The sequence below is a fragment of the Juglans microcarpa x Juglans regia genome, chromosome 1S (genome assembly GCF_004785595.1).
Source record: "Juglans microcarpa x Juglans regia isolate MS1-56 chromosome 1S, Jm3101_v1.0, whole genome shotgun sequence".
Lineage (NCBI taxonomy): Eukaryota > Viridiplantae > Streptophyta > Magnoliopsida > Fagales > Juglandaceae > Juglans > Juglans microcarpa x Juglans regia.
Genome location: NC_054595.1, coordinates 5053644 through 5197822, shown reverse-complemented (window position 1 = coordinate 5197822; position 144179 = coordinate 5053644). Strand labels below are relative to the sequence as shown.

Genomic DNA, 144179 nt, shown 5'->3' with positions numbered 1-144179 from the left:
TATATCTCATTCGATCGATTGGTTTTGATACGAAAGAAGTTGTCCAAAATAATATAAACGTTCGAACATGGATAGTAACCGTTCGAATGGAAAATATGGCGAAAGTGGAAAATCTGTTTAAAGGCTTCTACAGTACATTCGAATTGACCATAATTATAATTTATTTTAATATGAAAACAATACCTTAATTAATTATGGATAAGTATTTAATTTATATTAAAAAATAATAGCTAAAGAATGTATAGAATAAAAATCAATAATTAGTTTAGAAAATGAAAAGACAGACGGATGTTAAAAAGCTCAATTATTAAAGAAAATAAGGACAAATAAATGGAGTAGAAGTGATGGTTAATGATATGAATTAAGCATTGGTGAGATGATTAAATTAGTTTTAAAACAAATGTAATGCCCATACAAGAAGCTATGAAAGTGCAAATATAACAAGGCACTACGTGCCCAAATCTTTAACCACTGTCTCGAATGCTACTAGGTGTTTCTCGACCTTTGTCAATTGAGTCAAGACTGTCACCTAAGTCACCGACACATCTCGACTCAAGTTTGTGACAATACTAGTAATCTCTCTACGTACATCAGAGATGACACTCTAGATCTGATTTGTACGTATGCCATCTCTAATACTCTCTAAATCTTTGTATGTACGTAATCTCCGACACTCCAAATCTTTGTACGCATTGCATCCATCACCTCAACTATGTGTGCGTAGAACTTTGCATGCGTTATGTTTGCAATCTCCTCATGAATAGCAGTGCGTGTTGCCCTCTGTGTAGAGGCCTCACCCGATACCTCATGCCTTGTCTGATGTGCATCTCCCTGAATCTAGATTGTCTCCGTAGCGGGGGCACGAGGCCTCTTGTTGGGGTGTTCCTTGCTGCTCAACAATGTGGAGGAGTTGACCGGCCCAATCGGCTCCCGTACATGCTCACCAACATCTTCCTGGCCCCCACATGGCTAACAAAAATCATGTGATCAGGATCCTAAAGGACAAGACATCGGTCGTAATATAGTGGGCCTCTTATTGAATCCTAGAAAAGATATGACTAGCTAGGTCGATAGAATCCCTATGAGCAACGCGTTTCATAAACCGTGCCCGATCCATGCCAACCTCAGTCTTGTGCTGCTGATGATTGATATTGTTGGCGATGATTAAGTTCAGTATCTTGGAAAAAATCTGATAATAGGGAGGAACATCTGAACTTACAACAAACTGTCGAGCCTCATGATCAAGGAGGCTATCTAGCCCATCTATACATCAGTGCACTTGTCCTCAGACATCTCCCCATCACCTATGAGTGGCAATATGTGACACAGCCCGTTAATCTAATACGAATACGACACGAAATTAGTGGGTTTTGAGTTTGATGGTAATGGGTTCGGGTCAAAACAGGTTGACCCATTAGTGATCCGTTTAGACTCGATAATTATTTTTTTTTACTTAAAACTACAATTATATCCTTTTAACCTAAAAACAAAAATACCCTAACCCTATTTCGTATTTCCTAACTCTCTCTCAGTTCTCAATTGAGTCAGTTATCACCAGTGACAATTGCCTCCCACACTTCCTCTGGATTGTAATTTTGGTGTTATTGTTTGGAGTGTAATTAAGGACTTATGTAGTTTGTTTTATATTTTTGTGAGATATTGTGATTTTAAATTTTTTATGAAATTATGTTAATCAAGTCAAATGGATTATTTGGTCAATTCAACCCATTTACATAAACGGGTTGAAATAAGATAAAACAGATCAAAACGGGTCGTATCATATTGACATATTTTTAATTAATTCATAACGGGTCAAAAAGGGCCATGTCGTGTCAACCCATTATTTTAATGGTTCGTGTTAGGGTTTTGGAAACTTGACCCGTTCAGTTTAACAAATCGTATTTGGGTTGAGCCATATCGTATAATATACATGACTTGACACGACATGGACACGACTTATTAATAAGATTTGCCACCCCTACCATCACCCCAACTATAGACTCCCTGAGCACCACGTTCGAATAAGGAACTCAACGATTGCTTCTACTGAAAATATCACGGATACACCCAGAATGGAGATCCTGTATGCCTCATCATTCTGGTTAGCCCCACCCAGCTCTCTATAAAACTCAGATACAATGTCAATGTAGGTGACGATACTGTCCGTCCCTTCATCCTTCTGGCCAATGGTTGGTTTCCAATCACACTCTATAAAGACAAATGCAAGGGACCGCCCTCCTAGCAAAGAATCTGAAAGTCCCCCAACTTCACCTAGCGCTCAAATACTACTGTTCTCTCTCGGACAACCTTGTTGGACGATTGACCTGCCCTGCCACGCTTTCTACCCCTATAAGCCGTGGTGATCCTGGGATTTTAAAAATAATACAAACAACTGTGGTTATAAAATAATTATTAAGAGAACATGCAAGAAAATAATTGTATGGAGTAAAAAAAATATTATACACACTCTTGCGTTATTAATTCAACTACTAACTATTTTGTTTACACCGTTCGATCAAGTCATAATTTGTTTGATCGGAATGAAAATATTCATTACCGTTCGAACATAAACTTAATTGTTGAACGGGCCACAAGTGGTCGATCATATGTTCAAATGTAACATATGTAACGAATGAGCGGTCAAATGCCATGTTGGACCTCTTGTTAGGATGATTTCTTAGTACGTTCAATATGTAAATAAATATCTTTGAACAGATACAAAAAGCATTTGTATGATTTCTAGATCGAAATCAAGAATGATTGAGTCAACTCAGTTTCCATTAAAACAAACGAATTGGTGTTTCATTTGGTTATTCCACAAATAACAAGTATAGAGGGCTGGGATGAGCAAAGAGGCATCTCGGCCCTGTGTTTTCCGGCCATGTACGGTGTCCTATTGTCGGAAAACATAGACCTAGGGTATTTATCTATTTTGTACAAATCCAAAACCCAAACTATACGAAATCAACCTAAATATTGTGTAGTGTACCTATGGTGTTGAAGTGGAGGTTGTTGGTGGCGGCGACGATGGCAGTGTTGAGCTGCAAGTTGAAGCTATTGGTAGACGGAAGACAAAACGAGATACAAGTTTTCTTTTGAAAGGTACGATACCCCCAACCCTTGTACGCTGTTATATGTTATATGTAGTATTATTTAGTGAAACTACATATGCCATATTTGTATCTATAACTTAATAAATAAACATTCGAATGTTATAGTTTGAACACTATTTCTAGTGTTTGAATGTATTAAGGATGAGAAATTTACCGTTTGAATGAAAATTAAAGTGTTAGAGCCTTTTGACTTGTGGCAGGATTGTTTGTTGCCTGCCAAGCCATAAAAAAAGTGTAAACGTTCGGATGACAATTTATCCAAAGTTTGAATAGTAAATTAGCTAAATTGTCAATGGGAAAAGGTTCACGCTAAATAAAATTTTCGTGTTTAAACTAAGTTAAAAATCGTTCGAACTCAAGAATTTGAAATAGGATGCGCAGGTGACGAGTTTTGCCGCTGTAATAATATTTGTTTTAAGTTGAACGATGTCATTTCGTGTTTGATATTCTGTTACAAGACCTTTTTTGCCTTAATAGGTCAGAAATCTTTAAAAAAACAACACGCCCATACTTAAATAAACCGAGTCCCTCTCTTCCTTTTCTCATTTTTTCACATATGTCGATTTGTTTAGAGAGAGAGAGAGAAGGCTGGCCTGCGATTTTCACACAGAGAGAGAGAGAGAGGGCTGCCAATAAGTTCAATGACAAGGACGAGGCACACCAACATCCTTTTTAGAATGTCTGACTTTCCGATTAGAAAATATTTTGTGACATGTTTGAGGATCTGCATATAAGGTAAATGACTTGTTTTGCGTGTCATTTTTTAAAATTTTTTCTTACTAATTGTGACGCCCCGACTCCCACATACAAAAAAACAAGGGAATCGTGACGTCAGGATGATGACAACACGGTCACGCATCCCAACGAAATGTGCTCAAGTGTGTGTGCAACATGCAAAGGTGCACAATAAAAGTCGCAGCGGATAATATAAATAAGTCAACTAAGTACCAGAAATTTAAATACAAATATTCAACACAATTTATCTTTAAAAATATATAATCATCCCAAATATAATACAAAAGGTAAATACAGTAATTGATAAAAACATAACTCACTAAACAGGAGCAATCCCAGATCACTCCTCCAACGGAGCCAAGCTAAGGCTCGTCATCATCATCTGCATCAAAATCTGCGATACCATAAAATGGTACCACATGTAAGTATAAACCAAACAACTCTCGAGATAAAAATACATTAATGCAACCAACAATATAGCAAAATACATTTAGCCATAAAATACCATTTTTTCCCAGAAAAATGATTATTTCCAACACACGCCAAAAATCTCATTTTGGCCCAAAATATCCGTAAAACATTTTCCCATAAAATGATTCACACAAACAACCCATTTATCGGACACTGTAGGCGGGAATCGCAGGCGGGACTCTACCACCGTCCCTGCTTACCACCATCCCTACCGCGTGCACCGTAGGCGGGAATCACAGGCGGGACACAACTACCATCCCTATCGCGTGCACCGTAGGCGGGAATCGCAGGCGGGACTCTACCACCATCCCTGCTTACCACCATCCCTACAGTTCCTTTACACAATGAATACTTAACAGAGCACTGTAGGCGGGAATCACAGGCGGGACACAACCACCATCCCTGCTTACCACCATCCCTACAGTCTCTTTTCCTTTTACTCACATGAGAATCCAATTCCAATAAACACATGAACATGAATGCAATACACGAAAACCCAGTTTTCTTTTACAAACATGATCATGCATGAAATATGCGATGTACATGAACAAGCCATAACCAACAACCAACAACCACAATTCACAATACAAACAAACACACAACTCCGTCCACAATCCATCCGACCCCCGAAACTCCTCGGACTCAGTCCGGCAAAACAAACCAATTCACAGATAATATGTGTTAGTGCAAAAATATATTTAAATCACGAAAGTTCTTTAAGGAAAATACTTATAGTGCAATATAACAATTTTCGAAGGATCTCGAAGTTGAAAAATGCGACGTTTGAGCAACACCACAGTGTAAAATACACTGTGGCCGTGGGTCACAAATACCAACTTTCAAGCGGAGGCAAACGAAGACCCAAGATTGATAGGGTAGGGCCTAGGGAGGTCGGTGAAACCAATGGTGGTGGTGGTTTGCCGTGGGTGGCGGCGAAATGGGCGGTAGAAGACCAAAATGTCCAAATCAGAAATGTAGATGGTGGAGCTTCACCGGTGACGGATCGGAGGTGGGGTTGGGTCCAATGGGTTGCCAAGAGGTCGGGGATGAAGTGGTAGGAAGATGGTGGCCGGAGGTGGCGCGACGGCGGCGCTGGAACGAAAGGTGGCCGCGGCTTTGAAGGGCTACTGGTGGTTAACGGCGGCGCGAATGGAGGTGAGGTTGGTGGGGTGAGGTCGCCGGCGGCAGGGGAACACAATGGGGTGGGCGGTGAAGGCCACCGTTGGCTCACGGCGGCGCTGGCGTGAAAGTGGCCCGCGGCTTCGTGGGGTGCGTGTGGGCTACCGGCGGTGAGGTAGGGGCTGAGATTTGGGGGGTGAGGTCGCCGGAGGGAGGGGGAGCTGGTCGACCGGGCGGTGTCGCGCACGGCAGCGCAACGGCGGCGGGCTGGGTGAAGGTGACGGACGCACGGGGAGAGAGAGGGAGAGAGAGAGAGAGAGCTGAGTTTGCGCGCACGGGGGAGGAGAAAAATAAAGAAGAAAAAAGAAAAGAAAGAAAAGAAAATGAAGGAAAGAAAAATGGAGGGAAAAGAAATGAGGTCCAATCCTCATAACTTGGGTCACAAAAATGATCCAACGGAGATGATTTTAAAACCACAAGTTAAATAAAATAATTTAAACGTAATGGTAAAGTCAAATTGAAATAATTAAATCCCACAGTAATTAATTTAAATATTAAAAGCAATTTAAATGCATAACAATAAATAAATATTTGGAAAGCACATAACAATAATTTTCACCAAATTAAAATCATAGAAATAAACTCACTAAAAATCCAACCAATTTTAAAATAAGAGGATAAATTTTTGAACAATAAAAAATAATCATTCAGTAAAAATACACTAAAATACGGGGTGTTACACTAATATTTACAAGTGATTTGCAAGTGCGAAGTTCTATAAACAAAGCAAAGATATCAAACTTGAAGATTCATCATTATGCAAGTTCAAGATATTTTTATCATTTCTCTAAAAGACTGGTAATGCTATTTTATATAATGGATTATTCAAGTTTGTTGTTTGTTATATTCTAATAAGTTTATATCTATAAAATTTGTCTTGTAATAAGAATCAGATACTAATTACAATCTGACAAAATTATGTGTTGCATCACATACTGATCGTAATGGAGAGTGGACTCATCCAACGCCTGTGAGAATTATGTAAGTATTATTATTGTTTTAATTAAACATATTTGTATATTTGTGGCAATTTTAGTTCTTTCTCTTATGTGTAGGAAAAAATAGTTGTCCTGCATGCTGAATCTACGTCCGATCAAAGTCAACAAGTCATGTTGATATTTTTACAAAAGTTCTAAGTCCACATTCAGGATATTTGAGGGTTTTTCATTGCGTCAAGTCTTCTAGCTCGTTCTCATCATCCAATAATGCCTCCAACGCTTCTAGAACTTTAGAGAAAGCGAGGCTTAAGATTGAAAAATTGAGGACAAAGCAACACGTGTTAGAGGCTCAAGTAACACAATAAGTAGACATGGAGATGCCATTAAAACAACAAGAACAGTAACAAGAGGAGTTCATGAGAGAGATGCAATTCCAAATGTAAATGCTTCTACAATAATTTAAGCCTCCAAACAATTATTTAATTTATAAATATTTTACAACAGTTTTCTTTATTTAGTTTGCATTTATGAGATTACTTTTTATGTTTATTGGGCAAATTCTATTGTATTTTTTAAGATAATTATGTATGTGTATTTGGTTTTTCATTATTGGATAAAACATATAGTACTATTCAAATGACCAACAACCGTTTGAACATATAGTCAGTCCAACCATTTGAACAGTTACAGAGAACATTCGAACGTAATCGTAATCTGCATTTGAACAAAAATCGGACATAATGAACTCCCCGTTTGAACGTAATAAGCGTTCGAATCCTTTTTTAACGACATCGAGCATTACATCTGCGTTTCAAGACTATATTGAACTTTTGAACATATTCTCCTAATGACACGTTCGAACGTATAAGAATTCGATCGAACAATTAACATATATAGTTGTATGGCCGACCCCTAAATTTAACATATGTTCGAATGAATTTATTTCGATCGACCACTCAACCCAGTGCGTTCAAGCATACTTTTATGAGCAAATGAAAATATTTGATTGTTTGACTGTATATCTAGGATGAAATTTAATCGTCCCAAAAAAATAAAATTTCCGTTTGAACGCTATCGAACAATTTTGTTCAATTTTGTGATGAAATTCAAATTGTAGTTCCAAAAAATATTTTGGGACAGTGATATTGGGACGACCTTGAAACATTTTTGTTATCCCAAAATACTTTTTGGGATGAAATTGTTGTTTTTTTAGACGAAAAGTTTCTTCCCAAAAAGCCTCTTTTGTTGTAGTGTGTATATATATATATATCTATATATACACTACAAGAAACAAAGCCTTTCCCCACGCCAAAAATCACCAAGAATAACCCATAAAATTGCTACAAATACTTTTTCTCAACGATTTTTACTGCGCTGCATGTTTGTCATAATTGTCTACTCAATTATAAGTTAATCCAGCAAACTACAAAAATTGTTGAAAAAAATCATTATTTGCAGTGATTTTTTTCACTGCTAATACTGTGAAAAAAGTCACAACTAAGATTCAGAGTTCTGCATAAAATTGCTGGGAAAAACTATTTGTAGCGATTTTATACCATCAGAAATGCACAAAATAGTGCCTCAAATAGATTCTTTTTTTCCTAGCATGTTCGAAAGTCGTCGTATTTAACCCCTTTCCCGGTGGTTAAAATCGCCACAAATAATAGAATTCCTTTATAAATGCTTTTGCAGCGAATAGTTCGACGCAAAAGAATATTAGAAGCGATTATATGTTCACCGCAAAAAACATGTTGCAGACAATTTTTTTCTCGTCCAACTATATTCACCGCAAACAAAATTTTCTCAATCCAACGCTTATTTTCGGCGAACTATAAATCGCCACAAATGGCCTATTATTCTTGCTACCAGGCCAGCATGCAAAATGCATCATTTTTTTGGGTACCTAATTTCCTGCTCCAACTCACTTACAATATTACCAAATACTGCTATACATCGTATGATAAACCAAATAATATTTTAATCCAATACTTGTAACCATAATAGCATATATATATATATATATATATAATTCAATCATCCATCCAATACAACAGTATATCAAATCGGAGCAGCAAATGTCTCTTACAAGCATAAAATAGAAACATCCACAACTAATGCTAGGGAACCCAGTTAATATTGCCATGAAACATTGGTGGGTGGAACATCCGCAACTTCGCCGCAACCATGCGCACATCGTACAAGTGGATAACCTGGTGATTGAGTGGAAAAGATCCAGCTGTCTGGAACAGGGTTATCATGTATACACTGTCTTCTACATTAGTTGGGCAAAAGAAAAATCCAAGTTGGAAATCTCCAAAGTGACAATTTTTCATAACATAAGTTGCACACAAACAATAGCAGAAATTTTAATCATCCATATTATTTAAAACCCTTTTTTACATTAATCTTCTAGAATCTCAGCCCAAACCAAACTTGTGATATAATATTACATGCAAGCCAGATGCTACTTCAATGTTTTTTCACCTGTTGCTACTTATATGTATTTTGCACTAACATATAATAACACCAACCTACATTTGCTGATGTTGGAGAGAAGAAATTAATGCAAATATCAGTACTCTAAGTAGCTTAGGATTAATAATTAGCACTTATAATGTAATTGAATTGGCTTATAAAATTCAGACCTATGTAACAGATACCAAGTTATATTCTCTTATCTTTATACAAAAGAAACTTGCATGCTTATTATTAATTCGCATGTATAGAGCATCTCTAATTATATCGATGAAATTTGGGAAGAAACTTTCGAAGATGATTTATTCATAATGTCACTAATGAATTCTGTGGATCATTCATTGAGATTCTATATAAATTTCGTACAGATCATCACAGGGCAACCAGCTCTGGGAATACTATCTGAAAACACTATACCATACACTATCTGCTAAATCATTTTCTTTTTCAGGCAAGCGTAAGTGTAACTGATGAGCATTTCCCAAAAATATGCACTAAAAAAAGGGACATGAAAGGTTATATTATAGACCTACCTATAAGCTGGTTAAATGTGCATTCATTCTGGGCTAGCTACCATGCATTCTGGAGCTAGCCACCTATAAGGTTAAATTAGCAAAACCCAAGAAACAAGTGACTTATTTTAGTGAAATGAAGTATCTGTTGGCTTGGTTGGGGTAAACATAAATGCAAGCATAAGTTTTTAGAATATCCAGAGATCTCCATACCATTCGTTATGGAGTTTTTAAAGTATTGGGCAAGGACTTTTGGAGAATCCCTGAATAGGGATCCATTTTATTGCACTCAACAGATGGCCATGAAGAATTTTAATCATAATGCTCTTATAGGAATGTGGGAATAATTTAGCAAAGTATATCAATCCATCTATACTTGAACCAGGAAAATTTTGACCTCCCACATTTCAATAATAGGGCACCTGAATATAAGGGTCCTGGTCATGTGTAAAGCAAAATGGGACTAACTTTAGAGTTGGACCCACTTGAATGAAATCAGGTAGATGTTTTTGCCTCCATAATTATTTTGTTCTTGTTTTTCCTTTTTATTTTCCTAATTTGTTTGGATGAGAGTTTCAGTACTTGTCTTCAGAAATCCATTAACTTCTTCTTTGCCTTCAACTTCAAAGATTTGAAGATATTTTTCTTATTTTGGATGTAATTTTTTTTTATCCATTTGTCATGGATAACTAAGAAAGACAATTCTCTATCTCATTCCAAACTTAATGATTTATTTGTGAACTTCTAACTATTACTTACTCTAGATGGACTAGAGATATGAATAATGACATATTCATGACTTTGGTTTAGTATTTGGTTTGCAGGGTTGCAGGGTTGAGAGCCCAGCGTTCGAGATCTAATTAATTAGCAGCCAACTAGAAGGGAATCACTACAAGAAGTTGCCCTTTTGTAGCTCTTGTTTTTGGAACTGAGTCTTGACTCTTGAAAGGAAACATGAATTCTTTTATAGCCTCAGCATATAAAATGTGGAGACTACAAGTAAATTACATTAAAAATCAATAATGGTCAGTCCCATGGAATCTCCCCAAAGAAAATTATTAAAATCTAAATGAGTATAAAATAGACAAAACCTGCAACAGGGGTCGCCTGTGTAATGAAAGACAAGAATGGGAACCGAACATACAGTTCATACGACAAACCTCACCTATCTCATACCATAACTTATTTGTGTACTTAAACTACGTCTATTTATACTTTCGTTGAAGCTAAAATTTTGTACTTGTATATCATGTATAAAAATTACAAGAAGATCATAGTATTTGGATATAAGTGCATACTAAAAGTAAATCGCTACGGGGAATGAAGACATCACCTGCTTGTTCTGCCTCCCGTGAATTTCCACTTGGGATCCATTCTGGTCAAACATAAGACAAAAACTTGTAGCCGGTTCATCACGACGCAACATGCAGTCTAAGAAGATTAAAAAAATCCAGGTCACATATTAGGCTCTGGTGTAAGGCGACCCCTCCCATTCATACCATGTACATACATGTATTAATTAGCTTGTACAACAAGCAACCAAATGTTGGTAAGCATGCCACTACACCTAATCATAAGTATAAAGAAGGCGGTGGCTTAGATACTTACATGTTTAACTCATTACCAGTGAGGCCTAATATCATCTCATAAAGTTTGTATATATTATCAACCCTATTTAAGGATATTATCTTGGGCCAAAACATTTGTTTTCCCAACCCAGCTTGCTCCCACGAAACATTTACATATAGCCTCCCATTGGATATATATATATATATATATCTTGTCAATCCACCATCTGTTTTGTCGAGATACCTTTCGAATGGGTACATCCACCGATATTGAACTGGACCTCCGAGTTTGGCCTCACCCTGTAAATGGACAGCTAGGCGGACCATAACATCCAAAAAAGATGGATGGAATATCATTTTCAATTTGCATAGAATGGTGACGATATCAAGTTGAAGCTGGGATAAGCGATTCACATCCAATGTTCGGGCGCACAACTTTTTGAAGAAACTGCTAAGTTCAGTCAAAACCAATGCAATATCACTCCTTAAGAACCCCCCAACAACAATAGGAAGCAGTCGTTGCAAGAAAACATGATAGCCATGGCTTTTGAGTCCAGGGATTTTGCAATCACGTACAGATACATAGTGCGTGATATTGGCGGCAAACCCATCTAGAAATTTAACCTCAGTGACCACTCACAGAATTTATTCCTTTTATCTCCATGTAATGTGTACAATACATGTGGCATTGTAACACATCCACCTTCACGTTTAAGATGTAATTCTTTTCTGAAGCCCAAGATCTCCAGGTCATGTTGTGAATTTATATTATCTTTTGTTTTGCCAGGAATGTCCATTAAAGTGCCCAATATGCTATCGGAAACATTCTTCTCAATATGCATAACATCTAAATTATGTTGAAGCCGCAACATTGACCAATAAGGTAGCTTGAAGAAGATGTTTTTCTTTGTCTAGTTCAACTCTTCTGTAGTGCGTTTTCTTTTCCTACAAGATTTTCTAAGTTGGACATCTCCAAGCATTTGTAGTTGAGTTAAGAGACCCGCTCCTTCGACCAAATTTGGTGCATGCGATGATCTTCTTTACGGTTGAACAAGCCTTTTCTCGTCCGCCAAATGTGACCTGCAGGTAAGAGACATCGATGTCTCATATAACACCGTTTTCTTCCATACTTCAACCAATTGGAATCAGTGCTTGCATTGCAAGAGGGACATGCCAATTTCCCTTTTGTTGACCACCTAGAAAGATTCTCATTAGCAAGGAAATCATTGATTGTCCACAATATGGCAGCATGCAACATGAACATTTCCATAGTGGAAGCATCATATGTAGGTACCCTATGTTCCCAAAGTTCAAGCAACTCATCAATTAACGGCTGCAAATAAACATCAATGTCATTCCCTGGTGATTTTGGGCCAAGGATAATGAGGGATGTTATGAAGAACTGGTCTTTCATGTATAACCACGGCGGCAAGCTATACGGGACAAGAATCACTGGCCAAATGCTATAAGGATTAGCCAGATTGTTGAAGGGATTGAAGTCGTCTCTTGCTAAACGAGCCTAACATTGCGAGCATCCCTAGCATACTAGTCTCATCGGGTACCCGCTGCTCCTTATGCCATCTCATATCACCTGTTATCTTGCCTGTCACAAAGAGACATTCCAATCTTGGCTTTAAAGAAAATGCCGAAGCACTTCTTGGGGGATCACTCGTGACTCGTGTGTTTTTGGCATCCACTGCGAAGCCTTACATATAGGGCACTAATTAAGATTAGCATTTTCCTTCCAGAATAAGATGCAATTGTTGGGGCATGCATGAATTTTGTAATACTTGAAACCCAAACCTCGCTCAAATGACCTTGCCTCCTCATATGAACTAGGCAATTTAGCATTAGGAAGGTAGACCGCAGAAGGCTTATGAGCATATCAAAAGACTTGATTGACCACCCACTGAATGTTTTAATGTGTAACAGCTTCACACCAAATGAGAGCTTTGAGAATTTAGTGCAGCCGTCGAAAAGAGGACGTCGGGCATCAAAAGTTGAGTTTGGGGAGGGTTGTGGTATTGATGGCTAAGTTGGCGATGTAGTGTTGTCTTCAGGAGCATCTTCGAATGTGCCTGCCCATATGTCATCTAACATACGGTCCATGTCATCAATGTACTCATCTTCAGCTCCAACCCCGGGATCGATGTTGTCGTAAATGATGGGGAGTGTTTCCTCTTCCCTATGAAATATCCACTGAGTGTAATTTGGATTGATCCCTTTTATGAACAAGTGAGTCTCTACCTCAAATATAGGTAAGAAAAGGTTATTACAGCATATACGACAGGGACACTGAATATGATCACTTCCCATGGAATGGTTTTGTGTCATTGTGAGGAAATTGTTAACCCCTTCAGCATATGCAGATGATACAAGTCTATCACCCAAATTCATCAAGCTGTTGTCCATCTAATGAAAAGAAGAATTGTCAAATTCTTTCTACAACTTGGTGAACGATGAAATGATAGGTTTTTACGATGTTCTAGTTACATATGGGATACTGCTTGGATTGAAACATGTGAATTGTTTAGGATAATTGTTAAGTCATATTTAAGAGAATTCGCCAGGTTGGGTTGGGTTTGAAAACTTCTCAACAGAGGGATAAGAAAGTGTAAGGAGGGATTTATGAAGTGGGAAAAAACAAAACTGGATTTAGCACAAGGAAGTGATCATGCATGTGGATTTCAGACTTGCTTAATATATATTATTATTAATTTATGATATGTGACGCTACTGTAACGTCCGTCCTTGTGGTGAGACTTCTTATAAAATGATTTTAGAAAAGACGACGAAAATTACCGTTCAATTTAAAACTTTTTACTTCCATACCCAGGGTGCAAGACTTTACGTCATAAAATAAAATGTGCTTTGAGAATAAAAGAGGTTTATAGCGAAAAACATCAATTTTAACAATAAAAATGCCTCTCATACATTTAAACACTCATGCCTAGACTTTCGTGCTCTTCCCCTTGGGCCGTGTCCGTCCTGACGCGTATTGCTCATTTGGTCCCTGTGGGGGGAGGGGCATGCATAAAAACTAAAATGCGTCGATGACTCATAAGCATTACTTCATACAGTTAAAATATAATGACATAGGTTTTCATTCATGCATTCATCATATCATACATACTATACATACATGTATAGGTGCGTTCGTTTGAAAACATCACGGGACAGAGTTTTTCTTTAAAAATAGGTTTTCTCTTCGTAAAACGTTTCTCCCATCAATGCCTTCACTTCTTAAAGAATGCGATGCATTCATACGTTTATACATTCTTTCTTATCACTTTCATTGGTCGGTACACACCATTACGCCCTGTGTGTTGAGGTTAGCGGTCTTCATTTAGACCCGGACTCCGCCTGTGGCCACGGGTTGGGAATCCTTTTTTAGTCAGGAGGTAGCATTGGATGCACTACCAGTACTACTTACCTAGCATTGCAATCTGCCCATTCATTCGGTACCCTTTTCATTAATTCATGTTGCCGTTACGTATTTTCATGCATTAAGCGTTCAATTATTTCTTTCAGTTCAGTCCTTTCTTTCAGTTCATTTCAGCTATATCTTTCATTTAACAATTCGTTCATAAAAAAAACATCATTTAAAAGCATGGGCTTAAACATCGTCTTTCATGGCATCATTTAAAATATCGGTTCGTGGTATCCATAAAAGTATCAATTCATAGGGACATTTTAAAACAAAATACTTTCTTTGCGTCATTCAAAGCATTAGTTAAAGCATCAAGCATCAGCCTCAACGTTTCTTTTCGTGAAAAATACAGACAATAGATACAACGTATAGACATCCATTCACATGCGTACAATTAATACTTTTAGGTGCGTAAAAAGGGATTGCCAAGGAAGGGTCGTACATACTTATACCTTTGAACACTTGGCAGATTTTCATAAAACATCTTTCGTGTTGTTTCGTAAGGCCTTGTAAGGGAAAATCGTTTTGTTTTCATTTCTTATATTTTAGAAAGCTCTAGAAGAGTATGAACACAATACTTACCTGGACTCTATGCTTTTTTCATATCATGCAGTCCATTCAAGTGTGTGTCAGATGGCAACCTACATGCGTACACATAACCTTAACGTCATTCTCTATCTAATGCATAAGCAACTTAAACTAAAAATAGAACTACACATCACTTGGAACACTCTCATTCTATCTCGTGCTCTTACGTGCCCTTTACTATGCTAAACCCTCAGGATCTACTTACGGTCATTACCTCTTTCAAACTCGACGTTCCACTTCGAGTGCTCATCCCCTAAGGTGAACCCATAATTCACCTTAGGATTAAGACACTAAGACCTTTGTTTTATTTTTCTTATTGACGACATTCCGACGCATGATTTTGACCGACGGAGTCACGCATTCCAATCCTAGACAATACACCTGTTATTGCCTTCATGCATCTGAGCTCACACTAATCCTCATTCCCATCCATACACGACACACGACGCTAAGCCAACTCTGAGGCTTAAGCATCGTGTACCCATGCTTAGAACAGATTACACACATATGGTGAATTTGTTCAGCACATGTATCTCACCAAATTACACATGTACCTTACTCCTTCATCACCTAAGATCAACACATAACATGTTGATCACACGCTGGTAGAGACAATGCCATACCCCGATACCAATCTTCTCTTAACCCGGCTAGCATGACTCTTCATGCTACCCGTCCCTTTTGACAGTTTATCCCAACACTTAACACGACAAGACTCCATTTACCACTACGCCTTATATCACGTCATATAGCTCGAGACTACTCCTAAGCTACATCGTGACCTTGTCACGTCACCTGACATCCCGCTACGTCATTTCTACGCCAACTCCTAACTCATCATGAGTACGGTCTCTCACGTACTCCCGTCACATCGTGACATCGTCACGTTCTTGCTACGCCATTCCTACACTAACTCCTCACCCATTACAAGCATGACTGCCAGTAACCATGTCACTTTTTGACATTCCTCAGTCATGCTTCTGTTGCGCACTCTTACACTTGTTCTGTCACTTCACACATACTCCAAGCCATAAGTCAAACATGGTGACACTTGTCACCTCAGACTACAGGCCACATCACAGCTACTTCGGGACACTGTTCTACAGTTCCCAACACTACTCACCACGCTTTACGCCCATCAACCACACAACCATCATTATCTCTGCGACACGCCACACGGTGTATCGCTATGTCTCATAGAGTACACTCCACGTGTACTCCCTTCACACATGCTATGCCACATCACTACTATGGCGTACACGCCATATGGTGTATCGCTCCATCCTCCCTTCACACACGCTATGCTATATAGAGTACACTCCGCATGTACTCTTCACATTCCACATTACACCATAAGGGTATATTTTACATATACTCTTCTTATCCCACACTACGCCACAAGAGTACATACTCTCTTCCCAATCCACAAGACGCCACGCCACCATTACAGCACATTCCATAACACTACACAGCACACTACACAAATACGCCCAATACTTCACATACATAGCACATCACATCTCTATACTACACAGCGAACTCCACAAATACTAAAAACACAGTCCATAACCTAACCAACTAACATATAACATAAATAACAAGGGAGAGAGGGTTATACCATCGTCGGGATAACCCGTGCGTTGCTCGCTGATCGTCACAGTCGATGACGTTGGAAGGGTTGTACGTGGCAGCTAACGCACGTACAGTGGCTGTTTGGGCGTTTGGATAGTTAGGTGTGGTCTTGGAAAGGCTCATGGTGGCCTCGTGGTGGCGGTGAGGGGTGGAACATGGCAAATCTAGCCGTGTACAGTGGCGGTTAGCCACGTACAGTGGCTATTTTGGCCACTGGAGGTGGCTAGAGGTGCGGGCCTAGAAAGGGCTGGGCATGGAAGGGCTTGGGAGGACCTTGGCGAGGTGGTGGTGCGGCGACTCTACGTCGATAGATCTAAGCCGTGAGGTGGAGAGGAGCTGTGGTAGAGAAAGAGGGCTTGAGAGAGGTGGAGGGCTTGGCTGGCTTGGAGGAGCTCGGAGAGGAGTCACGGTGGTTAGCGGAGGTGCTCGGTGGGACTAGGACTGATGCACGGCGGCGCTAGGGCCATCGGTGGTGGTGAAACCCGTGTGAAACCCATTTATGAGTTGGGTGTGTGTGCGACGGAGAGGGAGAGGGAGAGAGAGGTTCGTGGTGGCTGGGTTTGTGAGAGGTGGTCGCCGGTGTGAGGTGGTGGAGGTGCAGTGACCTGGGTAGCTGCGTACGGTGGCTCTAGGAGTTGTGCACGGTGAAGCCGTGTGTGAGGGGCTCCGAGCGTGCGTGGGAGAGAGTGGCTGCGAGGTGGAGGCTGGGTTCGGTGGTGGGAGCTCGCCGGCGTGAGAGCACGCCGGTAGTGGTGGTGGTAAGGCCATGAGGCATTCGGCGGCGCTGGGCTGGAGGAGAAGAGAATCGGGTGAGAGGGAGAGAGGCATGCGGCGTAGGCTGGGGAGAGGGAGAGGAGAGAGTGGGAAGGGAAAAGTGAGGGAGAAAGAGAGGGGGCTTGAGTATTTACTTCAGACCCTTCATCTTGGGATCCTCAAAACGATCTAACGGTGGGGTTTAAATACTGATTTAAAATATGTAAACATTAACTTAATTAAAAGCACTGAGAGGAATTAAGGTAGAATATTATTTAAATTAAACTTTAGTTTATAAAATAATATTCTTTCATCATTAATAAAATGATGAAGTCTTATTTAATATCTTTAAAAGAATAAAACCATTTAATTAATTAGAGTTTTCAACATAATTTAAATCCCGTAATATTTTAAATAACTGAAATCATTTTAATATCATATTTCAACAATTATAATATTTTTGGAGCTCTTCAAAAATATTATAATTGTCTTATTTAAAATTAATCTTAGTTCAATAACATTGAAAATACCCCATCTAAATATTCCTAGTGAATTTAAAACACTGAGCATACTTTAGAATTCATATAATATCTTTGGAACACGCTATTGAGATTCGGCACGCATAACGAGGCTCGCAGTTGAATTTGCTTACGTCAGAAAGAATGAGCGAGGTGTTACAGCTAGACAACCAAATTTTCACAACTATCTTGTATCCTAACATGATCATATTGAACTAAGTACTCTATGCATCAAACTCAGCATGACATGCGATTTGATAGATACATACATACAATCTGCAAGATTATTATGCATCAAACTTAGCATGACATATGATTTGAAAGATACATATATATAACCTGCAAGATTATTATGCAGAACCAATCAAGATAACCAAATCAAACTCCAACATGTTGTTAGCTACAAGTCCTTGCGATGAAATTAGATCCAATTGGGAGATGAAGTGACAAAAACATGACAATTCATTATAAAACAAAGTAAGGTTATCCCAAAAAGATTATGCCTAAAAGAACTAGTGCATGGTAGTTAAAGCTCCATCTTGCTAGAATGTAGTTTTCCATCATATCTCAAAAAAAAGATAACAGGTCAAGGGAAAGAAAGATTCCAAAAAAACCCACAATTCCCTCCAACTCTACTACAACCAAGTATGATACCATGCCAAACCACCCACCAGTCCCACTTTCCCTCCACTTGTTTTGCCACTTTTATCAAAGACAATTATAAGCGTTGATGATACAAAAAAAAAAAGTCACCCAAGCACTGAGATTTATTCACAAAATTTAAAGAAAAGGTCATAAAGTACAGGAAAATTCTTGTCATTGAAGTACTCGAAAAACTCGAAAGACTAATCCTGTCCTTGAATAAGTTAAAAACAGTTATAAGGGAACCATGGTTAATCAAACATAGATGTGACTTTCGTGCTAGAAAAGTTTTCTGCATTTGATTAAACTCACCATGGTCCATAGGAATCATAGAGAACAAATTGATTGCATACAATGAAGAATATCTATAAATTCTTGAAGTGACTGATTTCTGTTATAGAATTTCTGTTTTCTTATTCATTAGTGACCTGCTGATAAATAATCATATTTTGAGCAACATATCTGTGTTTGTGTCATTTAAACAATGAAGGATATCAAGACTTTGAAACCATGCATGCAACTTCATAAGAAATCTCTATGTAGAACCTTCTTAAAAAAACCAAAAAAATAACCCAAAGACATCAACTCAAAAAGTAAAGTAATGGTAGTGACAGGAACATGCAAAGCTGCTGAGCCCAGAAAAGCTGGTAAAGAAAAGACAGAGCTCTTGCACGAAATATTAAATTTAAACAAGACAGAAATCGTATCAATTGATTTAATCTCAAATCAAGAGTTCACTGAGGTGAATCAAGTGGTTCTGCTATATATAGAACCTTGCTTAATTAATATTTGTCTATGTATTCATGATGATTGTCGTAGGTATCAATCATGTCCAAACTCGTAGCACATACAGTTTGGGTTGAAGATTTCTGCCCACTTAATAACTTGATATTAACTAAATATCTATTCATTTCTTCTTTTCGTCTCTAGGATGAATGCAAGCAGCTACACCAAAGCAAAAAGTGTGGACTTATCAATCGACTGACTGTTATAACAATATGTCCTATCTCCAAAAGTTTTTTTTAAAAAAAAAAAACATTAAACTATAAACTGTCCATCTACACAGCAGAAAATGGTTTTTTGTAGAGAGATATTCATGAGAAGGCAATGGTACTTCGATTAATCAATTTTGTCATGCCATGATCATCAACCTCAACCATCTCCTAAAACAACTAAAAGTCCTCCATGACAGATTAGGTAAATGGGAAAGCTCTTTTATAATTGTTTCCTTTTACATTTTTCCTTACGCAAATGTTTTTTTTTTTTTTTTTTGTTAGTTTTAGTATTTGCTTTACTTGGATGGAACTCACCAAATGAGAGACAGTGACCATCATTGACCCTGATTAGAAATCTGGGTTTCAAAGAAAGAAATCTAAATTTGGATTCCAAATAAAGCTAGCTAGCTAGGTGTAATCTATTTTCAAACCTAGTTGGAATTTTTCTTGCCTTGTCTTGATCTTCTAGCTAGCTCTTACTTGATAATTAAGAGACTTTTACTCCTAATCATGATCTCGATAATCTATTGTCAAAATCACCAACAACTCCACCGGTACACATCATCATCATCATCGATGTTATACTAATAATCCAGTAGTTGGGAGAGCTTAAGGCAAACTACTAATTAAATCAGCTACCTAAACAAGAGAAATTGAAATTTTGTACTGTTCTTTGACAATCCATGAAGAGAGAAAAATAAAATTATTAAAGCAATAGTGCTTAGAGTGAATATATCATGTTTGACCATCTATCATTTGAAAGTGTTGCAATGTCTCCCTCCAAAACAGATCAATTTTTACAATACCTAAATTGATGCATTCAACAAAGCTAAAAATCCAAACTGCCTCCACAAGAACCTTATAAATAAAAATCTGGTCATTCATAATTTTTACCTGTCAACACATGACCTATATATATATACATATATATATATATATACATGTCAATACTATCTTTTGCTATCCATGAAGATGTAGGAAAAAAATACATTAAATAAACAAAGCTAGAAGCATGGAAAAGAGCCTGCATATATATATATATATCATTTTGATGAGTACCCGCACTTGCCATAGGCCAATCCCAGGCTCACAAGTGGCCCCTTAGGCAGGTCCCATACCCCCATGAGCCAATCATGGAATTAGAGACTTATTTGGTGGGGAACACAGGTGAGGCCTAGCTAGTCATGTAAACCATTTGCTCATTACTTTTAACATATATATATATATATGAATATATAGATCAATAATTAGCAATAAATTATTAAGAAGATGATCCGTGCTATAAGTAATAAACAACAAAGTAAGATGACCCATGATAAGTACTACAAGTAATTGGAATTTGTCATCTATTTTAATTATAAGGGTCCATGCTTGTTTGTTTGGTACCTTGTATGGGAAGATTTGATGAAAAGGTTGTTTGTCTTCATATTTATCATGTGCTGAACATAAATAACCAAAAAGAAGATCATTGGTTTTAACATTAGTTTTATAATCCAAGTGCTCCTTGGAACATATATATATATTTAGCACAATTATTTTCTGCATTTGAATTCCAGCTAGCTAGATCATGCATGTAGAACGAGGTTTGACTAAAAACATGAAAAATAGGTCCCTCCTAACAGACATTAACAGAAAAGACATAAATAGAATATTTCAAACCTGTGATTACATGAATTAATGAATTAGTTGCTCTTTGAAAATTAGGATAGTGGAAAAGGAGACATTTGAAATCACAACAATTTAAATTCAAAGACAAAGCCAATGTGTTTCCCATATTATGCGGCGAGTGGCTTTGAGGGTGGTGGAACATTAATTTAGTTTTTCTTGTGCGAAGTGATGTTTACCAATATGTATATTTCGGTTGGATATTAGACTTTTAAGTATAAGAAAGAAAGAGATAGCTTAAACAATGATTTTTAACTTTGGGGAAGTTCTACTAAATATCTTTTTTCCCTTTGATTATTTCATCTTCCTTAGCGATTCTATCAGTTTTATATCGACGAAATATCTGAATTGACTTCAACACATCAAGTGACATTAGTTTATAATTGTTTTATAGCAATGTTTCTCAAAGGTTCAAGAGAATAGAACCTGATCACCACAAAGTTGACACTTTTAATAGCATACAATCAATTCCACCTTGAGAAAAACATTGATTCCAGACCTATAAATGAAAACTAAGAAAAAGAAGTTGCTTTGAATGCCAAGCTCTACAAATGCATCCCAAGCACATTCATTCAAGACATAAAGCAAGAAGATCAGTTGACAAATTACCCTGTTTTTCTCCCCCATTGAGGCTATGGGCCTGAACCAGACATACAGTATTGTAATAGTAGGTCAATGAGTTAAAAGCCACCACTATTATGTTACTGACGATTTGCTTTGAATTCCACCATGCTTTTAGTTCCAAAATCAACACCATTTGTTTATTAGTCAGTCTAACATATGATTGTTTGTATTGATTTTAAAATAAAGTATAAGAATTCCACAGTTACATTAGATATATACAAACACATAGGCAATTTATGCATAAATTGAAAGAGCAAAACATCCCTGTTTCTACTTGACCTAAACGGTTTTATTAAGAACATGAAGTAAGAAAAAAGAGTATTTTACCTTGGGAAATCGACTCCAACCGAGTGGAGGAGATGACGGAATGGAAATGAGTTGGATAACCCACTACTACAGGAAAAGGGCCGACAATGATGACGAACGGCAGCTTAGGGTGTCTCAAAAATCGCACTTTTTGAACTGGTATATCCTCAGCTGATGCGAGTGAAGATGACGATGAGTGGGTTTTGTTTACGCAAAAATCTATTGGGGTGGAGTACGTAGCTCCGCTGTTAGTGGTGGATTTCAGTGGAAAGCCGTGTGGCAAAGAAATTTTGAGTGGGTTTTGCTTAATGTGCAGGTAGAGAGAAATAGAGAAGAAGAAGTTGGAGAAGAATGTGACATCGGGATTTGGGAGTGCACGGGAGAAATGTTAACAGGTGATGGGGGGAAATCTGATTTTCTTGCATTTTGGCGCCTTTTACATTAAAAGGGCAATTGTAGCGAAATTGTTAGTCGCAACAAGGTTTTCACCTTTTTTGGCGCTTTTTAATGCCACAATTGTGATTAAAAGTGCTGCAAAAGTTAGAAGATTTTTTGTAGTGAGAACTCATGAATTTCATGTATTACCCTGACATATATATATATATATATTTAAAGTATTAATGAAGATATATAAGAAATTAACTAAAAGAGATGTATCGTTTTTCCGAGCATAAAATATGGGGACAAAAATGGTGACAATCAATCGGACTATGATATATTCTTTGGGCAGAAAACTCCATATATAAGCTAATTACTAGCCACTTAAATTCCGTCACCCGCATGAACCCCATGCACTTAGAAAACAAAATATATTACCAAATTGACCAAACAATCACATGACTCCACGGGGACCATAAGCTAAAGATAATATATATATATATATATATATATATATATATACACGCGCGCGCGCGCACACATACATATCCATGCATGCATATATAATTAATTAAAGAAACAAGGTTTCAGGCCACTACTTTTGATCAATTACATATGATGTAGTAAGATGTTGGATATTGAGTCCATGCATTTCCTTTTATTTATTTATTTTTTTTTCAAAGGAAAAAATACTCTTTATTGAAATACTTCATCAAGTGAAGGAAAGAACACAATCAGGAGGAAATTCCTCCAATTCAACAATATCCTCCATACAATCTAGAGCATTTTTAGCTAGTACATGTGCAGCTATATTAGCATCTCTTTTGATATGATAATTGCAGGCATTCCAACTCTCCAGCTATAGCAGTTTTCTGTTTAGCATGCATTTCCTGATCTAGTACTGATGTAGAATGCATGGGGTACTGGCCGAGGAATTAATAACGTTTCTCTTTAGGAAAATATTATTTAGGTAAGTAGTTTTAAGGATATATTTTAAGGATATATATAACATATTGTTATCAAATGAGAGTTCTATATATTAATATATATACATACATATATATATATATATATAATACGTATATGCATAATTTATACTCTTCTTTTTTCTAATATTGGTTCGCATTAAAATAAAATCAAAGGTATAAGAGGATCGAGCGAGGGATCAGCAGGTTTGGACTTATCTTCTTTGACAAAAGCAAGGAGGGGACCAATAAAAAAGGTAGTTTATTGTGGTTCACCCGATCGATCGCAAAGGTCGCAGTTGGAAGGCACAATGAATAAGCTGGGGCATTACTTTTGATCTTTTGGCGCTTTCGTTGGAAATCTTGATCACATCCATTATATTACCTCTGAATCAATATTAATGCTCGAAGAAAGCAAGAACAAAGAATCGAGGACAACTAGAGTTAGATGGGTCAGATTTTTGACAACTTCCCAATGTCACATGACAAAGTTATATTGGCATATACGTAGCTAGGACACGCGTGCCGGTCGATATGGAATGGGGGTAGGGCATAGCTTAAGGCTTCGTATGGTTACTTAACTCCTCTCAACTCATCTTAACTCATCATTACAACTTTTTCAAATTCTAATACAAAATATAATAAACAATTCAACTTTTTCAAATTCTAAAATAATAATAATATTAAAAAATAATATTCTAATAATATTTTATCATCTCAACTCAACTCAACTCAACTCACTTCAACATCCAAACACAACCTAAATATATGAGGCCGAGAAACTCATGCATGACTATGGAGACAAGTGATTCACGTTACAATAAGAAAAATGAGCATTTATGACGAATTATTTGTGATAATAATGATTATATGTGACGAGAATAAATTCATTTTGACAATAAATAACCATTTTGACAGGAAATAACTAGTAATAAATAAAATTTTTCTGTAGTGCATGTCGTTCTAATTGTGCCTTTATGCAGCTAGCTTTATTGTTTTTTCTTGTAAGAGGCGCTCGATCGTGTCCTCTCCAATCATATTCAGCTCTTGATCAGTCCTACTCACTATGACTTGTGCATATATGCCAAAGTTGGGCATATATATGGACAGGTATTGGTCTATAAGGAGGGGAGAGAACTCATGGTTCTTGCTTGCACGGTTGAAAATATGATCACTTTTAACAAAATAGCTTGTACGTACGTATTATGCTGTTCATGTTCTACTAGCTTGTAGTGCCCGCCCAACATCATCAAGAAAAGTCTACAATATTTGTTTGATTAATCACATCATGAATTAGTTGTGATATCAGAACATTAATCACGTGTGCAGTTAAACAGATCCTAAGGAAATCAACGGCCAAGAGTCTCCGGCCTCATGCATGTGGATCGAGTACTACATGATGAGAATCAAAGGTTTAATTGTACGTAGTTTCCTCCACAAATAGTAACCTGAAAGATTGGACCACATGATCATGCGCGCATTGGAAGCTAGGCTGCTTGTCCAGTACTTGCATCAAATAAGATCAGTATGAAATTGTCCGCAGCCAGCAAGCTACGGAATTTTTTGTTTATTTTAATTACTAGCCAATTAACTTCTGCCACGCGCATGATGATCATGATAAACCTCTTGAAGAAAAAATATTTATTAACAATTAAAGATCAGCAATTGATCGACCAATTTATAATTATATAGTACTCCACGTACGGGGACCATAATAAGCATATTGCATATAACCATGCATTGATCAGTCCACATACGAAAGAGACAGATCGATCATCATCGGTCATGAATGAGACCCACAAATTCCATCACTAATTTATTTGTTTCAATTTCATATGGAACAAAAAGCACAGGGAAAGATATATATATATAGATCGAGGAATTAGATCCATGCATGCAGCACCATCCTGAAATAATAATTAGGAAAAAGAGAGAGATAAAATAAATAATTTTAGTGTTCAAACCAAATTCCAATATTCTATCTACCTACATGCATGATTAAGGTCCAAACATGAGATCAATCAAGCATCAATATCTATATATATATATATATATATTAAACATATATATATACACAATAGCTCCTAATTAATTGACAGTAGTTGCCAGCTGATCCTATATATACTGTTTTGACAAAACTCCAATATTAAACCATTAATGATCATAAACAAGAAGAGATCATTATCTTTCACGACATATATATTTGATAGCCTATTTAACAAATAACACAGGCATTTGGATTCTCTTCCATGCTTTGGACATGGTAATATGAGGTGAGGTGGGGATTATAAGCTCTGTAAGCCTTGACAAGCTCTAAAACAGGGTCAGGCTTTTCCTTCTTCTCTTCTTCTTTCTTGGATTCCTCTTTCTTCCCCTCCTCGGCTGCCTTTGCTTCTTCCTTCTTCGCCTCCTCTTTCTTCTCAGGCTCTTTTGCCGGTCCAACAGATATTATATCTGCCACTGGCCAATATTTGCGCAATTTGCTCACAATATATATTGGATCCACTGTCCCTATCACAGTTAGATTCTTCTCCTTCATGTCTATTTCAATGGAATCAATGCCTACAAATTAAATTATATGAACGAATTAATATTGGATGGTTTAATTAAAAAAAGAGAGACAACATTAAACGCGGGACACTTATAACATCATGTATTAAATGTTGTAGGATCTACATAATATGTTATTTAAACCACCCGATTCAATAAGATAATTGGAGAGGATCTATATATGTTCATTATATATATATATATATATATATATATATCCGGCGGCCGGGAGAAGCAGTACTTGAAAAATAAAGGAAACACGACGTACGTCGTTATAATTAACGTACCTGAAAGAGTAGAGACGGTTTTCAAGGCCTTGTGCTTGGCTTTGTCATCGTTTAAATCCAGCTTCAATACAACCTTCTGCAAGATTAATAGCAAATATATATATCGATCATCAATTTAATTATAAGATCATAGATAATTCATATTTCAACCAGCTGCTGCATGCATGCTCTGTTTTTTTTTTTTTTTTTTTTTTTGACTACTAATAATTCAAGAACGATATATATATATATATATTCTAAATCTGAACATGAAACACGTACATCATGAAATTATAAATTTTCAGAAACAAGTTTTCTGAAACTTATAAACTCTCAAACCGTTCATATAAGGAACCATTGCAAAAAGAGAATATTTAAAGCAAAACCCGTAAATAAACATCCTTTAGAATTTTCAAAAGTGGAATCATGCAGCATGCGCTGCATATTCCTACTCCAAGCTGCCTCCCCAACAAAAAAAAAAGTAGAAGGAAATTAATTGATAAAAAAGAGAATGAAAATCCAAAGGGTTGGCCGGGAGATCGTCACCTTCGTCATGATATTCGTAATGCTTTTGTGATCAGGAATGTGCAGATCAGGTCAAAGCCTGAATTTAATGGAGAATGCTGAAACAGACAGACGGGAGAGGAAAGCAGAGAGCAAGTGGCAGGGTGCTGTAAGATAGTGGTAAAGGAGGGAAGCCAAGCCAAGACACGAAAAATAGAATAATGCTTCGTTGAAAAAAGATAAGAGAGGTTTGGACAGACCGGGTACCACAAAAATCCGAATCGAAACAAGAATTGCAGAATAGGAGAGAGAAGAAAAGTTAGAGAGAGAGAGAGAGAGAGAGAGAGAGACAGAATACGTAAAGATGTTCAAGAAGGGTAAGCAGTAGTGGGTGTATATTGGCCATCAGTTGGGCTATTGAACACGAAGCAGTGAACCGTCCCTTTCAGTGTGAAGTACTAAAAGTTAATGATATATGGGAGAGTGACACAATCACACGTGGCCATATGTCACCAAAGCATAGCAAACTGATTCTTTAATCATTTCTTAACTTTTTTTTCTTTTTATCTTTCTACTTCCATCCATCCACCTTAATTATAGGATGGATGCATGCATGAAAGTAAGATCGTGTGTGTGTATATATATATATAGGATGGATGCATGCATGAAAGTAAGATCGTGTGTATATATATATATATATATATAGAATTTGTCTGATCTTTGAGTTGATCATCATGTAGAGTATAAATAAATATATATTAATGTGCATGCATTTGTGTGTCCATTTCAAACTGATTCATGTTATGATCTATATATATATACATGGATAATGTTACGTACGGTTGTGAAATACATAAGTATCGTGCAGTCGTTTTAAAAAGAGTAGAGTTTACTATTAAAAAATTAATTTTCTTTTTATATGTGTCTCGTATTTATTTATTTATTTTAAAATAATTGCGTGACGTTTATACACTTACGACTGTAAATATCATTTCTCTTATAAAAAAAATTAATATTTGTCATCCCTATCTTTTTGAGTCACTACTTCAAATATTTAATTCAATCCTACTATTTCTTTTTTTTTTTTTTTTTTCTTTTTATTTTTAGCAATTGTCAATAAGTTTTTGAAAAAGATGCCCTATCAAGTACGTACTGGATCAGAGCTATTTAAAAATATGGGAAAAAAGGGGCCGGTTTCCTTGCATGGATCAGGTCTAGCGCATCAAATTAGGCATTGACAATTTGTGGCCGGGGCGTACGGTACTCATCTATTGTACCCAGAAGAGGTGTGTGAGGTGTGTTATATAAGACTAGTCATGTGGACTAGATTCAAGCTGGTCAACGCACATTTGCAGGTTTTTACATGAATACTCTCTCTCTCTATATATATATATACACGCGATTCATGCATAGTCTCTATATACTAATAATTAGGGCGTGTAGCCCCCACCTCACTGGGCGGTAGGTGCCATTGTCCGGGCCAGGAGGTGGAGCTAGCGCGCACCTCCTCCTGATCTCCTACATCTCTATTTTGAGTTGTCTGCAATCCAAACAAGAAATTGCATAGAATCCCAATTTCTTGTACATCATGATCATGATTTTGATCCTAAAGCATTAACATATATGGCGACTAAAAGGGTGATAAAAGTTTAGTTTTTTATGCAAATAATTAATCAGCATGCAGGGCATGCATCCCGGTTACCATTTTCAATAGCATATTGGTATTTTTTTTTATTTTTTTTTATTTTTTTTTTAACAAAAGCACGATCAATACAACATGAGATCGTTTTTATATATACACGTGTACAAGTAAGTGGGTTTAACATGAATTTGCCTAGCTAGCTAGCATGCAAATTAAAATCACTTCATAATAATCATATACTGCTACTTAATTACCAAACCACGATATTTTAGAAGTGAGAGGAGAGGGAAATTTTGTGAATAATAATAAGATAGTTTGTGAATAGTAGTGAGATAATTTGAGTTAGGTATTTTTTGAGTTTTGGGAGAGTAGAGGAAAAAAACTAAATAAAAAATATTATAAAACTATTTTTGTTTAGAAATTTGAAAAAGTTGAATTGTATTTTATATTTTATTTGAAAGTTTAAAAAAGTTGTAATTATTAGTTTGAAAAAATTGTAATGATTAGTTTAAAATGTTTATATTTGAATTATATTTGAGAAGAAAATAGTATAAGATGAGACGAAAATTTTGTTACAAGATCTATTTTGAAACAAGCCGTTAATCTTACACTCTTGATCCCTAAGTCCTAGAAATTTATAATCAAAGCAATACGATTGCTTGAGAAAGTATTAAATTAAGAAATGCTATACATCAATTACTATTTATTCTCACACTCTATATCTGTAGCTTTTTTATAGGATATAAGGATATTTTTTATAGAATATAGGAGTATTTTTATAAGATATAGAGTATATGATAGTGAATAATAATTGATGAGAATAATTTTTTAATAATAAATCGTAAAAGCTTTCTCTACATAATTTTTGCAAACAAATTCATGTGTTCAGCTACCTCGATCTAGTACTTTACTCTCCCTCTGTCACCTACTTGACAGTCGACATGAAAAGTTTCACCATCAGAAAAAGTATTGCCATCAGCCCACTGTTTGGGATCATTCAAAACACACCATAGTAAAATGATCAAAAACACCACCAACAAAACCCACTTTCCTCTCATTTCAAATTTCATTTTTACTTCCTCTCCCCACCACCCGTGTCGCCCAAGGCCTCTCCCCCTCACCCAAGGCCTCCCGCCCCTCGCCCATCCTCAGGCGTCGACTGTCGAGGTGGCAGCGACTATCGAGGTGGCGGTAGTCAGTCGACAGTCCGATGGTGTAGATTTGACAGTGAGGGAGAGAGTACCCGTGAGGGAGAGAGAAATGGTCGGTATGGGCTGGGGAATGAGGGTATGGCTGAGGGGTGGACGTCCGGCATACTTGTGGGCGGCGACACGTAGCTGTAGATGGCAGAATGTGAGCCGCAACATGGGTGCATGGGGTTGGGCTACGGACATGCGTGCGGAAGAGCTATAGGCCTCGGCCTGGAGAAGGAGGACAAACTAAGTGATGGTGGTTGGTGGTTGTAGTGGTAGGTTGAATTGGTAGCTATAGTAGATTTGGATTACGACGGGAACAAGGGTGAGAAGAGAGATAGAAAAGAGATGAAAAAAGTAAGAGAGAAGCGACTTTAAAAAAAAAAAATCGTGACACGTAAAGTGTTTTATGAATCAAACTTTTCTTGTCGGTTGTCGAGCAAGTGGCAGAGAGAGAGTAAAGTACTAGATCGAGGTAGCCGGCCTAGTTAGTTTTGCATGCATCGACAGTACGTACTACATATATAGGACGAGGTCCACTAGGCTAGGAGTACTTCCCTAGGCTTTCTCCCTCTTATGGTTATCGATAGCTCTCATCATTAATAAACTCAGAAAACAGACCCCCTCCCCCAATAAACAAAAATTGAAAAATAAGTTGGGAGTTGAAAGCTTTAATTAAATACCGACCATATTTATGATCTCCTGATACATTATTTTTAGTGATAAAATTTTATATTTTATAGGAGAGATTGAAAAAATTATAATGAATAAAATAAATCAAGATGAAATGAAATAGTTTGTGTAACTGAGACAATTATTCAACCAAATTTCTTGTCAGTTTATTTCAAAATGCAATACTATTTTTTTATCTTAAATTTATTATTCACATCAAATTAATATGTTGTAATTTAAGTAATGACTAACTATATATGTGAACCACTTAAAAAGAAATCTACTTAATATATCACATTAACTAGCGTGATTAGTCACGGGTGATAAAATTCAAAATGAAAAATTACAAGAGATAATAGACAAGTTAAGGGGGAGTAAACATTAAGTTCGAGTTAGTGATACCTCTTAATTATAGGATTAAATGGCTGGGAATCCTTCTTTTTAGAGCACTCTCAACTGCTCTTGTAAAATATATTTTTCTTTAAAATATAAAGAAAGATGGCCAAAAGTCTATTCCATTAGATCATCTATTCTATTTCTATTTTACATTTAGCTACAGTAAATCCTCTACATATAGAGATAACTATTCATTACTTTAAACAATTTTTTATTATTTCTCTCTCATTTCACCCTCTTTCATTTTTATCTTATTTTCATTTTAGCCATTTATCACTTTTGCACAGGCTCCACTCTATTATCTCTCATCTACTTATAGTCCCTTCAACTTTTATGCATGCAGAAGTTTTGATATTGCTAATAATAAAGGTAGATATTTTTTTTTTTAACATTTTACTCTTTTTTTAAGTAATTTAAATATTACATTATAAATAAAGAAATATTACAAATATCGAAATATATGATGTATAAAGAAATATTTAAAATATATGTTGTGTAGAGAATATAATATTTAAAATAAATAAAAAAGATTAAAATGTATAATATTTTAATGATATGAAAAAAAAATAGATAAACTAATGTATGACGTATTGTAAAAATCAATATGTAAAATAAAAAAAAAATAAATTTTGATGATGTATTTTAAATGATAGGATAAAGAATCAATTACAAGTGCTCTAGGATATTGAAAGGGGCCATTTTGCTTTTGGGTGCAATATCATTGTCACTTCTATCGAGGCATTCATTTTCTATGGTTGTGATGGCGTCGAGGGAATCGCCTTCCATGGTGATATATATTTTTTATGCCTAGATTGATTTCATATGCTTCTTAATTAATTGCTAGAAGAGCCGACTTCACTTCCCCGACACTCAAATTGTCCAACTGGCTTTTACATGATGTCCCATGCAAGAATAAGACTGTTTATAAATGTATGTTTGGATGGAGAAAGTTGATAAGTTTGTTGTATGAATAGTAAGGAAATGGAAATGAGATGAAAGTTGTATAGGTTTTTTCGTAAATTAATGTGGGTCCTTGCTACCTTTAAAATATGTTAAAAAATGAATTTGTGAGTTATTATGTTTAAAAATCATTATTTAAATTTAAAATATATCTTCTTATATATAAAAACGTTCATTGAAAAAGCAATAGTGTTTTTCGTCTCACAATATACTTCACAATTTTATCCCTTTGTATTTCTAATTTACACTTTCCTCCCTTTTTCTTTCACCGCCTCAGTGAGTTTCTGGAAGTTCAAAGACTTGATCCACCGCCATAGTATTTCCAGCTTCTCCCTCAGCTCTTTCGTCTCTTTCTCTCTTTGCTTTCTCTTTCTCGCTCTGTGCTAAATCACATTTATGCTTTCTAAACTTCTCCCTCTGCTTTGTGAAACCCACCGTCTCTCTTTCTGCAACCCCTAAGCCAAGTGTCCTCCCTGCGCCGCCACCACCTTGAAGATATGCGTCAAAGTTAACCTGCCTCCTATGCCATCGTGACCGCCACCCGCCTCCTCCATTCGCAGCTACACTCTCATAGACCTCAACTTCTCCTTCCTCTCTCTTTCTACAACCCCTGAGCCGCGCATCCTTTCCACGCCGCCGCCACCTTGAAGACATGTGTCGAAGTTAACCCGCCTCTTGTGCCATCGTGACTGCCACCCGCCTCCTCCATTTGTAGCTACACTCTCGTAGACCTCAACTTCTCCTTCCTCTCTCCCTCTACAACCCCTAAGCCATGCGTCGTCCCCACGCCGCCGCCATCGAGAAGACATGCTTTGAAGTTACTCCGACTCCTCCATTCGTAGCTTAAAAGATAACACGAGAATGTAGGAAACTCTCTTGCCCAATTCAGCGAGAGATGATGTGTATTTATATTAGTAACTGTACAATTTATTAAGGATTTGTTTACAGTTGTCAAATGTCTAAAGAATCGGGTTTACAGGAAACTATAAACAAGGAAATGTATTAATGAGATATGCATGGAAAGTAAATAATTATGTAACCGTTGGGGACTCCTGGAATCAAGGTGTAGTTACACTTGATTTGCTTATTTGCCGTGATCTACTACTGCTGCCGTGATCTGCTCTGCTGCCATAATCTGCTGCAATGTTCATTTCCATAATATGCCCCTTCAAGTTCAACGGGGATGAATGCAGGTTGAGCTTGTCTCGCAGGAAGGCAAATCTTGCTGACACAATGGGTTTAGTGAGACCATCAGCAAGCTGGTCTTTACTTGAAATGAAGCGAACTTCCAGAGTTTTTTGTTGAACTTTTTCCCGAACAAAATGGTAGTCTATCTCCACGTGTTTAGTTCTCGCATGGAATACCGGATTTTCTGTGAGATATGTGGCACCAATGTTATCACACCATAGGATTAGACGTAGGGCTAAAACAATACCGATCTCACGCATCAAGGATTGGACCCAAAGTGACTCGGCTGTGGCATGTGCAACTGCTCGATACTTGGCTTCAGTGCTTGAACGTGTCACAGTTGGTTGTTTCTTAGAGCTCCATGAGACTAAGTTGTCACCAAAATAAATGCAGAAACTCGAGGTAGACTTTCGATCATCCGGGCAAACCGCCCAGTCGGCATCGGAGTAGATGGAAAGCTGTGTCGACTTGCTTGGTCGAATAAGGAGTCCAAAATTGATTGAAAACTTGAGATACCGAAAGATCCTTTTGACTGTTGTCCAGTGTTCTTTGGTGGGTTTGTGCATGAATTGGCAAACTTTATTAACTGCAAATGAGATATCTGGCCGAGTCAGTGACAAATATTGTAACGCCCCTACTATATTGCGGTAATTTGAAGGATCTAAATAAGTAGCACCCGAGAAAAAAGATAGTTTCTGAGAATAGGACATTGGAGAAGAAACGGGTTTGCAATCCAGCATTTTTGTCCGTTGGAGAAGATTGAAGAAGTAGTGGCTTTGCAAGAGGAGAAGACCTTTGAGTAGTTGATGTGCTTCCACACCCAGAGAATATTTTAGGTGCCCGAGGTCTTTAACGGTAAATTCTTGACTCAGATTTGTGATTAGTTGTGAGATGGCTAGTGGACTCGACCCAGTGATCAAAATATTGTTGACATATACAAGGAGAAATAATGAACTTGACCCCTGTCTACAAATAAAAAGAGAAGTATCAGAGCATGAGTTCACAAACTCGAGAGAGAGTAGATGCTCTTGTAGTCGATGGTACCAGGCTCGTGGAGCCTGTTTTAGTCCGTATAGGGCCTTGTGCAGTCGGCAAATATGATTTGGGAAGCTGGGATGCACATAGCCAAGGGGTTGTTGCATGTAAACTTCTTCAGTCAAGTTGCCGTGAAGGAATGCATTTTTTATATCAATTTGACGGATCGCCTACTGGTTTGAGACAGCATAGCTTAGCATGATTCGAATGGTGGTGGGCTTTACCACGGGGCTGAATGTGTCATCGAAGTCAATTCCTTGTTAGTGATAACCTTTGGCAACGAGTCTCGCCTTTCTCCACTCAAGAGAACCATCAGACTTGCGCTTGGATTTGAAAATCCACATGGAGTCGACGACATTGAGACCAGGTTTGGTAGGAACTAAGGACCATGTTCCATTACTCATGAGCGCAGTGAATTCTTCATCCATGGTAGCACGCCATTCACTGTGTTTGGATGCTGCGGAATAGCAGGTCGGTGATTCTTGAACCTTACCTGCAATAAGAAAGGTTTGCGGTAAAGAATACCAAACGGTTCCATCAGGATTCTTCTTTGGTTTCACGATATTGTTCTGGGATTGTGTTACCATTCGATGAGGACTGTGCTCAGGGAGTTCTTCGGCAGTAGTTGGTTGTTGGGTTGGTTGTGTGGCGAGAGCAGAGTCGGTGGGTGGAGAAGATGAATTTATTTCTAGTGGTGAAAGGTTTGAAGAAGGAGAAGTAGGTACCGAGGAAGACTAAGGTATCGTATGATTATTTGGAAACAATGTCGTTGGGGTTAATGAGTCTGTGGCTTGGGATATGTCGTTTTGTGGTGATGGGCTTTAAGTCATGTCGTTTCGTAAAAGAGTAAAAGGGAGAGTTGTATGCGGGTTTGATGGAGTCTGGGTTGGGTTTGCGTCTAAGCTAGCAAAAGGGAAAGTCCCTTCATCGAAGACAACATGCCGAGAAACAAATACCTTGCCAGTGGAGGTATCAACACACTTGAATCCACAGTGTGAGTTGCTATAGCCAATGAAGATGTAGCGTTTAGATTTGGAGTCAAGTTTGTTGCGATTGAAGGGGCGAAGAAAAGGAAAACAAGCACACCCAAAAATTTTTAGAGATGAAAAATCAGGGGCATGTTTGTAGAGTTTTTCAAATGGTGAAATGCCAAGAGGAGTGGTTGGAAGGCGATTAATAAGATATGTGGCCATGAGAAAAGTGTCATCCCAATAGGTGTGAGGAACACGACTATGGGACAAGAGTGAGAGACCCGTTTCAACGATGTGACGGTGTTTCCATTCAACAGACTCATTTTGTTGGGACGTATGGGGGCATGTGATTCGGTGATGAATGCCAATATTTGCAAAATATGTGTGAAGAGAGCGATACTCTCCACCCCAATTAGTTTGCATAGATTTTATCTTACAATTAAATTGGCGTTCAACAAGGTTTTGAAATGAAAGAAAAATTTGCATAACATTAGATTTGCTTGGGATTGGAAATAACCATGTAAATTTGCTAAAATGACCAACAAACAAAACATAGTATTTATTTCCATTGGTTGACATAATAGGGGAAGGACCCCAAACATCTGAGAAAATTAAATCAAGAGGGTGATTAGAAATTGATTGAGAACTAGAAAAAGGAAGGCGATGATTCTTTCCTTGTTGACAAGCCGAACAAACACCCGGAATTTTATTAGACGAAGTAGGTAAAGAAAACTTAGAAACAAGATGCCGGACAGTTTTATAGGAAGGATGACCCATCCGGCAATGCCAGACATCAAGTGGTGCTCGTTGAGATAGTATGTTTGAGAATGGTTTGTTGGTGACATGGAAGTTGGAAAAATGTAAAGGCCGTCTTTAGGTTTGCCGCGCAGAAGAACTCTCCCCGTTGCCTCGTCCTTCACCAAAAAAGAAGAAGAGTGAAATTCAAGATAAACATTGTTATCACTTGTAAACTGACTCACAGAAATCAAATTCTTCTTAATCTGAGGTACATGCAACAACTTATTTAAAATAAAAGAATTTGTTGAGGTCGAAAGAGTGGTGGAACAAATATTTTTTATAGGTAAACTTGCCCGTCGCCGACATGAATATGGTCGTTGCCAAGATAAGGTTCTGATTGCACAGTCAAGTTGCTAAAATCGTTGGTGAGATGGTTTGTTGAACCAGTATCCGGATACCAGTTGGTATCATGATGAGTTGAGGGAGATGCCATATAAGCCGCCATGTTAGGAGGAGTGCCTTGGTAGGCATGATCGAACCTGTAATAACATTAGATGGCTGTGTGACCATTTCTTCCACAGACTTGGCATTGTGGTCTCAGGTTGGAGGAGTAATTTTGAGGTGGACCGCCTCTTCCTCTATTTACATGTCCCCTTCCTCTGTTGTTGGAACCATGGGACTGGTTCTGAGAAGAGCGCTGCTGCTGTGGATATTTTCCACCACGCAACCCGGAGTGATTCTGTGTGGCCACGTTCACCAAGCCAACAGAGGTGTCAACGGCAATTTGTTGCTACTCAAGACGTAACTCAAACGCAAGAAGATGATTAAACATATCTTTTGAAGTCGTTTCGTCAATTTGAGTGGAAATTGACATGACAATAGCATCATAAGAAATATCGAGACCACCAAGAAGGTAGGCTGTAAATTCATGATTTTGAAGGGGCTGTCCGATGGCAGCCAAGTTGTCCGAAAATGATTTCATTTTTTGAAAGTAATTGGAAATTGACAAGTTACCTTTCTTGGTGGAGGCCAAAAATTGTCGAGTTTGTATGGCGCGAGCGGAAGAGTGAGAGATGAACATTCTCTCGAGGGCAACCCAAACTTCACTTGAAGTTGCAAGGCCAACCATTTATGCCAGGATATTCTCGGATAAGGAGGAAACCAGTGCACTTAGAACAACCTGATCTTGATCATACCAGGTAATGCATTTGGGATTTGGTATTTCAGTGGGAGCGGTTTGGGAGGCTGCTGCTTCAGGATTAAGAATGGTGGGGCTAGGACTAGAGATGGTTCCATCAACGAACCCAAATAGGCGCTGACCACGTAGGTAAGGGACAATCTGAGTTTTCCAAAGAAGGTAATTGTCCTTGGTGAGTTTAACTATGACGAGGCTATGGATGTTTATGGGAGTAACTGAGTTGGAAGGAGATGAGGCCATTTTGGTGGATCAAAAAAAGAAAAACAGAGGTTATGTTAGGCTCTGTATACCATAAAAGATAACACAAGAATGCATGAAACTCTCTTGCCCAATGCAGCGAGAGATGATGTGTATTTATATTAGTAACTGTACAATTTATTGAGGATTTGTTTATAGCTATCTAATGTCTAAAGAATCGGGTTTACAGGAAACTATAAACAAGGAAATGTATTAATGAGATATGCATGGAAAGTAAATAATTCTGTAGCCGTTGGGGACTCCTGGAATCAAGGTGCAGTTACACTTGATTTGCTGATTTGCCGTGATCTGCTACTACTGCCATGATCTGCTCTGCTGCCGTGATCTGCTGCAATGTTCATTTCCATAATATAGCTACACTCTTGCATACCTTAACTTCTCATTCCTCTCTCTCTCTCTATCACTCTCCCTCCTTCACTCTCTATTTCACCATGTCGAACCCATGTTGAGAAACCACCAAATACTAACATCAAAGCCCAGTCGTGCTCAAACACAAAAAACCATCACCATCAAACTCCCAAATCTACAATGAAAGCCACCAAGACCACTCAAATCCGCCATGAGACCCACCACGTATGGAGGAAATTTTTTATCCTCTCTTCACCATGTTTATAAATTATCCTTTGATTTTTCCATATGAAAAATTGATTTTATTTATATTTTATATCTCCCAGGTCTGCAAATGCAACGAGATGAACACCATTATCCAGTAAGATTCTACTCTCCTTTTTGTTGCCTACACATTCCATTGGCATGGCTTTTTGTTATAAGAATTAATGAGGGGAGTCAATGTTTTTGACAATTTTCCGTGGTGTGGTTTTTTTGGGTTAGATGCAAGCATTACAAAAGGAGATGCAAGATTCGAGCTCCCTGCTGCAACGAGATATATATATATATATATATATATATATATATATATGTTAACTGGTTTCAATCATACTTCTCTTCCTGTTCTAGGTTGCTCAAGTTTGTACCAACTCTGGCGTCAATATGAGGGAATACTTCTGCGAAGTTTGCAAATTCTATGATGACGATCTAATTATGCTATCTCAGATTCAACTACCTGATTGGAGAAAATAAAGAAATTTATTTATTTTATTTGTACATTTTGCTTTTATTCCCTCTATTAATGTAAATTTCCATTTCTTCTCTGGTTGTGAACTGAATGTTAATTTTGCATGACCTTTTATTGATTAAATCATGTGTCAGCCTCCAAATTTATTCCTACACTCCGCATTTTGCTTATAGGCATGCTTACATGCTTTTAACTTCCAATGTGGTGTTCATATGTTCGGATGGTGAAAAGAAGCTATGGCGAATTGGAGGAATAAAACCTCATTGCTTTTATACTATTAAAGTAATGTTCTTCTTCATCCCAATCCTTTATTATCCTTAGTCCCACTTGATGATGTGGCACGTCACCATGTACTGAAGACAAAAAGGTTTAGGATGAATAGTAACATTGCTCATATTATTAAAACTAGGTTTTTTTTTTTTTTCTCTTATAAGAATTCTTTAAGCCTACTTTTAGGGTCATCACAGTCTCACAGAAGGCTGTGTGTAACATTTATGTAAAGGACGTGTCCCACCACCGGTTGTGATCATTAACCTGCAAGTCATTAAGTGGGTGACTGTGACACCTCCGATGCTTCAGTCAGTAATGTGTGAGAGATAATAATTCAAGAATGCTTAATCAGATCGATCGAAGGTTACCTATTGTCTCTATATATAGGTATGGAGAATATTGGATGAATACTATAAACTGAATAACTTTGCACAATGTTTAGCCGTTAGAAGGCTTATCCCTGATGTATCGAAATTATCTAATCACCACGTGGTCCATATCCATAATGTGAGGTTTATCCCTCCCTGATAAATAAGGCAGCTAGGGTCTTTGTTAAGTTACACGACTCTTTTGAACGACTTGCAAGTTAACGATCACAATCGGTGGTGGGACACGTCCTTTATAGTGGTGCCGTCTATGGAATTCTATAATCTGTGATTTTAATTTTTTATTGGACTTCAACGTGATTCCCTCATGCCGACCATGACAAGTTCTCAAGCACCTTGTGAACCAGAAGCAGCACTTGCAGACATGGAAACATGATTGGTAGCAACTGAAGAGAAGTTGAAGATGGCGTTAAACGCCATGGAAAAATTAAGGAAAAAGAACAAGGAGCTGAAAGGCCGCAACATGAGCTCGGTGATGCTACCATACCCAGCCATAGTGAACCTGGAGAAATAGAAGCACATAGCAACGTGGGAGTGAATGCAAAGGATCTGGAAAAGAAGAAGCTACATGACGAGCTACGTAGCCTCACGGGCAAGTATGAGAAGATGATGAAAAAGATGGGAGGATCTTCCTTGGTGGAACAACTGTTAAGCCACACAAATATGTCTTATCGTGCGGAAGTGATGGTCATGCCACTCCCACCGAAGTTTAAAACGTCCCAGATAGAGATGTATGATGGGTCTAAGGACCCAGTAGATCACCTGGAGAACTTCAAGGCACATATCACACTACACGGATTTTTCGGGGAAATCACCTGCTGATCTTTTCCCTAAGTCTTGGGGGAATGGCGAGAGGATGGTTAGGAACACTCCGGCCGGGATCAATCAACAGCTTTAAAGAGCTAGCCAGGCAATTCTTAACAATTCATGCCCAGCATGACGCACAACGCCCAGCAGCTTACCTCCTGACCGTCAAAAAGAGGGAAGAGGAGAGCCTAAAGTCGTATTTTACCCGCTTTAATAAAGAAAGGTTGAGGACAGATAGCCAAGATGAGAAGATTACTATGCCGCCCTGTTAGTTATGATCTGGCCACACAGCCCGTTCATGGCTGAATTAGCTAGAAAGACCCCATTGACTCTAAGAGAGTTCAACAGGGCAGATGACTTTGTCAAAGCCAAAAACACATTACAGGCTCTAGTAGAGCCAAAAAAATGGGAGTTGAAGGCAGAATGCAAAGGCAATACGGGGGACAAGAAAGCTATATCGAACCACTAAGACAAGAGGCACGAAAGGCGACAAGAGCATAATACCCAACTCATCCACAATAATTTGAACGTGCAAGAAAAGGAGGAGTTAGAAAGAGAACACCGCTAACCTAGAACTGGCAAGCGCTACTGTAAATTTCATCAAACAAGCTCAAATTGGACAGAGGATTGCACTACCATGAAGAAGAGAGTGACCGAAGTGGCAGGCACTGGGGAGCTTGAGCGAATGGTTGCAGAGAGAGCAAAACCCAAGCGACGATTTGAGAGAGGATACAATCCCCAAAGAAGCAGCAGCCTCGATCGGTGGCACCCATCGAGGGAAGACGCCCCTAATAACGACAGGGACAGAGAACCTCAGAATAATGATAGGGACAGGGCCCCACTAGGCAAAATCAGAACAATAGCAAGCTTATTCGCTGGGGGCGGTGCATCCTCGTCTAGCAGGAGGGTGCACACCCAAAGAGCAAGATACGAAGAAATTTATGTAACAGACAAGTCGTCCAATCACCAAAAACTTGACGCCTCGGTAGCTAACTCTTTCAAGGAAGAAGATTGTGAAGGAGTATTGTACCCTCATGATGATGCGCTAGTGGTAACCCTCTTGGTCGCTAAACAAACATATTATTTTGGGAGGCTTTCGTAAAGATGGGTATTAACGCCACTAAGTTAAGACCCTTGCCGACACCACTAAAGGGCTTCTTTGGGGATCTGATCCAACCGATGGGCACAATTATTCTCCCAGTCACAGCAGGGAAAGGGATGCGTACCGCGACCACCATGAACAATTTCTTAGTCGCGAAGGCTCCCTCCTCATATAATGCTATACTAGAGAGACCAACATTGAACAGTCTCAGGGCGGTTACATCCACGTACCATCTCATGATAAAGTTCCCAACTGAAAGCGGAATGGGGGAAGCACAAGGCGAGCAAGCCTTAACACGGGATTGTTGTGTGCAGGAATTAAGGAGCAAAGGGGGAAAAGTATGCATCATCAGAAGCGGCAACAGCCAGGCCTCCAAGGAGGACCAGGGCACATTGCCCCCACCCCCCACAGTCCTTCTGGACAGGGGCGTAGAGGTGAGGGACGAGCAAAACCTACAGTAAGTAGAGGCGAATGAACCCTTGGAGATCGTAACATCATACCCAAACCGTTCCAACGCAACAACGCGAATTGGAACTAAGATTCCACCATAAGACCGAGAGGCCCTAAAGCAATTGCTAATTGAGCACTAGGATATATTCGCTTGGAGCCATGAAAATATGCCCAGAATTGACAATAGCGTTATCGAACACCAACTATTTGTGGACCCCATGCACAAAAAGGTAAGTCAAAAAGAAGATCGTTCAATACGAAGAAATACATAGTCATCGCCAAGGAAGTAGAACGCCTACTCGCTGCGGGATTCATCAAGGATGCCCGTTACCCTGAATGGTTATCCAATGTCATCCTGGTAAAAAAAACAAACGGGAAGTGGAGAATATGCTTGGACTTCACCGACCTAAATAAACTCTGCCCAAAAGATAGATTCCCCCTACCACGAATCAATGTCATCATAGACGCCACTACAAGGCACAAGATGTTCAGCTTCATGGACGCTTACTTAGGCTACAACCAAATCCAAATGTACCCACCAAACGAAGAGACGACCTCATTTATCATAGATCGTGGGTTGCATTGCTACCAGGCCATGCCATTTGGCCTAAAGAACACAGGGGCAACTTACCAGAGGCTAGTCAACCGGACGTTTGAAAACTAAATAGGGCGGATCATGGAAGTTTACGTGGATCACTTGTTACTTAAAAGCAAAGAGCCCGCCCAACATCTGGCCGACCTAAGGAAAGCGTTACAATACTACGGTAGTACAAAATGAAGCTAAACCCATCGAAGCCTCCTAAAAAAAAAATTTGAAGCAATCATAAACATGAAGCCGCCAAAGAGCCTAAACGACACACAACGACTGGCGAGAAGAATAACAGCCTTGCACAGGTTCGTATCCAAGTCCACGGACAAAGGCCTCCCTTTCTTTAAGGTATTGCGGAAGGAAGGTACATCCCTGGAATGAGGAGTGTGATGAAGCTTTCTAAAAGTTGAAGCAACATTTGACCAATTTGCCATTCTTGAGACAACCTATAGAAGGAGACACACTCTATGCGTATCTAGCGGTATCCGCCCACGCCGTTTCGGTCGTCCTGGTCAAGGAAGAAGGGGCGGCACAACTAACCCTGTAGTATACAAGTTGCACCCTAAGGGGAGCGAAAGTCAGATATCCAAAAATAGAGTTATTGGTGTTTGCCCTGGTGACAGCAGCCAGGAGGTCACGCCGTACTTCTAGGCCCACTCAATCAAAGTGCTCACAGAAAGCCCATTGGCAAAGATGTTACAAACACCAGACAACTCTGGAAGATTAGTTGGGTAGTCAATCGAACTCTGCGAATTTGATATCAAGTACTTGCCAAGGAAGGTCATCAAAGGGCAGGCGTTGGCGGACTTTATTGCCAAATTCTCAGGTTTCCCACCAAAAGTGGTCGCCGCCCCAACAGAAAAACCTTGGATCCTTTTTTTTGGATGGTTTTTCTTGTCATGCTAGCGGAGGGATAGGAGTCCACATAATCAGCAGGGAAGGGCAGGAGCATCGATACATGGCAAGGCTCACTTTCAAAACCACCAACAATGAAGCAGAATATGAGGCCCTCGTAGCAAGGTTCTCAGTGGCTGAAGCATTGGGGGCGACCAAAATAAAGGTGAAGTTAGACACACAGGTAGCAGTCAACCAAGTGTTGGGAACATACGCCACCAAGGGAGAAAAATTAAAGAAATACCTGAGTCGAGTCTAGGAGGTGCGCGATCGATTTTCCTATTTTAGCATATCACAAGTGCCTCGAGAAAGCAAAGTAGTGGCGGACAAGCTAGGGTGTATAGTCTTAGGGATGGAGGATTTCCCATTCCCTGGGAAGACGAGAGAATGATAATAAAAGTCCCAGCAATAGGACCAGAAGTCTACATGATAAGCAACAACAAAATCGAGTGGGCAGGCGACATCATCAAGTATCTGGATGCGGGAAAACTCCCCTAAGGGAAAGATGAGGCAAGGAAGGTAAGAAGAATGGTGACTAAATTCGTAAAGGTGGATTGGATCCTCTATAAAAGGGGCTTATCTGCCCTTCTACTACGATATATCTCACTGCAGGAAGCACAATACATTTTAGTTGAGATATATGAAGGGATATGCGGAAACCACTCCAGGGGAAATACATTAACTAGAAAGGTAGTAAGGGCAAGATACTACTAGCCCAATACACTCAGGGATGCTAAAGCATTTGCAAAAAGGTGCGTCAAATGTCAGGCTTACGCACCAGTATCACACACACCCCCAGAAGAGCTGACTTCCATGACCAACCCTAGCAATTCGCCCAGTGGGGTGAGGGGTTGACCTAGTTAGACCCTTCCCACCTGGGAAAGAGGGAGTTAAGTTCATGATTGTAGCAGTGGACTACTTCACGAAGTGGGTGGAAGCTGAACACTTGGTGACCATCACAACCAAAGTCGTGACGAAGTTCTTATGAAAGAATGGCATTTGTCATTACGGGATTCCGCAAAGCATAGTCTCAAATAATGGGCGACAATTTGATTCAGGTCAAATATTCATCCCAGGACACCCACAGGCGAATGGATAGGCAGAGGCTATGACCAAAGCATTGTTGGAAATCCTGAAAAAGAAGCTGGCGGGCAAGAAAGGAGAATGGGTGGAGAAACTACCATGAGTATTGTGGGCCTACAGGACCACAGTAAAGACCCTTACAGAGGAGACCCCATTCACCTTGGCATACGGGAGTGAAGCAGTACCCCTCCATGGAAGTCGGCCTGCCAAGTTATAAGACCAGCCATTTCTCGACGCCCAAAAATGATGAAGCTATGGAAGAGCACCTCGACCTCCTAGAGGTAGAGAGAGAGAGAGAGGCAGCTGAAGTCAGGATGCTACTCGACAACAAGAAGGCAGAACATTATTTCAACAAAAGAGCCAGACCCAAGACATTCAAGGTATGAGATCTAGTGCTGAGGGAAAGCGGGGTCACCACCAAGGAAGAGGGCAAGCTCATACCTCGATGGGAAGGACCATACGTAATAGTAGCCAACCATAAGCCTAAGTCATACCGCTTGAAGGATAACTAAGGCAAAGAGCTTCAACATCCCTGGAATGCAGAACATTTGAAGAAATTCTATCTATGATTATGTTAATTTCTTGATTTATTAGAACTCTGCTGTTAAATTCTTGATTATGTTTTGTAGTAAATAAAGCATCTGTTCCGAGCCAATTCCCCAAGGAAAAAGGGTGCAGAGGTCATCAGACCACACCACCCTTAAACACTAATGTCGAGTATCAAGACTCACACCTTAAACACCAATGTCAAGTACAAAGACTCGTAGTGCCAAATAAAAAAAGCGTAAAGGTCATCAGAACACGTTACCCTTAAACATCAATGTCGAGTACAAAAACTCGTGGTGCCAAGGAAAAATGGCGTAGAGGTCATCCGACCAAACGTCCTTTAAACACCAATATCAAGTACAAAAACTCGCGGTGCCAAGTAAAAAGAGCGCAGTGGTCATCAGATCACGCCATTCTTAAACACCAATGTCAAGTACAAAGACTCGCGGTGCCAAATAAAAAGGGTGCAGAGGTCATCAGACCACACCACCCTTAAACACCAATGTTGAGTACAAAGACTCGCAATGTCAAGGAAAAAGGCCGCAGAGATCATCCGACCACGCTACCCTTAAACACCAATGTCAAGTACAAAAACTCGTGATGCCAAGTAGAAAGGGCGCAGAGGTCAACTGACCACGCCACCCTTAAACACCAAATGTAGAAAAAACAACAAGCCACTCGTAAAGTAGAAAGAAAGAACCTCATGAAATTAATGCAAAGTGTAGCACAATAAAAAAGCCAAAACTGATTAGTGTTCCCAACATGTACAAGTACAAAAGGCAAGTACAAAAATGTTTGTATCATTTACAAAATGTTGTTGCAAATGTAGTAGGGGAAATAGTCATTTACAAAATGCTAAGTACTAGGACCGCCGGAAGGTTGAGGTAGATGAGGACTGTCAAAGGCATCGGGCATGGTGTCCCGACCAAAGCGTCAACAAATTGACGCGAGGCTCCATCAGGTTTAAACATCTCCAAATCTAAATGCCTCTAGTCAGTATGGGGATTGGCCAGCAAGTGTGATCTAAGTCGCAACTCGCCAACCCCATACCCATAACCAAAAGCATGATCCCTAATGCCACGAGTTGACGCCAGCTGATGATGAAGGCGAACAAGTTCCTCCCTCGCAGTTGCCAAGTCAAACTCCAACTTCTTCATTAGCTGGTCCTTTTCCTTCAGTCGTTTATCCTTATTGAGAAGAGTTTCATTAAGCTTCATCTGTTGTTCGTCTATGTCGGCGCAAACTTTCTAGTATTCCTCATGTCGTTTGGTCAACTCTTCCAGAGCTTCGCACGCCTCAGAAAGGTAAAGATTAACTTGCCGCTTGCTCTCTTCTAAGGCTGTCAACAGCTCCTGAGTTCAGTGCATTGTCACTAAGAACTAGGAAACTCCTAGCAGACAGAATTGAGTTCCTCTTTGCGGGCAGAGAGCTTAGAGTGAGCACGACCCCACTTTGACTCTAACTCCCCTCCCTCCCTCCTCGGACAAGGGAAAGTTGAGCCCTAGTGAAATCACGCTCTAACTCCAACGGTCCCAACGAGAAGTTGTCTCGGACCTTCACCTCTGTGGCGCGACGGAGTTCATCGTGAAGGTGAAAAACCTCATCGTGGAGAATATCCAAGTCGCCTGCCAGAGAGTGCACATAGCCATCAACTTGCTCAAGTAGGATCTCCAACTCCGGCTTCTTGCCCTTCCAACTCTCAAATTCCCTCTTGGCGTAGAAAGAAAAGACACGCCTAGAGCGAACTCATCTTCCAAGTCAACACGGTCTGCCATGATTCAGGCCGCCAAATCATCAACTCCCTACAAAGATAAAACCCAAAAAAGTCAAGCAATCATCTTAGAAAAATGGTAGAGAGAAAGGAGATAGGCAGAATTGGAGATACCCCATAAAGGAAATTTCTAAGCCGATTGGCCATATTGGTGATCGCACAGAACCAGGAGAGGTGATCCCCCCCCCCCACCCCGCTCGACCGCGCACCCCAGCGACACTTCCCCATCATACCTCACCTCAGGCCATAGCGAGGACCAAGGAGGAAAGCATCAGGAGACACCACCTTTGAGCCAACTCCAATCCCAGGGGCCTTACCCAAATCTCCCACCAGGCAAACAGCGTCGATGTAGGCAACAAGTTCAACATCTCCCAAATTAAGGTCCTCACTTGCAAGACCGCCCAGAGGAACACCCTCCTCTAAGGGAAAAGGTTCAGAGTCATCCCCAAAAGTTGAAGGAAAAGGAGAGGGGATAGAAACGTTGTCACCTCTAACCCCCAGGTCGAGTGGAGGGGTCCCCCCACCCCCTCGGGCGGAGATAGTGATAGGTAAAAAAGGGGCATTGAAATTGTGCCTTCACTTTCTTCTTCTACTTCACAAACAGGAACGTCACCGCCTTCTCGCCACCCCGGACACCACAGTCACCTAGGGTACCATCTCCACAGCCTTGATTTTCCTCATGGGTCTGATGATCATCAAGGCTCAAAGAGAAGGCGGCGTCCATATCAACATTGACCTCGCTGCCTTCCCTTGGCAAATTAGAAGCTTCACATGTAGGGAATTCGAAGGCTGGGCTAGATGCTGAATCAAACTGCTGGGAAGGAAGATCAAAGTCAAACGCGATCGTCAGGTCAGAAAGGGCTTGACCCATCAAACCCTCGATGTCATCAAGACCTAGCGAAGGCGTGCGTGTTGGTGGGCGATTAAGGGTAGAAGGTGAGGTACCTTAAGGTCGGTCAGCAGAGCGGGGGAGGCCCAGACACCTATGCATCCAACACCCCTCTTCGCTATGGGAGAAGGTGTATCCATAATAGGCTGGCGAGAACATTTCCTCAAAGCCTTTGGAGTAGACTCCGAGGGAGACTTAGTTGGGGGAGATGGTGCCATAGCCTTACTCAAGAGAAGGTGACCTTTGCCTTCGAACGATCAGACATCACCAAGAAACGATCAATATTGGCGGTCGTCAAGAGATCCTCAATCCAAAGGTCATCCTTATGTTCACTCGCCCAAGTGGCAACCATGTCGACACGGGATTGTTCTCATTCAAATAGAGGCTCCAAAGCCGCCATTAGGCCCTTGTTGTTGGGAACTTTACTCCAGGTGGCTCTAATTGGGAATTCCTGGCGCATAGCCTCTGAATTGGGAAATTCCCAACCTATGCCAGAGACCAAGAAAAATTTACTCGTCCATTGTTTGGCGTTCGAATGACAACTCTCAAAACGGGCCAACCACTGCTTCCTAATTCGAAAGCTGCTAATATTGCCTGGAGAGCTCCTCAGAGAATAAAACACCAAGAACTATTGGGCGGTTAAATCTGGGTATTCTTCCCTAGCAGGTTCCAAAATCAAACGAAATACAATGCAAGAATAGAGAAGAACCCGCCACGCGTGAGAATGAAGCTGCACAGGGGCCAGCCGAAGAACCCACAAGAATGTCGCGTACTGGGCGACAGAAAGGGAATAGCAAACCGTGAGTTAGGGCACAGACGGGAAGAACAACCTTTTCGGCAAACCCTTCCTCATCGACACAACCACAACGAGGGAGTTCCAGGAGTATTGAGTCTGGAATCCCATAGGTGTGGCGCAGATTTGTCAAGTCCCTAGTCGTGAGGGTAGAGCGCCACCCATAACCTTCAAAACACAAGACGTCTTTAGCAGAGGAAGACTCAGGTGCAGCAGGGGTTTAGGATGTGTTTAGTTGGGCCATGAGGATGACAAAGAAGCAGAACGAAAAGAAGAAATGGGGAAGGTTAGAGTCACAGATAAAGAACTCGAGATAGTGGGGTCTCAAGAACATAAAGAAGAAATGAAGAAATCGGAAAGAAGATGGAGAAAAATGAGGAGTAGAGAAATGAAGAATAGGTGATAACTGCAGACCATTATTACCTGACTAAATGATGTGATTGAAAGAGAACGTAGCGACAGTTATTGGGTAACATACGCACATTTTCCAAGTTTGAAATCCCCACCTCTTGATAAGTGGAAACGACAAGTAAAGTAGTAAATAGGCTAGCAGGGTGGTCTAAAACATCCTCAACTGAGTAAAGCCAAATATTTGTAATTTGTTCGTTATGAATTCCTCACGCTTATATGCGAGAGGAATTAGTGGGATAACTAGAGGAGTTAATATTGGTCTGGCCCAAACTGGGGGCCTAAAGCTCATCAACCATAGAGGATTCAAAAAAGTCATGTAGCTTAACAAAGACCCTAGCCACCCTATTTATCAGGGAGGGATAACCACACATTATGGATATAGACCACGTGGTGATTAGATAATTCCAATTCATCATGGATAAACCTTCTAACGGCTAAGTATTGTGCAAAGTTAATTAGTTTATAGTATTCATCCAATATTCTCAATGCTTATATATAGGGGCAACAGGTAACCTTCGATCATTCTGATTAAGCATTCTCGAATTATTATCTCTCACACATTACTGACTTAAGCATCGAAGGTGTCACAGGCGCTCCATGCCGCCCACTTAACGACTTGCAAGTTAACGGTTAACGATCACGACCAGTGGTGGGACACGTCCTTTACAATTTATAGTACTTTCAACTGGGCATACGTGCCTTGCACATAACATCCTTACTAGTGTGTGTGTGTGTGTGTGTGTGTATCTCTTTATATAGATAAAGAGCCTATCAAACAGAAATTTCTTGTTTTAACGAAGCTACAGTAATTTTAACTGTTTCCATTAACATTCCGTTAAATCCATCTGGCCCATCGAACTTTTGGTTGCTGTAAAAGAATATTTATGAGAAAGGAAAATAACGCTTCATCGCTCTCGCTTCATCTTCCACATGAGAGTTCCCATTATTAAAGAGTTCACTCCCGACTCATTAATGGGGGAAGGCAAGCTCGATCTTTCGGACAATCTCATCTCATCTAAACCTTCTGATCACTCCTAAACCTTCAAAGGTATTTGCCCGCTCTTCCACTCTACTTCGTTTTTCTTTTTCATTTGAATTTGTTCGAGATTTTCATCGGTTTCGATTGGTTTGGCTGATTCTGAAAATGCAAAACCTCATAGCCGATGGTTCGCAAGATCTGGATTCGATGTGAGGTTGGGGGTTGTTGATCTGGAGCATCATAGTTTGTGGTGTACTACTTCATTTTCTTTTTTGAGCAATCAACCCCGTCAATTAGGGTTTTCAACATATCTAAACCTTCCGATCACTCCTGGACCTTCAAATGTATTTTCCTGCTCTTCCACTCTACTTCGTTTTTCTTTTTCATTTGAATTTGTTCGAGATTTTCATCGGTTTCGATTGGTTTGGCTGATTTCGAAAATGCAAAACCTCGTAGCCAATGGTTCGCAAGATCTGGATTCGATGCGAGGTTGGGGGTTGTTGATCTGGAGCATCATAGTTTGTGGTGTACTACTTCATTTTCTTTTTGAGCAATCAACCCCGTCAATTAGGGTTTTCAACATAATCTGCAAATATGTTTCTGATTTTCATTCCATTTTATTGGTCATATTTCATATCATTTTTATTTATTTATGTTGGTTTCATTTTTATTTATTTCAGGCCTCAGGTAAAGAGTGTTGCCACTACTATCAAAGTGTGTGTGTGTGTGTGTGTGTGTGTGTGTGTGTCACTTATTTGTATGTGGTCACTTGAGTGCGCTCTTTTATGCATTTTGTTGTGAAGTTTAGAGATTGTTCTGTAAAAGTTTTGGAGACTGCTCTGGCTTTGCAGGAATCAGGGTGTTTTTCTATTGTTTTGGAATGTGTGCCTCCACTAGTGACTGCTGTGGCTACATCAACTCTTCGGATTCCTACAATTGGTATTGGCGCTGGACCTTTTTGCAACGGACAAGTTAGACCATCTATGGAGCTCTATAACTGATTAACTCTTTGCTAGTATTGATATGTTGGATATGTCTCTGTATGGGATTCATTTTGTTGTTGGATGGATAATAGGCTAATTGAGTAAGTTTGTTTTACAAGATGTAGTCTAAATATAGTCTTTTAGTATAGATATTGATATGTGTGTGTGTTTCTAGCTTGAATTTTCTGATTGTTGCTGTCTATAGTACAAAGCACTTGTGAGAAAGATATCAAATATGGTTTGGCTTGGCTTGACCAGGCTTGTACCACACACCTTCAAGTGGCTTACACGAAACGACGGTAACATAATATATAACTTGAAAATCATTTTGAGAAAAGCATAACATCTGAATGTCAAGGGCATGATCATCTAACTTTGTTTCCCTAACCTCTCTACTGAACACTTCTTAGTAACCTAAAACAAACATTAGTCATTGCTCTATTCTTGGGCATTTTTCTAATGTTTGGGTCCTAAACATGCTTCTAAAGATAGTGTCAAATCTGATTTTCTATGTTAGACATGTTTCTTTATTTTTTTTAATAAAAAAAATTATTCTCTCATGATCACATTTAAATCATATGTTGACAATGCTACTCATACACTATGTGCTGTAATTCCATCCTTGTGTTAACGGAGTTTATTTTGTTGCAAGTCCTAAGAGTGTATAACACTAGGATAATTTGAGTCGTTGGAAGGATGAATGTGTGTTCGAAACTATGGTCTTAAAGTCCTAAACAAGGGTTCCTTGAGAAGGTCCAAAAAGCAACATCTTTGGATGGCTGCTGTGCTACAAACTTTTCTGTAGTGGCCAAAACTTGGCCATTCAATTGTTACATGCTCCAATTGAGACAGAGGAATCATTTTCCATATGGCTGCAATTTTGAGATTACCGGAAAACCTTTCAAACAATCCAGTAGATCCACCACCCTTCTCTTCTAGGCTTCTCATCAGAATTTATTTACTTTCTTTTGGGAATTCTGTCATAGACAATTTGTTTTTTTAATTTTTTTTCCCCACCCATTCATCATCCCTCCCTATGGTGTGTATGCATACACTTTATATCTGAATTTTCCAAGGCTAAAGTGATAGTCTAACATCCCACAGTACTCTGAGGTGCATATGTGCCTTTCCTTGATGTTCCTGTTAGACGTTAGATATTCTCCTGAGAATTAGATTATATTTGAGTTTGGGCATTTTTAATAGTTGCAACCTATATGAATATAAAAAGAATAATAATAATTGAAACATAGACATTAAGGTAGCTGTCAACTTAGAGCTATCGCAGTTTCTGTTGGTCTGTATATGATCATGGAGCACATTCTTGATGGTAGCTCCCTTTTTGTACATCAATCTTTAATTTTTTTTAAAGGGGACAATACCCTGTAAATGTTTACACCAATTTTCTATTCTGATGAGATCAGAATGCTATTAAAGAACTTGAAGGCTTGGATTTATTTCTTGCCAAAAGGATGAATTATTGAATCCTATGCGTGTTACATGTCATTTTGAACCAGCTGCCCCTTATGCAAACACACCAGTTGCCCCTTCAACCAGCTGGTGTGTTTGCATTGAATCCTATGCCCAAATCACACCAGCTGCCCTTATGCAAACAAATAGAACCCATACCTGATCTGCCGAACTAAACATAAAAAGCCCACCTTACAAAGAAACTTGCCCCCGAACCCCAAGCCCAATCCACCAAATCTTAAGCCTAACCTTACCTTCATCTCCATTGATCTCGTCTTCTTCTCTGGTCTCCCACACCCATGGAGACCAACTCTCCTCCTATTGGTACCACTTTTGGAGAGACTAGCCAGATAAGGGAACATGATAATATAAAACCCATGTTCCCAATCATGAAGAAGATAGTCGATGATGGATGAGATCCCTAGCTAAAAGAGACGGTCTACACAGAGCACCCCCAACAATGGAAGACCAAAATGCTCATCCCAGCCAAAAAGGGTACATCAATAGTTTGCAGTCCCTCCAAGTGCTGCACTTGGAGGAAATATCTCATATTACATATGAACTCCGCTTAAAAATATTTTATATATCTTAGCATGTCGAAGACCAAGTGTAAGCAAGCAAAATTGGCCTAAAAGTTCAAACACTCTTAAATTCCACGTGGGCTCTACCCCAATTAAGTTCTAATCATTTGGATAATGATAATAAATTTATTTTATAATCAACTGATGCAAATATACTATTTTATTAAAAAAAATCTAATTTGACAAAATCACCCTAATTTAACATCGAGTTGTAAAAAAAAAAAATATATATATATATATATATATATTAATATATAAGCTAGTAGACCCCCAGTTTGAGCAGTTAAGCTCCAAGACGACGTGTCTATTCCTATCAATATTTTTCTTTTTACTAACATATATACAGTCCACTTTTACATACTGCTTGCACACTCTACTGATGTAATTGGCTACATCACTTTTTTTTAATATAAAATAATTATTTTGACCAATAACATCAGTGAAATATGCAAAAGTGACTATATGTAATAAAACTTGCTAAAGTTAAAGATTGTTGTCACAATTTGTTACATGAGATTACTCGAATTAAATGGATCGGGTTAACAATGAACCATATATGTAACCTTAACATTACAAGTTCTTTTATGATCCATGTAATGTTATAGCACCAACTTTTTGTATCTATCTCTTAAATTAAACAGCCAATTCAATTTTTAAGGTTTTGTGAATTTTGGGTGTTTGAAAAGTTTTTGAGATGTTTTAAGACGGTAGATCTTTTATGTTTGAGAATGAAACCATCTTTTGACTAAACAACCGTCTTTGATTTTAAAGACGATTTTGTTGCCAAGCATGACCTACAGTAGCAACACCACAAAACTATAAGATGAGCTAATAAACGACATTCCCACAGAACAAATCTCATATGTTCGAAGGGATCTCTCTTGTATATAACGTACATTCATCCATATGGAGATGAATAACCTAGAACACAGAGCGTTGAAGGTTGATAACACCTCCGAAATTCAAAAATAAAAAAAAAAATATAAATAGGAAGAAAAAATGGAAGAGAAGAAAAAGAAAGAGAAAATAAAAAATAAAGCTTTACAACTTATAGATTGTTCCAAATTAATACAAACCTCATGGGCAGGAAAAAGTTCGCGAGCTTAACTCTCAGAATTTAATCAAGCCAGCGAGTAATCCCATCATCTTCCCCAACAGCAGCCAAAACCTTAATGCGTACATCCAAAGCAGCCTACAGTTTGCCAATAATAGGGTATCATTCATGTAGCAGAAAAACACAAAAGGTAAATAGGGCGGGTACATTGCTTGAGAGCAGCTAAATATGGAAACGTTTAAGACGTTTTGACAAGTCATTTTTAAAAATTGCCCAAAGTGCACAAGAGATTTGGATTCTCTAAAGTTCAGACAATTCAGGGTCTAGAGTAGCAAAGATTGGCACAAAATAAATTTATTTAATGTTGCCTAAGAGAGTCATACAGACAAGAAGTTAAGAAAAAATGTATCCCACAATATTTATGCATGTTAAATATTGAAGATAAATAATTTTCGACACGGGATTCTGATGGCACCATTCCATAATTTTTGGGTCAGGTTGGAAAACCAATTTTTCGTGTAGCATATCAACAATTTTTTGGTTATTCCGGAAATACTGAACAGCCCTAGGAACAGCAAGGTACGATCAGTGGTATCAGAACGCAATCTCATTTAGATCATCAATCCATCCTTATAACCTTGCTTTGAAAAACCCAGGTAATTCTGCACTGCATGATCGCCAGTGCACACAACTGCCAAAACGGACTGCATCCCTTCCATTCCATCTTTTTGCCCATTCTTCTCTCAAAGGGTTTTTAGTGGCAAAGACACTCACGCACCCCCACCCACTCATCCCCAGATTTGTATCGATTTACTTGCCTTTACAATATATATACACAAATATATATATATTGAGTTATATATATATATATATGTATAAAGGGTCAGCTGCAACGTGCCCACCATCACCAATTCGCTATTAGTTGATTAACTCATTATATATATATATATATATATATATATATTTTTATAAGTATCAACTCATTATATTTTGGCCATGCATACAACAAGAAGTTGCTTCCATTCAAGCATGGGTTGAAAGTTAGGTTCTCTTGTCTGGCCAATTGGTCAACAAGATCAGATCAACAGTGCATTAGCAACAACACCTAGGATAAAACATTAAGTTCAATGTCTCAAGTCTTTAATCTCAAGGTCTTGGTATTAGCCAGAAACATGATATAGCGTGCTCACCATCATAACTGTACATGGATTACAGTAGTGAAGAATATCTTGAAAGAAAAATGCTCTTCGGCCACCACATCTATGGCTCATTATTACCGCCTGAGGTGGCACAGCCACGTGGCAGCCACCTGTATAAAAAAATTTCGAAAAAACTGCTCGAAACCTCTCCACCTGAAGTTCGTCCTTCTGAAACCCCTCCTATCTGAAATTCGAAACCAGAATAAGTCCCTTCTGAAGTTCGTTCTCCCATATTTCGAAACCCCTTCTAAATCTCAAATCAGAAGCAAATTCTATCCAAGCAAATTTTAGCTGCCACAGAACTCTCTCTAAATCCAAAACCCCATCTAAATCCAAGTGTCACCAACCAAAGCAAAAAAGTCTAGTTGCAGAGCAGAGAGCTGGGACGTTTAATAATTCTATCATAAAGCTTCAAGTAATATGGTAACAACCATGTCGATATACACCGGAAATGAACAAGTTACGGAGAGCCCAATAAACCTAGAAAATAGACCCACAATCTTGCAGAGAAGCTTCACCAGAAAAATAGACCCTTCTTCTTCCTCCCCGTTCTCAGCCGAAAGCCCCCATGGAGATGGAATTGAAAATAAGACAAAAGGAAAAGCGATGCTATTGTGCTTTGGAGGGATTCTTCTCATCAATCCCATGGCCGCCTCTATTTTTTCTCTCTTTGTCCTTGAGATTTGCACAGCTACTGGAAGAAGAAGAAGAAGGTGATCAAACGAAGAAAAAAAATAGAAAACGGAATGGACCCAACCCGATTTCAGTAGCTCGAGGACGGAGTGGAGGCAGGCGCAATAGAAAACTGGTCGGCAGGCAATTTCAGCAAGAGAAAACTCAGTTTGGCCTTTTTTTTTTTTTTTTTTAAATCACTAAACCGGAATGGCAGCCACGTCTATTGTCCACGTCGAGCGGTAAGGAGGAGGGGTCACAATGAGGCAGCCCTGTAGCACCACCCATCTTGATAATGCCCCTCCTCCTAAAACTCAACCCAAAATAGAAAGGCTCTTGAAATTGGAAAGGTAATTTCTTTTTATAAGTAATTTGGAAAGGTATAGAGTTGTCAGAACCCTGGAAAAGGCTTGTGCTTCCAGGTGAGTGCCTGAACATCCAGAACCTGGGAAAACCCTTCAGGTCCCACCCTTCCAAACTATAAATTGAGACCAAATCACCCAACCAGGTTGCGCCTCAAGTCACAGAGTCATGAATCCCACCTTGAAGAAACTTAAGCAATTGAAGAAAACCTTAGTCAGAAATCTATTGGACAACTAGACTGCCAACACTATTCTCAACATCCACCCCTCCCAAGAGGTGTCTCAAGACAAACTAATCTGGACACGGGAAAAATATGCCCCCTCTACAATCATCTCCACATAAACTTGACCAACACAGCCCAACACCCTCTCAAAATCCCCCTGTTGCCTATGCATGGAAACTCCTATGGCAGGTCAACTTGCACAATTGACTTAAACTCCTATTTTGAAAAGTGTGGGGTGGAACTCTCTCCCCACTAAAAGCAAGCCAGCACCATTTCTTCCACTTACCGAAGAAGAGTCATGGCCTAATCTTCGAACATCCAGAATTGAAACTCTAGAGCCTTGTTTATTACATGCCACTTAGCAAGAATGATATGGAGGTAATCTCCTTGGCCAATTGACATGTCTACAAAGAATAGGATCATATTAGCTCTTTTTTTCATAGATACATGCATTTCCGATGCCGGCACATATTAGCTCTTAAACCTCACACAACCCAAAATATCAATCCCAAAGAGATCCACCATTTACTCTGTTGCTAATTCAATGGACCTGATATGGCTAATGAGGAACAAAACACTCATGAATAGATTTGCCCTATTACCATTCAACTGGCTTGCCAGATCAAGAAAATCGAAAGTAATTGCTTAACAGACGACCTCCCCTATGTACCCATTACACTCTTGGTACCCCAACTTAAAAGCTAAAAATTCAAATAAGATGTCATAGTTCAAGACATCAAATCATGTTGGCTACTATTTATTTTTTTTTTATAAGTAAAAGGAAGGAGTAAATGTTGGCTACTATTTATAGGGACAACATGGGCTTTATTATCCAAGCCTGGACAGAAAAGCACCCACCTTTGGCTCCCAAAATTGGAGAGGCCCAAGCTGCCGTTTTAGCAGTATACAAAGCAACTAAGTTGGATTTGGAAAATATCAATTTGGAAGGCTAGTCTTTAGCAGTTTTCCTGGCAATACAAGATCCAGGTCTCCTCAGCAATTGGGATATTTTCCCAACCAAAAGTCACATCCACATGTTATCTCAGATTGGGAAGCCAGCAAATTCCATTAAGTGCCAATTTTTTTTTTTTTTTTTTTTTTTTGATAAGTAATAATTTTATTCAAAGAAATAAGTGCCAATTTTTTAGAGCAGAACCTTGCGAATGAGCCACCACCACCAATAGTAGAAGCATTCCTAGTAGAGAAACCTTCCCACCAGACATGGTGCGAAGGTTTGCTTCACACAACCCAATAGGAGACATAGAATTCAGTCGAATTTAAAAAATAATAATAATAAATAAATAAATAAAATGACACAGGATGGTGTAAAGTGCCACTTAACACCACAGCCGGTCCAAAGATGGACTCTTCCCAGTAATTCTTTACCTTTCACTCTTATTCATATTTGATTGAAACCCAGTGGCTTTTCTTAAAGCCCCGTTTGGATATTGAGATGGTCTCAACCCATCTCATCTCATCTCAACATCCAAACACCACTCAAACACAAACACTTTTCAATTTCAACTTTTCAATTTTTTCATCTAATCATTTACCTAATCATTACAACTTTCCCAAACTTCCAAACAAAACACAAAAAACAATTCTAACTTTTTTAAATCCCAAAATAAAGATTATATTAAAAAATTATATTCTAACAATATTTAAATTTTATAATTTTTTTATTCAACTTTTTCTCTCCTTTCCCAAAACCTCATAAAACATCTTAATTTAAACTATTTCACTACTATTCACAAACTATTTTACTATTGTTCATAGATTTCTTATCTCATCTCAACATCCAAACGAAGCCTAAAAAAAAGAAAATATTCTATTTCCTAACCAGCAAATTGACATAAGAACCATCCATATCACTATACTAATATTGGAGACACCTTAGGACAGTAGTGGTTTCACAAGAGAATTTTTTCTCTTAAAAAGTCTGATCCCATCTGACATTTATAGTGTGCTAAAACATACCTCGGAGAACTAAGGTTCCATATACTCAAGGATATTAATGTAGAATTCCTAGACATGTGAATCATCCAATCCTTAATTCCATGGTGTTGAAAGTGCAGATCTGAAGTAGACCAACTAAACTCTTGGAAGTCTTGTTGAATTGGATTTGGGTAACCAAGGAAAAAAGACTCCAATCACCAATGGCTACTGTCTATGTTATTTTGCATTTGTCAAGAAATAGCAACCAAACAATTCGGCAGCATATGCAACTACATGAAGCAACAAGTGAACTTACCGACGGATTTCTACAGTTAATGAGTTGGCACGCCTCCAAAGGACCTTCCAACATCCAGCTCTCCCAGACATCAAAGCTGTGACTAGCAAATACAAATTCCATTCTTCTATTAATCTGCCATGTCAAAATAGAAACTGCTTCTATTACCAAATAACAACATTGATGATATAACTACATTTAAATTTTCAGGAAATCAGCTAATTTAGTAAAATATTTTCAGATCCCACGGACAACTTTTTTTTATCAACTTGATGAAGCGTGAAAAATTAAACATTAATTTTTATTTTTTTTTTATAGGTAAACAAAACTTTATTGATCAAAGAATTAGGCAAAGCCCAATACAAAAATTAAACATTAATTTTAAACACTCCAATAACAATTTCAGTCACCACCTTGTACAATTGTCGTACCTGCAATAATTTCCCACCAGCAGCAAATGATCGCAAACCAATTGTGTCCTGAAGAAGTGGCATCCATGTATTGACATATCAGCCAACCAGGATTGCAATTAAAATTTCCAAGTTAAGCCAGTTATCATAAACTGAGAAATTAAGCCCTGCTTAAGAGAATCTAAGTTCCAGTCAACAAACCTTGCTTCTGAAAACGACAAGGAACTGTGCTGCAGGATCTCTTGTTGTTACATTTGACATGGTATCCAGGAACCAACCACCATTTTTAACTCTTTGCCTTGACACATGGAGCAAAGGACGATCTCTAGCATATAAGGCTACAACATACCCATCTTTCAACAATTCGTCAGACTTTCCACTGAGCTTCTTTTTTGATTTCAAAAGCTGGTCAGAAGTTGATTCTTGCATTGAATCCATAGGTGTTTTTCTATTTCTTGATTCGTCAGGGGAAGCAAACCGGGAACTGGAACTTAATGCTTGGTCCGTACCACTCATGGCAGTATCATCTTCTTGAAGCAAGGTACTTCCCTTTTCTAGTACCGAGGGTTCACCTGATTTTTGCTGGGACTTTTGACGTGTATGTCTCTTCTTCGCCTTCTTACCTGATCTGCTTCGCCTTCCTTCAGATCTGGTAGCGGTATTTTGAGACAAACCTGAAACCTGGTGCTGGCTGGGAGACTCTTTGGAGTTTTTAGTACCCTTTTTCTCAGAGCTTTCTGGGCTTACAAGAACATCATCTGTCAATTGCTCACCAACCAAACCCTGCAGAGCACTTTCATTGTCTTGCTTATCAGCTTGTGCATTTTCATCATCTATTTCACTTTCCTCTTCTTCCTCATCAGAAATGGCATTCTTTGGAACAACACCATCAATGAAGAATGTCTGCAACAAAGAGGTAGCTTTATCCCTTATCTCCATCCATACTTCGTCACTATAGTCTGCACTTCGTGGAAGAATCAATACATTGGGCATCTCCTTTACCTGAATACAGCATGATAAGATATATTAAAGTCACCTAATGGAAAATATTCTTAATGGCTCTACTTGTGAATCTGTCATGGATAGGGAGTGTCCTCAGGAAGACTTCAGAAAGAAACCCATGTCACTTTCCTTCTAATGCCAATGTTAATGTCAGAGCTTTATTCCCAATGGACAGAACGAAAAATGGATTGGGGATTTGATAACACCGAGTGATGGAACTAGACATGACTCCTTGGCCATCTCCAAAGAGTTGAACAAGTTTGAGGTAGCTGCCCCTACAATGATGTTTATGGAGGTGTAGCAGAGGCGAAGTGGGTATTGAGGCTGTTCTCCACCAGCTGTGACAGGAAAAAACTTGCGGTTGGATCACTTCTCTAGCCGAAATTCCTTTTACATAGTATTCTTTAAGGTGGTGAATTTTGGGAGGTTCTTTGATTGTGGTTCTCTGAATTTGATTGGGAGAGCCTCAGTGTGCCCATTCCCAGAGGGAGACTATTTTGCTTCTTGTAATTATTGGTTGTTTGGCTTGCATAAGAGCATAATAGATGCTTGTTAAAATTTCGGTGACCAAATAGAGGCAGAATACCTTTGAACAATGAGATCCATAGTGCATAATATATGTTTGATAGAATGTCCAGGAACACAAACATAAAATTATGTATACACATCGAACGCCATAACGACAGAAGCCACACAAAATTAGGCAAGAGTTGGATATAAAATTGATTGAGGGATGATATGGAGTAATGTCCCCACGCACAAAGGAAGGAGGTTGGAGTAAAATTAATGGTGTTTTACGCATCTCTCTGCCCTCTCTCTCTCTCTCTCTGACATTCACTCATGCAAGAATATGAGCATATCTAGCAAAAAATGTGGAACTAAACACTATAATAAAGTTTTTTTTTTTTATCGGTAAACAAAGTTTTATTTTTTATTTTTATAAGTAAACAGTAGTATTAATAAGAATAGACATAGCCTAGGTACACAAGATGTTATACAAGAGATAAAACCTATCTAGTTTGCTAAAAAAGAAATAAGAAAATCATGTACATTTAGGCCATTAAAATCTACAGCAATAGCCCAAAGAAATAAGGTGCGGAAAAATAAAATCCTAAGATCCTCTATTGTCTGCTCCTCATATTCAAAAGTCCGCTCGTTATGCTCCCGCCATATGCACCACATAATGCAAATAGGAACCATCTTCCACACAGCTTTAATTTGTGGAGCACCACCCGACATTACCCAGCTAGCCAATAACTCTACCACTGTAGCAGGCATCACCCAATTTAACCCTATTCGAACGAACACGTCACTCCACAGGGCTCTAGCTGTCTCACAATATAGAAAAGATGATCCACTGTCTCGCCAGCTTTTTTGCACATACAACACCATCCTGGAATAATTACCCGGCACTTCCGCAGATTATCAGTAGTTAGAATCTTACCCAGAGCCACTATCCAAGTGAAAAATAGTGCATCTTCTCCAAGGGAAATGAGTGTTTGGAAGCGAAGTAAGGGATTTATAGAAGGAGCGAACCGAAAAAACACCCTTACCTGTTGGATTCCACCACAGCTTATCTTCTCGCAATCCAGACATCCTCAAAGAATACACTCGACCGAAAAAAGCCTCAAAACTGTATTTCCCAATCTTGAGCTACTCTACTAAAGGTGACATTCCAATGGACTTGATCCCCTGAATGAACCATGAGATCCGCCACTGAAGCCTCTTGATCACATGCCACACAAAAAATGGATGGGAAAGCGTCCGCTAGAGAATCCTCCCCACACCAAATGTCCCTCCAAAATTTTATACGAGTGCCCTCCCTCCCCTACCATAAATTTAGTATGTCGAGAAAACACCCCCCATCCACGTCGTATGTGCTTCCAAACCCCACCCCATAGGACCCATTCCCCTCTCTAGTACACCAATCCCCCCCCCCCCCTCCTACCATGTTTGCAATCAACCACTAATTTCCATAGAGCTTCTGGTTCCAAATTGTATCTCCAAAGCCATTTCCCAAGCAATGCCTGATTAAAAGTTCTCAAATTCTTAATCCCCAACCCACCTAAAGGAATTGGTCTGCACACCTTATCCCAACTGACTATGTGAAACTTGAATTCATCTCCCATCCCACTCCATAAGAAATCACAATAAAGTTTTTCGATCCACACTGCCACACTAGCTGGAATTGGAAATAAAGATACAAAGTAAGTTGGTAAGTTAGAGAGAATACTCTTGATGAGAGTCCCCCGGCCTCCTTTCGACAAATACGGTCTCTTCCACCCAACCAATCTTCATTCTATTTTCTCAATAACAGTGTTCCAAATAAACAGCCCGTGTTGCAGGCCCCAATGGTAACCCCAAATACGTCATAGGGAGAGAAGCGACCTTACACCCAAAAAAGAAGCACCTTCAATGCCCTAAGTTGGTCTTGCTCTGCATCATAGAAAATTAAAGTGTCATATGCGAATAAGGGGTGGGAAATTGAGATAAAGCCCCTCTGTAGATCACCCACTGAAAATCCAACCATAAGACCGTGACTAACCACAGTCGATAACATCCTACCCAGGGCCTCCATGATGATAACGAATAGAAGGGGGGACAGGGTGTCACCATGTCTTAAGCCTCAAGAGCTGTTGAAGAAACCGTCTGGATTACCGTTGATCAAAACTGAGAATCTTGCCTTTGAAATGCACCATCTGATCCACATACACCACCTCTCCCCAAAGCCACATCTTTTCAGTAAGTATAAGAGGAATTCCCAGTTTACATGATCATACACTTTTTCCATATCTAGTTTACAAATAATCCCTGGAGTGCCAGACTTTAATCTACTATTCAGACATTCATTGGCTATTAAGACCGAGTCCAAAATTTGACAACCCCTTACAAAAGCATTTTGTGGTTTTTAGATTACTTTGTCAATTGCCACCCCTAACCTGTTAGCTAGCACCTTTAAAATGACTTTTTATATCCCATTAATGAGGCTAATGGGCCTAAAGTCCTTCAATTCCAAAGCTCCGGATTTCTTCAGGATCAAAGAAATAAAAGTAGCATTCAGGCTTTTCTTGAATTTCCTAGCCAAGAAGAACTCCTAAAACTCATTCATAATGTCATCTTTCACCACCTCCGAACATGTTTGAAAAAACCCCATCGTAAAGCTATCAGGGCTTGTGCTTTATCCTTCACCATCTTTTAGACCACATCCAATACCTCCTCTTCCTCAAAAGATCTTTCCAACCAAGAGGTTGTCTGTGGTTCAATGGACTCAAAACCAAGTCCATCTAGTTTGGGCCTCCAGCCCTCATTTTCTATAAATAAATGTTTATAGAAATTCACCACATGTTCCCGGATCACAGGGGCCTCCGTGCAATCTCTACCATTGATTTTCAGCATCTTAGTTCTCCGTAAAGAAAGTTTTATTGATCAAAAGAATAGGCAATAGCCCAAGTATACGGGACATATACAAGAGCAACGCCTAGGCATGCTAGTTTAGTGATACAAGGAAATCATGGAAGGTCATTGCCATGAAAATCAATTACAATCAACTAATGGAATAAAGTATTGAAAAAAAAAACTGGGACAAAATCTTAAATTTGGTACAAAGTGGGAGAAGTAAAAAGCTGTATTGGAAAGGGATTCTCAAGCAAGCATGCACGAGTGGCACTCACATGCACATGCCTTTATACAGATTCATAAATACACACTAGTTACATACCCAGGCTTCCATCCATTGTGGCCCTTCAGCACCATCCAGGGCACAGCCAGCTATGGTGCCATCAATCAAAAGCTGCTTCACAGCACAATCATCCATCAGCTGACTGCTACCCGTATTGACAATAAAAGCCCCTGTGATATGGGAGAAAATGTTCCAAATTAAAAAAAAAAAAAAAAAAAAAAAAAAAAAAAAAAAAAAGGGAAAGGTGAACCACAACAAATGCAAAGTTCGACACAAAAATTGAAAAGTGGGATCCAATAGCCGTGAAAATTTTTTTTTTTTATAAGTGAAAAAATACGTACCAGGCTTTATATGCTGCAAGCATTCTGCATTAATAATGTGAACTGTTTCATTTGTTAGGGCACAGTGAAGTGAAATAAGGTCACTTGCAGCAAGTAAATCATTAAGAGTATCCATTCTTCGGGCTGCCGAAGGAAAAGTTATTGAAGTCCTGCTTACTTTTCCTTCTCCCTGAGCAAATGCAGATTAGGAAAGAGTTTCAGAATAAATCCAATTTCATATAACAAAGTAGACATGGACAAATTTCAACAATAGACCATGTATACAAAACGGTAGACGTACAACTTTATTGCCATGTTTGATTAGTGAGGTGATTTGAGATCACCTCAGACTACCTCACTACTATTCATAAATTATTCACAACTTTTTTACTACTTTTTCACCACTGTTCACAGATCATCTGAGACCACCTCAACATCTAAATGTTGCCTAAGTAAACTATTCCATAGAGTACAACCTCTTAAGCATAAAATGTAACTCTATTATTTTCTTTTTAAATTCAACCAATTACAACATACCATTTTTCAATCCATACATACCTTCTCACAACTAAAGAAGCACATTTTTTCAATTAAAGCTTTAATTGAACTAGGAAAAAATGACATAAAACTGGTCAAAATTAAACAGGTTATGATGCTAAAAACGTCAACCCCATGTGATTTTACTTCATAACTTTAAAAGATAAAGCACATTCCAAACTGCAAAAGCATCTCTTGGAACAAAATGTGTTAATTTCTATCTCACTCATAGCCTATTGACATCAGAACAGAGCACTTTTTCTCCAGTACATTACCTAAAAGTGCACCAAACATTTTAGTACGCAAATGCTAATCATGAAGTTCAAAAGTAGCCGAGTTCTTTGAAATCCAACCACTTTCAAACGCCAAATCTCTTACTCTATCAAATTCCGCTCAAGCATCAAAATAAAGCACGCCTTAAGCTACATAAGCATCATTCAAAAACAAATTTACAAAAAAAAAGATACAAATTTTGCCACAAGAGAATTGAACTACAACAATAGAAATCACTGGATATTAGCAGATTCGAACCTCATGAACGTCGAAATAGAGCACGCTCATCTTGAAGGCTAAGCTCCTAGTAGCCAAAGACTTAGCCGAGGCAGATCTACCTATGATGCCCAAAACCAAGCCACGGCAGCGTCGCATTCCTCGGCAAAGTGGCTGCACCGAGCCGAGCCATCCCGAAGCCGAGAGCGCATGGCGGGAGAGCAAGTGCGTCCTGCGCAGCAAGCCGAGGAAGAGCGCCATAACCGAGTCGGCGATCTCCTCGGCTCTAGAGGCGTCGACGTGAACGAGTCGGAGCCCGAGGTCGGCGGCAAGGGCGGAGTCGACGGAGCGGTCGGCGGAGCCGAGGCAGAGAATTAGCTGGTAGGGGCGGAGGCGGCGCTGGGCCGCGCGTGGGAGGTAAGAGAGGGAATGGAGGATAACAGCGGCGGCAGACTCGATCTTACCATCGGCCAAACGGCTGAGCGGGACGTGCTCTACTGCGGCAACCCCGACCAAAGACTCCTGCTCCAAAGCGCAATCTTCAATGCAATTAAGGGTGACCACAGAGGGCAGAGATGATGCGGGTTTGTTACGGTGGGACAATGCCGTAGAGGATCTCATCCTCTCCTCCTCTACTTCCACCAATACTAGCTATGCAAATGTCGCCGTTGCTGTCCGAAAAGGGAGAGTAAGAGAGTGCGATGGAGTTAGGGTTTATTGCCGAAACTTTAAGGGATTTCTAAGAGCACAAAGTGTAGAAGGAATTTCAATTTGTGGGGGTAAGAGCAGTTAGGGCTTGTTGAGGGCGATGGGTCGTTCTAGGTAGTCTCCAGTGCTCTTGGAGAGGTTCAATTGTCTCTCTCTCTCTCTCTGTGCGCAGAGTGTGCAGGCTCTGGCAATCACATTCCCCAACCCCACGGCATTTTTTAACTCTCATTTAACGGCTCCTTTGGAAGAAGAGTAATGATAACCTGAAGAAATATTCTATACTAGCTCCTCACTGTAATGCAACCTCCGCGCACCTGACCCGAACCGGTTTGGTTAATTATTATGGCTATAAATGAATCAGTCTGTTCGATAGTTTGTTCGGTATTCGTTCAGTTAAACTCATATCAAATTCAACTCGTAAAAGAAAAAAAAATTTATTTGTGAAAGTAGATATTCGCTCAAATTGTAAATGATACATATCCAACAAAACTCGACTCGTTAGCTCAATTCGATTAAAACTCATTAATATATTGATAAATATATACATACACCTATATATATATATATATATACACACACACATATATATGCACTAACTAATAATATAAGCATACCACTTTATAATTAAATATATAATATGTAATTTGATTACTTATGTCTATATAATGAATATACTTCATAAGTATATTTTATAATTTGTATAATAATTAGTAGATAAAATTTAATAATTTCACATACTAGTATATGGGAATCATATATGAAATAGATATATACTATCATATTAAGTGTATATATTAATAATATATGTAAGCATATAATATATTGTTATTTTTTATAAATATCAACTAGTTAGATATTAATTACTTATAAATTTTTTAAAATTTTATAATTCAATAGAGGTTTTACTTGTCAGTTATATAAATTCAATATTAGATTTATTTATTTATTTTATTAATTATTAAATATTATTCAAAAAATAAAAAAAATACACAGATTTAGCTTATCGAGCCGAGCTCGAACGAAGAATAAAAAAAAATCTTGAGCTCAGGCTCGAGCTCGAGCTCGAGTATTTTGAGTCGAGCCGAGCTCAGCAAGCCAAAGACTAGCTCGGCTCGGCTCGGCTCGATTACAGCCCTATCAACCACGTCACGGTTTGCTCCCTCCCCTCCCACACTCGACGAGAGTTTCTCTCCCTCCTTAGTTCCCTTTCTCCCTCCCGAAAGCCAGATATGTTTCTCCCCCTCCCTCACATCCCTTTCTTCCCCTCCCGAAAGCCCTCACTTGAGTCACATTCTTCCAACGTCCTCACCCTAGCAAAAACCCTCTCATGATCTCACCCCTCCCAACCATCACCCTCATTCTCTTTCCCTCCCGAAAGCCCAACGAACACTACCTCAAGTCGAGATCCCTCAACCCCGGTATTCTCTCAGCCCTGAAAGGCTAGAAGAAAAATTTATCATCCTCACCCAAACAATCTCTCACCCATAAAACCCTAGAAAAAGTTCGACCCCTCACCCGAGTCCAAAGAGAACCCCCTTTAGAGCTTCGAGCCCCTCCTTCACCCCCTTCAGTGATCGATGCCTCCCTCTGTTGTCATCTCCATCGTGGCATTGCTTTGTTTCTGTTCAACTCGCTTGCAGGCTAAGAACTCCATGCCACTTTTCTGTCTTTGAAAGTGTTGTATGCTTTTACAGGTTATATTTGTGATGGTTTGACTTGGTTTTTTTCTTTTAAAATGTGTCATTTCCTTTAAAAACTATTATGCTACCGATCGAAAAACAAATTATACACTTTGCAATACACAACTTGAGATCCTTTATACATTACTTGAAAAAACAGAGGTCGTAACATTGGGTCTAAAAAGGGCGGTGAATGAGATTTTATATTAATTGAAACATAGAATCTCATAGGATTTATCATTATTTCAAGGAGCTCCAATTGAAAATTTAATTAGTCATTTTGGAGTATGAGGCCATATGTGTATCTTGGATTTTGCTTGGGTCATTACCAATAGTACAGAGCCAATCCCCACTAAAAGTGGAGGACTTGAGCCTTGCTACTACACAAATGAGCTATGAGGATATCAGGGATTTGAGTAGGAGAGATTGTAACACTGAATTCAATATAGGAAAGATCAGGTTTTCCCTGGGTCGTTATAAAAGCATTGTAGAATTGGAATCAAACATTGTTGTTTATGGGTTATGCTAAGTGTACAAGTTGTTTATGTTGTCGGAGGAAATGCCCTATGGCTTCATGTTTATGCATTCATGAAGTAAATTTTAGTTTTATATGCTAACTTGGGTGATGCTGACAATGGTAATTGACCTCCTAGCTCCTTGTTGAGGCATTCAAGGCAACTCTAAGATTGCAATGGTATGGAAGATGGTTCCAATTTTTCTATGTCCTATATACTTGGGACCTTTGTCTATTTTATGATCAACAAAATTTTATTTATTGATAAAACAAAAAAAATGTTAGAACTTATTATGAAATGACTACCATGGATGCTAAAGAGAATTTGGCAAAGCATGCTTGTGGGTTGCAAATGTTTATCATCTTTTTATTTAAATAAGAGGATAAATAGTAGTTTTATTTTGTTGATTAGCAAACCTTTCTTGTTTGTGCATAGCTGCATATATGCCTTCTTTGATTGAGAGGGCAAAAAAGTGCCTAGACTTTTCAGCCAGTGTTTACATCATGCATCTCTTCATATACATTGTCTATGGAGGTTGGCCTTCATCAATAACCTGGTGGGTTCTAAATGGTACTGGAATTGCAGTGATGGCTTTGCTAGGTAAATATCTGTGCATTAGATGGGATTGCGAGAGATTCCCATTACACAATACCATTCAAGTTAAGAAATTTTCTTTTGTACATTACTTGTCTAGAAAAATTCTTTTCCCCTTATGTGTTTCATTGCTGTTAAAGTTTTATGTTAAATCTGTTCCTGTTTATACAAAGTGGTGGTTGTCGACTACTCTCTTGCAATGATGAATTTCCATAATCTATATGTAAAAGGGGTACTATTTTTTGAAGTGTAAAAATATAGGACTTCATTGAACTTTGTAATATTTTTTGTTTAATTGTGAAATGTAATGAGGAGTGCGTCTTATTGTTCAGGATTTTTGGAATGCATCATGCTTAGGTACCGGATGCCTTTTGCCTTTCTACTTTAGAATGCCTTGATGTTTTACCTTATTTTCAAGCTCCTTTATTCTATTTTAGAATGCATTCTTTACGGGAGAAACTCCAGCTAATGAGATGATCAAACAATCCCATGCCTCTTGTCATGGTCTTTGGATAAATATATGCTAACGCACGAATTGGTGAGTAAATGGGCAGTTGGCAACCATAAGAGGAGACAAGCTATCTAGAACTTGATCAATATCAATGAATCTGACCAAATAAACAGAGACAACTTGCCACAGGTATCAAAAAAGAAGAAAAATATGTCACAGGTTTGTCCCCTAGTTACATCCTTCTTTTCATTCAAATCCAATAATCAGAAGATTCAGAACCTCATTTCATTGTATATAAATAAAGCCCACAAAACCTCATTCCATTGCATATAATCAAAACCCAATCTCATTCAAATCCCTCATTTAACTGTAATAAAATATAGTTTGGGTTGTCCAAGCAACACCTTAGTCCATTGCATATAAATAACATACTCCATACTTCACAAGTATTAATTAACACTTACAACTCAACATACAACTGTGGAAGGAAATACACCAATTCAGTTTTCAAAATAAAACAACAAGAATGTATTGTACTTCCCTAACTTGAGTTTAAACAAATACAACAACAAAGACAAAACCAACAGCTAAAGCCATTATTTGGCTGCAACTATTTCCATAAATCTTCAGTCTTGGAAGTGTCCAAAGTGCTGTTCAATCCCATTTTTGGATATCCATCATTATTTCTGTAGAAAAAGTAAAGAAACATATAAATAGGACTGGATTAAATTTCCAGTAACAAACAAAAGCATGTCTTACACTTCTTGAAAATATTACACTTGATTTAAATGGAACACTTCCATTTTTACAAAAATGCTACACGCTCAATCTTCCCTCATGTATGCTGAAAGCATCCCTCCTCTCGTTGCTCATTATGTGGTTTATACATGTACCAACAATGCAAAAATCAAATGCACGACCATCTAAAATAAAATGCTAACTAAACGAGTCTAACTAACAAACAGCAATATAAATGCACGGCCATAAAAAATACTTCAACCAATTTCTGAAGATATTAAGTCCCATTGGGCATGCACAACCCATCCTGAATATTTTAAAATTCTGGAAAAATTAAACAAAGACATTAAAAATGGAACAACGAGAAAAAAGATCTAAAAACATGAAGCATATCACACCTCGTCATTGCCAGGTGGCGTTGGTCTTGTGATAGTACTACAATGGGTTGGGATAACAATATCGTCAACAATATGACCAAGTTGTGCTTCTGAGACCTCACCATATTGTGAGTATTCCTCAAATATTTTCTTACACATCTAATTTGACAAAACAAAAATACACTTTCATTACAAATTAAGAAGCATGCACTATACCATATAGAGAATTACTCGTCCAAAATTTACTACCTATTTACATACATAAACAATGTATTAGCTAAATGACAAGAATATCAAATATTACGACAGATTCAAATAACCAATGTGAATGATGAAGAAGGCCTCGGTTTAAAAAGCCGGTGCTGGTCTATAAGTGCCACCAATCTTTATAGTTGATTTAGTTATCTGTATTGTGATTTGATTTTTCTGGGCGCCAGATTATTTGGTGCTGCATTCTCTCCATTACAGGAAGGACATGTTCTTGATTTACATAAAGGAGTTCTCTCCTCTCTCCATAATGCATTGGATTCAAGTTTGATAGTGATGGTCATGATCACAAATTATTGCATACCCAAGAAAAGAAAGAAATGGGTACAAAAAAAGTGAAAGAATCATCATTGATGATTAAGCTTCATATTTCATCAGGATAATGAAATTTTTTGGGTTTAGGATTTTGATGAAATTAGAAGTGATCTTAGTTGAACAATCAGTAATCATGAGGATGAAGTACTTTCGTTGTCATTAATATGCAAGTAATTCAAAATTCTGGTTAGTGAAAGTAAAATGACTTTTGATGAAAAATTCTGAAAACAAGTAATTGGCTATTGCCCATTTCTAATGATTGGAGGAAATAAAGTAAACTGACTAATTTTTCAAAGGCTAATTCGTAGTGACATTTCCAGTGGTTTGAAATTTAGTGCATTTTGATATGTTGTCAAAACACACTGAAAAAATTTCAAAAAAGTTTTCATTTATGTAATTATTCAGTCTTTTTTTTTTTAATCTTTTATAAGATGTAAATCAATGTATCTAAACTTTTACAACTCAATTAAGATCAGTTTCATATAAGAATTACAAAAGCATTTCAAGTGATCAGATCATAATCATATAATCAGCATGCTTGCAACCGCAAATCAAGGGCACTGGAAATCCAACCAAGCCCATGGCTATAACCATGGACATAATATAAGCCCACATTCAGATTTCAAGTAAAACAGCCTACATGGCCACCTGATCTAGAAGGACAGAGTTTCAACCCAAACATCCTACCAATATTGATAGCCTACATGGCTTTTGATTTAGAGTTAAGATTGTGATCATGGATCGCAATGGTCGATTCCTCTACTTCTTTTTAAAAAGAAAAGAAAAGAAAGGAAAATGCTAACTAGAAAATTAATAAATAAATAGAGAAAAAGATAGTTCTTAGTTACATTTGAGATAACAACTATATCCTTGTATGAAAATAGATCAACAAAATGTGAGCAGCTTTCTTTTACTTAGATGTACTTCTTCATCATGTTTTTGAAGAAAACTTTTGATCATTTATCCTTGTACGGGCAACGTTTATTTCTTTTATGAGATTAAAGCAAATTAAATTGGAGTGTTAAAGAATAAGCAAAGTAAAGTATGTATGTCACAAAACAAATGTAGATTCATTTCGTGGTTGATTTTAAAATAAGCATAGAATGGCACCATGGTGTGTAACCAAGTTTCTAAGATAAGTTAATGCTGCCATTCTGGTGCAACTGAAATGACTCCAAAGTATTTTGTGATTGTTTAAAATTGAAAGCTGCTTCCATCATGTCTAAGATATTTGTCATTTGCAAAAGCAAGTTGCTCTCCCTTTCCAACAAAGCAACCTCCAATTTGGACAATGAAGATGATACAAAGGGCCAAAGAAATAGATCTACAATTGGTTTGGTGAGAATAACACAATCTTTTCTACCTTGATTTATAATCGCTTTGGTTTGTGTACCTTTAAAATAATTTTCTTTGATGATGTGATTTTAAGTCATCTTGTCTTACATGTTCGCCTATAGTTTTTCTAATTTATAAACTAGTTTTCCATTTATGATCATAGGAAAGAGTTGCAATGTCACCATGCCTCTAAATAGTTATGAAAACAGTAGGGTCAAGCCACTTCTAGATCTTTTTGCTATCTTGGATGTATGGTTCTGTTTAAAGGAGCTAGTAAAATGTATAAATTTTAGTTCTTCAAGAATTTGAGACCATGCTTATGAACCTTATACCATGTTGTATATCAAGCTTCTGAAACTCTTTCTGGTATATTCCCTCTGTGTTTTCCCCTTCCAACTAGTTCCAGCCAATAAATCTTGCTCATTTCAGATGTTATCAACAGTAAAAAAAATTAGTGGCATACATATAACATCAACCCAAAAATCCCACAAAACACAAATCAAACAAACATCAAATCGCAAATCCATAAACGCATAAACACACAATATGAGTAATGCTAGAAATGGAGAGATGACACCATAAACACACAATAAATGCATAAACCCTGAAAGATGACAAACAATGGGTCTCGACAGCTACAATACTAGCGGAGGACTGAAGCCTTGTGGAAATGGTGAAGCTGGAGAAACTGTACGAAAATGGTGAACCTAGAGGAGAACTTTTGTTACACGGTGCCGAAGTGATGGAGCCATACAATTCCGAAGTGATGGAGCTACACGGGACGAGCAGAGGGTGAGGCCAGTGAAAGGACACAAGCTGGGGGAGTGGAGGAGAGAACGTGGGGGAAGGATTTCTGAAGAAGTGAAGAAGAATGTCGCCGGGGGGGGGGGGGGGAATTGAAATGAACCTTCTGGCACGTTTTCATTTAAAAAAAAAAAAAGAAAAAAAGAAGCCACGTTGGCTGGAGTGCGGACATTGAGTGAACAGTGGGTAGTTGAATGGCAACCTTTTATATCTATTTTACAATTCATTTTCATTTTCAAACAAAGTAGGCTACTCTGTTCAAAATAAATCTTAATATTACAAAACCTTTTATCATTTTTCTATTAAAAATATATTGGATATTTATAAATAGTAGTGAAATAATTTGTAAATAATAGTAAAATAATAGAATAGTGTGTGAATAGTAATAAGATAGTTTAAAAATATCTTAAAACAGTTGTATTTCCAAACAAGACTTAAAGGTTTCCTTCCATTGATTATACAGTTATATATATGTGCAACTTTTTTTAAGAACATAAAATATCACAACTCTATGTGTGTTTTTAAAAACTCAAATGCTACAGATACAAATGGATTACATAAAACTAAACTCACAAATTGGCGTAGCTTCATATGATCTGTTCGATTTACGTTACAATCTAAATTACCACATCAAGCAACGTCAGTTTGTAAATTTATTTTTATATAATCTATTTATGGCTAAATTATTTCTCTTATATATATATATATATATGTAAGAGTTCTTCTACTCAGCAGTCCTACACCACACACCAGAGATGTTACCCTTACCCTACAGGGCGGGATAGCTCTCTGTCTCTGTCCCTCACCCCTGCATGTGCGGGAGGTGGGGTTTTGCACCTCGTTATCCGCCCTCTGCTCTGCGGGGTATCCAGTCCAAGTACCACGTAAGGGGGTGGACACTCCATTGATCTAATTTTGGGTACCAAAAACCAGATAGACTCAATGTGACCTCATAGAAAAGCTTAAAAAAAATCTACAAAAATAGCAACAATCTTCCAATTATCATCAATAGGCTTCCCTAATCCCCTGTTGTCATCAAAATATTTAACATATTGAATGTCTTCATCACCCAGTAATGCAAATGCCGCCTTATATTCTTGGATCGCCTCCAATATTAAGAAGGTTGAATTCCATCTTTTAGGAACATTAGCACAAAGACCCTTCTTGAATATTATGCTCACATTCCTCATAGTAGCCTTGAATTTCTCCAATCTAGCAAGAGAATATCTCACAGTCATTCTGACCCTTGCAACCAAGTCATCAAGATCTCTCAAACCATTAGTGATAAATAAATTCAGATTATGTGCAGTACATCTAATATGCAAACAGTCACCACCCAAAATTGTCTTATTTGCCTCACTAAGATAGGTCTTAAGATGTCCTAAGACGATATCATTAGACGAAATATTATCAACTGTAACTGTGTGCCAACCTCCACTCATTTATTGTGACCTCCAAGGCCTTCCCAACCGTCTCAGCCTTGTGATAAAAAATTTGACAAAACTTTATAATTTTTGTGTGTAGTGTCCAATCACAATCAATAAAATGCACAATCAAAGATATGTAATTATAATTTTAGATGGATGTCCAAGTATCGGTAGTGAGGCGAACTACTTGACTCGCCAATTGGCCCTTTGACAAATCTTTCTCTTTCTTATATTGTTTTTTAATATCATTTGTTATTATGTGGCGAGAAGGAAGACTAAACTTAGGTTCCAAGTAAGTAGAATATTTTTGGAACCCTCTCCCTTCCATAAACTAAAAAGATAACTCGTCCATGATCACCATATGAGCTAACTTTCTCCTACATTTATCTAGATCATACTTAGTATACCCCTTCAACGTTAAACCCCCATTACTCCCATCAGACATTTTTTTTAGTCCAATCTCTAGTCTAAATTGACTCTTCTCTTATAAAGATTTTACTATTGAACTCTTTTTGCATTATTCTTCTAAGTGAACCTTTAATTGGGATATATCATATCTCCTATAGTAACATCCTTAAACTTTACCACAGTGGCTACACTTAGCTTGGGGTTATCAGGGTCACTACTCTCTAGTTTGGTTAAGTGATACCAAACTATAAAAACTGTTTTCTTGCTTTGTTTGGGCAAGGGGGCAAGGGAAGGGTCTGTAGGCATAGGGTTAGTGGTAGGTATAGGGTTAGGTGTTGGGGTAGGGATATGAGAGCTATCACTAAAATCTGACGTTGTAGACATTCTCCAAAATTAACAAAAATCTAAAATTAAGCAAACATCATAGCAACTGTCAAAACCATGCAACAATCACCCATGCAACCATTTTAATTATATAAGCAATCATACATTTTAATTATATAAGCTAAAACAATGTTTATAAAAATGAAAATTATACAGCATGCAAATGGGTTATTATTATGTCATATTCGGGACAGAATAATAATTACCAATATAATAAAACAAACATGTTATGTAATCAGTAATCCTCATTCTTATATTAAATGTTTTTGAGTTTGACTTTCATGATTATGTTAAAATCAACACAGTAGTACCTAAAAATACTGATCATTTCTTTCAATTTCAACTTCCATCAAACTGAAATTTTAAATACTTAAATATAATCAAATTTTCTAGAATTTTCAAATCAATTATCTAAAATGCTAATTCAAGTTAAATAAAAAAAATAGAATAATAATAATAATAAAGATTCTTCTGTATGATGTGTTTCATCGTTTTATCATGCAAATAAATAAAAAAAATAAGTGAAAGTCAGTGAGAGTTCAAGAACTAATTTAGAAACTTACCTTCGGCAATGGAGATGCAGACGGACAGCGACAGGCCTGACGGCGTACAACAGAGTCACGGACAGAGAGGGAGATTGAAGGCAATGACGATTGAAGAGAGAGAGAGAGAGAGAGAGAGAGAGAGAGAGAGAGAAGGGGAGTGGCTCAGTGGGGGTCGTGGGATGGGAGGAGGGGCAACTTAACACCCCATACCTGAACGAAGTAATTTTATGACTATGGAGTTTTTTAATATATAAATAAACATAAATATATTTATTATATATATATATATATATAATATATTTACATTTATATATATAGCGGGGAGGGGGAAAGTATGCTATGGTTGGGCCCAGCCCGTCCCCCACCTCTATTGGGAGACCAGATGCGTATGGAGCCACTCGCCCCCTCATCTGGCAGAACGGTGATCCGCCCCGATCATACGAGGGGCGGGGCAACGAGGTGTAGAGTCCCACTGCCCACCCCTATCACACACTTGTTAAAGAAAAAAAAATAAAAAGATAAAAACTAAAAATAAATGTGTGGTGTAGTAGTGCTGAGTAGAAATCTCCATACATATAAACACACTAACCTATATAATATATTAGAGCACTCTCAACGACTTATTTTAAAACATCTACATCACACACTAATCACATGATATAATTTGATTTTGAAAATAAATTTAAAAAAAAAATTCAACTCAGCAGCCGTATACCACATACTTGTTGAGAGAAAAAAAAAATAAAAAACAAAAGCACACGAAACCAAGTGTGTGGTGTAGGGTTGGTAAGTAGAATAATTCAATTGTAAAACTTAAATATTACAAATTAATTTATACAATGTGGGTTGTGTGTGATGTAAAGGCTTTTGTGTGGTGTAAAGGCATTAGGTCCCATTTAGATGTTGAGATGGTCTTATCTCATCTCATCTCAACATTTAAAAATAGCTCAAACACAAATATTTTTCAACTTTATGGACGTTTGGAAAAGTTTTTCATTTCATCTAATCTAATTTCCTCCCGAAATATCATTCAAATACAATAACTTTCAAACTAATAATTACAACCTTTTCAAACTAATCATTATAACTTTCCCAAATTTTCAAATAAAAAACACTCCAACTTTTTCAATCTCAAAACAAAAATAATATTAAAAAATAATATTATAACAATATTTTAATTTTATAATATTCTTTATTCAACTTTTTCTTTATCATTTTCCAAAACCCAATAAATATTTAACTTAAATTATCTTACTATTATTCATAAATTATTATCTTAACTTTTTCATCTAATTATTACCTAATTATTAAAATTTTCCCGAACTTCCGAACAAAACATAAAAAATAATTCAATTTTTTTCAAATTTCGAGACAAAAGTAAAATTGTAACTTTATAAATTTTTTTCAAATTTTAAAAATATATATTTAAAATTATATTATAACTTTATAATATTTTTATTCAATTTTTTCCTCTCATTTTCTAAAATTCACAAACTATTTCACTATACTATTCACAAATTTCTTATCTTATCTCAACATTTAAACAAGGCCTTAGATTAAAGTTATAATGATGTAAAATGACTAACAGTATGTCAAAATAAAATTTACATTGGATTACATAAAATATACATGAGTTAAAGTTTTTCTCTACATTTACTGTGCACTATTCATCTATATAAATCTTTTTTGTTATTTGTTTCTTTTTCCTAATTTTTCTTTATATTTATCACATTTACAGGTTTATTTATAAAATACTCATGATAAAAACTTTGTAAAACATGATAAAAAAAAAAAAAAAGTTTTTCCGTTTTTAATTTTTAATTTTTTTATTGGTCTATTGATATCATTTTGGCAACAAAGAGATGTAACAATCACGGAGGGTGGAAAAATCAATTAAAAGGTATAATTATTAACAGTTCTTCTTCTATCCACCATCCAGAGTTGGTGTAAAGTGGAGTTTGACAACAACCACTAGGAATATTACACGTCTGCCTCTGTTTAGTTGCTCAAATGAAAGCACCTACACGTGAACATTATCGAGGAGATGAAGTCACGAGCAGCGGTCACCTTACCGCCCCAATGGATAAATAGTAACTCTCGCCTGCCTCCAACACAATAGAAAATCTCAGATTTTTTCTTTCTTTCTTTTTAACTTGTCACTATTCACAAAAGAAAAATATTTTGGATCTCGAATTTGGGTCCCGAAGCTGTGTTCTGAATTTTTTTTTTTTTATTTAGTGATTAATGAAATATTTTTTAATGATGTTGTGAATTTTTTATTTTTTTTAAAAATGTTTATGATGATTAAAAAAATACATGAAAAAAAATTAAAAAAAATAAAATATACGTTCGGGACATATTTTCGAACTACTTTTTCGATAACCGTAGCAATTCTCTTCACAAAATCTTCATCTCATCTTATTCTCTAAACAAACTCTATGGCAGGTATAGGATTAGATGTTAGGGTAGGAATAAGATAGCTCTCACTAAAATCTGATAGAATAGACATTCTCCTAAATTAACAAAACTATGAAATTAAGCAAACATCACAACAACTGTCAAAACAATGCAACAATCACCCATGCAAACCTTTTTATTATATAAGCAAGCATACGTAATAGGTACAAAAATAGTGACAGATAACCCACCAAACATTTTAATTATATAAGCTAAAACAATGTTTAATGAAAGTTATACAGCATGCAAATGGGTTATTATTACGTCATATTCGGGACAGAATAACAATTACTAATATAATAAAACAAACATGTTATGTAATCATTTATCCTCTGTCTTATATTAAATGTTTTACGGTTTGACTTACATGATTAAGTTAAAATCAACACAGTAGTACCTAAAACGACTGATCATTTCGTTCAATTTCAGCTTCCATCAAATTGAAATTTTAAATATAATCAAATTTTCTAGAATTTTCAAATCAATTATCTAAAATGCTAATTCAAGTTAAATAAAAAATAGAATAATAATAATAAAGATTCTTTTATATGATGTGTTTCATCGTTTTATCATGCAAATAAATTGACAAAATCAATTGAATGTTAATTTAAAGTTTCAATACGAAATCCTAAAATCACAAATCTCACAAAAAATTAACATAAACATCAAAACACATGCACAAATTGATTCTCTACAATACACAATTTACAATCACATCCTCCATCTCTATTTAATCTCATCCTCTATAACTCAAAAAAAAAAAAATATATATCAAGGAAAGTGAGTGAGAGTTCGAGAATCAATTTAGAAACTTACTTCGGCGACTGAGATGTAGATGGACAACGACAAGCCTAACGGCGTATGATAGTCACTAACGGAGAAAGAGATTGAAGGCAACACTGGTTAAAGACAAAGATGAGAGAGAAAGAGAGAAGGAGAAGTGAAAATAGAGAAGGAGAGTGGCTCAATGGGGTTGGGGTTGGGAAGGAACTTAACACCCCATACCAAAACGAAGTGGTTTTATGAGGGGGGTTTAATATATAAATAAACATAAATATATTTATTATATATATAATATTTATATTTATATATATAATATATTTATATTTTTATATATATAATATATTTATATTTATATATATATAGTAGGGCGAGGGAAAGCGGGCTAGGGTTTGGCCTAGCCCGTCTCCCACCTCTGTTGGGGGGTCAGATGCGTACGGGGCCACCCACCCCCCGCATCTGGCGGTACGGTGATCCGCCCCAATCATGCTAGGGTAGGGCAACGAGATGTAGGGCCTTGTTGCCCACCCCTATCACACACCTGTTAAGGAAAAAATAAAAACTAAAAGCAAGTATATGGTGTAAGATTGCTAATTAGAAATTTTCATATATATATACACACTAACCTATATAATATATTAGAGCACTCTCAACGACGTATTTTAAAACCTCTACACCACACACTAATCACATGATATAATTTGATTTTAAAAAACAAATTCTACTCAGCAGCCTTATACCACATACTTGCTAAGAAAAAAAATAAAAAATAAAAAATAAAAGCACATGTCAGCAAGTGTGTGGTGTAGGGTTGGTGAGTAGAATAATTCAATTTCAAAACTTAAATCTTACAAATTAATTTATACCATGTGGGTTGTGTGTGGTATAAAGGCCTTAGGTCTCATTTAGATGTTGAGATGGTCTAATCTCATCTTATCTCAACATTAAAAAATCACTCAAACACAAATATTTTTCAACTTTATGAATGTTTGGAAAAGTTTTTCATCTCATCTTATCTCATTTCCTTCCCAAATATCATTCAAACATAAACACTTTTAAACTAATCATAACAACTTTTTCAAACTAATCATTATAATTTTCTCAAATTTTTAAATAAAAAAAACTCTAATTTTTTCAAATTTCAAAACAAAAATAATATTAAAAAATAGCATTCTAACAATATTTTAATTTTATAATATTTGTTATTCAACTTTTTGTTTATCATTTCTCAAAATCCAATAAATATTTAACTTAAACTATCTTACTACTATTCACAAATCATTTTACTATTATTCACAAAATTTTTATCTCATCTCATTCCGTTCATCTAATCATTACCTAGTTATTACAATTTTCTCAAACTTCCGAACAAAACATAAAAAAGAATTCAATTTTTTCAAATTTCAAAACAAAAATAATATTAAAAAAATATTTTTAAATTGTATTATAACTTTATAATATTTTCATTATTTTTTTTTCTTTCATTTTTCAAAACTTCATAAAACATCTTACCTCAAACTATTTTGCTACTACTCACAAACCATTTCACTACACTATTTACAGATTTCTTATCTCATATCATATTATCTCAACATCTAAACGAGATCTTATATTAGAGTTATTTTAACGTAAAAAAATGACTAACAGTATGTCAAAATAAAATTTTCATTGAATTATGTAAAATATATAGAAAAAATCTATTCATCATCTTAACTTCCATCATCTTCACATCATCTCATGATGTGGCATTAGATGATAGGTTTATAAGTGAAATGTAATAAATAATTTTCAATCACGTAATGATACATCATAAGATGATGGAAGTTATGATGATGAGTAGCATTACTCAAATATATATGAGTTAAAGTTTTTCTCTAATGTGCACTATTCATCTATATAAATCTTTTTTGTTATTTGTTTCCTTTTCCTAATCTTTCTTTATATTTATCACATTTACAGGTTTATTTATAAAACATGAAAAAGTTACAATACTATTAGAGTACTTAATTTTAATAAAAATAAAAATACTCATGATAAAAACTTTGTAAAACATGATAAAAAGTTTTTCCATTTTTAATTTTTTTTATCGGTCTATTAATCTCATCTTGACAACAAAGAGATGTAACAATCATGGAGGGTGGAAAAATCAATTATTGCATGATTGTTACATCTAATATGGTCACAGAACGATGACCATAGATCCTAAATCTAGTTTTGGCTTCCCCCTTCTCATGGTGTCTCCATTTTCAGTCTATTTTTAGTTCTCTAATCAAATTCTAACCCATCAAGAACATAGCAATGGAAAACCATCTTGGGTGAACAATAAACATGAACATTAAAAAAACATAACACATTGTTGGTGGTATAAGGTGAATCAATCCTTGCATAGTTCATGGAACGAGGTGGGCTAGGTGACGGAGTTGTCAACTCCGATGGACTGAGTTGGGGTGGGCAATTTCTTTTAGGTTGTATTTAGATGTTGAGCTGAGTTGACGTGAGTTGAGTTCTCTATAAATAGTAGTGAGTTGAGATAGTAGAGTAAATTATGTTGAGTCCACCTAAAATGACTTTATATGTATTTAGATATTAAGATCAGTTTAGATATATTTATAAAAAGTTAAAAAAATTTATGAATTCTACGTAGAAAGAGGTGTTGAGTTGAAAAATATTGTGAATTTTACATGTAAAGAAATTTTAAATTTAAATGAGTTTAATAATTTAAAAATTAGATATTTATATATTAAAACAAATTTAAATCTGAACCGAATTCAGGTAATCTGAGACTTGAGTGCAGTGAAGGAATTCATGAAATGGGAGAATTGATGTTGCGTAGGAGGGAGAAGTGATCTGAGAAGAATGGTGTAATCTAATGTGGTGGGGTCTTCCTGCATAAAGTGGAGGTGCTTACGTGACGCATATTAATTGGCCAGCGTCAACAATGATTTAACAGCAGTTCCGGATTGAATCCTAAACTAATTTGACTTTAAGATACTACGAATTTCTTATTTAATCCTAAACTAATACGTGTACAAGCGCATTCACAGTCTTATTTTTTAAAATACATCACCACCAAATTTCACTTTTTCTATTTTATATACTGATTTTTACAATATATCATACATTAACTTATCTATTTTTTCATATTATTTAAATAATCATTTTTTATTTTTTTAAATATTTCATTTCTATCAATAAATTTGCAAAATCCATATTTTCTTTTATATTTGCAATATATTTTTATATACAATGTAATATAATTCAGTCCTATACACACAAAATAAAATATATAAGCCAAAAAAAATAAAAATAAAGCCAAAATATGAAAAAATTGGATAAAAAATATTTGATATTTTTTAGAAGAAAATGGAATAAATGTGTTTTAAATGATGAACAATGAAAAAAATTTGCATACATGATGAAAATCTAAGTAAAAGAAAAGAAAAATGATCTGTGCTCCATGATTTTGCCCCCATATTTTGACCGCTCATGTATCTAATTTTTTTAATGGTTAAGGAAGTGACTATTAGTGTATTGGTTCATTTTTTTTATTTTTTAAAAGTATTTAAAGATATTTAAAAAATGTAAAAAATCAAAAGGAAAAAAAAAATAAAAAAGTGACATTTGGCCTAGGGAACACGCCCAACGGTTACCACTAGGTGGCATAGTAGCAGTCTCCAAAAGAAAATGAGAAAGTATATGAAATATAAATAATAAAAAAATGTTTACAGAATGAATAATACCCGCTACATGTAGCTGGTTAATGTAGCAAATTATATTTTAGATTTCCTTTTACATAATCGGATGGAATTCTTTTTGTGAGCATTTCTTCAAATAATTTACATTTTTTGTATAATACATAAAACATTAAGAATGCTCTAAGCAATAGAATTCCAAGGCCACATAACCATTGCTTATAAGGTTTTCCTCAAGGTAAAAGAAAAAAAAAAAAACTCGAGGCGTGTTTGAAAACACAAAATTATCAAAACTTCTCATAATTTCATCTTCAAATATTACTCAAATACAAAACACTTTTCAATTTCACAAAAACCCAATAAAACATGTACAAACATGCCCTCAATCTATTGCTTTCCGGCTACTCAAGCACATATAGGCCCAATTCTTCTACGTACAGTCGAGGGGCGCAAGTGGTGGGGAGTCGGCTGATGCAACATCAGCCAATATTAAAAAAAAAAAAAATGCATGAAATATGAAAGAAACCAAAACAGAGCTCGTTCATGTAGCTTTCATGTGGGTTTCGTCTAGCTTTCATGTGGGTCTTCAGTTGATCATGTTCGTGTTCGTCTGAATCTTGCATATTCGTGTTAGTTCTTCGTCTTTGTGCTTGTCTGATCTAGTTCATTGATACCCACATTGATCTGGTTGTGGTGTTCGTCTGGAACTGTGGGTCGTCATTTTCGTGGGCATTTTTGTGTAGGTCTTCTCCATCGACAGCTTCATCAAGCATTGGTAAGATCAATTTTTTTCTTTTCTCAATCTACATTTCATCACCTGTTTCTTCCTGTGTATATGCTCCATTTCGCAAGAAGATGTAGTACTTTAAGGTCCCATAATATTTTTTTAGTGTTCCTCTTTGGAGAAGATCATGAGGGTGATTATTACCCATGTATATTACTCTGTACTTAGGATGTTTATTTGATGAAGTACTGGACAATGAGTATAGATACTACAACAAACTTCGAACTCCATGAAACCTTGGCCTGTTTTGAAAAATATTGTGAAGAAAGCTGCTTGGATGGATCACAACTGGTGCAATGATATGGTTGAATTTTAATTTCTGCAAACTGTTTTTGAAACTTTATGGATTTAGATGAATTTTAATAACTGCAGGACTATTGTCTATAGAGGCTATGCTGCTTAGGACATGTTGAAGCTGCAATGGAAAGTAGCCACACTGAGCAAATGCATTTATGTTAAATTGTATGATGTAATTTAGCTTCATTCCCAAACTGACAGAATAGAAGTGGGAGAACAAATGCATTTATGTTTAATTGTATAATGTAGTTTAACCAGTATGCACAAGTCTGTAGGTTTCATTTAATTGAAAAGTTTGTAAATTTGGGAGAACAGATTGCAATAGAAAGTAGAAACTACAAATATGAGAATTATCTTATGGCATTTGTCTGGATTTTTGTATGTTAGTGCTGTAGATTTCATTTGTATGTCGAATATGGGGGCCATTCAAAATTACAAGTTGCAACAAGAAGCAGGGCAAAGTGGCATTCTAGCTAAATTAAGTGATTCACTTGTCTAACTCGAGCACCTTTGAGAAGCTCAAATTTCTTACAACCATCATGGAGAAAGAAAGTTCATCCTCTAGGAAAAGTAGTGAAATCTGAAATAATATAATATAAAGAGTTCCAGACATTTTAATATTAAAACAAATAATCTAAATATTTAAACTCTACAAACATTTTAATTATATAAATATAATTTGCAAGCTAAAAAGATTAACAAATCTCAAATCCAACTATTACACTGCACTCACTAAACAGCTAAATAACTTCTAACACTTAAACTACACGTTCAAACTAAACAGAAGATGAAGACGAAGAGAGGGAGGCTATGAGGGAGACGAAACTAAGAGAAGGAGGTTTTGAAGGCGGCTCCGTGTGGGTTGTGTCAAACTTTCATCTCGACACTGAGGGAGGGAGGGTGGCAACTTCCAACTACAGAGACTTCAATGGAGGGAAAAGGAAATGCAGGGAGGGAGGGAGGGAGGGAGGGGACTCCGGCTTCGAGGGAGGATTCAGTGAGAAATGGAAACGCAGAGGGGGAGGAAAATGGAAATTACTCAAAACGGTGCGTTTTCATTTTATTTTGACATATTAGCAGCACTTACACCAGGCGACTGAGTTAAGAGTTTTTCAATACTGTTAAGCCGCTGATCTCCCTCCGACCTTTGACTAGAAATGTCACCATTTGACAAGCATGTGCGAAACTCATGTGTAAGCCATATATGCTAGTATCGTTGCGTATGGCACTCGTGAGCTGTTAAAGATGTAGTCCATCTACGTATCTGAATTACTTTAATGCAATGTCAATCAAAATAATTATAAGAGTAACAAAACATAGCATCCTATTCACGCATGTTATAGTGAACTGGCAATTTGCATTTTTCAGGCTTTGTTTTCAAGGTACGTTATTTACACAGATTCATTTGTACAATTTGAAGTTAAACAGCGAAGGATGTGATCTCAGATGAATTTAAGAACAATTTTTTAAGACTAACAACTCAAACTCGACACAAGCCACAAGTGAACAGGATGGGATTAACCTAAAACTCACTAAGGGCGAGTTGCCAGAAAGTTCCATTACTAAGGCTAGGCCACCTAATGCCCCTTGAAAGAAGCATTAATTCCACCACTGTACAAGGACTGGACTTGCAGATCTTAGCAAGAGACATGAATTACAAAGCAATCTACACAAGCTTACAATCAAGAATCATCATCTATAACCAAAACCCAGATCCACTTCATGACCATACATTCCCTGACCACGGTCAGCAGCAGCAAAAGGTTTAACATGCTTTGATTCTGACCTGAGCTCCCGCTCGATAAACCTTTGGATTGCCTCTGGGTGATTACTACCACCGCCAACTTCAGGAGCTGAGAATCCGACAAAACATCAATGACAAAAGAAGAATATGATAGTCAAGCAATTTCTCAGACGATGAAGTATTCCTTCTCTTCTTTGCCCCTCTGGTCTATTTAAGATTTACATTTTAAAAATTCTTAACAATAACAAACACAATGGATAATGATTACAAGTCCAGCATTCCTTTCAATTCAGGACTGTCTGAACTCAACCCAACCCAACCCAACTCCCCCTCCCCCCAACCCCAAAAAAGATGCTGCCAAAAATGGCACTTAGTTGATGTAGATTTCTTGGAAAAGAAATCACAGAAGGCTGCTATAGTAAGTCATCACTTGACACATCAAGACCAATTAGGTAGAGAGAAATATCAATGATTTCACATTCAGGTTACCGTTTAATGTTACATTTCATTTGAAGAACTTTTCAGTCATTCCAAAAATAGGAAATTTGTGCAAGTAAATGGGAAGTTTGAAAAGGTAAGGGTACATAACGTGGTAAGTTTTTAGCAAAGTCTACCATCCTATGCATTCCTTCTGATCTTAGATTGAGCAGAAGTCTACCATCCTAAGCCAAGACAACCTTGAGTCGTTGTGAACCATGTGTAACACAATTTGATCACACATGAAGCCATTGTCGTAAAACTATGATAGGCCAATTAAAACATGCATGGGAAGCAGTTACATTTAATTATATAAGTAGTTAGTGATTTTTAAACCAGAAAAGCCAGTACTAACAAGACAAACCATATGGGTGAGTGCTTTACCTGGTGGTGGCAATCCAAGACCAGCAAAGTTGGGTTGCCGGTGACCAAAAGGAAAAGCTTGCAATGGATTTAATTCAGGCATAGAACCTGTCATCTGATTGCTGGCATGAGGCATAGGTGCACCCCTGTTTGGCTGAGCCGACATTGGTGCACTCCCAGGAAATCCTTGAAGCAGGTGAGGTGGAGGAAAGTTGCCCGACATATACATCTGTTGCAACATAGGGTGATGACTGGGAGGATCAAACCCAGTCAATCCAGGGCCAGGATGATGAAACTGAGGACGAAGCATATTAGCAGGAAATTGATGATTCGGTGGAGGATCATGATGGATGATTCTGTCTGGTGTCATAAATTTCAACTGCGCATTAATGTTAGCGGGACGAGAATCTAATGGATGGAGCAAGGGCCCTACATGATTAGAATGAGGGGGTTGAAGCTGTGGGGAAGATGGTTGAACGCTAAGATTCTGATAGGTAATATTGGGCTCCCTCGTATCGCGAGCACCACGAAGAAAAGGTGGACCTTCTTGACCCCCCATGAACGCTCTTTTGTCTTTGAGGATGGCATTCCAAGCTGCTAGTTTGTCAGCAATGTCAACTTGGGTGTTTGGGGAAGTTAATTCATTGGTTCTAGCTGCAGTCTTTGCAATCGCATAATTTTGAAAGTTCAAAGGATCATTAACTGTAATCAAGCTATCCTCTTCAGAAAGCCGAATATCCACAGGCCTGTCAAAGCCACCAAGCTTAGACTTCAAGCCAGTTCGAACCTGGAATGAATCTGGCTCAGCTTGAGGATCATCAAAACCGAACCACTGCTCATCAATCTTTACCGCTTTGGTTTGCAATCTTTCCTTAGAGGTCAAAACACTGCTTTCATAACTAGTTGAATTGGAACCTATTTCATTTGAAAGAACAAGAGCATCATCCATTTCAGGAAAAGGAAACTCATGAGATTCTAGAACATCAACTATTGCAGACCCAGCCGAGCCTCTCTGGACAGACACTGGTGCTCCAACTGATTGCAGCTCCTTCATAAACGCAGTCCCAAATAGTGTTTCGAGAGTCAGACTCTGCCCTGAACTAGAAGAATTCTCAGAATTTACCTCTTTTGTCTGAGCTCCAGAGTCAAAACTTGCTCCCTCATTGTTCTGCAGTTTCTCTGAAGATCGAATGTCTAGGTTGGGGGGTTGTACAGTATCTTTCAGGCCTGTTCCCTTCTGTAACAATGAAAGGAGGTGCTGAGAAGCATGATCATCAATATTAACACTTGGTGGTTCAGTCTTTGGATCGGGAATGCTCAAGGCTTGAGCAGGCAGTTGCTGAGTCGAGCCATTTTCACTAATTTCTGACAAAATCGACTGTTCGAGGTCTTCACAGGTAAGGACAGCTGGAAGTGCCTGCGGTTTATTATTCTTGTACAATTGCTCAGAATTTTCAATTATATCAGATGTTAAATTTGTTTTTTTATGCCCCTCTGCAGGTTCAAATATCTCAAAAGGAAAATTAGATAACACGTGCTCCGTATTCTTCTTCACATCAGAAGAAACTTCTTCCCGGGATCCACCTTTCTCGCCAGAAACAATCAATGAGAGCAAGTCATTTGGCCTGATGGAGTAGAGATCAGCCACTGATTTCTTTTCTGCAGTAAGATTTTTTTTAACATCAATATACAATCAATTAAAGCTTAAGTATGTCCAATGACTTAAAACCAGAACATTGATATAGGCATACCTTCTTCAGGAAACCAACGAGCAAACTTGGAAGATTGGGAAGCATGAAGGATCGTCTCATCTGCTTTACTAGTATTATGCTGTACAAGCAACAAAGAAAATTATGACGAAGAGATACATCATGTTACAAACAAGAAAATAGACAAAAATTAGCAATGCATCCATTCATTGGGAGAAGCAGCAAAACATCATCCAAGAAAAGATCTGACCAAAGAGCTAAAGAATGATCATATGGTTAATTCAAAACCTCAACCAATAAAAATTGATTTTCACTTCTTTTGGGAATTCCATTAGAACCATAAAATGCTCCACCCATTTCAATAAATTATTGTTTAGAATAAACTAACTACATGCCAAGTCTGACTGTAAATCATGTAACTATTTATCAGTTGCTTGAACAATTTTGATGATAGCAAAGCATGCTTGTATTCTATAGGTAGTATTGTCGTGTTATCATGGCATGGTCATATTCAGTGAAACAGAGATATCAATATGCTATCAGTACTCTCATACACCCATGTAGAAAAGGCATTAATGAGAAGTCTATTAGAAATCACCATTACCTCAATTAAACTAGAGGACCCACCACCACTTGGTGCCAAAGCAGAGCCAAAAAGCTTATCTAGGATTGAAGTTGACTGATCATGATTGGATTCACCAACTATTTTATCCCCTGTTACCTTCTTGCCATTAAGCTCAATAACTTCACTATTTTCTGAAGCTTCAAAGGCTTCTGAAAGATAAGAAGTCTTATGAAACTGAGTATCCACATCAATCGTATTACTGGGTGGTACATCCAGATTCTTGTCACTGTTGTTATTTAATGAAACATTATTACTAGTACTTCCAAGTTTATGTGTACCCAAAACCTTTTGTTCTGATGACTGTTCCTCCACTTTATGATCTGAAACACCATTTAATAAAAGGTTACCTTTGGCATGTGAATGGCAGTTTTCAAGTTCAGGATTCACAACCTACAGAAGCAACAGAACATGCATGACTAATAAGAGGACCAGCAAAGGTAACATATGACAAGCAAGACAAAAAAACATGGATAAAAATATTTGGTATTAACAAAAATGAAACAGAAAAGATCTTGAGACAGCATATGCTAAACCTATACAGAAAAATATCAATAGATAGTATGAGCTCTCTATATCTCGCTAATCAAGCTAATAATTTTTCTACAAACCCCGTCTTTCATTTATATGTTAGAAATGAATAAAAAATCGTAGATACATATATCAACAAACTATGCATCATTAAAATTGCTTGCAGGTTTTGAAGCAGATGAACTGTAGGTTGTGAGAGAGAGAGAGAGAGAGAGAGAGAGAGAGAGAGAGAGAGGGGGTGGGAATAAAAAAGAGCAAAATAACGATAGGGAAAGTAACAAAATCGTCTTTCCTCCCTAGAATTTCCGAGGCATATTCACTTATAACAGTCCAAGTGACCATAACTTTGCATTTTATTCTTTATGATATGGGTTTACTCTTTTGAGAATGTACCGAATCTGGGTAGAATTACACAAGATTGCTACTGACTTTTCAGCTTCTTTCCTGGTGGTCTTCTCATAAACTACAATAAATCTCAATAAACTTAAAAGGCACATGCAAGACAAACTTTTAGGATTAAAGCTTCAAGAAAGATAAAGCAATACTTCAAGACAACAAACAGTAAACCACTTATTCTAGTCCCTGTATAATATCTTTTTTTTTTTTTTTTTATAAGTAACTCACTGTATGATATTTAGAATGCATTACTATACAAAAAGAGAGATGCATGACCGGCCACCTTTCTAATGATTTTTCTTCTCCATTTCCTTTTTCAGATAACTAACTTTCCAAGCATAGAAATCAGATGAAAATAAAAGGCGGTTACCTCCACTGTATGCGGTTGAATTACGGATTTTGATCCAAAATTCCTTTCTAAAACTGTGCTTGTAAACCCTGGTGGTACAAGTGGTCTGGATGCAGGAGTTTGTGGGGGAAAAGAAGATTTTTCAGAATCATTATGTGAAGCTTTTAGTGTCACAGGGTCATTTGACACACTGCTTCTATTCAAAAAGCTCTTCTCATCTTTGGAATCCTCTAGCAGTGTGGTAATGTCGAATCCATCTTTACACTTGTCAGGATTTAACTTCTGCTTTTCTTGAAATGATTTTTGATGTTCCCTCCTCATTAGCTCAAAGGAAACTGAAAAGCAAGTCATCAATTTTAAACTTGCTAACTAGAGAAATGGTTAACAATTAAGTAGCTAACACATGTACACACACACACACACACACACAAACACAACAGTTGCATCTGCCAGTCAATCTGGCAGAAATGTGCAAATTACCTCTTCTCTTTCTTTCCTCTTCTGCCCTGTCCTCACTTGTGCTCTCAGAAAAACCAAATGTTTCGTCATTGTAGGAGTCATTGGTTTCCCTTCGTGAGTGAGGCACCGCCTGAAGAATACACAGCAGAAAAAAAAAAAAAAATCAGTATTCAGGAGGCTGTACAAAACGAATTGCAACTGGCTTCATCCTTTTTGCATTATATTTACTCTTCAAGGTATAAAAATCATGCTACAGCATTGAAAAAGGGATGTATAGCTCCAAATCCAAGACTACAGGCATTACAGTCTGAGCGAGGAACATAAACAAGCACGAGTCCAACCTTATAAGGCCGAGGGGGATGATAGGGCTCATTGCTCTTATTGAGCTGAGAGTGAGCATTAGCTCGAAATGTTGAAGCCGATACTCCTGCAGCAAATCCAGATGATCTTGGGAAAGAACCACTACCAAGAAGTCCCTCATGCTCAGGAACTTGCCAAGATCGTCGAGATTGGTTGCCATAGCGCCTACCTGAATCTGCATGTTGATATGAATGGTCAAAACATACAACACACAGGTCTAGATCAGTTGTTTTTTTTTAGACAACCATCCATCGAGATCTCAGCACTTGAAAACAAACTAATTTGTGATGTTGCAGGAAAACTGAGCATTACATAGCAAATGCTTTATGCATTACCGATGCGGGACAGAATTAAGATTACAAAGGCAGGTATAGATAGAATGCTGTATCAATCTATACAATGACAGGAAAAAATTTACACAAAGAATTATATTTCATTTGCTTTCAGGGCATGCAAACAACATGCAGGCATGAAGAACGGTTAAACAAACAAGTCAATTAGGTGACATATATCAAATGAACGCAAAGGAGGGACACTCACTGCTGTTCATCCAACAAGAAAAGAGAACATTAAGAATTCAGCGCATCGTGCTTATAAAATTTTTTGAAATAGGAAAGAATCTCACCATGGATAATCCAAGGCAAAGAAATAAAGTTATCAATAATTGGTGCTACATGTGTAATTGGCATTGCTTGGGTGATACTCTGATGAATCTTTTGGCATGTTGGAGAGGGATTCAAGGAAATCGTCAAATAGCGGCTGTTTGGAAGATGGTTCATCTTTGTCTTATGTGGTGTATTTGGAATGAGAGGAATGATCGCTGTTTCGACAATAGAGAACACTTGGTGGATGGGATTAGAGCTTTCTTTTTTCATACTTTGTTGCTTTGGGCTTCGGTTATTGTAATGGATGGGTTCCGCCTCAATGACTTCTCGTGCTCTTTTTCAGCTTTAGCTTATAATTAGGTGTTTTTTCCTGTATACTTCCTGTGTACTTGAGCTATGCCAAATTACATGGTTTCAATAATTTCTTACTTAAAAATATATATATATGTAAGAGTAGATCATCTTTTAATACACTGCAGGTTGCTAGTGCTTTGTGGAGTAACTTCTTCAATCGAAGTGGTTTGGCTTAGCTCATGCCCGGAAAAATAGTTTTCTCAAAACAACATTCTGTCTAATCATTTTTCCTACTCACTTTCACAAAAAACTTTCCTTGGCTTATAAAAAAAAGATTTTCTTGTATCTTTTGCACCTTCTAGATAGGTGTCTCTCTTGTATATATCATATGTACTTGGATTGAACTTTTTGAGCTTTTCAATGAAGTTGAATAGTTCTCAAAAAAACATTTTCTGACAACCCTCTCAAAAGCAAGACAAAGGACATCCGTGCTTACAACTCTCCTCTATCAAAGTTTTCTTCAAAAACCCCACCCAAGAACTTGCATGTTGAAGGATTTCCCACCCTCCCTTCAAATCGTTTAACGTGGTCATTTGACCTATGACTCAACAACTAATTAGTTCTCAAGTGTTTTCTCCTTGCATCAACAACTTCCATGTACACCAAAAGAGACTGAGTTTAGGAACGATAAATAAATTTTTAAAGCCTTTGAGTGTGGAATTCTGACAACATGATAAATTTCTAATCAATTGGATATTGCAAGACATGATTTATTAATTAATTCGTTACTACCTTTACAAATTTAGTAAACGCTTAGTCATAATGTATTTAACTTCCTAATTACTAGTCTAAATGTCTGATACAAAAGAAAGTGCGCTCAATATATTGTCAACCTATGCTTTCAATGAATTGTTGGAGGGGATTTAAACTCCTTGGGGAAAACATACATAAATAGCTATGCATAGAAAAAAATTACAGCTAGTCCAAGCAAAACAATTTACAAGTAAAAAAATTATCAACATGAGCATGGAATATCCTACCCGACTCCCAATCAGATTGCGAGTCACTATCTTTATCGCCTCGTACAGACGAACGACTTTCCCATCTTCCATGGACACCCCAAGAATAGCTATTGAAATCCCCTTTGGTAGGTGGGGATGAACCATACTCATTGCGCCTGTAACTATGTGATGACAAGGCGCTAGAAACTCTTTGCTGATCTTGGAAAGAATCCTCAAATTCACTAATTTTGTTCCACAAAAAATCAGATTAAGAACAATGCATATCATGATGCATGAGTAAACCGGTAGCAGTAACTAAAGCCATGCAAGGCAATGATATAAAAAAAGGGTATTCCATCGACAAAATTCACAAATGCGAACTATAACAACGTATGTTTATTAGCCCCTATAGAAAAAGATTCGTCTTACCTCAAAATTGATTGATCAAACCCACTAGGCAACTTTCTGCAAACATCCAATTCGCTTAATGACAATAAAAACTCCCTTTTATATAAAATTTTCAATTTCCTGCATCATTAAAACACTTTTTTTTATCAGAGCTCACCAAAAGTTGAGAAGCAAATACAACATAAAAGCTCAGAAAAGAAAATTTCGACCATAAAAAGTGGAAACGGAAACAGAAGTTCATTACTTTTGCCATTCTTGATTCGTTTCAGATGGCTGATCCAATAAGTTTTGGTCTTCATTCTCTAAGCTCATTCTGCAAAGTTTGGGACAAACAATATGATGACAGCAAAACAGCGTGCGGTCTCAACCACGGAAACCAATACCCGGAAAGCTTCACCAACTCTAATACAAACTCCTGCCCACTAGGCAATGCCCAGAAATCATAACGTCATCTGCATCTTAAAATACTCCGACATAATTTGAATATTTTGAAACTATATCCACCCAAGGACAATCCACCTCCAATTCAAGAAACTACACTAGTAAAACCCTACAATTTAGTGAAATCGAATTGCCAATTCCTTCTCATTGACCGAGATTTGGGATTTCCAAGCCAAACCTCGATCCTAACTAATCGAAATCATTGAAAATCTCTAAACAGTCAACTCTAGAAGCTTGATGTTTCTTTCTACGATCCAGCTCAATCTACAAGAATCGCCCACGCAACCAAAAATTTAGAAACCACCCCCAAACTCCTATTTCTAAATTTGTGCAATTTCCAACGACCTTCCAAAACCCTATTTCCGGAAATTCAAGCCCAAAAACAGATATATGTACATATAAAATCTAGAAAATTAGCCTTCATACAAATCAAACCCCGAATCTCGCATATTGTAGGAAATGAATCAACAAATCATCACAAAATATTATCGAATTTTGATCAAATCAGCTCCGGACAAGCATCAAGAGAAACAAGCTATAGGGTTTCGTTTTAATCTACAAGCTCCAAAAATATAGGGTTTTCTTTTACCCCGATCAGGAACACGAGAGATAAAATTACAGTGACGTCGTAAGAATTTAGGTATTTTGATCTGTGATTTCTGCGTCTCTTGGTTAGTTGGGAGCGATCGACGACGGAGATGGACAGAATTTTAGAGTACCACACTCCACAGCGAAGAGAGAGAGAGAGCAAGAGCGCCCGTGAGAGGGAAAAAAGAGCTTCCGCATGGCAAAGTATTTGAAGTTGCACGCGCCGCCTGCTTCGTTCGTGACAAGCACGCTCTCATTAGGTGGCAGCGAACCTATTTAAATTCGAAATTGACAAACTTGAAATATTTAATAGAAAGTACTATAAAATTTATAAACGAATTATATAAAAATAATTTCATTAGCGTGATTTCATCTGTCATATCTATTTTATAATAAAAATAATTTTTAAATTTAACCAACAATAAAACAATTTGGAAATTCGTGTTAAAATATAATATATTTTTATTATAATATATTTTTATTTTTTCAAATTTATAGAAATAAAAATTCATTAACATACTTTTCACACTTAATATATATTTCATATTTTTTCACAATATTTATATATATTATGATATAGTCTACAAATTTAAATAAATAACTATGAATTTTAAAAATAGAAAATAATAAACCTACAACTATTTTATAATTCTATTTAAAATGAAAGGTAATTATGCAAAATTAAAATTATTTTTAAAAAAGTTACACAATTATATTAATTAATTTGAAAAGAATTGTAAAATAATTATAAATATATCCCTTTAAAAGTACTAGTCTAATTCTATGTTTACAGGTTTATTCACAAACGTGATGAATGTTAGAGTTTGAATTATTGCGTAATTTAAATATCAAATATTGGTTGCATGTTGCATTGATATCAACTACATGGGTGGGCAGCCAACACCTTTCCCGCATCCCGCCCCCACTGCCCTGAGGGAGAGTGGGGGGTAGTTTTTTCTCTGCCCCGCTCATATACTCCTAGTCCCGTCTGTTTGATGAGCGGGTGGGTGGCTCAATCCACCATTCGGATCCCTATCCTTTAGTGCCACTGTATCACAACAAAAAATCATATTACAACCAACAAAGTAAAGAAAAACAAAACACTACCGCCATATGCTTTTGGAATCCACCATGCTTGGAGACCCACAAGATCCATGCTTAGAGAGTTACAGACGTGGCTTTCCATGCACAAAAGCAAAAAGAGGAAGAAATGGTAGAGAGGTGCGAGTCATGTGTCGCGCGGGAGAAAATGAGGGGAGAGAGAAGAGAGAAATTTTAGGTTTAGAATTAGAATTAATAACCCTTATATACCCACATACCCGCCCTATAAAGTTTATTTCTTTCACCCGCCCGTCTGCCCAGCACCCAGTGAGGGAGGGCAAGTATGCCAAGCAGGCTAGGTAGGGGGCCTTTGAGAGATAAATATTCCCCCAATCGAACTAGGCCCAATCCACCTCACAAAGGCCCCAAAACCAAGTGTCATAACCTAGCGAATGAGAATTAAGGAAGGCCATAACGTGTAGCCACGAGAAGAAGTCGCTAGGATATTCGAGCTCAAGATATTTTGGCCCTATATTCAAGCTCGAAGGTAGCTCGAGGTGACCTTCAAGCAAAGCTCTCTGACTTTGTGTTCTCCATGTTCAGCTTAATCTAAGAACATGGAGAACACTCAAGCTCGATATGTGCTTGGGCTTCGCTCGAGTTTGAAGTGGTTCGCTCGAAGGTAGCTCGAGCTGACCTTTGAGCGAATCTCTCTGACTTGTGTTCTCCATGTACAGCTTGATCTGAGAACATAGAGAACACTCACGCTCGATATTCACTCGAGCTTGAAAAGGTTTGCTCGAAGGTAGCTTGAGTTGACCTTCGAGCAAAGCTCTTTGACTTGGTGTTCTCCATGTTCAGCTCAATCTAAGAACATGGAGAACACTCACGCTCAATATTCACTCGAGCTTGAAAATGTTCGCTAGAAGGTAGCTCGAGCTGACCCTCAAGCGAAACTCTCTGATTTGTGTTCTCCATGTTTAGCTCGATCTGAGAACATGGAGAACACTCTCGAGCTGAACATGGAGAACACACGCTCGATATTCGCTCGAGCTTGAAGTGGTTCGCTCGAAGGTAGCTCGAGCTGACCTTCGAGCGAAACTCTTTGACTTTGTGTTTTCCATGTTCAGCTCGATCTGAAAACATGAAGAACATTCATGTGTGTAATTATCTTAGTAAGAAAAATACATATTTGATGGTTAAGATAACTATTTCCCTCCCCAATATGTGTCGTTTCTTTTCATTTATATTATGTGTTTTTTCTTGCTACTGCAATGTTAACTTTACAATTACCATTATTATTATATTTTTTAGAAGGGGCAGGGGCTTGTGGAAGCTAATTGTACAAAGAGGAAGTCTGCGTAAACATATGTTTTATCTGCCACTAGCTTTGACTACTTGAAGAAATACAATACTTTGGAGCAAAATGAGCTCACTCTCACATGATAAAAAAGTTGTTGCATAATACTGTTGCAGTGATTAACCAAAAAAGACATGAGAATGATATGACATAATAAAGAAGAGTATTTGAGCAGCAAAAAGCATGGCATAATTTTTCATGAAGAATAACTTTTAAATTTCTATTTTCTAGTCAATCAACGATTGCAATTGTTTGCAGATCTGAATAACTTGAAGTTCTTCAAGAGGTACTTACATAGAAGATAATAAAAAGAAAAATAAAATACTTGAGTTTGATAAAATACAATTTTTATGACCTGTACAATTTATTACTTGATACAATTAATTACGAAAATCATGTGTGCCCTAGGAAATTTCATGTTTTTTCTTTACAACATATCTCACCCCCTTGTATCCTATGATAGATAAATAAATAAAAAGATCAATGACCAGTATCTGGAGAAGGTTGCACAGCGTGCCCAACGGTACTCGCATTCCCGTCATCATCCTCAGAATAGTCTGTTAGTAAAGTTTCCTCCATTTCGTTTAAGTGTCGTATGATCGTGTTTTGGAGCATATCAAATCGACCATCCATGATATCAAAACGATATACCAGACTCTCACATCGAGTATCCATGCGCTCAAAATGAGTATGTAAGTCATCTACACAAGCATCCACGCTATCAATGCGAGTATCTAGATGATCCTCAATGCGATGTAAATGGCCTTTCAAATTATCGAGTCGAGTATTGATGTGCTCAAGACTAGCAATGATGTGATCAAGAAGACTATCGATGCGACTATCGATGTGGTTAATACGAGTCTGGATGCGGCTCAAACAATCAAGCAATATTCCCGGCTGATTCGAATCTGGTGCAAGGGTGGATAGTCTTGAGCATGATGATTGAGAACCTGATGGTATTGCACAGGACTGTTGTGAACTGGGTGCAGGATCCTCATCATCAAAAGGGAATCGGCGAATGTGAGCACGACTAAACTGAATGGTCTGACGACCAATTGGAGCCTTCAAAATGATTCTAGGCTCTGTCTCTGGAATAGGAACAGAGTGAAACAGAGCAATGCGAGTGACAAGACTCCTAAAAGGCAATCCTGTTTGAATTTTGCTGGACTGATGAGTATCTAAAATGACCTTACAAAGATGACTTCTCAGATCGATGGGAACGTCATCGATCAGTGCATAAAGCAAGGTGGCTCTGTCATGGCCGACATCACTGTGATGATTGGTTGGGTAAAGGTTAGTAAGGACGACTCTACTAAGAATGAGATAGTCAGGGGAGAACTTATTGATAGGAATGGGTGTATGAACATCCCAAGCCTTCTCATATCCACACAAGTGGGTGTAGATAGCAGGGTTACTAGGACTAGAGGTGCTGACATACGGATATGGGGCCGTAGTAACACGAGGGACGTTAAGCAAATCAGCTAACATGCCCGGACTGACTCGGATTTGGATGTTCCAGAGAGTGACGTCAAAGGAACCATCGGGTGAGATGGCATGAATGTTGGAGTAAAACTCTTAGACGAACTCCACATACGGAGAGGGGAGACCAGTGGTTAATGATACCCACTGACGAGACTGAAAGATATGTGGCAGTATAGTCTCTTGAAGCTCACCTAGATTGACCTCACGCTCAATAATGGGAGTGCACTTAGAAAACTTTTCAGTGTAAAGTTAATGAGCCCAAGCATTATAGAACACTGATTGGACGGGAGCATAAGGAGTTGGCTGGTGTCGTACACGTTGCATGGTGTTTGTCTATAGGCATAATAAAGCAAATTAGACATTGAGGTAAATTAATAAAGCAAATCAGAAATTAATGTCAATTTGTTAGGACAATAAAAGGTAAGACATAGCCTAAAATGATAAGTAGCAGACTGCACTGAGAAACTCATCTCTCACAACTCACTCAAGGAAGGACCAGACATGGTCCATAAGGTATGTACACAAATAAACAAATCCAATAATGACAACAAACACAGTTTATCAATTGAGGAAATATTTGTAGATGCATATATGTATATTGGAAAATAACTTGCCTAAAAAATATAGAGGATGAGATAAAAATTCAAAAAAAAGAACTTATTAACATTATGAACCCCAGAACTATAAATGCAACTCATTCCTTAAGTATGTGGCTTGCAAGTACTGGCATAATAATACACTTATTCCATTGAATGTTACAATCTACTCTATTGAATGCAGGTTTTAACAAGCATTCACATAAACTATGCTATACCAAAATCCACGTAATCTACCAGTTCACTTCAGCCAAATAAGGCCCAAAGATCCATTGACCTAGGCATGAACCCTCGAGGAGGACAAGTTGGTCGTGAAATCTAAAATCACATTTATCCCAAGTGGATTGTCCATGCAACAATGGGCAAATTTCTAGATTGAGAGACACATTTCTGTGCTTGCACTCATAATATTTAGTTATCTACATCAACCTTTTATCCCATGTTTATAACAGATGTCAATACTTATTTCATATTCATAGAGACAAAAGCACAAGAGAAAAAGGGAATGCATGGAAGCTAAAGAAAGAATATACCAACTAAGAAGGATATGTATGTGCATGCATGGACACACTTAACTGGTGCAATACCAATGACCATTGCAGAGAGCATGCTTAAAAGTAAAAATAGAAACAAAATATATTTAACAAAATAAGCACAAAAGTGGAAAAAGAAAAAAAAAAGAGTTTGCTCTGTACAATGTTTTTCAATATAAACTGCATACTTAAAAGCAGCTTGTTTATTCCCAGATTAAATTATGATCTGTATCCAAATATAAATAATTTCCTTAAACCCAAATTTTATCCGAAGATAATTTAAAGTTGAATCATTATTAACTCTCAAGATAATTTAAAGTTAATGGCATGGACTTATGGTTCTAAAGTGGCAGCTCCATATACTATAAGATATAAAAGTAACTCAGGATCTCTAGAGCTAATACGAGATTGATGACACAAAAAAGCACTCTGAAAAAGCTAATTTTGCAGTAGATTATAGTCTTCTAAAGCCACTTTCCTTGCAAAACTCCGTCTCACTCTAACACAGTTCTAACTGATCAATGAAAGTAGGTCAGCTTTGTAGCCCGTGTACAAGGACAATGTACACATGCAAGAACATAAATTTCAGTCTCGAATATGCTTGTATTCCTCAGCGTTTGATGAAAAATCGAAATACTCAAATTTTCCCAACCCGTCAAATTACAAATCCCTAATTTCTAACAATGTGCAAAATGGAAGAGGAATGAGTGAAGAGGATAGACTTACCATGAGTGGAGGAACACGAGATGGGCAGCACCGAGCTTGGGAATAATGGACTATGCTTGAGCGATTTTAAGATGCAACAGGCGGAACTGCACTACGCGGGGGTGGGGGTGGAGGAAGATGAATAACGGTGGAACCTAGTCTCCGTGCTTGAGGAAGAAGAATTTCGATTTTGTAGGAAGGAATCGAGGGGTCAGAAGTCTGGAAGGGAAAAGGGGGTTTCAGAGAAGGAAATGGAGGGAAGAAATCGAAGGAAACCAAAAACCAGAGAGGGAAATGGGGGAAAGAAGGAAAGAAGGGGGATTACGGGCAAAATGAAAACGACATTGTTTTCGTTTTGCCACGTGGGCGCCGATATTACGGCGATGACGCACGCGGTTGTGTATAGAGTTTTTCTTTTATTACGGACTCGGTTATCCAACTATATTAGATCTGCATTCGACTTCATAAATACGATTATAATATTCATCTGGACTAGTTTGGCTCTATCCCGGACGAGTATCTAATCTTATCCAGAAATTAAAACTTGAATATTTGTACCACCTAGATTGTAATTGGATATTCAAGTTTTGATCTATTTGCCCATGTTTCGACTTATATCATTTTTATTTTAAAAAAATATATTTTTATAGGCCTTTTTGTGTTCTTTTTTCTAATGATGAACATTGGCTTAGATAATTTTAATATATGGATCCATTTTATCATTTTACAAGCACTTTGACTCAAGGTTCAATTGAATAGAACATCGAGTAATTCGAATTTAAGACAAATTACATAGACTAATTTTATGTTTAACCTAACATATATTAGACTAATTTTATGTTTATCCTAAGATTAAATATATGTTTTGCCCCTAAATTATTAGATATTTTATACTTTTCTTCACTAATTACCATATCACATATTACATTGTTCAACTATCATTAATTATCAAACAACACTCTTCATCCGAATCTACTTATTAATAGGGGTGGTAATATGTGGTACGATTCGTAAACTTAACACGAACACAATTTAGAATTAGGGGATTTGAGTTTAATACAAATGCGTTCAGATCAAAACGAGTTGACCTGTTAAGAGAAGATTAATAAACGAATTGATAACTGGTCAACCCATTTAACCTGAAATCAACCTGTTTTGCCCCTTTTTTGGGATTTCCAATATGTTCCACGCTTTGCCATTTTTTCATGCTTTTAGAATCTTGTGAAAGCCATCCATCTACAGCTCCCTCTTGCAATCAAACTCCAAAGAATATTTTCTAACTTTATTTATGGAATCTTCACCAAATAATAATAGCAAACTATCTGTGGTTTTCCACCAAGACTTTTGCCTTAGAAAAAAGTATTTTCCTATACTTTTATTAGCTGATCTTCACCACATTTTCTTTACTTTCTTTTGTTTAATAGTAGATGAGCTTGAATCAAGACCCACCACAAGTGAAAGCATCTATCCACCAAATCAAAATGAATGCTTAAAAGTCATGCATTATTGCAGGAGCCCCAAATAGACTCGTAAAGAGTTATCCTCGACTGATTAGGTCCACAAGCAAATCATTACCTCGTCTAAATTTCAATTTTATCTATAATTAAACCGATATCATTATTGATGTAATTAACAAATAGCGAATTTTATATAAAAATAAAATAAAATATATTATAAAACCCATTTCATACGTCTTCTATTTTATTTGAGACTCTTAAATTCAAATAAGAACGTGAGATTATAAATTTTGAATAAGAATTTGATAGAATCGTTTAATTAATGAGAATCGAAAGAAACACTTTACTACAAGATTATCATACTTCATAATTCACCCCAAAGAAAGCAACCCCCAACTGTTGTCACAAAGACAGAACAAAACAACAAGAATCTTCTTCACATTACATAATCTGTAATGCTCTCCTCCATTCATTTGTTTGGTAGGCTTTTAAGCCATTTATGCTTCTTTCTTGAACCAAAAACACTCTATGCCAAATTTGTCATGATCCTGAACATTTCGTAGCGGAAAATGATAGGGTTATTACCTTCTTACTATTTATTTATATTTTTTTATTTAATTTTTTTAATTTTTTAATTTTATTTAGTGGTTAAGGAAGTGACTATTAATAAATTATATATATATTTTTATTTTTTCTAATAATTAAAGATGTTAAAAAAATATTTAAAAAAATGATAAAAAATAAAAAAATTTAAATACATTATAACTAATAAATAAATAATAAAAAGATACTAATCATGTCACTACCATTCTGCAACATGACTTGCAAGTGGCAAAAGTAGCAAGCATTTTCTGACCTACCTTCCCATCTGGATCAAAAAGGTTACAAAGTCACATTATCACTTGCTACACATCCAAAAGTCTTACATTTGGGAGGAGTGGGGGCCTACCTGCAAGCAAGCAATCATCTGCAACAAGCAAGCATTTTCAGCCGTCTAATCTATGAAGGATGTATTGTATTGTATTGTATTGTATTGCCTGCCCTGTCTATATTATAACGGTCATCTTTTGATTGAACAAATACTATTGTTTATTCCCTTATTTATAAAATGATAGAGCCTTGAGAGCATTAACTTTGTTATTATTTCTTAAGAGAAAAGTTTTCATGGACTCTTCTATAAGTTAAAGTAACATACCTCACTGCTCATTTGAGGGATGTTTTAGAAATTTTTTAATAATCAACTTAAAAATTAAAAATAATTAAAAAAAATGAAAAGAATTTAATTTGTCACTCTTAATTATAATGTGTAAAAGGATCTGCTTAATACTATTTTCTCTTTCTTATATAAAATTTACTTAAAAATTACCTAAACATAATCTTAGCATAAAAATGAGGAGATTTCTATCCATGGAAGTGGGAATTTGAAAAATAATTACATGTTCCTTATCTTTTCTTACTTTTGTAGATGGAGGAGATGCATCAAGTTTGAGGAAAATCTTGTAGGGTCTCGTTGTTGTTGTTGACTGAATATAATTATTAATTTCATAACTAATAAATAATCTTTAAAAAAAATTATTACTAAAATAACTTAAAAACATGGCTCAAGGCCTAATGCCTTGAGCTAAAAACTGCAGCAGCATCTTTACAGCTACTGCTACAGAAAAGGATACACACATTTCTCAATTCATAAAATACTCTTTCTCCCACTACGCCATTCTTCTGGTATTGTTTCCAAATCTTCAAGTCTCTTCACCCTGTGTTTGCCGGACGGTAAACCCAGTTCTCCAGGTTTTCCGGCAAGTCCAATGACACCTACCCTTTAATTCCTTTGTTTTTGTGTCTCTGTGTATCAATACACGCAGTCAAATAATGTCGGTTTACGACGCCGCATTCGTGAACACGGAGCTGTCAAAGCCTACCTCAATCTTTGGCCTTCGCCTCTGGGTCGTCATTGGCATATTCATGGGCTCGCTCTTCGTGCTCGCCCTCTTCCTCCTCTCCCTCTGCATCACCTCTCGCCGTCACCGCCGCCCCCACAAGCACGCTAAACCCAACACCCCGCGACCACTACCACGCCTCCCATGCCCAAAGAAATCCAGGAAGTCTCGCACCCCAGGCTCCTCCACCGGCAGATATCCAAATCGAGATCGGCAAGCTCGAGCACCGCGTGGTTGTGCTGTCGGATCGGTACTCGAGCGGGGAGAGCAAGGGGACGGCGACGGTCGAAACGGGATCGTTCGGGAGCGGGAGCATGGTGGGGCCGGAGGTGTCGCACCTTGGGTGGGGCAGGTGGTACACTCTTAGAGAGCTGGAGGCGGCCACCAATGGGTTGTGCGAGGAGAATGTGATTGGCGAAGGGGGGTATGGGATTGTCTACTGTGGGGTCTTGCCTGATGGCACCAGAGTCGCCGTCAAAAACCTCTTAAATAACAGGTACTCTATGCACTGCTTTATTCCACTCATATTGTTGTGTTAGACACCGTTTAGAACATTTTAATCTGGGTCTCATAATTTTCCTTTGAGATGATTAAATTGCAAAGGAAAGATGGATGGCTTCTCTCAACTGTGCCTGATGGAGTGATTGGATTTTGTGCGTATTTGACCATATTTTCTTTTCTTCCTTTCTCTCGCCAAGTTCTTTTCCGTTGGTCATGGTTATGTGCTAGTTCGTTTTTTTCTTGTCTTCTGGTTTATTTTCTTTTCTTTTGTACAATATTGTTTCTTGACTGCGTGAAAAATGAGAATTCTGCTGCAACGTAGCACGCTTTCGAGGATGTCCATTTCCTTTTTAAGCCCTTCTTCCCCTGATTAAGCCTGAGTAAGTGATGTTTCATTGAGTAAAATTTTATCTTTTTCACCTCCTCTCCCCCTTCTTCTAACTGTTTCACTAATGGCTGCCATACTCAAGTGGACTCCATTATCTTTACCGACTCGGATTTTTCTGTGTTCCTTGGCTTCAATGTGTATATATAATGCATTAGCTCAATTAGCTCATTGATAAGCAGGGGTCAAGCTGAGAAAGAATTTAAGGTGGAGGTGGAAGTAATTGGGCGGGTGCGGCACAAGAATCTCGTCAGGTTGCTTGGATACTGTGTTGAGGGCGCATATAGGTATCAATAATTATCTTCCTATTTGAGCCAGGGGTTGTGATTTCTGTAGTGTCTAGAGATGTAATAATGTGTGATCTGGTTTTGTTTCTTAGGATGCTTGTATATGAATATGTCGACAATGGAAATCTGGATCAATGGCTTCATGGTGATGTTGGTGCTGTCAGCCCTCTAACATGGGATAACCGTATGAACATCATATTGGGAACGGCAAAAGGGTGTGCTGATATTTTGATATTAGTTTTGCATTAGTTTCTTTTTCCATCCAATGCATGCAATTGAACACTAGTTGTGACTTTTGCTCTTGCAGATTGGCCTATCTTCACGAGGGTCTTGAACCAAAGGTTGTCCATCGAGATGTAAAATCTAGCAACATACTACTCGATCGTGAATGGAATGCTAAGGTTTCTGATTTTGGGCTTGCTAAGCTCCTGTGTTCTGAGAGGACTTACGTGACAACTCGTGTGATGGGAACATTTGGGTTAGTCCATTTGCTTTGTTTTAGTTAAGGATGGCCTTAAACCAATGTCATGCATTGAGGCAGTTATTTGTTTTCTTCTTTAAGTTGGAAAAGAATCTCTCATCCTGTGTTTCTCTAGGTATGTTGCGCCTGAATATGCTTGCACTGGAATGCTGAATGAGAAGAGTGATGTTTACAGCTTTGGGATACTTATCATGGAAATAATTTCTGGGAGAAGCCCTGTTGATTATAGTAGACCAAAAGAAGAGGTTAAAACTCAAATCTCAATTGGCTTATTTCTTTAAACCCTTCTTCTATAAGGTTCCCTTCATTTGCTAACTAAAGGTAAGTACCTAAAAAATTGCAGGTGAATTTGGTAGATTGGTTGAAAACCATGGTTGGATACCGAAAATCTGAAGAAGTTGTTGATCCCAAGCTGCCTGAGATGCCCGCTTCAAAGGCACTTAAACGTGTTCTACTGGTTGCTCTTCGGTGCGTTGATCCTGATGCGACGAAGAGGCCAAAAATGGGACATGTGATCCACATGCTTGAGGCAGATGACTTACTATTCCGCGATGTATGCATTATATTTTGTCCATTTTTTTCTGAAGTGTTTTTCTTGAGGAATTCTATAACCCATCCAATTTCCAACTCCATCCATTTCTATGATTAATATGCAGGAACGCAGGATTGGGAGAGATCCTTCCCACATGCATAATGATGATCAGCCAGAAGACAAGGCTGTTTCAAAATTAGGCAATTGACAATTTGGTCAAGGGACTTCTGATACAAGTAAGGTGATAGTGGTAACTAGGAACCATCATCAGCCACAACTAGATGGAGAATATACCATCACTCAGTTTAAGTTTCCCCTTAGTTTTTTAAGCTTGTTTTATCCAATTATTAGTTCCCCATTTTTTTGATTGTCCCTTCAATTCCAAGCAAACGATAATATGCATGTATTTCATATTTCGTTTACATTGTCTTTTCCGCACTGCCTCAAATTGGGATGCAATTGTACAATTCAAATCATTCATTCATTCCTCACTTTGTAAAACAATAGCTGTTAGCATATTACATCAAATGTCTATTCATAGTTTTCACGTTACAAATTTTGTTATTTGTATGTCCAACCGTTAGTTAAATAGTCGTGTTCTCAAGAGGATATCAATTACTTGGCATGTTTGGGATTCCATTTCACCATTGCTGCCAGCCTCGAACCAGATGGCAATCACTAGGGTGGTGGATCCAACTGGACCAGCTACTTTGATTGAAACCGTTAAATCAAATCACATCACATCACTGCAAAACCGGATGGCTCTGTGAGTTGGACCCCTCAACCAGTAATTCAGCTTTTATTCATGTGGTTTTTCTTGTCCCTGTTCGACCTGCTAGCTGGGCAGGCCAAGATCTAGACTGGAACTGGGGTCATGGGTTTTATTTAACAATCACTACCAGAAAATTCTCTTGCCTACTCGTCTTTAAATATTGGCATTTGGCAGGAGATGGGAAACCCCCCCCCAAAACCCAAAAAAAAAAAAAAAAAAAAACTTTTTTTGCTTTTGTTTTTGTTTTTGTCTCTTATTAGTTATTACTCCCTACAGTATTGAATAGTTTATGGTGTTAATGTTGCCAGCAGCATACTTGAATACTAAATAAAAAAACAGAATTCTTTTCCTGCCTGCCTGCCTTATTGTGTGCCGGCTTCTTTGTAAGTTGACAAATTTTGACAAACTGCATTATTTCCTAAGACTTGGCCATTGAGATCGATCTGAATTACTAAAACTGAGTAGCTTTTGGTGTTGATTAGACTCTTGATGCTTTATGGTGCAATTTTTTCATAAAAATAATGATGTTAGTTTGAACTTTGAAGGGCAAAGTTTTATCTCTTTTCCCTCAGAATTTTAAAGGTTTAGGCCGAATTGAATACAGAAACGGTTTGATATCATCTTATTATTATAATTTTTTTAATTTTTATATAAATATAATAAATAATTTAATTTTTTTAAATTTTAAGATAATAATAATATTTTAATAATATTTTATTTAATTTTAAATTAAAATTAACTCTTTCCATCTCATTATCTAAATGAGACTTGAATCTTTTCTTAAAAGTCTAATATTTATGAAGCAAGCTTGTGGAAAACTGTTCAGAAGCTTGTGAGTCTTTTTATGCAATTCTCTATTTTTTTTATTTACTATTATTATTGGCTAGACAGCTAATATCCGTTTGGGATTGAATGACCATGAATCCACGTGATGCTTTTAATGCATGCATGCCTACCTTCTGGCTGAAAATGTAGTTCAGCAATAATCCTTTTTTCTTTCTGTCCGTACAACAATTGGCCACTTATTTTATTAACGATATATTTTATTAATATTTATGCAACACCACCTAAAATTTTATTTACTTTTTAATTCCTTTCTTCGACTATAGACATAATAAGTTAGTCATATAGTATTTATTGAATATTTAACGAAATCTAATAAACTTGCACGAAAACATAATAAAATAGTAAAATATATTTTATGTGTCTATATTCAATTTTCCTTTTCAATTATTTAACTAAATTAGATGGTTCAATTTTTAATAAAGATAGACATATTATGTGGGTGCCGGTAACATTTGATGTTATTCGTACAAGTTTTTTTTTAGACAATACGGACTCCACAAGAGTATTTGATATTGTATTTATCTCTATGCATTGAACAATCTAATTGAGTCGAGCAATTGAAGAGTATTTTACTTCTTCATGTAAACTTCGAAACCCTAATTCATAATTTGTCTTTTTATGCACTATAGGTTATAAATTCTATAAAAGAGAAATATTATTTATAGTCCTAGGGTGAGCAAGCTCTGCACACTTACCTTTGAAAAAAATAGGTAAATATGAGACCTACATGAAAAAATTATTTTTTTAATATTGTACATCACTTTTTCAAAGAAAGTGCACGGACTTGCATATCCTAAAATTATATCTAGTATTACTCATTACAAAAAGTTATTTCATTCTTAATTTGATTATTTGTACGTGAAAATATATTAATACATTTGTTAATACGTAAATTTGCACAACGGGTCGAAATGGAGGAAAGAATTATTCCCAGCCCACGATGGTGATTTGGGCTTCGATACGGTGTTTCTTATGTTCATCCATGAAATAAATAGCAAATAAACAAATAAAAATAAATATAGAAAGATACAGAAATTTACGTAGTTCAACATAAGAGCCTACGTCCACGTGGGGGTCCACTATGATAAGCGATTTTACATATCTCTCATGACTTCACATGTCTCTCAATATAATGGAGAAATTTAGTTCGAGAGGTCAAAGAAGATGCCTCCCTTGATTTAGGGTTTAGGAGTCTGAGTCAACTTCTTTTGGTTTATCTTTCCTTGCCTTATTTTTTTCATGCCTTATCTCTTGGCTTTTTATTAGTAATAGGTTTTTAATGGGTTGGACTCGGTCAATTTTATCTCTAAAAGATGCTCAAGATTCTTAAGGTCGACTTGCTCAACAAGAAAGCCTTGAGAATCTTTAAGTCAACCCTGATGGAGATAACCTGTAAAAAATTGCAGAAAAATCAATTATGGGAACTGGTCCATAGTTTCTCGTTGTTATGCAATGGAGATCTCCATGAGTGGTCCTCAAGCAGAATTCGTGAAATTTGTAGTAAATGCCTTCGAGTAAGGGCCTCTCGGAAGTTTGTTTGTAAGTACGTTTGCCTAATAATCAAGTGTACTGATTATTGCATGTGATTGTTTATCGTTAGCAAAGTGCGCATATTTTCATATTTGGTGATCGTTTTTGTTTTTGGTAGCATTAGCGGATCTTTTGCCCCATGATGCAATTTTATGTTGGTGTTTAATGTTTTATGTTTTGTTGTAGATGTAAAAGTTTGTTTGTAATAACCCGTGCTTAAGAGTTAGGGAGCCCATCGACCCCCTGGACCCATTTTAGACGGTTGCTGAGCCCGTCAACTCGTTCTCGAAAGAAACCCGCGTGAGGCGGTTGTAGAGTTTAGAGGCTCGTTCTCGGAGGTAATTCGTTGGCGGCACTATACACAACGTGCACAACGCTCCAATCTGGTGAGTATCTCTGCCATGTAGGGCGGCCGCCCTCAAATCTCGTCGTGCTATGGGAGTGGTGGTTACAGGTTCTGCTCGATGAAAGAACTAGTTGTACGCCGTGCACCCCTTATGTACACTGTGCATGGCATGCACAATGCATCTATCACTTGCACAATGCATGCCATGCACTCCACCAGTTTACTCTTTTTTTTAACAGTGTTAACGAAATAAAAGGAAAATAATAGATTAGTATCGAAAAATCTTATATGTGTTTTTCTTTTTTTTGGAGATGATCTCACGAGCCAGGGAATCATCCTTCCCCCACATTTGGTATAGATAATAATTGATCCCACAGATAACGCCAACTACTCATGTGTAAATTTGCACAACAGGCCGGAATGGATGAAAAAATTATTCACGACCCATGATGGTGATTCAGGCTTCAATACGGTGTTTTTCATGTTCATCCATGAAATAAATAGCAAATAAACAAATAAAAATGAATATAGAAAAACACAAAAATTTACATGGTTTGATATAAAAGTCTACTTCTATGGGTTGCTTGGGGTGAAATCCACTATGATAGGCAATTTTACATATCTCTCATGACCTCATGTGTCTCTCGATACAATGGAGAAATTTAAGATTTTGGGAGGTCAAAGACGATGCCTACCTTGAGAGAAGATCCATTAGTCACTGTGCGTGATGGAGATTTTGTCTAGGGAAATTGTAGAGAGTCTCCCTCATTTGTAGAGATCTCCTCATTTTATAGAGATTTATTTCGTTACTTGAAGTGATTGAATCTAACTTGTCTTGTGATACATTTTCTTTTTACGAATCTGAGTCAATTTTTTTTTTAATTTATCTCTTCTTTACTTTATATCTTGACTTATTATTAATGATAGATTTTCAATGAGTCGGACCCAATCAATTTTAACCCTAATAGCCTTTGTGTATGAAAACTAAAAGAGATGCTGAAAACAAACACCGAATAGTAAAGGATGCTTACTTTGAAGGAAAACAATGCCTAGAAAGCAACCAAAATCTTCCAACCCAAGTCGGATATGTAGGAGCGTATGTTTTCTTCTTGTAGGCCAACTTCACCTTTGAACAGAATTAAATCCTGAGGAAAATAGCAAACAACGGTCGGATTTTGCGGATCACGAATGATGATAGTGACTGGCCACCGTTTATATGGTCATGTCGGCCTTTTTTTTTTTTTTTAAAGAAAAACCCATTTTTTTTTTTCTCCAACAGAAAAAAGGAGTTTTTGTTAAATATAATATTCTAGTCTGATTTTTATCCAAACGTGTTGATATTCTATCAATTATTAAATAAACTCTTATTTTTTTAAACTAATAAATTTATAAATAATATCACATCAATATAATAAAAAATAAATGGTATAATATATTATATTTTATGTCAAAATTATCTCAATGACAACTTTCATCAAAACATCTTAAATAAGATTTCTTTGACAAACAAAAAAATAAAACAAGAACAATTTTTGCAAAACTTATAACAATTTCTCAAAATAAAACTTTTCATTACATTTTAATTCATTATTATTTTTATTTATAAAATCTTGATCATGAAATTATAGAAACAATCATGACTCAAAAATGTCATTTCCATTTATTATTGTCATTTTCATTTATTATTTTCAATCTGATTTTCAAATTGATTCCGGCCAATTCAAAATTGTGCTTTTTTTTCTTTGCCTTGTGATCAAGTCAATAGCTTATAATTTAGTCTCGAGATAAGGTCAAAAATAAACTAACAGATAAAGTCAAGAAGAGACTCAGATTCTTAAAAGGAAAGACACTCAGATTTCTAAAAGAAAAAAAGCTTTATAAGGCAAGTTGGATTCAATCACTTCAAGAAAATAGATATTTATATAAGGAAAAGATCCATCACAAATCTGACAGACTATCCAAGCTCTCTCCACAGAAGCGCCCTATGTGCAGACTCCACCACACATAATGATTTCAAAGTATCTTCCCTAAATTACTCCATTGTATTTTGAAATATGTGAGGCCATGAGAGATTATAAAATCACTCATTATAGTAGATTTTACTTCCAAACAACTCGTGGACGTAGGCATTATATCGAATTATATAAATCCATGTGTCTCTCTTTATTTATTTTTATTCGCTTATTTATTATTTATTATATGGATGAACATGGAGAGTATCGTATCGAAACCCAAATCACCAACGTGGGCCGGGAATCATTCCTTCATCTCTTCCGGTTTGTTACATGAATTTTAGGCATTAACACCTCGTACGTGAGATTTCTTAAACAAAAAATAAGATAATTTTTCATTATTGTGCATAGCAGGCATGAGTTGTAGAAAATTGAACAAAAGAAAATGAAATTATTTTCTTTATTTGGTCAAGAGAAAAACTATGATTTAAATAGACCTCTATTTAATTTATTTAAACACTATATATATCATACTTTGCAAAATATGTCAATTGGACAACACTAATTCAATATTAAAAAAAAAAATTAGAATGAAAATAGAGATCTTATCAAAAGGACTTCATGCTTTCTCATTTTGCCTTTGGAAAAACGATCTCCCTAGTAGGGGTGTACAAAAATCGAAGAAACGTAACTAACCCAAACCAATCGAAACTGGCAGAGAATCGGTCGTCCAACAGCAGAACTATGTCAAAACTGACATCGGCCGGTTCGGTCCGAGTTTGAAGCTGGACCAGACTGCTGAACCGACCGATTATATATATATATTATATACATATATAAAACGACGTCGTTTCACTTAAGTGATTGAAACGACGTTGTTTTGAGATTGTAGTTTGTTAAAAAAAATATACGAAACAGTGCCGTTTTGACCTAGGGTTTAATAACCCCCCCTCCCCTCCCCTCCCTCTTCTTCTCTTCCACTTCAAGCTTCACCCTTCAGCCTTATGTGGCTCAACCTTCAGAGTGCCACTTCTAGCTCGCAGGCTTGCAGCTGTTATTCCATCATCAGTGGTCACCTCTAGCCCTCCATTGTAAAACGGTCCAACCCTGCCCCACCTCTACCTCGAACTCATTCCATTTCCACGGCATTAACGCTGTCTTTGACTAGTTAAACCCCCCACTCGTAGTGCCCACCGCGTGATGCCGTGACCAAAATACTTCTCTCATCTCTGCGACTCTCGTCCGTGACTCACTAACTCGTGTTCGGTGTTCCAATGATTTTTTGAGGTGCAATTCTTTTTCCACGTTTTCACTTGATATATTTTTCATTATATTAAATTATTTTTCATATTATTTGTTGTCTAATGAGTTTATTGTGTATGTACAGGGATTGAAAATTTCTTGATCTAATTTTTGGTTGTGAATAGTAATCCGAGATAGATCTAATTCCCACTGTGAGTGTTACTAACTTTAAACTTACTATTAGATCAAATTATTAATATTGGGTGCTTAATATTGTGTTGACAATCTTACTATAAAAATATTTTGAAATAAATTGTGAGGTTGATGAGCGAACTAAAATCTAGATTAGAGTCTACTTGTGATGTTTGCTATGTTGCAAATTAGCTGTTGTGTAATCGTGGTGATGTTTGTTCTTTGTTTGTTTTAATTTGTTGTGTTTTGTAATTAATTATGTATTTAATTCTTCACATGTTATATGGATTCTTTGTCAAGTCCAATTGATTTTAATTCGAATGAACAAACAATTAATTTGGAAGAGATGCAAACACCAAGACCCCTAAGTGCTCCTAATAGTACTAGTTGTCCACTTTCTAAGAAATGGAAGAGAAATAATCCGTCAATTGTTTGAGACCATTTTACAAAGGTTGATGGTTGTCCCGTAGATGATCCTAAAGTCAAGTGTGATTATTGTGGCAAGATATATGCTTGTTGTCACTCAAAGAAGAACAAAACTTCAACTATGTAAAACCATATACTTTTATATCCCAAAAATCCTCATAAACTGGAGCATTTGGATAGATACAAAAAAATATTGGCAGGTGAGGCAACACCCGAGGAAAGGGTTGGAGAGAGTGATAGTAGTGTGGTAAGGAATTTTGTAATCCACAAATATAGTGAACAGACTGTAGGGTTGGCGATTTCAGATATGGTAATTATTGATGAATTGTCATTTATAATTGTTGAAGGATAATGATTTAGGAAGATGGTTTGGTTGCTTGATCCTTTTTAGAGTTTGCTGACTCCGAGAACCGTTGAAGCACTTATTTGTGTTCAGAATTGGTTTCAACATCCACCAACGCCAATTGATATTCGAGAATCCATAAATAATATAGAGAGTTTTATGGTAGAATCAGGAAATGTTTTACTCATTTAATATTCATTTACTTTTATAAACTAATTTAAGTGTTTTTCATCAACCAAATTCATTAATATTTGATAGTTTAATCTTATTAATATTTTTATATAGAGTTGGGAGCACAATCAGACGTCACAACTATTAAAGACTGATGACAATTTGGATGTTGCTTGTAAATCAATTTGGATGTTGCTTGGAAATTTATTTGGATGTTGAAGAGTTAGTACAATATTATTCAAGAGTAATTGTTGCTTACTTGTTTAGGAAAATTTAATTTAATTTTTAATGTGTATTAATTATTAAACATCTAGTGGAGTTTTTATTTTTATAGTTATCTAGTAATTATTATAGTAGTATATACTTAGTAGTTAGTAGTTAGTAATAGTATAAAATTACAAATGACATTAAAATTAAAATGAAGTTGAATATTTAAAATGAGTTTTAAAAACTCAACAAATTTAAATTTGAAATCAATTAAAAAAAAGTCTAAAAAGATATTGAATAATAAATTGAGAAAAAAAAAATTCCAAAAAATGTAGAATTGAGCAAAAACAAAGGCTCAACAAAGGGTCCAAAAGACTGGCCCAACCGACCTAGAACTGGCCGGTTTCACCCATCTGAGTCCCTAGCCTAAAGAAAAATCTAGCAATCAACACCATTAAAAATTGGAATTATTATTGGGTTTTCTTTTTAAATTGGGTCAGAAAAAATGATTTATACAAGGTAAAAATAAATAAGTTCCACTTAATCCCTTTGTAAAAAGGTGAAGCACCCTCTGAATTTTTTTAGTAGAATTATTTTTTTACAAAGGTTTATGTGAAACTTATTTATTTAAAATTTATATATAAAAAATAAATAATATTTATAATTATAGAGTGTATAAATACCGCATATTTATTTTAAATAAAATAAATAAATATATGTCTCATATAAAGAAATTAATTTTTTAATAAAAAATTTTACTTTTTTATAAAAGAAGTACGCATCCATGACTATCGATCATTACTCGAAAACTATTATAATCCTTACCATAATTTCCAGTTTCCACCGACATTTCAGATATCACCTGAGTCATTCATCCACACCAGATTCGTCCCTGATTCATTCCCATTAATAGTAAGCAAAAACATTGGAATTTTTTTAGTGTATTAAAAAAAAAAAAAAAAGTTTTTCCTTGTTATGATCGAACACTTAGGACAAGTATCGCCATTTAGAAGTGTCCAGTTCGTACAGAAGCTGCACCAGAGCGAGACCCAGAACGACCAAGACTCGAAGACCTTTCTATTTTTTTTCTTCTACTCCTCCTCATCCTCCTCAGCAAGTAAGCATTTATAGATAAATTAACAGATACAAGATACAAGTTCGGTAGGATGAGAGTCTCCTACAATTTTCTCAAAATTAACACACATTACAACACAAAAGTAAAATACAAAGGGGGTGATCGGAATTAAAAAATTGACTCTCACCCAATTCTCACAAAGGGAAACTGTTTGGTGATGATTTTTATATAATTTTATGAACAGACTATTAAACTATAACTAGAAGCCACAGTACAAAGGGGTGTGCTGCAACATAGCTTCCGCAGGTGTGGTGGCACGTGAAACTTGCGCACGATATAGACTGCACGTGAGGTTTATGCGCTACTCGAATGGGTAGATTTCTTCTGCCGTCTTGAAGATCGGCGCCTGAGGAGGCTGATGGCGGGTTGCATGTTGGACTTTGCTCGCTGGAAAGCAAAAGATCAAGTAGTTTCGGTGCAACTGGTGAAAAACTAACATAAAAACTATGGAAATAAAAACCTAATCAGAGACTAAGGTTGGCGAGAAAGGGAGGTGGGTGAAGCCAAAGCTTCAGCCCCCTCCCCAGTGAACAGATCAAACTCTTGGAGGCAACAATTTGTTTTCGAAAGCAAGAGAAAAAATGAGAGAAAAAAAATGTTCCTCCAATTCTTTCTTTGACATTCTAAAATCTCATTTGTTTTCGCACGAAATGAGATAAAAAGATGAATTAAAATAAAAATTTAAAATTTAAAAAAGTATTATTAGAATATATATTTTTTAATATTATTATTATTATGAAATTTGAAAAAAATTAATAATTTATTTGATTTTTTGTAAAAATTTTAAAAAATTATAATAATTAGATGAAATGAAATGAGATAAGATGAGATATGTTATGAAAACAAATGAGAATAGACTTTTCTCGTACTCTAACCAAAGAAAAATTTTATTCATTGTCCCACACTATACTTATTTTTATTATTAAATATGTGATATGTATAGATAAGTAGTAGAAGAATTCAATTAGTTTAAAATGAATAAAAAAAACAAAAAAAAAAAATGGAATGTGAAATGTAATCATAATAATAAAAATAAAAATAAATAATAAATAATGTATCCGTTAGTTGCAGACGGCCCAGTGAACTCTTCACACGTGTCGCTGCCTCTCTCAACCCCCACTATATCCCTTGGGTTATCCTATCACTACCTCGGTATCCGTCTTCAAAACAAGAACAAACCTACCCCAATCACACGCCAGGAAATTTCAAGGAAATATCGTCGCAGACTCTGAAACTCCCTTCCGAATAGATCTGATCCAAAACTTCTGGTACGTTTTCCTCTCTCTCTTTTTGTTCCCAAGCTCGGAAAAATATGCAATTAGAGCAGATGGTGATTTGTTTTGGGGGAAAATTATCTAGGGCTTGGGTTTTCTAAATTTTGATCAGATTTCTAACGATCGGAGGTTAATTTTGGGTTCAGATTGGTCTAATCAGGGTTATTATTCAAAGATCCGACTGTTAGGTGAGTTATTTGCTTTATACATGTGTATGCCTTTATCTATTTGTGTATATATTTTTTTTTCGGCCTATTTTTATGTTTGGTTGTCTGTGAGAAGTAAGGGGTGTGTGTATGTTTTGATTTTCGTCCTATTTTTATGTGGATATCATTATGCTTAGGTGGTCTGTGAGACGTAAGGGTTTTTTTTTAGGTGGTTAAAATCTTTGGCCGTTCGAAGATGTTTTGCGAGATGCGGACTTGCAAAGGTGCGAGGGGATTATTGCTTTAGGTTTCACTAGGACGTGTTTTTTTGCTACTGAAATGGAAGAAAAGCATCAAGAAAAACATTTTTTAGTTATGTTTTCCTGCTATTGGGTCGTTGAGTTGGGCTTTTCATCATCATTTTTTTTACCTATAAAAAAAAATGATGAAAAGCTTAACTCAACGAACCATAATGATTCTATTAGGTTACATGGAATGGAACTCATTTAATAATGTTCCAAATAAGTCGGTTGTTTCATGGATGGTTCATGTGAAAACATCTTCGCTGAAGTGAGTTTTTCCTGGGGGTTGCCTCATGGGGTTAGTTATATGGCATGCATATATTGTGAATTGTATCATACATTTTCACATGCCCTTTAATTCTACCATTGTCTATGAAACTGTGCCTTGACATATGGTTTTTCTGAGGCTTTTCTCTGTTGTCATATCAGCAGTAAAATCATCGACATGAGTCGTCCACATGAACCACACCAGCCCTTCTTCCCATTTGGGAATCCTTTCCGAATGTTATCATCATCTCATTTGTCTCGAAAGCTTCTTATACTATCAAATACTTTTGAGGAAACCTTGGCAGGGAGGCTAGGAAGGCTTAATCCCAAAGACAAGGATGAAGTCCTCGGCTTTTCATGGATGAAATTAGCAATGGAGTCACTTTGTGAAACGCATAACGACATAAAAACCCTCATAACAGAGCTTGAACTCCCCGTGTGTGACTGGGATGAGAAATGGATAGATGTGTACTTGGATGTTAGTGTGAATTTGCTTGATGTATGCATTGCTTTCAGCTCTGAGCTCTCACGGTTGAACCAGGGAAATCTCTTGCTTCAGTGTTTGCTACACAATTTCAAATCCAACTCTTCAAAGCTGTTTATCCGGGCCCGATCTTCACTTGATGGCTGGAGACAGCATGTTAATTCAAAGAACCCTAGAGTTGAAAACTGTTGCACCATTTTGGACAAGCTTGTGAAGTCACTGGATCTTCCCAAGGTTAAGAACTCAGCCAAAGGTAAGGTTTTAATGAGTGCTCTTTATGGAGTTAAGGTGGAGACAATATTTGTCTGTAGCGTCTTTGCTGCAGCTTTCTCTGGTTCTGGTAAAAAGTTGCTAGATTTAAATGTTGCTGACAAATTTATATGGGCACAAGCTTATACTGCCCTGCAGACTAGTGTGAACGGGGAAATTAGAAATATATTGTCCAGTGGACAATTTCCAGTTTTGAAAGAACTTGAAGCAGTTGATACAAGTGTCAAGAAATTGTATCCCATGATTCAAGATGGTGTCGACCTTGTTGAAGTGGAAGTATTCCAGAATTCTGTTTCAGATTTGGGAAGGAGAGCCGATAAACTTTCACAAGGACTAGATCTTCTTACAAAGGAAGTGGATAGCTTTTTTCAGTTAGTTTTAACTGGGCGTGATGCTCTGCTTTCTAATCTAAGAACAAGTGTTACTGATTCTGATGGAAGGCTTATGGGAAACGGAATAGAACGAGTTTGAAGTTGATTATGCTGGAACTAAACTCAATCCGAAATACAGATGGGTTTGGGTATGTGGTTTTCTGTTTTCCTATCTATCATAGTGTACCTTGTTGTGTCGCTTATCATATCCAGTATAGTATGAGTTGCAAGGAATGTTGTGTCTCTGTGCTACTGGAATGCATCTGTATAAATTACAATGTAATGTTATTACTATATGAAAGAATGTGGCGTTTGCAGAATAGGTTGTCATTTCAAACTTGTTCAGGAATCACAGGAAGACTTGTCGATATGACCCCCTGCAAAATACTAACACTTTTAGGATTTGTTCTCTTGACATATCTCGGACCATTATCAGATATCTTGTATATTAATTTTCTGATCAGACTTTTTGATCTTTCTAGATCCTGAAGTTATCATATGGAGGATGACAGGTGAGGAGTTCCTTCTTCCTGAATCTTTCTGGGTCATCATCAACTTGCCCAGTTTTGGGTGGAATTGACGGGACCCCAATCCAAACTATACCATCTGAGGCCCCAGGCTACAAGCAGCTCAAGAAAATTGTGCTGTTGTATTTTTGGGTCTCTTGCCTTGTCGCATAGAGCTCAAGGAATGACTGAGGCTTACGGATTTTGACAATGGCTGGGGAGCAAATCTTTCAATGCCCCCTGGAGAAACCTTCTCCTGAAGCAACGGATGCCAAGTAAATCTAACCTTCAAACCTTAGTGATCGAGCCTGGGGCTGTGTTACTCGCCCAAACTCGGCTTGATTTATGAAAAACTAAGTTCGAGTTTGGCTAGAAACTTGAGTTGTATTTGAGTACTCAAGTTGAACAGGGCTCAACTAAAGATTTTTTATTTTTTTACTTGTTTTAAAAGAGGTAATAAATAAATAAATATATAAATACATAAATGGGATAATAAAGAAGTTGATCAATTTCGTAAATAAATCGACCATGTATGAAGTTGCCACCAATCTTGACCTAAAAGAGAGGAAGCATGCAGTTTGTTATCCATAAAGAGTTCTGCTGTTTACAAGCCACTGTTGTTTAGAGAATCATACGCTAGAGTGCCATTGTTGTCAATCCAGGTGATGTCTCTTGTATCTCTTTCTAATATCTACGTATTTGCTCAGACCTCTTGCCTTACTTTGTCTCTCTCTGATCGCCATTGAAGGAATGTATGTTGGGTCTGTGTCACTTAATGTTTTTCACCCACGAAAGAGAGTGAATAGTGGTCAAGGTTCCCTCCGGAGATTCCTTATTTTATTTAAAGCTCATTGACTTTTTTTTTTTTTAGATAAAAGATATTTGCAATCGTGAATTGTGCAACCGTCGCGTAATCATTTTGAAAAAAATAAACATATGAGATTCACATGAAAAAAATTAATCTTTTAATAATAGATTTCATTTTTTTTAAAGTAATTACGTATCGTTTACGTATTTCACGGTTATATATTGAATTAATTTTTTTTTTTAATAATTCGGTGCATGTTCTCAAAGTCATTGTCTCTGTCTCTCCTCTGTAATTATCAAAGTTTGGGACTAGCACAATTACAACTGTCTGAGTTGTGTCCATTAAACCAAAAAACCTGTGCCAGATTTCATTCATACTCTTTTTCTACCTATTGCTGTTTGGGATTGAAATTGTTTGTGTTTTTGAAAGGTGTTTTTTCTGCTTGTTAAGGAAATTTCAACCCCCAACTCGCCCTGACAAACCGATGCAAAACCGATTGGTCTGTTTTGTGAGTTTTGGGTTAGTTTTTGGGAATGAATGGTTAAACCGACGAAAATGGGCTGAGACTGGAAAAACCCAATAACCGTACAGATTACAAGCGCCCTCCGTTTAGATACAGAAATGAATTTATTTCATCTCATTGTTATAATTTTTTTAAATTTTTACAGAAAATATAATAAAAAATTCAATTTTTTTAAATTCTAAAATAATAATAATATTTTATTCAATTTTTATCTAAAACTATCGCATCTTATCTCACAATCTAAATAAAGCCTATATTTGGTCCACCAACACCCCCACACTTGTCCTAGCATTGGAATTGTCGTCGCTTGCTCCACTATTGCAAACCATCTGCAGCACCATGCACCACATCCATTGGTTCACAAGCCTCTTTTGATCAACTTTCAGAATAGTCCTTTCGAGAAGCTGTTGGCTTGTTTTCCGATCTTTTCCTCTATCTTATACTCATCTTTTCCTCTATTGTCCTCATCCCTTTGCCGAATGTTAATTTGTTGCCTCACATACTAAAATAGTTGACACGCAATACCCTGGCAGCCTGGCTGCCCACGATCCGCCACTTACCATTGCCAACTGTACTCTGAAACAATCTAATTTAGCGTATCATTACTTGTAGCTTTCGACTATAAAAATTATATCAAATAGTGTTATACCGCACCTGTTTTTATTTTTGATCTTTTTATTTTTTCTCAACATGTGCGTGGCGTAGAACTACTGAGTAGAAGAACTCTATACTATAAGAATAATACCAGTATATCCTCTAATTTTGACCGTTCATGTATTTAATTTTTTTTATTTACTGATTAAAGAAGTGACTATTAGTGTATTGATACGCTATCGGAGCTCCGATATAAGATCGGAGCTCGACGTGCGCTCGACGTGGCGCTCGAGCGGAACTCTTTCAGAGAGGTTCGCTTGACTTCCGCTTGACATGTCGCTCGAGCGAACCTCTCTGGAAGAGGTTCGCTCGACTTCCGCTCGACATGTCGATCGAGCCAATGTTCAATACAACGTGTGCTCGACTTGCGCTCGACACCTCGCTCGAGCGCAAGTGTACAGTAAAAAAAATTTCGGAGTCGGAATCGGAGCTTCTTGGAGCTCCGACTCCGACTCCGACTCCGAATAGATATTCGGAGCTACTCCGAATTCCGACTCCTAATTCCGATGACTCCGACGAAGTCGGAGTCGGAGTCGGAGTGGAAGTCGGACAGAGTCGAAATTTTCGAAATTTTGCACACCCCTAACTCATACTATAATATCAAACTTCCAAAGTACGCTTGCAACTGCTTTTGAAGACAGTTGCTCGTTCCATTGAGAAACATAAATCCGAACTAATTTATTGGCTTCATTGTCATTTTTTACGTTTATTTCTATCCACTGAATTTGCTATAAAGGGTTGTACGTTGTGATTTCCTTTTTATATTTCATTTTAAATTAATGAAATATTGTTCGAATATAAAATAATGAGAAATATTTTTGACACAAAAGAATTTTATAAAAATAAACCTACAAATTAATGTGGGTTGATGTATTACGTCATATTATAAAATTATTTTGAGTAGTGCTATATGTACTTACAGTTTTACTTGCAAAATTCATTTTGTTAGTTTTCTTTGGAAATTCAAATTTTGAATTTCAAATTTCATGATTTTCAACATATCAATAACTAATATGTGAAAAAGTAAATTTTTTGTAAATTTTTCGTAAGTACATTTAGCATTTTCCAATTATTTTTATTATAAAATAGTTCTAACGTATTATACAAAATCATATTAATTTATTAGTTTATGTTGGAAAGCACAACGGAAAAATATCTCAAGCTCAGCTTATAAAATTACTCCACAAGTTTTTTCTAGATTGATACTCCAACGTTTCCTCTTAGTGGTGAAGTGTACTACGTAGTATAAAACTAGAGTAACACTTAACAAATCCACAGCCTAAATATTTTTCAAGAGAGAACAAAAAGAGAGAGTTTTTAGTGTATTTTCAGATCATCACAAAAACCAATTAAGGAGGACTATATATAGTCCTCCTACACACGGTTGGCCTTAAAGGCCAGCCTTCAATTGCCATTTTGAATGGCAGTAAGCCATGCGTTACAAGCAAATAACGCATGGCTTAAAGTCATGCGTTACACTGTGGTTTAAGGAGGGGGTCAGCCCCACGTGGGCGCCCCTCCATCTAACATCTCCCACTCGCACACAGTGGGCATGACCCCAAGTCTGCATCTCTCTAATGTTCTCAATCTTGTTCATACAAATAAATAGGCCATGCGACCACCAAGCACATCTGTAGAAATGTGGGAGTACATATACCAAATCTCTCCCAGAGAAGACTAGTATAGTAACATCCCTAAAGTGTCTGATCATGTCCTAGATTCATTCGATCGCATCAAGATCAAGCATTTTCGAACCCCCTTGAGTTAAAAACTCAGAACAATGCTTGACTACCTCCAAATCATTTCAATGTGTTCACAACCTTTAGCCGTTACCAAGATGTAGCGTCATTGTTTGACGTTAGCAAACATTATCGAAAATATGATATCGAAGAGTCTTCCCTTTCACTCAATTTTGGTCCAACTACTTTCCCAACAATGCCTCTTTAGACCGTATCAATCATGACTATAGATAGCATGCCAAAGTAGCAGACATCACAACCTCCATCTCGTGACATAGTCAAAAGTAAATGACATTGAAAAAATGAGACCCACACAGTGAGAAAGAGAGAAACATTTTACTCACTTCCTCATATGGTCGTATAAGCACATATAGTATGAAACACATGCTACGGTGTATTTCTCTTTCTTAAAGAGCATATGTCTATATCAACACCGTGCAGATCTTAGTCTAGCCGCTCCTTAAGCGTCTAACCCGAATCTATTTGCACGCCTCCAAGACGTCAAAGAGGAACTCGCATCTGGCTTATTACAAGCTACATGGATGGTGGGGTAACCCATGCATAATCCTATAAATAGACCTCATCTTGCTCCCACTAAGGAGACATAACTTTGTGTCAACCAACTTATCCCTTTGGACAAGTACATAGGGACACAATGTCTCATCTCTACTCGCTACTTAAGCGCTAGAGGTGATCACTCGTGTGAGTGAGCCGATCTAAGCCTGTTAACATATCTTGTGTATGTGTACTATATAAAAAAAACAATACAATAAAGACAAGAACTGAATCATATTGTATTAATATCCCAAAGGAAAGGTTATATCTCAATGTTATTTGAAACACAAATTACATTTACAGTCTACGCAATCCTAGATTCCTAACATGAGCCTCAAAGACATCTCTTGCAATAGGCTTCGTTAAGGGATCAGCAACCATGCGACTCGTAGAAAGATGTTTCAGAACCACTTCCTTTTGCGCTACCATGTCTTCGATGTAGTGATATCTGATATCTATGTGTTTGGTTCTTCCATAATACTTTGAGTCTTTAGCATATGCGAGAGCTGCCATGCTATCGCAGAATATCGTCACTGGATCTGAAGTATCCGTACCAATGTCTAAATGTTTGAAGAACCTCTATAACCAAACAGCTTTTTGAACTGCTGCAGAACAAGCTATATATTCTGCCTCCATAGTGGATAAAGCTATACAGGGTTGTTTCTTGCTGCTCCATGTAATGGCTCCTTTATTGAGCAGAAAGACATGTGAGTGGTTGATTTGCGCTCATCTAGGTCACTGCCCCAATTGGCATCACTGTAACCTCTTAGCTGCAAATCTGAACCCTGATAGCACAACATATAGTCTGCAGTTCCCTTGAGATATCGCATAATCCTTTTGACCGCTTTCCAGTGAGCCAGTTCGGGGTTAGATTGGAATCTACTCACTAAGCCAACTGCATAGCATATATCAGGCCGAGTACACATCATTGTATACATCAGACTACCCACAGTATTAGCATAAGGGACACGGGCCATCTTTTCCTTTTCTTTTTGAGTCTTAGGATAAAACACTTTAAACAAGTTCTCGCTTCTTGCAACAGGGGTGTCAATGGGTTTACATTCATTCATTAGGAAGCGCTCGAGGACTTTTTTTATGTAAGTCTGTTGGTACAAACACAAAAGTTTCTTTGAGCGATCTCTATAGATTTTAACTCCCAGAATGTATTCTGCCTCACCCATATCCTTCATCTCAAAATTGAAGGATAACCACTTTTTTGTGGCGACTATCAACCATTTATCATTTCCAGCTAGTAGTATGTCGTCAACATACAATGATAATATTATGAAACTCTTTTTGGACCTTTTGACATAGACACAATGGTCCTCTGTGATCATCGTAAACCCATTCGAGAGAATGGCTCGATGGAATCTGAGGTACCATTGTCTAGATGATTGCTTTAGGCCATATATAGATCGTTTGAGCTTGCACACTTTACGCTCTTGACATTTGACCACAAAACTCGTTGGTTGATCCATATAGATCTCCTCATCTAGTTCTCCATTGAGAAATGCTGTCTTAACGTTCATTTGGTAGAGTTTCAAATCCATGTTTGCTACTATAGCTAGAATTAGGCGAATTGAGGCAAACCTCACCATTGGTGAAAGGTTTCCTCATAGTCTATACCCTCCTATTGGGTATATCCTTTCGCCACTAAGCGAGCTTTGTACTTATCTATTGATCCATCCGACTTGCGTTTGACCTTAAGAACCCATTTGTTCCCAATAGTCTTATGCCCTGTAGGTAGATCAACCAGATCCCAGACCTGATTAGTCTTCATAGACTCAATCTCATTATTAAGAGCTTTCATCCACTCATCTTTAGTAGAAGATGAGAGAGCCTCATGAATTGTCCTAAGCTCGTCATCATCGTGCAGAGCTACCATAAAAGCTTCCCCTTCAATCTCAAAATGACGACGGGAAATACTTTCACGTGTGCTTTTACGCGGCTGAGGTTGTTGTGATTGATTGACAAGTGGTGTGCTCCCACTAGGATTCATATCCTTTTTATAATTTGTAGGAGGTTGAAGAATTTCTTCCTCATTCTCAACTAAATTCCTTGGAGCACTTTCCTCTTGTTCCACAATCTCATGAAGTTCTAAACTCCTATCAACCTCACCTCTACTTGGAAACTCATTTTCAATGAAATTCACATCTCGTGACTCAATCTCAGTCACACTTCCATCAGATTGTTCACCTATTAACACATACCCTTTAGAGTGTTCTGAGTACCTTATAAAGATACACTTCTTCCCTTTAAGGCCTAACTTCCCATACTTATGAGAAAGATCGTGAACAAAACCCGTTGAACCCCATGGCTGCAAGTTACTCAAATTGAATTTCTCGCCGGTCCATAGTTCATATGGGGTGGAAGTTACTGATTTGGAGGGCACTCGATTAAGAATGTAGGCAGCAGTCAAAAGTGCATCCCCCCAAAAAGAAATTGGTACATTTGCTTGTGCCATCATTGACCTAACCATCTCAAGCAGTGTTCGATTTCTCATTTCTGCCACACCATTTTGCTGCGGCATACTCGGCATCGTCAACTGTCTTTTGATTCATTTTTCATCACAGAGCTTTTTAAATTGCTCAGAGAGATATTCTCGTCCTCGGTCTGTTCTTAGAGTTTTTAAACTCTTGTCTAACTGATTCTCAACCATTCTTATATATTTCCTAAAGCATTCCAATACTTCAGACTTATGGGAGATTAAGTAGACATGACCGTAACGTGAAAAATCATCTATAAATGTGATGAAGTAGACATCTCCGTGTCTTGCCCTCACACTCATTGGACCACAGATGTTTGAGTGGACTAATTGCAATGGAAAAGATGCCCTAGTGACTTTTCCAAACAGTTTTCTCTTAGCTTTTCCCATTAGACAATGTTCACATGCGGGCAAGATGACCTTAGTAAGATTGCCTATAAGGCATTCTCTAGCTAACCTAGCCATTCTATCTTGCCCTATATGGCCAAGCCTAGCATGCCATTTATATGAATCCAAATTATCATACGTAGAAAGAAAAGCAATAGACTCATTTATATTTGAATAATCCAAATTCAATATCATAAAACCGTCTTGAAGAAAAGTATTGCCATAAAACATATGGCTCAAATAAAAGGAAACATAATTGTTTTCAAATACAATTCGAAAACCAAGTCTTAATAGAGTGACTACAGAAAGTAAATTTCGTCGGATCTCGAGAGCATATAGCACATTGTGGAGGAAAAGAGTGCGGCCACCCTGCAAGTCCAGCTTGTAGGTACCAAGACCCAGTACCTCCACGCTAGCTCCATTTCCCACCTTGATATCACGGCTCCCAGCTGGAATCTGGCGATACTCCACAAATCTGACTCTGTCTCGTGTTATGTGTTCGGTCGCTACTGAATCAACAGTCCACACAGGATAGGAGTGAGCAACCATCACATGGCTAGTTACAAAAACAATGCGAGAAAAGTTAGTGTGTACCTTCTTCGGCTCAGTGCAGTCACGAGCGAAGTTGCCATTCTTTCCACAGTTGAAGCACTCTAATTTTGACTTGTTCTTCTCGCGCTTGCTCCTCTTGCTGCGCTGAGAAGTTCTTGACACCTTTTTAATTTGTCCAGCAGCTATCCCATTCTTGGACTTCTTGCGCTTAGGCCTTGATGCCTTACGCGAACCAGAATCAGCCACATAGGCCGTATGATTGGGCTTAGCAGCCTCCAATTCCAAGTGACGCGAGACATCATCAAAGTCTTTGATATTCTCGTTATGCGTAAGGTTCTGGCTTATATTCTCCCAAGAATTCGGCAGTGATCTTATCACTGCCTGGACTTGCTGTTCATCAGTCAGGTTGTTTCCTGCCAATTTAAGTGATCATGGTCGACATAGCCCTAAGATGCTGCTTCATCGTGTGGTCAGAGTGCATCTTATAGGAGTCAAACCTCATTGTTAACCCACGCAACCTAGTGGCTGAAGTTCCACCAAACTTCAATTTTAAAGCCTCCCATATGCTTTGGGCAGTGTCATAGATCTCGAACTCACACATTAGATCATTGTGCATGCTGCTTAACATTATTATGCGCGCGCACCGACTTTTCTTAGCCGATTGAGTATAGGTTAGTTGATCTATCTTGTGTTGTTTCGAGGTCCCTTCCCCGGGCCCAGTAAGGGAGTGAGATAAGGCCTCTAAGACCTCTTGCTCATCTAAGACATATTGGATCTTGCGATGCCAAATGTCATAGTTCTCTCCATCCAATTTCTCCCCATTGTTTAAATCGGCAACTATACTCTTGGATGCCATTTCACTACAATACGCAAAGAAGAGATATTACACACACCTAAGAAATCTGTCGCGTTTATTCAAGCTAGAAAAAGAATAATTTAGACATGTCGCAAGATCAAAAAATCGTTAGGCTTTAGAATCATCTCTTGCGCCACAATATCCAATTATTAAATTTCTAACCTAATTCTCGCACAAATTAAAAAAAAAATATATGGGAAAATTAATCATCATAAATCTCAACCATACTCCCACTATCTTAAATAGTCATCTAGTCCTAGTTACATGTAAAGACATAACCTACTAAAACCGCAGTAACCTTTTGGGCCAGTCTACAATGACAACTACTCCAATCACAGCAACCTGTTGGGCCAGTCTACAAAGATGGTTCATATAAGACCATTACAGTCCATTTTTCTTGTTCCATCAGTGCATTTATAGTTCTTACTGGGGTTACTGTAGTCTTTTGGCTATGCAGTGCATTTACAGTTCTTACTGGGGTCACTGCAATTCTTTCAGCCTATCATTTACACTGACAATTCTAACTAAGACTACTTAGTGTGAACTTTTCTATTTTATCATTAAAGACTAATGTATAAACATTCAAGCCTAACATTCATAGATGATAAAATAATCACATATCCATATGTTCAATTCACATATACATGTAATCACATTTAATCTAAACAATTAAATAAAAGATCACATGTAATATAACATAATGGAATAAAAAAAAATAGCATAAATATATCCATATATTCACATGTAATCACATTTAATCTAAAATATTAAATAAAAGATCACATGTAATATAAAAATATATCTAAGCATATATCAAATCATGCAATTTTTTTTTTAATAGAAACGAAATAAATGTATAACAAATACATTTAAAAAACCCCACCTAAACCAAAGGTAAGTCGCAACCTAGTGGTGCGCGCTGCCTTTGACCGGTGGTCCTGGGTTTGAGTCCCAGAGGTGCTATTTTCATCCCCTTCTTTTTATTTTGTGTTTTAAAAGAAAAATAGGCTCAAACAAGGTTAAACTTCTAAAAATGACCCAATTTTTTTTTTTTTTTTTTTTTTTAAAACACATAAGGGCCGAACCAGCCCAACCCAGCCTATAACAATATATCTAAGCATATATCAAATCATGCAAAAAAAATTTTTTTTTAATAGAAACGAAATAAATGTATAACAAATACATTTAAAAAACCCCACTTAAATCAAAGGTAAGTCGCAACCCAATGGTGTGCGCTACCTTTGATCGGTGGTCCTGGGTTTGAGTTCCAGAGGTGCCATTTTCATCCCCTTCTTTTTATTTTGTGTTTTAAAAAAAAAATGGGCTCAAACAAGGTTGGGCTTATAAAAATGGCCTAGAAATTATTATTATTTTTTTTAAAAACACAGAAGGGCCGAACCAGCCCAGATTTAATTTGGTTTTAAAAAACAAACACAAATGGGCCGTGAGGCCCAGGCCCATTGGCAAGATCAGATGACCTAAGGTCATCTTCTACCCCCCAGATGGCTACTGTTCACATGAACAGTAACCGTTACACAGCAGCGCCCAGCCGCCACTAGGGTCTGCCACAAGTAGCCTCAGCTGCTTCCTCCGTCGGAGAAACTCCTCCAAGCGGTAGGGTGATGCGGCAGCACCTTGCTGGTGCGCGCTGCGTCAGGTGCGCGCAGCGCCACTGCGTTGGTGCTCGCAGCACCTTGCAGTGCGCTGCCATGTTTTTTTTTGTTTTTTGTTTTTGAATCCAGATAAAAAAAAAAGGATAAAAAAAAACATCAGACAAATCTCAAGCATATGCGAGAAAAAGCTATAAACTGGAAGTAATTATAAAAGCTCTGATACCAATGTTGGAAAGCACAAACGAAAAATACCTCAAACTCAGCTTATAAAATTACTCCACAAGTTTTTCCAGATTGATAAATCTCCAACGTTTCCTCTTAGTGGTGAAGTGTACTACGTAGTATAAAACTAGAGTAATACTTAACAAATCCACAGCCTAAATATTTTTCAAGAGAGAACAAAAAGAGAGAGAATCTTTAGTGTATTTTCAAATCATCACAAAAACCAATTAAGGAGGACTATATATAGTCCTCCTACACACAGCTGGCCTTAAAGGCCAGCCTTCAATTACCATTTTGAATGGCAGTAACACATGGCTTTTAAGCCATGCGTTACAAGCAAATAACACGTTAAAAGCCATGCGTTACACTGTGGTTTAAGGAGGGGGTCAGCCCCACGTGGGCGCCCCTCCATCTAACAGTTTACTTTTATATAATTTTTCATGAAGGGAGGTTGTCTAAAATAAAACACCCACAATACCATTTCCATCCAAGTGTCTTTTAGTTGGGGAGCCGCCCCTAGTTTAGAGAGAGAGACTCCTCTTTACCAGCCACCAAATCAAAACTTGCACAGACTCCTCTCTCCTTCATCCCTACTTCCTCTCCTCTCTAAATTTCTTCTTTCATTTTCTTTTTTAGTTGTTTTTTTTAGGGCTAAGTATGGCGAAAGGTCGATCTGTCGCTCTTTGGCTTTCGACAACCACCACACACCCTACCGTAAGTTTCCCAAAGGCGAAATATTTTGCCGAATGGAGCTGCGTGTGATCCACACGCGCGGTCCAAAGTTGGCGCGTGAAATCTACGCACCATCGCTAAGGATGCTCTTCTGCTGTCACACGCAGCTTTTCTGGGTCTAGGGCTAAAACTTAATTGACCACCATACCCCTAGCGTGGCGGGTGGCTTCCATGCGCCATCACAATCACATTGTTTATATTTTTTTCCTCTAAAGTTGAAAATGAAGATCTATATCTTTCTAAGATATAATTCATTTTTCTTATATATCTTTAATTTTTGTTACGTCTTTTGTTTTAGAAAAATAAAAACAAAAAAAATATTGTCTCTTGGACTTTTGTCCATAGAGTGTGTCCTTTACTCTGTCTTAGACAGAGGATGAGGTTTGTTAACTCTGTCTTGGACATTGTTGTGTTATCTCTCAAGTGATCGGAGAGAAGTTTGCAGCATGGACTAGACCATGTCAATCACAGTTGTATACTAGAGAGTCATTAATGTTGTAATTGACTTGTAATGAACGTTTAAGGTTAAAGTTGTAATATCCGTTATTAATGAATGTAATTTATTTTATCAAAAAAGTCAAAAAAATAAAACACCCAAAACCACACGTTAGTCTTCAGTCCTCGATTTTCAGCCTGCGTTTACTTTAAGCGGCCTCCTTTTTATTCTTCCTCTGAAAAAGCAGTTCAGCAAAGAAACCTCAAAAAGCAATTGTATGATTGATCTTTTTCATGTGTAAATACCATACTCTTGGGCAGAGAGAGACCGCACAGTGCAATTGTATGGTTCATCTTTCCCACAACCAACTGTACGATTGTCCGCTATCCAGATTAGTCGGGACTTTTAATTAAGAGAAAAAAAAATAATAATTATATTTATGAGTGTGTAAGTATTATATAATCATTTAAAAAAAATAAATATAAGATTTAAATGAAAAAAAAATTAATTTTTTAATAATAAATCTTACTTTTTTTAAAAATACTACACGATACTTGCACACTACTATAAGTAGTATTACTCTTGAAACTTTATCTCAAACCACAAAAAAATAATAATTTCGAGACATAAGGACCACACAATAATGCTGCCATTTACTCATATCTCACCGTTCTTACAATATAACAAATGCCTTCACCTAACACTGAACTCAATTTACAATAACAGGGCCACCTTAATAAATACTTGTCCCCACTTATATTTATGTAATCTTATCTAACCTGTTGCCCACGAAATGCATTGACATCATACTGTACATGTCATTGTTTTGAAGTTAGTGTTCGAGTTTAGACCAAAGATGTACACGTTTCCCTATTCTAGATGAGTTTCCTCTCTATTTGTTTAATTATTGAGTTTTGCCATACGCTAACACTATTTATAATGAAATCCATTTTAATTTAAAAAAAAAAAATTAAAATACTAATAAGTTTTTAGCATAACTGATGTAAAAAGCTTCCACATCTATGATGTGTTAAGAATATAATATAAATAATAAAAATCTATATCTTCCCATCAAACTTAAACTTTTAGAATAAGTGGTGATTTCATATGGTATCAAAGTAGAAATCTTAAGTTCGAATCCTGACTCTACACTCTATCCATTTAATTAAATATTTTACGTGCTGAGCTTATTCATTGATGAAGAGACTGGCCCATAAGTGAGATGAGTGTTAAAAATATAATATAAATAATAAAAATCTGGTTCTTTCTATCCGCTTAAATTTTTGAGATAAGTGATGATTTTACATGATATACTAAGTATGTAAAAAATAGAAATTATAAATAGATTTTCTCTTGATTATTTGAGTTTTGAAACTATTGAAATATTGACTGAAAATGATGGAATCGAGCAAGACAGCGTTTCTCAATTTCAGACTTGTGAAATATCCAATATGTCGATTATTGAACGTAGACCAAGAAAACGAACAAATACTGAAATTTCTAAAGAATTGGAGGACTAAATTCCAGAGGAAATTTCGAGAGAGGACTTACCTATTTGTTTGACAATTCAATGCCCATGCATCGACTTCAACAGGCTTGACATTGACAATTCTATACATCACATATTTGATTATGAAAAAAATAAAATAAAATAAAAAATATGTGTGACGTGTGGCGTAAAAATGACAAATAGAATTTTTCGACCAACTAAAATTTAGGGGTGCTACCTGCAGGGAGGGGGTGGGGATTTTTTTCTCATAATCCACTTTCGTCCATGCGGGGGCGGGGTACCCCGTCCGTTGCACAGGGTGCGGGGGTGGACCTCCATCTGTCTGCCTCCCCCTCCTCCACTCTCCTCCCCTCCTCAGCTCCCCCAAACTCAACGGTGTCTATTACAACAAATCCAATTGAGTCCTCTACCGGCGTCTACTACTTCCATGGCAAACCAGATCGAGAGAGATTGAGAGTTCGAGAGAGTTTGCGAGTCTGGGTCTGGGACGAGAGAGTTCAAAATCGAGAGAGTGAAAGAGTTTGAGATCAAGAGATCGAGAGAGTGAGAGATCGAGAGAGTGAGAGAAAGAGAAAGGAATCCACCCTTACTAAAATCTTTCTTTTATAAAAAATTTTATTTATCATTCCACACACCACACACTATACTTTTTTTTTCTTACCAAATGTGTGATATATGGATGATTATCTATTTACTTAATAAGGAAAAGATAAAATCTAAAATAAAAATTAACAATCCATAAGACTGACTATAATGGTAGAATTGGTACTTTGAAATTACGTAAAAAGACAAAGAATAATTCTATTTATCATCAATTTTATCGTTTTTTTCTCATAATCTCATGATGTGGTATCAAATGATTGACACATAAATTGGACATAACAAATAATCTCTAATCATTTAATATCACAGAATGTGAAGGTAAGAATATGATGATAAAATGGATGATGGGTAGCATTATTCAAACACAAATTATGCCATAGCAAATATCAATAAACTCATCACACTCTCGTTCCACTATAATAAGGCGGTATTGTCTACTAACATTTAATTTTTTTTAAAAAAAATAATAATCTAAGAATAATAAAAGTGCGACATTAGGTAAAAGTAAAATAAAAGTATAAATATGAAACATTACTTATTGTAAAAGAAATAATAACATTTATTTTTCTCAATATCTAATAATAATTGATTTTGTTATACATCAATTATTATTCACCTGAGTTATTTTTAGAGTATAGTGTATTTTTTATAAAGTGTAAAATATAAAATAATAAATAATAACTGATAGTAAGAATTATACAATAATAATATTTTGCTAGGCTAATTATTATGAAAAGCTGGAACATAACGGTAAGAAGATTCTCCAGTCGCCGAGGAGAAAAAAAAAAAAAAAAAAAAAAAGATTCTCCAATCAAAACCCAAAACAAGAGGAGGAGGAAAGGTAATCACATTATTCACAGATACCACACCAATCCTCAGAAAAAGGAAAAGTAGAAAAGTCTTCATTTCTTCACGGGTCACCCACCCAAGGCGTCTCCCACTCCAAAGTCCCCTGCTCTTTCTTTCACTCACCCCTTCTCTCTCTTCTCTCTTTCCCAGAAGCAACCCAAAAGGAAGTTTTGAGATGTCAACTACCTTTACACCTACCGACACGCCTTCCCCAATTTCAGACCCTCCTCCAATATAGTCCTCACCACCCCACTGCTCCTCTCCTCCGGCTAATTTTTGCTTACGAATAAGTCAAAGAAAGGTCCCTCGGACACCTCAAATGGATTCTGGCTCTGGTTCAGGTGAGCATAACATCAGAGGGATTCCCACCCATGGTGGACGCTACGTTCAGTACAATGTGTACGGTAACCTCTTTGAAGTTTCCCGTAAGTATGTCCCTCCTATTCGGCCCATCGGGAGAGGCGCTTATGGTATTGTTTGGTAAGAGCTTTTCTGGGTTCGAGTTTCTTTTTTTCCTCCTCTTTTTCTTTCTTTTGTTTCTGCTTCTGGGAGCAAACTCTTTCTTGTTTCTTGGTTTCTAGCAGGGAAAAAATTAAGTAAAGAAAGTATTTATCGAAGTGACCATATATTTAATTGACTTAATTTTCTTGTTGGGTGTTAGTTATACTGGGAATTGTGTAGTAAGAAGCTGATTTTTTGTGGGTTAACTGTTAGAGTTGGCTCTTGATTTGGTGTGATTATAGATTTTTCTCTGTGAACTAGCTTTAATGGTGAGTTTGATATTCACTGCGATCTGTATTTATTTTTGTCTAGTTAGTCCTGATAGCTGAAATGAAGATCATGGTTTCATCATTTGATATTGTATACGTTCTTGCTTATGCCTTGTGCTCGTCTTGATGACCTCAGATTTACATTGATACAGATGCTAATTATCATTACTTTCAGGTTATAAACACTCACATCGAAGCTGTGGTTGTTGAGAATGTGAAACAACTGGGTTATAAATCGGTTTTGGAGTAACAGACTTTGAGTTTGTTGACGATAAATATCACAGCGTACAATATAAATTTACTCTTTCTTTTAGTCTTGCAGCCTTTATGTAATCGGCCATATTTTCATGCATTGATGGTTTTGTGTATTGACTAATTGTTTATAAATCTTGAGTTTGTGTCAGAGTTGTCAACTCGGCTTAGGTCTCAAATGTGGGGAACTGTATCCAGTGTTTGCTTTCTTTTTTTAATTTTTTGAAATTCTTGGTATCTTTTTAAATTTTCACTTAAACAGCCTGAAATTAATTGGGTGAAACACATGATCTTTACTTTATTCTGGTTTCCTGATTTAATCAAATTCAATCTTAAACCCAAATTTGGCCATGCATCTTGAATTTGTCAGCATTTGCTTGAGTCTTGCTCATGGACAGGTATGGGTGTTGGATTTGACTAATCTGCAATGATTGCACAATGCATATGGAACTATGAAGGATATGCTTTTTATTTTATTTTATTTTTTTGTCTACTGCTTGCAATGTGTTCCCAGTTACTTGTGTTTAGGATGACCTTTTCAGTGTCTTGGTATAAGCATTAAACATGTTGAGAAATCATGTGTTGAGAGGCTGTGTTTATCATGTGAATGATATGCTATTTTGGTGCTATGACGAGATTTTGCTGTTTCAACAATATCCTGAAAGAAAACTTAATTTTTCTTCTTTCTTCAGTGCTGCTGTGAATGCTGAGACACGGGAGGAGGTTGCCATTAAGAAGATTGGAAATGCTTTTGACAACAGAATAGATGCAAAAAGAACTTTACGAGAAATAAAGCTTCTTCACCACATGGATCATGAAAATGTAATTCTAGCTATCTTTGTCATTTTTCCTATATCTGCACTTGAAAGTTGAGTCAGCCTTGTATCTTTGTGACGTACGTGTTTTGGCCATGATTTTGGTCGTTAGAAAATTTGCAAAGTTCTTATGTATGCCATATATTTTGAATTTGTGAGCCCTAAACTCCAGAGGGTTTTCAGTAATTGCTATTGTGGGCAGAAAATTTTCACGGGAATGGGTCATTATCCTTTATATGTAAAAGGCCAAAATGCTGCAGAACCTGTACATTTATCAAAGTTCTCGTCCATATGTTTTGCAAAGATGGTGTAAATCCTGTCTATTGTGACGGTGTTCTAAATTCTATGTATTATTTATTTTCTGCCAGCTAGTGTAGTCCCTGTGATATTCTGTTTGTGAACCTGGGTTTCAGGGACAGACAGAGTGGGTTTTTGACATATCTAGCTCAATAAACCTAGATACAGGGACATGATTATTTGTATATACAAATTATGAATAGTTTCAAGCATATGCTAGAATTCTATCACACACACACACACACACACACACACACATATTATCACTCTTGTTGGTACTATTATTAGCTTTGATAAGAGAGATTATCCCAAGTGTTGCTTTCTGTTTTAGTTGAATTTATGCTTAAGGCTTCCTTTTTATCCTATGCAGGTTATTGCCCTCAAAGACATCATTCGGCCTCCACAGAAAGAGAATTTCAATGATGTTTACATTGTTTATGAATTGATGGACACTGATCTTCACCAGATTATACGTTCCAACCAACAATTGACAGATGATCATTGTCGGGTTGGCATTACTTCTATCTCTTGGATGAAGACATTATGTTTACCATGAATTTACTTATACCATGGATTTGAAAAATGTTGTCCAAATTTTTTTATTTATAAGAATCATTCTGTTTTTCACCGAGGTGGGAGTTTGGCAAGGTCTACATTGTACGGATATTTGACTACCGAGCATCATCTTGATTAAATTTAAACTACCCAGCCATATTTGGATGATATGGCTGTTGTCCTAAAATCCATTTTAGGACATACTAGAGTAGATTTATGCTGAATAGTGTGAATTTTTCTTTGGCATTTGTATTAAACATGACAATAAACTAAAGATAAAACATATTGGTTTATATCTTGTCCCGGCCAGCAGAAAAGGAAAATGAATGAACAAAGATAATCTTCTAATGTCTGGTAGTATTGTAACATGAATTTCTGTAGCAACATATTGTTATGATTTTGTTGCTATCTTTCAAGCTTGAGCTCTCATAAAAGCTTAAATTCTACCTTTGCAGTATTTTCTGTATCAGCTGTTGCGAGGACTTAAATATGTACATTCAGCAAATGTTTTGCATCGTGACTTAAAGCCCAGCAATTTGCTTCTGAATGCAAATTGTGACCTCAAGATTGGAGACTTTGGGCTTGCAAGGACAACGTCTGAAACTGATTTCATGACTGAGTATGTTGTTACTCGTTGGTACCGAGCACCGGAACTGCTACTTAATTGTTCAGAGTACACTGCAGCAATTGATATTTGGTCGGTGGGCTGCATTCTTGGTGAAATCATGACGAGGCAACCCTTGTTCCCTGGCAAAGACTATGTTCATCAGTTGAGACTTATTACTGAAGTATGCCTTTAAAACTTCCTTGCAGAAAATGTGCTATATTTTCCTTTCTGCTGGTTTACGCATACAAAAATGCCCTTGTTTGCAATCGAACACAATCATTTCTTTGTTATTCTGCTCATTAATCACAAAATCTATCTCATTTTGTGCCTTTTTGCATCAAGAATCTTGATCATTCTGGGTTGTTACACCCCTATACCACATTTAAGTGTCATTACTCCTGATCTTTCCCTCACTAGTAACTTTTCACCAAATTTAGAGACCAAGACTCGATTCAGATCATACATCTGTCTGAATCCCCTCTTTGTTTTTGAGTAGGGGAACCCATTCTGAAATGATCTTCTTCCCGTGTTTTTTCTGTCTATGGAAATATTCCTCATTGCCAAATGGAAGAAATTGCATAAACATTTAACTGAATTTGGGAAAGCCAATTATCCGTCGTCGTGAAACACAGAGTAAGAATTCCTCTTTTCAAAGATGAACAGACACCACCTTGGACTATAGATAATAAGGAGGAGTGAATTGGTTGAGGAGTCTATCCGGTTTGAATGTCCTTTCATTTCCTTCTGTGGTTGACTGTCTTAGTACATGCAAAATGACGGACTATGCATTCCTGTGTCAACAGAGCTGCTGCTGGTTTTCCTTTCTTTTTCCCACATTTTCCTTTTCCTCCTGGCTCTGTTGTGTCTATGCTTGTACTCTGTTGCAATGAAAGTTGTCCTTTGTCTTGTTGGGAGTCAGACTGACTTTGACAATTGCATTATTTTCATGTTGTTGTGAGAAGCTCATAGGTTCACCTGATGATTCGAGCCTTGGGTTTTTACGAAGTGATAATGCTCGAAGATATGTTAGACAGCTCCCACAGTTCCCAAAGCAAGAATTCTCTTCTAGATTTCCAAACATGTCCCCTGGTGCTGTTGATTTACTGGAAAAGATGCTCGTGTTTGATCCAAACAGGCGCATTACAGGTATCATGAGTTCCCATCATTCAGTTATATCAGTTAGTTTTTAACAGTTGCTTTGGAGTCATATAGCACTCTACTTGCAGTGGAATTTGGGGGAGATTTTAGGGAAAAATGTTTGATGTTGTTACAAGTCTTTACTAGAAGATTTGGCTTATTTGACTGCATTTCTAGTGGGCACTAGTCTAAATGATATTTCAAATTGGAAATAAAAGTGCATGTGCTGTGCCAAAGTTGTAATTGGTTCAAGAGGTTTTACAAGAAAGTAGGAAGTATGTCAAACGTTGCTGAGTTGTTTGCAGGGTGCAGATTAGACCGTTGATCCAAGGACTATTGACTGTGTTGAAATAACGTGTTTTACTCATTTTGATGGAATCTTTCCCCATAAATTCTATTGAAAATAATTTTTATGCCTGGTTTGTTGCAGTTGATGAGGCTTTATATCATCCATACTTGGCACCTCTACATGATATCAACGAGGAGCCTGTTTGCCCAAGCCCTTTCAGTTTTGATTTTGAGCAACCGTCATTTACTGAAGAAAATATTAAGGAGCTCATCTGGAGAGAAACTGTAAAGTTCAATCCAGACCCAACTCATTGAGGATTATGTGATTGTCTTTTGTATACACTTGATTAGAATCTGATGACTTGAACAACTGAACCAATTGGGGGTGGAAAACACAAAATACTCCTGCACATTTTCGGCCTCGAAAAAAAAGTCAGTCAGATGTTATTTGTTCTTTCCATCTCTTATCTTTGGACGCTTAGTAATTCATCAGTGCCAATGAATCAGAGGCAGAATTGCTGTAAAACTCAAATCCCTTGCTTGTTGGTGCTGGTTCGTCCTTCGGTTGTAGGCGTAGGAGTTGAGGTTGGTATGATGAACTGATGCCGCTGGGGATTTGTTTCTTATTCACTTCAATCAGCATGGTCACTAGATCAAACAGTACGATTTTCTGAGTGTTTGGAATAGACTTGCTTTAATTTGCTAGACTGAGTTAATAATCTTTATCTCATGTCTTTGTGATTAAACTTTCTGAAACCTGTATGTATTGCCTCTGTTTAATCTGGTTTCTAGCAGTAGAAGATTTTATGGGAAGACTTCATTACCCGGCTATCTCATTCGATGTTTTTTCGTAAGAAACCATTTGCATGATTCTATCATTAAAGACTAAATTTTCTTTTGGACGTTTTGGTAGCCAAGAGAATGCAATCCCTAGCCCTGGACGCATTATAATGTCATCATCGTCATGATCCATATATCATTCATAGAAAGGCTATAGGGGGTCTTTTTATATATATATATATATATATATATATATATATATATATATACACACACACACACACACACACACACACACACACAATTGTGCTACAGGTACCCGGCGTAGGGTACCTTTTGGGGAATTGCCTGATACATCAGTCGATATTATTTATAAAAAAAAAATAAAACGAAAAACGATTTCAGAAGCAAATCAAACCCATCCCCCAAGGCCAAAATCGGTCTTTGAAGCAAATCAAACCCACCCCAAAAGGAAAACAGCTAGCGTCGTCGAACCCCATCGTCAACATGTTAAGTAGACGCTTCACTTCTGTAGAAGATTATCTTGAAATATTCAGGAAGATTAAAGAAAATTATCAATCAAGAAAAGAGAAGAGCTAAGATAAAAAAATTGGGTATTGAAATCGATGACTTTTAGGGAGGTGCATATGGATTTGAGCTGGTTTCTAGATTCTGTTATAACAATGGCAGAATCTAAATCACAGTTTCAAATGTGTCTCTTCACCACTGTTGTGCAGTCTTTCTTGGCATGACCAAGAAGATTTCAACCAAGAATTTCTTCCAATAAACAGAGAACTTTCTGGAGCGAATTTTGTACTGGTCATGGAGTGATATACTTGTATGCTTGAAGAACTGTGATTCATTCTTCTCACATGTAGATTCATCTAGTCTTCTGCAAAGGCTCATGTATGCACTGTTAGCAAAGATTGCTCAAAATTTAGATATAAACATCATAGCTTCCTCTTCTTCTTGTTCTTCATCTTCTCTTGAAACTGTATCTGGGTTTAGATTTTCTTACTCCTCCAAAGCCACCCCTGATTCAGTCAAGCAATCTTCACCAAGCGAAGCGTGGTGGTTTGATGACTTCTCGTGGGTTTGAACGAAACACCCTGTTTCATTTTTACAAGTGGATGAACGTGTACGCGAGGGTTCCCCAACCGAGGGTGCGAGCAAAGTTTTTCATGTACATATAATGGGAACAAAATGACATGAATGGGAGAATTCAAATGCATCGAACAATACCATGTGTATGTACGTGTATATATTTAATATGTATGTACATATTGGATCATATATATTTGAAGTATTTTATTTTTGGAAGAGTTATGTGCCATATATTATATTTTTATTCCATTTTCATCTCATTAAGCTGATGAGACATTGTTTATTGACTTTTATTTATTTTTTATTTAAAAAGAATTGATTCAAGGATTATAGCAATAACATATCAACATAGTGGATCCAACTTTTAATTAATTTGTTGACCTAGATGTGAGGAAAGTCCTAACTTAAAGTGTTTGTTTCATGTTTAGGAAGTGTTTGTTTCATCATTCAAGGATTGTGTTGCTTTTTGTATTTATATATATGAAAGATATATATATATATATATATATATATATATATCTTTTGCTCCCAAAAGATAAATTCTAAGCCCCACCACTGTCTCAGTCCCTGAGACACCAATCTGAGACATTATCAATATTATGACATTAAGACTGTCCCACCCAAGATTAATTAAGTCATAGTCAAACCAATGGGTTGGACAAGTGAGCTACCTGGTGGACCTCCTATTGTGAAATTTCGTTCAAAACATACACACCAACGATAACAAACAAAGTAAAAAACAACATAATCAAGCACACAATGCACAATATTCGTGGTTTGGCAAATTGTTTACGTCCACAGAGCTGTAGAAATCTTTTTAACCAGAGGAGATTACAATCACTCAATCTCAACTCAGACTCTCTAGGGCTTTTTGCTCTTTCACACAATATGCACACACTAGACAATTGGTCTCTCAAAATATGCTTGAGGCTGTCCAAGATATATCAAAATATGACATATATATAGCACACGGCGTGGAAACCCTAATCTGGTAAAACTGCGTACTTTGCTCGAGCGGTGTGTCAAGCGTGATTCGAGCGAACAACCAAATGAACATTGGCTCAAACGGGGCGTTGAGCGGGACTCAAGTGAACACTAGGGTTTGCGTCTCTTTTGAGCGGAGTGTTGAGCAGGACTTGAGTGAACTCTCGGACTTGAGATTAATTTGAGCGGTATGTTGAGCTCTGTTGAGTGAACTTTGGCGCGAGCCAACTTTCAGCAAACACCTTTTGTAGTTCCAAAACCAGTCTCCACATATACCCCAACAATCCCCTACTTGGAGACTGGGTCTCCACATGCCAACCACTGTTTCCAGCCAAGCCTTATCATCTCTGCAGCTCATAGCTGCCGTCTTCAAGCTAGAAGACGTATTGAAGTCAAGCCTGGCTTCAGTCTTCCACGTACATCGCCCTTAGTCAGCACATCCACTGGGCGACTCACAACTCCCACTGCACTAGGAGTATCCGGTCTCGAACCGATCTTGGCAACCTTAGCCAATTTTTCCAAGCTTTCATGAGGAACGACAAACCTGACTCCCTTTGGCTTCCTCACATATTTCGCACGATCAAGTCTGCCTTTTTGCACTCTTGTATTTCTCTGCACATCACTAGACCCTGATGTTAAATACAAAGAGTTAGATCTCTTACCATGCACTAAGACCAGCGCACCCTTAGTGATCTTCCAAGCTCATTTAGAGAAAGCTACTGCAAAACCCCTGTCATCAAGCTATCCCACAGAAATTAAGTTTTTCTTCAGATCTGGAACATGTCTGACTTGCTTTAAAGTCCACACGCTCATGTTTGGAAGTTTGATGTGCACATCACCCACTCCCACTACATCCAATACCTCTCCATCAACCGCATATATCTTTCCAAAATCACAAGCAACATAATTCTATATGATTTGTTGATGTGCGGTGTTATGGAACGAAGACCCTGAATTCAACACCCAGTCATCAATCGGACTATGCACTGCAAGAAGTAAGGCATCATAAATTTCTTCTGCCCCTACGTTCACAGCATCATCCTCAGTACTTTCTTGATTCTTGCAATTTCTCTTGATGTAGCCTGGCTTGCCACAACTCTAGCATGTGATCTGCTGCCCAGATCTCGTCTTGCTCTTCCCCCTGCTCTTGGAGTTTGACCTGTCATATCCTCTGCCCCTATTGTCAACAATCATGGCCGATCCAAAACCCGAGGACTCACCCGAGTCTCTCCTACTTACCTTTTTAGTTTCGACTTGCTGGCTAAACTACTTACAACCATCATCATGGCCTCCTAACTATTTGGAAACGATGCCAACAGAATCAACGCTTTGATCTCATCATCAAACTCAATCTCTACAGAAGACAATTGATTTATGATCGTATTGAATTCATTATGTTCGACTCAAACTGGACCTAAATTCTATTCATTTCATAAATAAATCAAGTTTGAGCAAATATAAACTCGTTTAATAAACGTTCTAAACTTATATAAACTTGATTCAATAAATATAAAGTCATATAATTTTGTTTTACAACTTTTTTAGTTTCATTTTAAATTTAACAATGAAAACATTAATCTTGAATAGTTAAAAGATGAAACAAAATCATACAATAAATGTTTAAGTTAAAATATAGTAATCTATTTTGTGATAAATCTTAGTGATATAAACTTAACAATAATCGAAAAAACTGATAGAAAATATATAATAATAGAATTTATTTCACTAAGAAGACAATAATCCATATTCCAAACATAAAATTTAATTCAGCAAAGAAATGAAAATTCAGCTCATAGTCAACTAAAAATTAAACAGAAACAAAACATCCAATTCGCAAGTCAATTGCTGCCAACATATTTCAGGACCCAGTCAAGTGAACAACGAACAGGGTTTTGGTCAACGACAAAGAAAGGGTGATAAATGCAAAGAGGGTTCTTCAATACTTCATTGTTTAGTAAGTAGCCTGCATGGTTAGGGTGGGCGGTGGGGCACCGCCCCCGCCACCAAGTGTCCACCGTCCTTGTGGGGGTATGGGCCCCCATTTGCAAGGAAAAGAGGGTGCAGGGAGCCCCCCTCCGGGCCCTCTGCACCTCGGGCTGGGCTTAAGCCCAACCAAATACACACACACAAGTGATAATAACTCTATTAAGCAAGATTTATTGCTTTTGAAAGTAGAAAAACATTTTGATCAATACTATATTTTCGATACTGATGAGCAAGATACTGGTGCTGGCCCCAGTCATCAAGAACTCTTTCTGATACTGATAAAGTATGTTTAATTGATCACTCCATTCCTTTAAAATGGTTTTTCGAAGTAAAGATTGTTATTTGTCATGAGTTTGAATTCAAAGTTGTTGCTTTGATTGATTCTAATATGAATTGTATCTAAGAGGGTATAATTCCTAGTAAATACTTTGAAAAGTCTACTGAAAAATTATTTTCTGCTAATGGTTCTCAAATGAAGATTAGATATGAACTAAATAATGCTCATATTTGCCAAGACAATATCTGTTTTAAAATTCATTCTATTCTTGTTAAAAATATGACTAATAAGTTGATTGTTGGTATGCCTTTTATATCTTCTTTATATCCTTTTCTTATTGAATATGATGACATTACTACTGACCCTTTTGGACAGAAAATAAAGTAATGTTCGAGTTTGCTTCAAAGTTTGATATTGGTACTTATAAAGGTTTGAATGCTTTGATCTCTCTTAAGACTAAACATTTGAATTTCCTTAAGCAGGAAATCAAATACAAAAAAGATTTCTGAACGACCTTGTGATAAATTGTTACAGTAAAAAATTGATAATTTTAATAAAAAACTTTGTTTGTTTTGATCTTCCTAATACTTGTTCAAAAAGAAAGTATTAGGAAGATGGAATGAAAAAAATTGCGCGTTAAAAGAAAATAGAAAGAAAAAATGCATGATATGTAAAAACATATACTATCTTTTTATTTTGTTGAAAATTATTATATTCAAAGAATGTTTATCAAAATAGTTTAAATATGGTCAAAAAATCTAATTTTGTTACTGAAAACAAATATGTAATTCGATCAAGTCATCCACCTATTGAGATGGTAATTATTAACCATCAAGGACTTGAGGTTAAAACTTCTCCTTTTAAAATTCCTGTTGTTGATTTCAATGCTCCTACTTCTATTGAAACAAAAAAGATTATTGAACAAAATAATTTTGTCAATAATTCTTTACATGTTATTGGTGAACAACGGGATTGTATGGAAGAAAAAATTGAAAACCCAACTTCTTCTATTAAGATTGAAAAACCTTTGGTCAACTTACCTAAAACTAGGCAAGGTTTAAGTCTCAAGACTAACCAAGCCAGAACAATTGAAAGAATTGACCAGATGCTTTCTGATTTAAAAAGAGTAAAAACTGAGAATACCAAAGCTTCTATTAGTAACACTGCTTGTGTTATTAATAGTAAAGGTAAGAAGGTAATATCTGATGAAGACTCAAAAACCGAATCTTCTAATTTCTTTACAAATCATGATTTTGCATTAATTGAAGACTTGGAAAAAATGATTTAGTAAAACTTGAGATAAAAAGGTTTTCAAGAAAACCTACTCCTCTCGATTTACAGTTTGAAGAAAGATTTTTCCAAATGCAGTTTTCTATTTCTTCCAATAGGTTTTATGAATGGAACATTGATGGATTATCTGAACAAAAAATTCTTAATACAATGAATAAGATATCTATGGTTGCTAATGCTTATGTTACTAACCATAATCTTACTCATGTTAAAATTGTTGATTTGTTAGCTACTGGATTTTTTAGTACTTTTCATCATTAGTGGAATAAGCATCTTACTAATGATTCAAGAAAAATCACATCAATTTTATTAAGCATGATGATGATGGCATGCCTATTTTACTACTATTGGTCAGGGTATCCATGATGGTGTTAACACTTTGATTTGTACTATTGTTAAACATTTTATTGGTATCCCTTCTAATATTACTACTCGTATAAATCTTTATTTAAATAACTTAAGATGCCTTACTATGTCTGGTTATAGATGGTATCAAGATGTTTTTATTTTCAGAGTAATGCTACGGAAAGATAGTTTAAAACCTTATTGGAAAGAAAAATTCATTGATGGATTGCTCTATCTTTTTGCTCATAAGGTCAAAGATGAACTTACCAATGCTAGTGGTTTGATAAACTATGATAATTTCACATATGGTGATATTAACAGTACTATTAAAAAAACTTGGTATCAACATGTGTAATGATAAAAAAATGTTACAACAATAACTAAAAAATGCAAAGAAAGTCAAATATAAAATGAGAAATTTCTGTAAACAATTTGGCTTACCTCCTATTGCCTCTTCTAGGTAAGAAAGGAAAAATCTAGTTTACAAAAATTTTGATAAGTTTTATAAATCCAAAAAACACACAGTCAAAATGGTTCATAGGGATTTTCCTTTTTTGCCTGTAAGGGGCAATAGGAGGTAAGCCAAATTGTTCACAGAAATTTCTCATTTCATATTTGGCTTTCTTGGCACTTTCAATTGTTGTCGTAACATCTTTTTATCATTACACAAGTTGATACGAAGTTTTTAAATAGTACTGATAATATCGTCATATGTGAAATTATCATAGTTAATCAAACCAGTAGCATTGGTAAGTTTATCTTTGACCTTATGAGCAAAAAGATTTTTTTTTTTTTTTAAGAAGAGATGAAGATCACCTGTCCATGAGTGACCCCCTTCCAAATTTATTAATAAAACCCTCACTTATGGCGGAT

The 144179-nt window shown here is 37.1% G+C and overlaps 6 protein-coding genes and 1 long non-coding RNA gene across 12 annotated transcripts; 4 read left to right on the top strand and 3 right to left on the bottom strand.

Moving 5' to 3' along the window:
• Positions 1 to 25614: 25614 nt before the first annotated feature.
• On the bottom strand, positions 25615 to 27181 carry LOC121247898 (heavy metal-associated isoprenylated plant protein 39-like). The gene is made up of 3 exons (XM_041146364.1): positions 26850 to 27181; positions 26325 to 26400; positions 25615 to 26049 (listed from the first exon to the last, which is right to left on the bottom strand). The coding sequence occupies exons 1-3, from the start codon at positions 26856 to 26858 to the stop codon at positions 25703 to 25705; spliced, it is 432 nt and encodes a 143-aa protein (XP_041002298.1). The 5' UTR covers positions 26859 to 27181; the 3' UTR covers positions 25615 to 25702.
• A 17194-nt stretch (positions 27182 to 44375) lies between these two features.
• On the top strand, positions 44376 to 60431 carry LOC121246672. The gene is made up of 3 exons (XR_005937156.1): positions 44376 to 44386; positions 55482 to 55485; positions 60210 to 60431. It is a non-coding gene; the product is annotated as an uncharacterized LOC121246672 (long non-coding RNA).
• Positions 52959 to 65291, bottom strand: LOC121246671 (C-terminal binding protein AN-like). Its single transcript, XM_041144903.1, has 7 exons — positions 64355 to 65291; positions 63308 to 63476; positions 63006 to 63136; positions 58487 to 59287; positions 58307 to 58354; positions 57897 to 58010; positions 52959 to 53326 (listed from the first exon to the last, which is right to left on the bottom strand). Exons 1-7 carry the CDS (start codon positions 64931 to 64933, stop codon positions 53252 to 53254), a joined length of 1917 nt encoding a protein of 638 aa, XP_041000837.1. The 5' UTR covers positions 64934 to 65291; the 3' UTR covers positions 52959 to 53251.
• An 18921-nt stretch (positions 65292 to 84212) lies between these two features.
• LOC121246095 lies at positions 84213 to 93451 on the bottom strand. 3 transcript variants are annotated; one of them, XM_041144092.1, is made up of 11 exons: positions 92432 to 93451; positions 92209 to 92307; positions 91819 to 92021; positions 89861 to 90054; positions 89541 to 89649; positions 89082 to 89395; positions 88135 to 88177; positions 87767 to 87936; positions 87205 to 87283; positions 85475 to 87112; positions 84213 to 84722 (listed from the first exon to the last, which is right to left on the bottom strand). In XM_041144092.1, the coding sequence occupies exons 1-11, from the start codon at positions 92497 to 92499 to the stop codon at positions 84562 to 84564; spliced, it is 3078 nt and encodes a 1025-aa protein (XP_041000026.1). In that variant the 5' UTR covers positions 92500 to 93451; the 3' UTR covers positions 84213 to 84561. The 3 variants fall into 3 exon arrangements, with proteins under 3 accessions (XP_041000026.1, XP_041000025.1, XP_041000028.1); XM_041144091.1 differs by having other exon boundaries at positions 87767 to 88177; XM_041144094.1 differs by lacking the exons at positions 87767 to 87936; positions 88135 to 88177 and having other exon boundaries at positions 92432 to 93450.
• An 8547-nt stretch (positions 93452 to 101998) lies between these two features.
• LOC121247549 (probable serine/threonine-protein kinase At1g01540) lies at positions 101999 to 105069 on the top strand. The gene is given in 9 exon segments (XM_041145908.1): positions 101999 to 102446; positions 102449 to 102493; positions 102496 to 102823; positions 103396 to 103500; positions 103593 to 103715; positions 103808 to 103978; positions 104097 to 104226; positions 104325 to 104534; positions 104638 to 105069. Coding segments are annotated over 9 exon segments (1383 nt in total). The 5' UTR covers positions 101999 to 102259; the 3' UTR covers positions 104722 to 105069.
• Positions 105070 to 114795: 9726 nt separating this feature from the next.
• On the top strand, positions 114796 to 117104 carry LOC121246223 (protein BPS1, chloroplastic-like). Of its 4 annotated transcripts, none has more exons than XM_041144295.1 (3): positions 114796 to 114943; positions 115096 to 115137; positions 115830 to 117104. In XM_041144295.1, exon 3 carries the CDS (start codon positions 115843 to 115845, stop codon positions 116887 to 116889), a length of 1047 nt encoding a protein of 348 aa, XP_041000229.1. In that variant the 5' UTR covers positions 114796 to 114943; positions 115096 to 115137; positions 115830 to 115842; the 3' UTR covers positions 116890 to 117104. The 4 variants fall into 4 exon arrangements, with proteins under 4 accessions (XP_041000229.1, XP_041000230.1, XP_041000233.1 ...); XM_041144296.1 differs by having other exon boundaries at positions 114829 to 114943; positions 115035 to 115137; XM_041144297.1 differs by having other exon boundaries at positions 114857 to 114943; positions 115062 to 115137.
• Positions 117105 to 131827: 14723 nt separating this feature from the next.
• LOC121246524 (mitogen-activated protein kinase homolog MMK2) lies at positions 131828 to 137245 on the top strand. Its single transcript, XM_041144702.1, has 6 exons — positions 131828 to 132299; positions 133534 to 133663; positions 134324 to 134461; positions 134964 to 135296; positions 136078 to 136261; positions 136683 to 137245. The coding sequence occupies exons 1-6, from the start codon at positions 132139 to 132141 to the stop codon at positions 136853 to 136855; spliced, it is 1119 nt and encodes a 372-aa protein (XP_041000636.1). The 5' UTR covers positions 131828 to 132138; the 3' UTR covers positions 136856 to 137245.
• Positions 137246 to 144179: the final 6934 nt, after the last annotated feature.

Bases quoted from the DNA above. Each gene is read 5' to 3' on its own strand.
- LOC121246223 (XM_041144295.1), top strand. From the start codon at position 115,843: ATGAGTCGTCCACATGAACCACACCAGCCCTTCTTCCCATTTGGGAAT.
- LOC121246671 (XM_041144903.1), bottom strand. From the start codon at position 64,933: ATGAGATCCTCTACGGCATTGTCCCACCGTAACAAACCCGCATCATCT. The intron at 63,137-63,307 runs GTACGTATTTTT...CCCATATCACAG, and splicing joins CTTGCAGCATATAAAGCCTG to GGGCTTTTATTGTCAATACG. The intron at 59,288-63,005 runs GTATGTAACTAG...TGCTGTATTCAG, and splicing joins CACAATGGATGGAAGCCTGG to GTAAAGGAGATGCCCAATGT.
- LOC121247898 (XM_041146364.1), bottom strand. The intron at 26,050-26,324 runs GTACGTTAATTA...TTTAATTTGTAG, and splicing joins AACCGTCTCTACTCTTTCAG to GCATTGATTCCATTGAAATA.
- LOC121246524 (XM_041144702.1), top strand. From the start codon at position 132,139: ATGGATTCTGGCTCTGGTTCAGGTGAGCATAACATCAGAGGGATTCCC. The intron at 134,462-134,963 runs GTTGGCATTACT...CTACCTTTGCAG, and splicing joins TGACAGATGATCATTGTCGG to TATTTTCTGTATCAGCTGTT. The intron at 135,297-136,077 runs GTATGCCTTTAA...TGTTGTGAGAAG, and splicing joins AGTTGAGACTTATTACTGAA to CTCATAGGTTCACCTGATGA.
- LOC121246095 (XM_041144091.1), bottom strand. From the start codon at position 92,499: ATGAGCTTAGAGAATGAAGACCAAAACTTATTGGATCAGCCATCTGAA. The intron at 88,178-89,081 runs GTAACCGCCTTT...TTGCTTCTGTAG, and splicing joins TTCAACCGCATACAGTGGAG to GTTGTGAATCCTGAACTTGA. The intron at 87,113-87,204 runs GTATGCCTATAT...ATCTTACTGCAG, and splicing joins TCGTTGGTTTCCTGAAGAAG to AAAAGAAATCAGTGGCTGAT.